Here is a 116,487-nt window from a genome sequence, read left to right as displayed (position 1 = left end):
CTTCAAAATCATCTTTTATGTGTCTCTCACGGAGCCACACAACACATCATTGGGACCATCAACTAGCATTGCCATTTCCTCTAGAGCCTCAGTAGCAATTGCCCAGTCCCATGGGTCTCAAATATTGGTCTTCCAAACCTCTTAGCACCCTTTCCAATATGAGGAACACCTTCTCCTAAATGAACAAATTGGAGACCTTAGGATCTCTAATTCCTTGAAGCTAGCAAATTGGATGAGGGACCTGGATTTGTAGCTTATAGATCTCTAAGTTTTTTTTTTTTGGGCTGGGGTGCGGGTGCGGGTGTGGGAGGGTGGGGGGGGGGGGGGTTGTGGGGAGGAGGGAGAGAGAAAAATTTCCTTCCAAAGCTAGTTGTGGTAGAACAGATCTACACCACTCAGGTGCAGTGATTTGTGTCAAGTCAGCATTTCCTTTGGGTGGGAATTGGGAGGGTGAGGGCTTTTCTTCTTCATCTACATCAATGGTAGGTCAGCACTCATCTCCTCTACTCCACTCATGGGCTATGTCACATGAGTGCGGGGTGCGGGTGCCGGAGCGGCACATCTCAAAAATTTTAAGTGCGGTGAGGGTATTTTATTATTATTATTAATATTATTAATTTATTATATATATATAACAGCATGAGCATGTATATATTATTATTACAATTTAGTTGTTAATGCATATAACATACTTGCATAATTGTATTGCATATGAAAATATCAGAACAACATATATTATATATAATATATTATATTAGTAATATAACATACTAACAGTCTAACATAGAGCATAAAAAAATGATAGAATCATAGAAGCAGAAATTGAAAATTTGAAATTAAAACTTCAAAAGAACAACACTGACCACAACTGGTTGGCTGCATAATGCATATACACAAAAGTAGCAGAAATTGAAAATTTGAAATTAAAACTTCAAAAGAACAACACTGACCACAGCTGGCCGGCTGCATAATGCAGATATACAAAAGCTTATATTGTAAGTTTATAACATGACAATATATCACTATATCAGTTGCAAAGTATATATACATGGCTGACAATATATATTTGTTAGTTGAACTTTGAAACTTTTGTAGGAGATTCAAGAATAACTGAACAAGTATCTTAAATAAAATGCTAAATAATATACATAAATAATAGCAATTGCAGTCCAGCACTCAGCAGTGTATACCACAGTTCACGGAACTGCAGAAGTACAGAACATGAGAAGTTGAGAACCATATGCTGTGTAGGCATATAGGCTGTACACCACAATGGCATGATATGAAAGTATCAAACAGCAGTAAAATTGACTTAAAAGAGAGGTAATGAAAGACAAACACACAAGGCACAACAAGAAAACGAACAGATAGAGCGATTCCTCCTGCTGGATCTGGCGTGTGTTTGGGTTATGGTGGGTTTAGAGTCTTCAGCTTCAATCTGTTTGTTTTCCAATAGATTGGGGTGGAGACACAGCGGCTCTCGTCACCGTATGAGATGGCAATGGTGGAGTCTCAGCTCAGCAATGCCTCTTGTAACCTCGTTGTTGGGTGGTAGCTGAACCAATTTCTCTCGTCACCGGAAAAAGTTTGAAGACTGCCGCTGCTTGTGGAAGATTGCCCGCCGGTCACTAGAAAAATGTTTAGATCACCAGAAGGAGGAGCATGCTGCACGGCAGGGCACATGCAAAGGTAGCAGGGGTGAGGGCTCCGACTGAAAAGAGTCAAAGCCCTGACCCCCTTTTCGTTTATGTTTTAACAAACTAAAACAAAAAACCAAAAAAATGAGACATATTTAGACCGGACGTGGTTTGACCGCACCCGACTCGAGTTTGACGCGAGTTGGGTGCACGTCAGAATTGGATGAATATACTCTGGTGCGGCTGACCACATTTGACTCGTGTTGACTGGGCTCGGGTGCAAGTTGGAGCCGTGCCCATGTCTGCACCTGCACCCGAGTCACGTTGACCCAGGTGTGGCAGCAAAATAGAAGAGTCCATGTGACTTAGCTCATGGGTGCATCCACTCTGCCTCACCATGGTGAGCAGACAATGACTTGCCCTTGTAAGACACTGGCTGGTAGAATGTCGGTTGGTTGGAGTTGGTGAGGCAGAGGAAGGTGATCTTGGGCATCGTAGGTGGTATAAGGATCTGCTGCTGCTGTCTGTGGTGGGTGGTAATGGCTGCAGATACCCATGCCAGCAGAACACATTCCAAGGGGGCAGGGTCCTCCAGCTCATCAGACCATGTGATGACCATGCGTAGTGGAGGGGAAAGGGGTGAAATCTTCATTCCATGACTAAGCAGGTGAAATACGGGTTGCAGTTGATGAAGAAGAGGAACCATGGGTAGTGAAGGTGAAACAGGTGAAATCCTCACCCATTACTAAGCAGGTGAAATACTAGTGGCAATTGGTGAGGAAGCTGAAGGCTATCTTGAGCGTCGCAAGTTGTAGAAGGAGCTGCTATTACTGTCTATGGTTGGCCAAATGCTGATGCAGCACGTTGGAGGAGGGCAAGGTCCTCCAGCTCATAAGGCAGTGTGATTTCCGTGGTGGTGGAGGTGGAAAGGTAAAATCCTCATCCAACGACTGAGCAGGCGAAAAAAGTGGGACCCCTACAAAACCGACTTCACTCACCCCAATTTTGTAGATCCATGAACAAAGGAAATTCTAGGATTTCCTCAGCCCTTGTTGATGCATTTCAAAATAGCATCTTGATTTTCATGATTTTTTTTTCTGAAGTAACATTTATCCAGAGCATCAAACTTGGCCTAAAAGTTAATTAAATAAGGATTTGTTTAGATGAAAAATATTGCGATAATATCATGATAACATTGTGGTGTTCTCATGAAAAATACTTTTTTGTGATACTTTTTAAAGTAGGGTGAGATTGTTCCCTTTAAAGACACCTTAAGGCTGAAGCTGTTTTTCGCGATAAAGCACATTTGGGACTATGATAAGGAGTTTACATGCAGGAGTGTGGCTTACAACATAGTTCCAGATTTCATCATAGTTCAGGATTATGTTTTTCATATGACAGGCATTGTCTTTGTGAGCCTTTATCTCATGATCATGCCTTGACAATATTTTTTCTTTCTTCCAGTTTGAATTCATCTGATCGACCTTGGTTTGATCATTTTTAGGTTGCTACCATTCCAGATGCTGCCATCCATTTTCCTTTCAGGGTGTGTGTTTAACATTGGTATGTACTGGCATTACATATTAAACCAGATGCTTGGTTGCATAAGAATTTACACTCCTGCTTATTCAAAAATTCGGTCTGCACGGCAGACTAGCTGAATTGGGGAGTTGATAACGTCAGAATCTTGTACTGTTGAGTCGTTGACAGTTAGACAGTGTAAATCAAGCATTTGCCCAGTTTTAGTTCAACATTTGTATTTCCTGTGAGATTTTAATTAGGACAGTGAGGTGCCTTGTGGCCATCTTTTTTCTTACATGAGAAACTCAAATCTAGTGACCTGTATGGAGTTTGTTCCCATGACTTGAGGTGGCTCCAGCCTTGTTATGGTGAATGAATTGTGTTTCAATTACATGGTTATGAGTGACTTAGCGATGTAACCAGTTAATTATTATGATTGGGTCTTCAGGTGGTCGCAAGTAGTCAAAGACTTTTTCAACCTTAGTTTTGTTGTATCTTCCTGAGGTGGACACAATGGATGCTGGGAATTGCCTTAATTTCCAACTGAATTCAACGGATCTTGATTTTCATATGATAAACACTAGGATGGCAAAGACGAAGTGCAGCCATGGATGACTTTAGTTCAAATTTCAAATATGAAAGTGTACCGCACATGCAGGGATATATAAGTATGTTTTTATTCTATTGTGCACCTCCATTTGTTTCCAATTTGATGTTTAGTTGTTCCATGCTTGTAGGTCCTATATATGATCATATGTGGCCTTTCTAAGATGAAATTAGATATTTTAGGTGAAATTTATGAACACATTTTTCATGCTACTAGAAACATGCTGGTGTTAAGATTGTATGAATTGGATTGGGTCTGCCTAGACCCGATCCATCTTGCCCATACACCCAAACATAGGCCTGGGCATCGGGCCGGGCTGGGCTGGCCCGGCCCGGTAAGACCCGGCCCAGGTCAGCCCATCGGGCCCAATACCCGGCCCGATTATTTGACGGGCCGGGTACCGGGCCTGGTCGACCATGCCCGAGGTCCAGCCCGGCCCGTTTTTGTTAACTGGCGGACCGGGTCTTGTCGGGTCGGCCTGATGCCCACACGGCCGTCTCCGTCTCTCCTCCTCCTCCCCGTCAGCTCTCCGCCCTGCCAACGACCCCATCGACAGTACAGTGAGCTATACTGCTGCTTCCTCTGCCATGGCAACGAGAAGTTCGGCTCTGTGTGGACACAGAACACCTTAACCACCGTGTCCATTGAAGGCACAACCTCAATCACGTTCTCCTTCTTAGCTTCACCAACATTAGCAGCAGCAAGCCTCAACATTTCTCCACTTAATTTGTCGCCCCTTTCCACAGATTAATCAAAATAGTGTGGCTTCGTATGAAATTACTTTGTGTATCTCCAGAATAGATTGAGCACATACTATGAAAATGGCAACCGAATGCATAAAAATAAGGAAGAACAATATTAACAGCATGTTATCATGGACTCAAAGACATTTGGAAAACAGAAGAATCTTTCCAACAAATTCTTCCCGTGATATCATCAGATTAGGCATGTTATCATGTAATTCTGCCCGTGCACCCAGGTCGCGGTTGCTTTACCCTATGATTCCTCAACTTTCTCAGGTTCTTGTGAACGGATGTGAGAAACAGAGAGGTGCGAGAGAGGTGCGAAAGAGCGACGGTGGCCCAGTGGTGGAGATTGGAGCGGTGGCGACGGTGCAGCAGCGCAGCGGCTCTGCCAAATGCGACGGGGAGGGAGGGCGCGGGAGGAAGGAAATCACAAATCAGGGATTGAGGAAAGAGGAATGAGTGAGAAAATTAGAAATCAGTCGTGAGTCGATTGACCTAACGGGCCTCTCGGGCCGGGCCGGGTTTAGAAGTGATAACTAGGCCCGGCCCCTCAAGATATCAGGCCGGGCCGGGCTCACTAAAGTTAAGCCCGATAGTTGAAATCTGCGACCCGGCGGCGGCCCGACCCGACGCCCAGGCCTACCCAAACATAATGGGCGGTGGCATACTTGTAAATGCTTGTTGTTTTCTGTACTTGTAACATAAATTAGGTTATATTAATGACAATGAGGAAGGGCCACGGTTGCTGCCCTCTTTTCTTTTCTCTCTCTATTGCACGTGCAGTCACCTCCTCTTCTTCTCCTCTCGCATCTACAAAGGATTCCATCTAGTGGTTTGGCGTAATATATCTAAACCTTACATGGTATCAGAGCAAGGTTGTTGCCACTGAAATTGTCCGGTAAGAAGTCTCATTCTCTGCCCTAATTTCTGTTTTCTACCTAACCCTAAAATCTCTACCCTAATTTTTGTTTTTCTGCCCTAACCCTAAAATATTTGACCTGACCCTAAAATCCTTGATCCCTGCCCTACCCTAAAATCTTTGCCCTAATTTTTGCCGTAATTTCTGGTTTTTTGCCATAACCCTAAAATCTTTGACTTAACCCTAGAATCCTTGATCCTTGCCCTTGTTCTTGACATCTGCCCTAATCTAAAATTCCTTGTTTTTTTGGTTGCTATCGTCTACCCTTGTACCTACCGTAAGCCTTCATCCTTATACATTTAGCCTCAAAATCAACCATGGACCATCACAACCGCAATTCTTCCATATTGTCGTCCAGTTTCCTCTCTCAGCTCATCTTCCAAAAGCTGAATCACAACAACTATTTGACTTGGAAACGTCAAATAGTTCCTTTCATCAAGAGTCACTGTCTCTATGGGCATCTCAATGGCACCACACCTGTGCCACCCGAATGGATCTTGCGAGAGGTGTAGAATGCTGCAAGGCAAATTCAAGAAACCCGTTGCTGAAATTAATTCTGAATATGAAACGTGGATGGCACATGATCAATCTGCATATATCACCTCCACATTGTCAGAAGAAGTTCTCGCGGGCATTGATGATGATCTTTCAGCATTGGAGTTGTGGAATGTACTCGCTACCACATATTCTCAATTATCGGAAGCAAGATTTCTACAACTCAAGAGGCAATTTCAGGATATCAAGCGAGGAACACGTTTAGTTTTGGAATACATACATGAAATCAAAAATGTCAGTGACTAACTTGCAATCATCGGGCACCCAGTCAGTGACAAGGACAATGTATAACAGGCTTTGAGTGGTTTGGGGTCAGATTTTGATGTTTTCTACACTGCTGTAGAGGTATTACCTGTTCTTCCCTCTTTTGAAGACCTGAAAGCAAAATTGATTCAACTTGAAGCAAGTCGTATACAACGACAAGCATTATTTCCTTCTGGCAGTCACAATGTGTTAATCACCGGGACCCATGCTTTGCAAGGAAGTTGTCCTAGGGTTTGGAACTCACAGGCAGACATGGGAAGAGGTATTCTTCCAATCCCAAATACAAATGCTCAGGCAAATGTATCAAGAAGGATACCTACTTGCTTTTGTTGCAATAAGAGAGCTCATGTGAAGTCAGAATGTTGACAGAACCCTCAAAACAAGGGAAAACAAGTCAGACGTGACAATAAGGCAGTAGGGTCAACTGGATCGAACACGATTGCAGCATCAAACATTCTTATTGATATGCAACAGATTTTAATGACAACCATGTCTAAAGTCAATATTAAGCAAAATGAAGGACAATGGTATGTGGATTTTGGTGTTGCAGATATAGCATATCTTTAGATGTTATAGCAGCACGAATCTGCGGCTGACCACGTGGGCTAGTATATGAAGGGAAAAAGCTCTTAATAGAACCAACACTAGACCTACCAGTAAGAACTCTACCACTAGGTGGTCGCATACCACGCCTGACCCTAATATTTGTTGTGCCTCTTCTCTTCCTTCCCGTTATGTCAGATCGACTTCCTTCATACATGATCTCTTTTCCTCTACGATCTCTACCTCTTGAGGTCTCCAAATCTCTTCTTAAACTGTTATCATCTTCATCATCACATTCATAAGTTTCTTCCTCTTCTTCGTCATCTTCCAAAGGCTCATAGCTTACATTTGTCTCTTCAATTTCTTTTTGTATCCTCTTTTGACGTAAAGCATGAAGCATATATAAACATTGTTGACGCACAAATAAAGGCAAATGTTTGTTTGGTCCTCCAACACAAGGAGACCATCTTTGGAAGTCCCTGCCAAATGGTGTTTCATTCTACTAATCCATCTTGAAAATGTATTCCCACAAAAGCTACATTTGAGTTTCATGTGGTTATTCTCCTTCACCCTTTCGCATCGTTGCCATATAGGATCCATATCTTCAAAAAAAAAAAACGAAATCCTATAGTAAACTTAATGAAAAACATTCAAAATCTTTCAATCTACGATTGTACGGTAAAAAATATGAATATATGGTAAAAACATGAGATTTCATACCTTACGAAGAAGAAATGAAGAAAACCTCTTTCCTCCCAACGAAAATCAACCACCCACGCACAAATCAACCTCTTAATCTTCAATTTCACAGTGAAAATCAACTTTTTGATGGTGAAAATTAACGATCGCCATCCTTGATGGCAGTATCCGAGTGTGAGAAATGAAGAACAGAGGGTATTTTTCAAAAAAAAAAAAGTCGAATAAGTAGGTCTCGGGCGTTCTGTGAAATCAGCCCGTATTGTACGATACAGGGTGTATCGCCCTGTATCGTACGATATGGGCATTGTATCGCACCACCCCGTATCGTATGATACGGGGTGTATCGTCGTGTATCGTACGATATGGGCCATGTATCGCACGATACGTGCGATACATGAACGATACACCCCCTATTTAAAATACGGGGGGTGTATCGTATCGTATTTTCAAAACGGTATAGTATGTATCGTACGATACAGGCTTGTATCGTACGATACGTACAACACTGACTGCATCCCATGTGACCGGTGGCGCAGGTAAGCTTTATAGTGTTCTTCCTTATTTAGCTAAAGGCTCAGTTGTCACAGGAGATAGTTCTCATCACAAAATATCACATATTGGAAATGCACATATATCCATGGCTCATTCTTCCATACCTTTAAAGAATGTTCTTTAGGTTCCAAATGTCAAGAAAAATATCATTTTTGTGTCAAAGCTTATTGATGATACTCATTCCTCTGTTGAGTTTACTCGTTCTTCTGTTTATGTCAAGGATGCTCGAACCAAGAAGACATTCGTTGAGGGTGTTCGCAAAGAAGACATATACGTCATTAAAGAAGCTCCAAAGGTGTCCAATTCTTGTGTTTCAGATTCATCTTTTCCCAGTCATAGTGATGTCAATATAGCAGAGTATGATAAGCCATCCATTTGGCATGGTCGTTTAGCACATTGTAGTCGGTCTTTCATTCAAAGTCTTGTTGCAGACGAACTATTACAAAAGTCTAGTTTAAGTCCAATAAATGAGTCTAGCATGTACTCAAGCTATCATATTTGTAAGAGTCATGCTCACCATTTTCAATCAATAAATAAGCGAGCTTCAAAGTTATTTGATACCATATATTCTGATGTTTGGGGGCCTGCTCCTATTTCTTCTTCTTCTGGGAGTAGATATTATGTTGTTTTTATTGATTCTTATTCTCGTTACACTTGGATTCATTTCATGAAAAGAAAATAAGAGGTTTTTCGCTTGTTCACTCAATTCCATGCCTTGGTCCAAAACAATACTATAGTAATATCGTGCATTTCCAATGTGATGGTAGTGGTGAGTTCATTTCAAATGATTTTATTGAGTATTTACTAAATCATGAGATCACTAGATAGATTTTTTGTCAACACACACCACAACAGAATAGCATTGCTGAAAGAAAACATAGACACATAGTTGAAAGTGCACTAAGTATGATGCATGACATAGATCTACCCATGAATTTGTGGACTGAAGCTTTTCATACTGTTGTTCATGTCATTAATCGACTGCCATTGTCTCTGCTTGAAGGAAAATCTCATTTTCTTATTTTACACCAAGAATAACAAAATTATAATGAACTACGTGTTTTTGGGTGTGTCTATTATGTAGATGTTGATGTTTCCTTGAGAAATAAGTTTCAGTATCGAGCTGTTATGGGCAAATTTGTGGGTTATGCAGAAAATTATAAGGGCTATAGGTGTTAGAATCCAAAGACTGGGCGCGTGTATATTTCACGACATGTTTTTGACGAGCTCAGGTTGAAGGATTTAAAGGAGTCACAAGCAACACTTAATATAAGAGATGATGTATATGATTCATTGCTGAATGCTGAAATATTAGGCCAAGGGGCTGATTCATTCCATGCACAAAGTGAAAGAATTATTGATGAGTTGGAGACAACCACAAATACTCAGTTGGACAACACACCTTCATCTACTCAGACCAACAACATGTCTTCACCTACTCAGTTTTCAAGAGTAGTGTATACTCGACGATCAGTTCCAACAACTGCTCCAGAAACTATCACTGCTTGTCCACGTAGATCAAAACGTGTGCGACACCCTATTGATAGATGGGTAAGTTATGATAATTTCTCTTTGGATTTTCAGCTTTTATGACAAAATTGAGCAAAAAGGTGCAGCAAAAATGCTATGAGCATGCATGCAAAAGCAAATATTGGGTGAAGGCCATGAACGAAGAAATGACTGCTTTGAATGAATGTCAAACTTGAGAGGTTGTTTCTCGTTTAGATAGTAAGAATGTAGTAGGCTCAAAATGAGTTTACAAACTCAAGTACAAACCCGATGACAGCATTGATAGATATAAGACTCGTCTTATAGCTAGAAGCTTCACTCAGCAGTATGGGGAAGATTACGATGAGGCTTTCAGTCTAGTCATCAAGATGAGAACAATCTGTGTTATCATCTCTCTTGCAGTCTCACATGGATGGACTTTATATCAATTGGATGTTAAAAATGTTTTTTTTCATGGTTTCTAAAGGAAGATGTATACATGGAACAACCCTTAGGTTATGCTACCAATGATCCAACTCAGTGGGTGTGCAAATTACAAAAATCATTGTATGGGCTTAAGCAAACATCTTGCTCATGGTTCGATAGATTTTCTCTTCATATACAGCAGGTTGGTTTTCTCCGAAGTTTACTTGATCATTCCATATTCATATATCATGTGGTGAAGTTACCACTTAGCTACTCAATATGTAGATGACATAGTTCTTACTGAAAATTCTTCATGTCATATATCTCATGTTAAGGAGGTATTGAAACAAGAATTTAAGATGAAGGATTTCAGCGAACTACGGTATTTCTTGGGTGTTGAGCTTGACAGAAAAGGTGACACATTCACTTTTATGCAACATAAATATACTCTTGATATTCTGGATAGAGCAAGTATGACAAATTGCAAGCCCATAAATACTCCTAATGTTCTCAACACAAAATTGAATGCCTCTAATGAAAGTGATGCATACTCAAATCCTAGTTTCTATCGAAGTATATTTGGCATGTTACAATATATCACCTTTACATATCCAGACATAGTGTGTGCAGTGAATCAAGTATCTCAGTTTATGCATGCACCCACAGAAGGGCATATGGATGCTACCAAACACATTTTGCGATACCTTAAGGCTACTCTTAGGGATGAACTCGTTTACACAACACCGTCAACTCTTTTGAATGGACATAACATTTCCACCTACACTGATGCAGATTGGGCAGGTGATCCAGACGATAGACGATCAGTTTAAGGTTATTGTCTCTTCCTTGATTCCAATCTTATTTGTTGGAGTAGCAGGAAACAACTTGCAGTTGCCATATCCAGCACTGAGGCAGAATATAGGGCAATGGCTGCAGGCATAGCTGAAACCTCATGGTTACATGGTTACGTCATCTGCTTGGGGAACTCTTCCTTCCCACTTCTCAGTCATCTTTATTCTGTGACAACCAAAGTGCGATCAATGTTACTTTGAATCTTGTTCTACATAATCACACTAAGCATATAGAGATTGATCAATACTTCATTCGTCCAAACTCAAAAGGTCGAGGAAGTCGAGATTGTTCCTACTTATATAGCCACGTCTCAGTCTCAACAAGTAGCTGATCTTTTTACCAAGAGGCTCACAGGGCACCAGTTCTGGGAATTGAAGAACAAGTTGTGCATGATCAAACCTCATGCACAACTTGAAGGGGGCTGTTAAGATTGTACGAATTGGATCGGGTCTGCCTAAACCCAATCCATCTTGCCCCTACACTCAAACATAATGGGTGGTGGCATACTTGTAAATACGTGTTATTTTCTATATTTACTTGTAACATAAATTAGGTTATATTAATGACAAGGAGGAAGGGTCACGGTTGCTGCCCTCTTTTCTTTTCTCTCTCTATTGCACGTGCAGTCACCTCCTTTTCTTCTCCTCTCCCATCTACAAAGGATTCCATCTAGTGGTTTGGCGTAATATATCAAAATCTTACAGCTGGTACCTCCATGGCTCGATCTGTGATCACCCTTGGTGACTTTGAGGAATGGTTGCATGTGCTGGTTGAAGTACTCTTCACTTTATGCTGATTTGAGCATGGCGCTTTTCATTCGTAACAAGATTTACAGTGTTAATTGACAGTTGAATGAAATCCGGTGCTTTGCATGGATCAGCATATCTATGGCCCAACTGGATTGCAACGTTGAAACCTCACAGAGTGCAAAAAATTAGATCCAGTTATCTGTTTCTTGCTGCAATTTATAACGTCTCTTTACATCTGTCTTTCTTGCTTTCAAACTTGAATTTGTTTCAGTCGGTGAAAATCATCTGCTGCTTAGCGACTAAGCTATATTCTTGTAAGTTAAGGATGCGGTTGGCACTAATCTTCTTGAATTGGCTCTTTGTCAAGTGTTTGCTTCCCAGTATAAGGAAGGATGTTGGTTCTGGCTTCATTTGGAGATATGACGAATTACATTTTGTTGCAAATGAAGCAACAGATGTGTCTCGGCTGGAATGGCCTCACACAACTAGAAGCAATATCTTAAACTGACCGCTGCTTCGTTGCCGATCGGAAACTGAAATAAGAAAAAATTACAAGGCACCTAACCTTATTGTCGTTTATCATTAGACACGCTTAACATTTGAAAGCTCACATTTATACACCTAAAGCTTACCGTTATTTCTCAAGTAGGCACTTCTATTTACCATGAGTAGTTAACTGGAATTGAACATGAATTGGTTCTTCTTACTTGCACTCCTTATATTTACCACAAGTAGTTAACTGGAATTGAACATGAATTGGTTCTTCTTACTTGCACTCCTTATATTTACCACGAGTAGTTAACTGGAATTGAACATGAATTGGTTCTTCTTACTTGCACTCCTTATATTTACCACGAGTAGTTAACTGGAATTGAACATGAATTGGTGAAGTGAAATGATTGTTCTGTCCTACTTCTTACTTGCACTCCTTATATTTACCACTTACTAAAGTTCTGCACACTAGACCCACACTCACCCTGTATTTCCTGTAGCGTGTGAATACTAGGTGATCATGGAAGCCCATTTAATGGCAATGTGGTTTGAGAAGAACAAAAAGGTTGTATGACATCCAGTCTTTTGAATGCATATCATTTTAAAAATAAAGAGAAAAAAAGGCACTTTTGAGCATGCTCCTTCATATGAGGAGACTTGTCATCTGCAACCCTTTTAATAAGGTCACCAACAGAGTGGACGCCCATTTCTCCTAACCGACGTTACCCACAAACATTCATGTAGTCGACTCCATATTGCAGAAGAACCATCACTTCCGTCATTTAGCTTAATTCTCTACGCAAAGTATTAAGTTATTGAGACCTCTTAAAAGGACCCCAACTGCATCTCTCTCTCTTTCCCTATCTCTAGATTTTGATCTGGTTCTGTGTCTACCAATGTAAATCTAGTTATTGGATCTCTCTGCCTTCTTCCTGGGAGGTTTAGGTGACTGCAATGGCCTATGGGCCGGCAACGGCCCCCTCTCTCCCTTGCCCTCATCTTCACAATCAAGTTGACCACGTTTGATGGCTTAAGGGGGTCTCAGACTGACGACGGAGAACGTCTGGGGCATTCTGACTGCACCCTACGAACTCTACTCAAGTAAGATGAAGGATCCTCCATCCAACCATGTTATAAAAGGGTCAAAATTTTTGTCCAGCGAGGCCGCATTCTTCTCGCTTCAGACGCAACCTGAATCTTTACAGGAAGGTGTAAAACCTTACGGACGCAGCTGCCTTTTAACAGTCCCACCTTGCTGCATCATTATGGACTAAGCCACTTCGCAGAACCATGCAAATAAATTAACTGCATTTCTGACAAAACCACTTTAAGGCACGTTCAATTTCTTCTCAAGCCACTTTTTGGCAATATCGTAGATCCTCACCCTTGCGATTTGCTGTTATTATCAATGCAAATTACAGAACCGTGTAGCTTGATCATGCTGACAGTCAAATGTTAAAATGGATGATTGAGATATTGATTATTAGCTACTCAATTCTTGAGAGAAAACCTCCATTATTCACCCAAAGTAGGCGGCAAGTGATTCCTGAAAATCCCAACCTCTTGGCCTCTGGCCTATACTAATGGCGAGGGTGGAAGAAGTTGAAGTACACTCAGGAGGGTGGTTCTGAAACAGAAGAAGCATGTCATGAGCAACTCCCCATGCCATCAAACCACCGTGAGCAATAACCTCTCTCTTCCACACCCTTTTCACTGGTCAAGGTTGCACATCCCCGGGTTATGGAGGCACCACAGAGGCTGCATCGGCTCCGCTAGAATCCCTCTTCCCACCATCCTATATCTCCACTCATTCAACCGATCGGAAGCGTCCGCGTACCTCTTCGTCCCATCCTTCCCCCTGTTTCCAGACCACAGGGCCTCCGCCATCGCCGACGCCCTTGGCCAGACACGCCCGTCCAAGACGGTGGCGTCCGCTTGCTCCGACCAGAGGGCCACCTCTCCTCCGAGCACCAACTCCACCTCCTCCTTGTTGAGCCCGTACGTGATGTCGTAGTCGTAGATCCTCTGCCAGGTCTTGAACGGCCCGCACCAGGACCCGGCCTGGCCGCCTCTGTAATTGAAGGGCTCTAATGGGTCTTCTTGATCTTCCGTCTGCCGATCGTACCGGCTGTCGTTGCCGAGGAAGGTGCCATGGCCGCAGTCCAAGTAGTAGAAGTCGGTGGACGAGACGATGGCTCTGTAACCGGCGGAGGTGATGCGCTTGGTGTTGTTGGGGCCGTTGTTCCATGTCTGGAGAATGGTAGTCTCCTTGGGGAGGCCAGCGACTGTCACGGTGGCGCTGAGGAGGATGTCCTCCCAATACACAACGGCGGACTTGTTGCGTGAGAGGATGTAAGGGTACGTGGCGTCCACGAAGGCTTGGAGGAGCTGCGAGACATTGCCACCCTTCGACAGGAACTCCCTGATGGTGGGGTCGGATTCCCAGCAATGGGGAACCACTTCATCGCCGCCGGCGTGGTAAAGGGATTCAGGGAAGAGGGAGGTAACGTCCTTGACGACGTTACGGACGACATTGTAGGTGTTGGGGTTGAGCGGGTTCAGCTGGCCGCTACCCGGCTCCGACGCGAATCGGTCTTCCCACTTACTTCCCGGCCGCCACCAGAAGGCGTCGGCGCACGTTACGATCTCCGGGTGCGCTTCTCCCCACGACCGGGCGTGAGCTGAACAGAATTAAATTGAGAACGGTAACAAGGTTGGGAATAGGGATGTCTATCAGTCTATGTCAATGGGTTCGATGTAAATTGGACAAATACCCTTTGCGTGTTCGATTTATGCACATATTTGAAACTTTGAATTTGGATTCAAATGCGAATGAAGAAAAGCCTATTTCATATCAGAATTAAAGTCCAACTTAAATCCTGCTTTTAAATTTATGTCTTTTAGATACAAAATTCAAACTGCGTTATTATATATTAGAAATAGACTTTCAGTGGATATTGGATACATAAATATTTATTTAAAAAAAAATCTGAATTAAGAACCAAATCTGAATAAGACAGAATATGTTTTTCAAATTTGAACTCAAATAGGATTGGATGTCAATTTTTTAAATTGGAAGCCCCATTCAATTTCTTAATTAGATATTAATTTATTTCCCACATCCAACTTTCAAAAAAATATTTCTTAGGATATCGAATCAGAATTGAATTGTTCGTAGAGAAAGAGAAAACGTGACGGCCAAAGTGATTGGGACAAAGGGGCTGAGATTTAGTTGCCATGATAATGAGGTTGAGATTTAGTTGTCATGCGCTTAAATCTGTTTCTAGACTTGGGTGGTCATAAGTGTTGCATGTACCACCACCATCAGTACAAAAGAGTAGTGAATCAAAACTAAAAATGCCTTCAGGCAGCTATACTAAGCCACTATACCCTTCCTGAAAAATTTGGTTGTCATGGATGTGCACTAGATTGGTTTAGAAACTTACCTAAGGTGGAAAATGCTAGACTACTCAACGACTAAAAGCAAAAGCAAGACAACCGTTTGAGACATAAATAAATGGTGAAAATATCTTCCATTTTGTAGGAAAAACTTGAAGAAGACCATATGTGTCGTTCATATTCATGGCACTTTCAGCTTGTATCGGGCAATTCTTTTGCTTTTACCTAAAAATTTATTGAGGAAACATTTTTGAATATTTAACAAAATTTAAAAAACACTTATTCTTTCCTATGCTGCTATATTAGAGGAGATGAAAAAGATGGGAAATTAAAAAACTCTCTTCATCGGTTAATTTTTGTCACAGAACCATCCTTATATTTTAATTAAAATTTGTGTTTTTTCTAATCCATAAAATATCGGTTAGAATGAGCGTTTCGTTGCATCTCGAATCTCCAGCTATAAAAGGACAAGTCTTTAAAAATACGTTGATATTTGCGGCTCATCGATGGGCACAGATCGTAAGGAACTCTCACCTGGGCCGTCGATCTCCGGCAACACACGGACCCCGTGCCTCCGGCCAAACTCCACGATCCTCCGGACGTCGGCCGGCGAGTACTGCATCTCCGGCCCGTAGGAACCCTTCCTGGCGAGGTCGGGGTCGGATGGGAGGAGCAGCGGGAAGGATTGGGAGTCGGTAATGTGCCAGTGGAAGACGTTGAGCTTGTTGTGGCTCATCGCCCTGATGGTCCGGAGGATGTCCCTCACCCGGTAGAAGTTCCTTGAAGTGTCCAACAGCAGCCCACGGTGCGGGAAGAGCGGCCAGTCGGAGACGTCGATCCCGGCCGGCACCATCGCCGGGCTCCCCCAAACCATCTGCGAGAAGGTCTCCAGGCCCCTCATGGCTCCCCACACGGTCTCCGCCCTCAGACTCCCGTTATCGCCGTCACCCGGCCCCGGAATTCGTAGCTGGTAGGACTCATCGACGCCATGCTGCAAGTCGACATCGATGTCGCTGACGGTGATGTTCAACGCCGCCAACGAGGAGGAAGAAGTGAGATTGACGGGGAATTGGCGGATGAGGCGCCAGTGTTCGGAACGAATGAGGCGGAGGTAGCGATTCGCCGCGGGGAGGAGGTAAGGGTGTTGGGCGCAGAAGATGCTGAAGGCTGGGGAAAGGAGGACGGCCTGCCGGCCGTCCCATTGTATGGATCGCGGTTTGGGCCAGACGTTGATATCGGGATCGGACAAAGAGAGGGCGGTGAGAAAGAAGGCAGAGGAGAAGAGCAAGAGGAGGATGAAGAGAATGGTAGGAGCGACTGTCGCCATCTGACGGTCGATGGTGGCTAGCAGGACTTGCGAGGGGCCTTTTTTTCTAGGCCGGGAGAGCTATTTAGGCAGGTGACATTGGAACCCAATGGGTAGTCATATTCGCCGTCAGGCGTCAACGGTTCGTCGTGGCCGATGGAAGATTGAACGTTAAGGTTCAATTAAAACAAAAAAAAAAAGTAGCTAAGGCCCACTTTTTGTAGTTCCTTTTTCTTTTTTCTTGCAACAATTTGAGGATCTCACATCCAATTATGTCATTTTTTTTTTGTGAGCAGAAGAAAATCCTACTTCTGGAGTGGGAAGTCCAAAACCTCTCGTTCCCTCTTATGGAGTTTAGAGTTACTTTCAGAACTTAGATGAACTTATAGTTACATCATTCAAACTGCACTTTCTACTGTAAACAGTACAGGAGAGTAGCATACTGGAGCATGATAACAACAATAAAGATTCAAAACTCATTAACTTTTTTTCGTGAGCAACCTTGCTGCCCAGTTATGCAATCTCCTTTGGGGCAACTATATCATTGAATTTTGGACAAATAACACAGCCAAACACCAGAAAAGGCAAAATAAAAGTGAGATTAGTCTCCCTTCTATTTAGAAAGCCATCTCGAAAGTATGTAACGATCGTTCTTTGGAGTAAAAACTCACAGACAGTCCAGTTGTTTTTGGACTTCCATCACCCCCTTCGGAGTTAATGATTCGATCTTGCCTGGGATGGAAAATCTACGTGCTTCTCTGGTGAATCTAGGCCTACCCTCTTCGTGGAAACATGAATGAGGGAGCTATAGTCCCGTCATTGAGGGGGTCTTTAGCAGGCGCAGGTGGCTGGAAGTTCAAAACCCTTTTCAAGTGGCTCATTGCTTTAGATGGATTGGAGGAAATCAGGTGTTTTCTTCTTGCGGACCAATGCCCCTTATGTCATAAAGGCAGAATACACTACTAACCACTTATTCCTTGGTTGCTAGTCCCCAAAGTTCTTTTCTTGCTCCTTTGGGGCTAAATTTGGTAGGCCAATTTCCCATGCTTATGATCTCAAGCAACCTTTTTAAAGCTGGCTTCTTCGTGCTTTCGGCTCTCAAATATTTTGGGCTGTGGGCCTGCCTGTAATAATATGCTCCATTTGGAAGCATAGTAACCGGATCTATCATGAAGACATGAGAATCCCAGCAACAGTGTTCCATAGGATGTTATTGGATGTTGTGAAAGCAATCAGCGTTGAACCGGGACTCGAAAGCTCCGGTGAACGAAGAGATGAGACTTTGGCTCCTCACCTCAATCAGCCCTAACCCTTTCTGGCCTATCCACTACCCAACACACCCATCCACATCAATCATGTTGTCGCTATATTAGAGTCAGCTACTTTTCTCATAGTAGCTTTAGGATCAGTAGTCGTTTCTGGGATCAAATGTCCCATCCCCACTGAACTCTTGCGCTTATAGAATTGGTCGGATGTCATCGTGCTTTTGGTAGGAAAGATGGAAGAAGGTGCCCGATTGGCGATCAACTTTAAGTGCTGGAAGAAAGATGCCTTCATCCCCTTGATTTTGTTCTGCATGTCCACTTCTCAGTTCATTTTCCAAGCAGATTATAATCTGAGATGATCTGATATTTGATTAACAGTTTTAGAGTAGTTTTGGAGTGCCCGCTTTTATTTCTAGGTTTTTTAAATCCTTTTGTCACCAAACATTTTTTTGGAAAATAAAATGGTAAAAGCTTTTCGGCAACAAGGTTGCAGAAGAAATGACCCTGAATTACCAAAGAGGAGTGTTCATATCATAAGTTTGAATTTATATCAAAGGATGCAAAAACTTTTGGAAGTGAACCTTCCAAAACTGGTTTTGATATAGCTCCGGTAGACTGGTGGCTCGCGTAAAATTAGCGGTTTTGTCGTTCAAGTGAGAAATTGGAGATGGGCACCATTGCATGATATTCATCCCTTAGTTATCATCCCTTGTAACTAGACCACTACTGATGAAGTCCATTAGTGTGAAGAAAAAAAGTGTTAGAAACAAAGCCCACCAAGAGAAGAAACCAAAAAAAAAAACACATACACACACAAGGATTTTACATAATTCGGAGACAAAGTTCTCCCAAGTCCATGACCGCATAAAAGTTTTCACCATCACAAAAGAATCGAAGAATATAAGAAACCAATAAAACACAAAATTACATGTATGTGTTTACAAAAATTAGGGAAGCCTATTAAATATAGAAATCTCTACACTACACCCACAAAAAAAAGGTGGTTCAACATTCAAATTCAAATCATAGCCAACAAAAGAGTTGAGTGCCTCCACTTATCAAAATTGGAGGGGAATCATTTTACAAGAAGACGCGGAGAATCAGACAATAACAAAATATTGGATCGGCCTGCTTTGGCATTTCTAAAGTAAATTATTACTTTAAGAAAGGCCCGCTACAAGCTAACTGCCGACGAATTATTGGAGTTGGTAACCGTCCGCATCATTTGCGTGAGGGACCAAAAAGAGACACGTTGACTGGGAAGGGTGATACACATGTATAATGTTGCCAATAAGTGACTTGGACCACGGTGAGGTTAGGAACCACCGCGTGTTACGTGCATAATTTTCTGTCCACAAGTTCAAGCATTTCGAACAACCAAAGGGAACAATGCAGTGTCACAAGTTTATCAAGATAAAACACGACAAGATCCAAGGCCAGCAAAGAAAGCCGCAAGTATACAACCGATCAGGAAAATGATGCGGTATATATATATATAATGGAGTGTTGCGAAAGTTTCTCAAAGAATGAATAAGCCATTACAACAACAAGAAAAACAGAAAACAAAATATAATAGCACAAGAAAGAAGAAAGCAAAACTGGGACAAAGAAAAGACAAAGCCTGCTATGCAGTACAGGAAGCACTAAGATGAACTCACGTACAGCACAGGGACAAGTCCAGCCATCTTACCATCCCTTCCTGGCCGTTTTTTCCTAACCTGCAAATGATTGACGGCCGTAAAACATCTCTCTCTCTCTCCACACACACACACACAATAGAATATATATATATATTATATTAAAATACTTACATAGTACCATCCATCCACTTCATAATCAATTTCAACCTCCTCTCCAGTCGTCAAATTTAACTGTAAACAGTGACAGAACAAATATAAGAGCATGGTCTCCAATAGTAAATAAATATAAACATTGTCTGCCATTTTCTTTTCTTTCATTCTACCCATAGGATGGCTCCCTCAGCATTGCTAGTAAGCTAGCAGGGATTTTTTTTTTCCAATTGCTGACACACAGTGCCTTTGAATGCATTAGTTTCTATTTTCAAACCTAACCAAGAAACGAGGGAAGTAATCTCACCTCATCATCACCTCCTGCTGTGAAATCGTACAATGCTTTGCCAAACTGTGGATTTTCAGCTGCCCCATCTTGCTCACTGAAGCTCTGATTCTCGTTTCCTCGTACTGGATTCTCAAATGACTCGTGTTTTTGCATGACAGATGATCCATATGATGGAGGCTCTTCCCTCACCTAAAACATTTTCAAACAGTTTACGTAAACCATCACAGATCATCACAGCAAGCTTCAAAAAACCACCACAGATCATGAGCATCATCCTCCAGATAATTAACCCATGCCCAACACAAGAAACTTCTATATGCACAAACAAGTAGTGCATTGTGCATGAAGAAACTGTAAAAGAATAATTCAAGGGTTCAAATAGAGCAACTAACAGGAGATCCCAGCCCATCCAGTGAAGATGATGGACCACCATAAGAAGTATTGCTTAGCCTGCTCATAGTTGTTGGCCCATAGTGATCATCCTGAAATTATAAATCTCACTATGTAAGAAGCATGCATCATATGGTATGACACAATGGCAATTGATATTCTACCAAAACGTAGAAGTAAGCAAGTAAACAAACAAAAGCTGAAAGCACATTTTCCTAACACCAGAAACACAAGAGGCCACAACCCAAGGCAGGTACCACAAAAAACTAAAAGCAAAATTGAAGGAAATCGATACCACGTCATGCATGCAACCTGATGAAAAACTGTGTAAGATGTGCAATGCTAGCCAGTAGCCACACTAGTCGTGTGGACATGGCTAAAAGGACATGGAAGCTGCTTCCATGGATTTTTTCAGTGATTATCGCCGAGAATGAGACATACCACAGGTCTACAGTATTAAATTGTAGTGTCATTGTGCATAGTGTCAGACTTTGTTTCTTGAAGAGCTAAGAAGCTTTTGCTGAAATGCAATTCCAGATTGTTGGCCCAAATCAAATAGAAAAAGGTGGGGAAGAGAAAAAGAGAGAGAAGTGAGAGAGTCCTGAAGACAAGCACACCAGGTCCCAAAGACCTGCAGCTACAGGTCAGCAACTGTTGCATATGTTTGCTCATGCTCGGAGCTAGTTGCATGGTTGTAGGCACTGTCGCAAATATTGTTCTTGGTTTTTATAGGCAAAATATTTCCTCAGTTATTAATCAGGAAGCTTGTTTTTCTCAGGAAAATTTCAGGAATTCAAGAATATTTTAAATGCATTAAAAAAAGAATTGCGAAAATTTAAATTTTTTACTATTTTTCTCACAGAAACAATGATAAAAATTTAAAATACTCATTGACTTTTTGAAAGAAATCCAACAAAGCTTACAATATACTAAAAATATATTTCTTAAAGAATACGATAAAACACAGTATTTTCGTTTGGCAATTTTTGAAATATCGATTTCCTTTTACAGTTTTTTTGTTGCTTCCTGTTCTTCCATTTCTTGATTTTTTTGAAACAAAAAGGCGAAACAAAACTTGGGTTTGGAAAGGGGGGGTGGGTGGGTGCAGCTAGGGTACATATATAATATATTTATTATATATAAAAATATATGTATTCATAATATATATATATATATATATATATTGTTGTTTTTATTACTTTTATTATTGTAAATAAAGAAAGAGAGGGAGATAGAAGAAAAAGAAAGAACGGAAAAATTTTGAACATGAATACGAGAGGGTGCGGTTGGGGTGCTTGTCTTGTCACCTTCACACCCACACCCACGTTGTGTTGATGTGGGTGCTGCCTCTTTTTTGAAGAGTTTGTGCGATGTAGATCACAGTTTACGTAACTAAACTGACCTACATATTTAATTTTGTCTCAAATAAACAACAGAACTCAAGATCTATAGAACAAACCCCAACAGGTATAATACAGTTTAGTGACATAAAAAGAAAGAGAATAGTGCATACCGATTTGTTATAAGATGATGGATGTGAACTGAACAAAGATGGGTAACGCATCCCACCAAAATGGGATGATATTGAACTTTCAATTGAGCCAGTAGATTCAGGAGAAGATGCCCCAGATGATCTGGCATCATCTTCCTGTATCAGAGAGAGGAATTAATGCATGAATTAGTAAACTTGCTACAATTGAGAAACTAAATTGAAAATCCATGTATAAACTGTCATTTAAATATCATTTAGGAACAGGAGAAAATAAATTTATATAATAAGGACCTCTGCTTCTGAGGTTTCTAGAAGTGTCTTGGCCCACATATCATCATAACTAATGGAAGGTCTTGAAATAGCAATCTCCTCATCCACTTCTGGGGCATCAGTACCCGCACCAGTAAGGAATTCGTTTACCTAAGAGAGAGTAAAAGTATAAACAAGATTAGCTATTGTAGCATAAATGCACTGAACAAGCATAAAAAGATACATAAGTTGAAAAAAGAAAACAAGCAGTCAACGCAGAACCCAAGATTGCAGAAGCTGAAGGGTACATGGTATGGAAAAGCAAAAATATATAGCAAGTATAACAATTTCACTAGATGAAATGTCTCATCTTTAACTTCAGGCTCCAAAATCAAGTTGCAATGAACAACGTTACCCACGTACAGGTGTAAGATTCTGTGTAGTATGTACAACATTTCACTTGTAAACACCATCATAAGAATGGATGAAAATGGTCACACGGAGATTTTTATAAGGGCAGATATCCATCAAACCATATCCTAATGACATCAAACCATGTCCTAATGATGGTATGGTATCACCTATGCAGAAGCTTCTTATGAGTCATATGCTTTCTGAAATGATCTTATTCGAACAGATTTTTGTTGCACATGTGGAGAATGATACTCAAAAGATTTTCATCTGTTCTAATAAAAGAAGATGGACTTGTTGGCTGAAATCAGTTTGGGAAGAAAAGTTAAGGCTCCTGAAGGGTTAGTCATTTTGATACTTTCTTGTCATGGATGTTCCATATCCTTAGAGTGGCCTTCCGTTGAGGTTTCTGTCTTCCACTAGTGTGGCTTAATTCAGTGGAAGTTTGTTTCTGTCTTGATTTGTTTGATTTGTTCTATTCTTCCATTATTTTTAATAAAACTTGAAGGCAGAACCTCCAGGGGGGTTGTTTTTCGGATGGTATTATACATACCTTCTGGATACCAGTATCAGTAGTCAGCAGCATGCACCCTTGTTATGGTGAATTTGTCAGTGAAGGCATGGTTAGGCACCTGCAAAGGAATCCTAGTGGGAGGTGTTAGTAACTGGATCTTGGATATGGATCGGGTCCCATTAGGGCTGACCCAATAACCCTTATAAATAGGCCGAAGGGCATGAGACGCGGTTGTGGTAATGGTTGTAGTTCTTTTCCTCTGGGAGGAAGGAACCCTAATCAAGGATTCGGCTTGACTGAGTGAGTTTTCTTATTTGGGGCTTCTCTTGTAAGGGGTTCACCAAGTTAGCGATGGCTAACAATGGCATCAGAGCCGGAAACCATGCCACGGATGATCATCTATGGGCCTCTTCAGCCATCGGACGAGATTCTAGAAGACTACATGCTTCTGCAGCTTAAATCCCAGGTGTATGGCATCCCCAGCCCCAAGGCTTGGAATCCAAAACCGCCCAAAGGGTATGACAAGTACATTCGTAACCTTGCAGGCTTCAGTTCACGGCTTTAATGGAAATTATTCCTCTTCATGCGTAGGAAGCAATACCAGAAATCGTTCATCCCTGAGGGAGTAGCCTTCTGGCCAATCTGGCCTAAGGAGCAGCCTTCAATGATGGAGTTGGAAGAAGAAATGGAGAGGTTAGATAACAGCTATTGGTGGTTGGGGGTGAAACCAGAAGGCTAAGGGAGTCGATTGCAATTTCCTAGACAATGCTGGGCTGCTGGTATGCCCAATCTGGTGGAGACAACGGTGCAATTGGTCGACGGAGTCTTGAGGCATTTAGAAGAATTCGAACAGTACTGGAAGAAAGAAGAGTGCAGCAAGACCACAAACCAAGATTACCATGGATGTAGAAAGGGGGTTAAGGAAGAGGAGGCTCCAAACCTTATGAAGAATGTAAATCAAGGAGACAATTTTGAGAGAGGTCCTAGTCTGGGAGAATGCGAAGAAGGAATTCGATGGGAGGGGGGCGACAGAGAAGAAGCAGACGAGTTTTTGGAGAAAACAAGGAAGGTAGTTCATGCCCATAGTGCGTTCAGTCAAGACTGCAGGCTCAAAGACAATGGGCAAGAGAAGCCCACTAGGTGGGTGGCCAAGAAGAAGGTAGCTTTTTTGGTCAAAGAGGTCGTCGTTGAGAGGGTTGCTCTTGTTGTTGGAGGCATCAATGTTGTAAAAGGCGATAAGGCGAGGCGGGGCGTTGAGCCTCCCTGAGTCGAGGTGAAGTGAGGTGTTAATTGAAGTGTAAGCTTCACGGACAAATTTGTGAATTATATAATATTTATAAAAATAACAACAAAACTAAAAAAAATGACTACAATACTAAGCATATCAATAAAGAACAATACACAACATATTCAAACCACAATAATTTGTAAATCCAAACAAAAACAATGTCATAGACTCGTAACATACATAGTACAAAGAGTGTTTGCATAATTGGCGCATAGCACGACCTATCCTAAACAGTTAAATGTCATAGAACTATCATTGAAAAACAAGTAACCAAAACTAGGAAAACCAAGATTCAGATGATAATATCAATTAAGAGAATAAGTAAATAACAAGTATTTGTGAACAATAATATTAGCATATTGAAATACGCATATATACAAAAATTACAAAAAGTAACTAATTTGTGCAATTATCAAGTGATATTTAACAAAGTTCAAATGACTTTTGTAGGCAATTGGTCAATTGTATCTTCATCATTGTCATCTTCTTTAATGGATGACAGTTCATCTTCATTTGAACCGTCCATATATTGAATAGGTTCATCTTCCTCTTCAGTTGCTTCATCATCAAAACTCAAATATTCTAAATCTTCTATTATTGTTTTACCTTCATATAAAAACAATAACACATAACAGGTAATTGTAGTAATGTAAATTTTTCCTGTTTCTTTATTTATTTATCTAAGACAAAACAATGTAATGAATACTCTTCAATTGCTTCGGTAAATGATTGAACATAGCTGAAAAACAGCATAACTAACGCACGTAAAAAATTTGAAAGAAAATATAATAAGGTAAAGATGCATTAAATGCTAAGCCATCAAGTAAGAATACAAATCCCAAAACATATAGTAAACTAAAACACCACTTGCAAAACTTGGCAACAATGGGAGGAGGACCACTATCCACAAAGTACACGTCCAGACTCCAAATGATGACAATAGCAAAACAAAGATGAACACGTAATATGAGTGCAAGGATGACATGCATGAAGACAATAAGTTCAAGATCTTGACTTTGTAAGCCACATTGCCACAACACCATAAGATACAACACTGGCTATGGTGATACACTCAAAGTAACAAAAGCGCCATGACGACACATTGTATACGATCACAGCAACACACACACAGGGCTAGTCATGGCTAGAGAGCTGAGAGAGTGAGAGGGTGGCCATGGCTAGCGTCGGCATGAACATAAAGACTAAGACAGAGAAACAATGATGGCCACCTATGCTCGGTGTCTGCCATGGAGAGAAAGAAACTCAAAGAGAGAGACCTACAGTTGCAATGAAAATTCTGACGTTGGGCGATCGCTCCACCAGCCGCAGCTCCAGCCTCTAGCAATTTCACAGGCGTGCAGCGATGGAGGCGTACACCTCTACCAAATGAGGCGCACGCTTTAGGAATGCGTACGCCTCACGGCCCTGCCTCAAGGCGTTCTTTCTGAAAAACGCTTTGAGTCGCGTTTTTATTGTGTGGGGTGTACACTTCTTACGACATTGGGAGGCATCCCTCCATTCTGATCGTTGTTTGGAGAAACAACTATGGAAATCGACAAGTACCCTGTTCAAAAGGTTAAATTGACTATCCTACAATGATGCCATCATGAAAACATCGAGGGTGAGGAAAGCAACCTAGGAAGCCCCCATGGCAGTAGGAGGAGATTACGAGGACACTGCTGGATTCTAGGAAGAACCCTACATTTCCTATGTGACATATGAATCTGGCCCTTGTGGGATGTTAGATGTGCTCATTTCCTTGTCACATCCAAACTACTCTTGACCTCCAACATACCCATCCTCAAATACCATCTTCCAGCAGTCAAAGGTATGCCCATGATTGTTGAATCCACCTTTGGAGCCTCCAACTATTATGGAGTTTTTCCTTCAGGTCACAAGCCGAGTGCATTGCCAAGCTCCTCTGTCAACTCTCACTAGATGTCGTCATCTTCAACTTTGCCCACCACTAGATCCCACCTCTCGCTGACTCCTTAGGCATCAGGTCTGTCTACTTCTCCATCTTCGCCAAAGCTCTAGCCCACTCTGCTGCACAGCCATGATGTGGCCTAGGAAGGGACTTCATTCTCGCTGCTCTGAGGGTCATTCCGCCGTGCCGTCATGCTGCCCTGGCCGGGCTGGAGCTCTTGGAGGCTCAAGATGTCGGGTACTACTTGAAAATGCCCTACAGCCGCATGGTCACTAACATGACACTGAGCGCTACCAACACCGTGAGGAGTGCCTTGGAGACGGAGAACCGCTACATCAGGTCGTACTCTGCCCTCTGGAAGAAGCCCTTGTTCTAGCCGGCTTATTGGTGTCGAAGCTGCCGCCAAGGAGCTCGAGGCAAGGTAGGACCAATGGCTGTCAAACTTCCCATTGCAGTCGGCCATTTTCTGCATGTTTGCCAGCGAGACGTGCATGCCCATCAAACAGATGCGAGAGCACATCGCTGGGTTGGAGATGAGCAACTCGCCGTTCCTTTTGGTCCTCAACTTCCCTTCCAAGGAGGAAGAGGAGGTGGCGAAGGCAAAACAACCATTTCAAGGGAAAACTCCATGCAAACAGCAATGCAACCTTCATCCCTGGCACCGGAAGATTCCAAATTGAAGATCACCCACAAAGCCATAGATATAGATACCTACATCGAACTGGTTCTATCGGGAGAAGTAGTCTCATCCCTTACTAAAGTTACAAGAAGCATTTTGGCAAATCCACACCTTGAGGACAAGGTGTTTTTCAAAGGGAAGAGTATTGTTAGTAACCGGATCTGGGATATGGATCAGGTCCCATTAGCGCTGACCCATTGACGCTTATAAATAGGTCAAAGGGCATGAGACGTGGTTACAGTAATGGTTGTAGTTCTTTTCCTTTGGGAGGAAGGAACCCTAATCGGGGATTAGGGTTGATTGAGTGAGTTTTCTTATTTGGGGCTCCTCTTGTAAAGGGTTCATCAAGTTAGGGGTGGCTAACAGGAGGACACCTTAGCTTCTGCCTTGCTACATTGTTTGGGGAATCCACCTTATCTATATTTTCCTTCATTCGGTTATTGCTGAATATCCTAAATATGCTTACAGATTGTTGATATTACATATAAAACATGTGTAAGAAGTTCCTAGTTTCTAAAACTTGCTGAGTATTATACTGAACATAAATACTGCTAAGGATTTTGTCAGTTTCTAACGTTCTATGTTTTTCTTTTTGGTCATCTAGGCTGACTATGCCCCACCTGGGCTTTTTTTGAATGTCCACTACCTAGACCCGTTTAGCACTTTTAACTACATGGATGGTGATGGAACAAACAAAAAGGAAACTACCACATGAAAATCATCATACCCGATTTATTGCCGGTGCACTGCTTCCCCACTCGCCATCTTCCATATTGGTTGCCCAAATATTAACAAAGTCAGCATCACCTGATTCCTGTTTTGGTTGCTTCACTTTGGATTCATAAACAAGGTCTGAAATGCCAGTAGCAACAGCTGGATCATTTAGTCCAGTAGATGCATCAATATGGTGCCGATTGCGGTAGATATCAATGAGCTTTGCACTGCAGTTTGGACAAACCTTAAACTTTAGAAGCCAGATCAAATTATATGATACACCATAATGAAGAAAAACTTGAAAAGATAATCAGTAACCAAACTAATCGAAACAAATTAACTTTTGTAGTAATTGAACAGTTAGAACATAAAATTTACAAATGGTTTAGTTGTCAAAATCTCCATTACTTCTTGAGCTGGTATATTGAAGTTTGGGATAACACAAGAAAACAATTTAGACACCCTCTATCTACCTGCTGCGGCGGATGAACATCTGCAAACAAAAGATTCAAGAAACATCGCAACGTTTTGTAGCTATGGAATTAAAGGCACTAGATGTCACCAAGGCATTTCCCATCACCTAGAACTAAATGGATCCTAGGCAGCTCCCACAAAAAAAAATGACAAAATTCAAAAATAATGGTCATTTGTCAAAATAAGTGAAATAGAGGTAAATATTATTTGGGAATGACAAGGAAATATTTCAAATTTTAAATAATGTATGCAAGTATGAGATCTTTAAAAAAGAAGAAACTTCACCCCATATACCATAACTCAGTCAAATATTGCTCGGGGCATTCAATCAGTCAATCACAACATATCCCAACCATGGTCCACATGGTAGCAGCATTGAGGATTGTTAGATATCATTAAGAAGTCTATAATTTAAGGATTTTTTCTCCGTCTGCTTCTTTCCATGGTTAATTGCTTATATCAGTTTAGAGTGGGGGCAGACCCAGCAATCAATGTCAAACAACAGGTTTTTGTATGTTTCATTTTCTTTAATATCATGGTGTTGCAATAAACCCAATAAAGTGTCTTGTCATCAACTGCGGCTAAACACTAATGATTTGGGAGTTCAACTCACTGCTCCATCAAGCTATGCTGTGAAACAAGAGTATAATTTACTCAGCCAGTAGATTGGGGAGGCCCCAATAATCGATATTCAACAACAAGCTTTTTGTGTGCTAGGAGATTCTTTAATGTCATGACATTGCAAGAAACATAATAAAGTACCTCTATCATCAAATGCAGCTGAATAGAGAGAAGGTACTAAGTAATGCTCACACAGTGTGGTTAGAGATAGATCGGATCCGTTTATGCTTTAAATTCAGCTTATTTGGTTATTGATGTTATTTTGTGTTTGGATCTTTTTAGTTTGTGGATCCGAGATCTAATTCGAATATAAGGGCCAAGCCTCTTAAACATGCATATTTTGTTTTGTTTATGGCTAACTGTTGATGAAAAACTCTAATTTGCCTTTTATTATTGAATTTCCTCTTTTTTTTTCATGTTTCTCTCTATGTAACATGGGTACGTTATTTCTGGTGGAGTAACCGTACCATTTGGGTGCAACACAGGTACGGGTCAACACGTGCCGAGTACGATCAACGTACCCGGGATCGTATCCGTCCAAAAATAGACTTGGTCAATGTTGACCGAGTCCATTTTTTGTCCAAAACTTAGGGTTTTTTTTTTGTTTTCATATTTCCTTTCAAAAATGCAGAATCTTGACAATACTGTGGGCTCTGTTTGGCTCTTCCGTCGACCTCCGGCGACGTCCCGCAACTTCCGACGACCTCCAACGACCTCTGGCAACCTCCGGCGACCATCTTACATGAACTATTTTTTCTTTTTATTGTTGTTCTTAGTAGTATTTTTGTTTTTTTTTTCTTTTACTGGTTTGTCATTTTCAATCTTCTTTTTCTTCTTCGAAAATCATCTTGTCTGCCCTTTCTCTTTTACATTTAGATGCAACCATGCTTCACAATGCTGAGTCGCTCCAATACTTTCTGTATTCGGTGCCTAAATCCAGCATTTTCTGTAACTGAGCCATTCCAGCTCAGAATTTAGCTCTTAGATTCAAGTTCCACAATGTTGAGCCATTTTTTGGATGTGAAAATTTGACTAATGTTTATATTTGACTGTCTAGGGGGGTTGTTTGATTGTCCATATGTTTTAAAGTTTTTCATAGGTTTCTTAAAAACACTGTTGCAAGATCCATTAATATATATCTTCTAAGTACTTCGTATATATATATATATATATATATATATACACGGCCGTACCCCCGCACCCAAGTTTTTTTACAATAGTCCGTACCCATACCCGCACCGGCACCCATACCTATGTGACATAGGTCTCTCTCTTCTATTCTTACTTTCTAGTGCTTTTCTTGTGGGGATTAGAGTGAGAAACTCTAATCACTATGTCAAATTGGCATCAGTCAGGTTTCTCCTCTGATCTTCGTGATGGCCGAAGTCTCGAAGAACGATCCTGCTTTAGAAAAATCAAAATAAACAGAGTAAAAAAATTTAAAAAAAAAAAAGATTGAAGATCTTGTGTTTCTCTTGATCAAATTGATGCACAAAACTGGGGCACAACAAGAGTGCACGTAAGAGAGCCTAATTCAAATGGAGAAATAGGATGAATTGAACCCTAGCTGCACTAACCAAGAGGATGGACGACTTCAATAATCAGTTTGATGCATCAAAGAACAAGAAAAATTCACCGGATGGCTTCGAACAACAAGGGAAAGAGCATGAATGGATGTCTCGGGTTGACGAGCATGCGCAAGTGTGGTGGTGAGGTAAACCTTTGGTTTTTCAACCCATCAACCACCAATAGTCTTGCCACACTTCACCAAACCACTGCCAGGAGGATCACCATCCGCCGCTGGCCACAGTAGGTCACCAAAGCATCCTCCACCTACCGCTAAGTCACCCATGCCCCAGGTACCCATCTCCAACATCAACAGCCACCACTGTGAACAACTACCTCCGTCCAACGGCCGCCTTGCCTCTTCCCACCTCCAGCGGTGCCCTAGGCGATGCTTCCCAATGCTAGGAACAGCCACCCGCAACCACACTACCCCATCGTTTTGGGTGTGGGCATGATGCAGCAATTGCCACCACCTACGCCGCTATAACGGCAGAGCTGGCAGCTGCCTGCATTGGGCAGTGTCGGGTGAAGCCCGAAGCTCCTGTGGCCCAGATTCCGGGACCTGGAACCTCCCGCCCAGACTAGTCTATCATATGCCACTGAACTAGGTCGAGTTTTCCAGAGCGGTACAACCACTTTTTACTAGTTTGGTACCCTTGGAGCTGATTCTTGGGCTCCAAGACCCGAAAATGGAGTCCCACCTAGTTTCTTGAGCTTCCAAATGATGGGCAAGCTCAGAGGTACCCCTGAACTCAATCCTGGACACTTGCCCATGTCCAGATACTCGATCCTTAGACCACCCAAGCCAAAATCGGATCCCAATGGTACCTCTATTTCGCCTTGAGCTAGACAAAGGCCAGGAGTCACATGTTTTCGACCATGAGTCGAGTTCCCACCGTGGCCACCATCCCCCATACGGCTCGGTTCAAGATCCCCCCCTATCCTTATTAGGATCTGTTAAAATAGATGTAATGGGGAACCGGGTCCATTTCTGGACCCGGTCCCATGGGGCACGGGTACCGAGGCCGGCTCGGTACCCTAGGCGGCATTCTTCTCTCCCTCCTATATAATCTTCACTTAAGTGTAATTGTGTGATTAAGTGAAAATAATTTTCTCTCTCCTAGGGTTGCGGTGTGCACCTAGGCTAGAGCTTCCCGTGGTTTTTTCCTCTTTCTGAGGTTTTTCCACGTATATCGTGTGTTCCCCTCTTCTTCTTTCGTGTGTTGCATGTTTCTACATGGTATCAGAGCCGTGAGATCGTTCGGCTTCGTCTCGTATTTTCGTAGTCGTCCTTGCACCGCAGCCGCCTGCGCCGTTAGGGTTTCCTGCGCCGCCACCATTGGGATCTTCTGCGCCGCCGCCTTCAGACGATCCAGCGCCGCCGCCTAGGGCCGCTTGTGACTTCCGCTGCCGTGGGTGTCTCCTTTTCCGTCGTCGGTCGATCCAGCGCCATCCCATCTTTCCGCTGCCGTGGGTGTCCAGCGCCGTCACGCCTCTGCGTCGCCGCCGTCGGGCGATCCAGCACCGTCGCCGACACCTAAGGTTCCGTGTAGTGCTGGTGTTTCAGCCGCCGCCGTGCTGTCTTGTTGCTGCCTGGGGTTGTGTCTGACTTGACTGCTTGTGATGGCGGAAGAGCTTGCACCTAAAAGTGATATGGCCTTTGACGCGGGCAGCGCTCCCAAGAGCGAGATCTTGCCGGTTCAGGTCACGCCCATTCGTCTGACTAAAGACAATTATCTTTCTTGGTCTGCTGCTCTCGAGATTGGGATAACGAGCCGTGGTCGTCTTTCCTATATCACAGGCGACAAACCGGCGCCCAGCAAAACTGATCCTCAATGGGCAACGTGGGTGTTGGAAGACAGTCAGGTTAAGGTATGGATCATCAGCTCTGTGTCTGCTGATATTCAGCCTCTTATTCTGCGAAAGCCTACTTCGTTTGATATGTGGACTGTGCTTGCAAGGATGTATGGTCGCAAGAAACGGGTTCTGCGTACGTATCAGATTAAACGCAGTATCTATTCTCTGAAACAGGGTGACCTGTCTGTTGCCTCCTTCTATGCAGCCCTGAAAACTAAGTGGGAGGAACTTGATTATCATGTGAATGATAACTGGGACTGTGGTTCTGATCATGCTCGGTACTGGGAAAAGGAATGGATGGACCGAACGTTCCTCTTCCTTGGAGGCTTGCGTGATGAGTTTGAATCCATTCGGAGTCAAATTCTCAACTGTGATGAGATTCCTGGAATAGAAGATGTTTATGCCAGAGTGGAATCAGAGGAACAAAGGCGTCAAGTGATGCAAATTGACCCTAGTCACGGGACTGGTCCCTCGGCCTTTGTTAGCCGTTCTTCTGTGTCTGGACCACGCCCTGTTAGGCGATGTACACATTGTCACAAATCAGGACATTCTGTTGACTTTTGTTGGGATCTTCACCCTGAGAAGAGACTTGTTCGTGGTCGCCCTCCGTCTAGTCGGCGAGGTCCTCTTGTGCAGGACTCAACTCAGAGTGGTTCTTCAAGTGGTGAAAAATCGAGGCTTTCCCCTGATCAAATCAAGGAACTACAAGCTTACATCAGTCGCCTTTCTACTACGTCAGAGGACACATCTACGTCTGATGGAGTTAAATTAGCTCAGGCTCTTGTTGCTACAAGTGATCAAGGTAATTCCTCTCCTGGTGATTGGATTGTTGACAGTGGGGCTACTCATCATATGACCGGAGACCCTAAGATGTTTCAAGAATACAAGTTGACTTCTGGGCAGCAGCGTGTTTCTATGGCTGATGGTTCTTCTATTTCTGTGGCTGGAAAAGGGAGTTTCTCATTACTGAACAAATATTGTCTTCATAATGCCCTGCATGTTCCTAATATTCCCGTGAATTTGTTATCTGTCAGCAGTATTACCAAAGAGCTAAACTGTAATCTAATATTTTCTGCTGATCGTTGTGTACTGCAGGACTTGGGGACGGGGCAGAAGATTGGGATTGGTTCGGCTATTGATGGTCTCTACAGAATGCCAGTACAGGTTGCCTCTGCTTTGATTTCAGCCACCAGTGGACAGTTATCTGACGTGGAGGACAGATCCGCTATTATGCGCTGGCACGAGAGACTTGGTCATCTTCCTTTTCAGTTGATTAAACAATTGTTTCCTAAGATGTTTCGGTCTGTTTCTTTGGACACCTTCGCCTGTGAAGTGTGTCAGTTGTCTAAGCATGTTAGGGCCTCGTACCCTATTTCGTTCAATAAAACCAGCCGTCCTTTTGCTTTGGTTCACTCTGATGTTTGGGGTCCTTCGGGAGTGCCCACCGGTCGTGGTTTTCGTTATTTCATGACTCTTATCGATGACTACTCTCGTTGTACGTTCGTGTACTTGTTGAAAGAACGTAGTGAGGTTCCCGGCATTGTCAAAAACTTCGTTGCATTTGTTGAAACTCAATTCCAAACCCCTGTTCAGACCCTTCGTACTGACAATGCTCGAGAGTATGTCTCCTTATCCCTTGATGACTTCTTGCGAAGCAAAGGTATTATACATGAAACATCCTGTAGCTACACACCTCCTCAGAATGGCGTGGCTGAAAGGAAGAACCGTCATTTGTTAAATGTCACCCGGGCCCTTATGTTTCAACGTCATGTCCCTAAGCGGTATTGGGGTGATGCACTTCTCACTAGTGCTCATCTCATTAACCGTATGCCTACTCGTGTGTTGAATGGACATTCCCCTTATTCTGTTTTGTGGCCTGATCAGAGTCCCTGGCCTTTGACCCCTCGGGTGTTTGGGTGTATTTGCTTTGTCCATGATCATAGTCCCACTCTCAAGAAACTTGATCCTCGGTCCATCAAAGCGGTCTTTTTGGGGTATTCCTCCACTCAGAAGGGATACAAGTGTGTTGACCCTAGCACTTCCAGAGTCTATGTCTCCAGGGATGTTACCTTTCATGAACACGAGGCATACTTTCCTGCGAATCCTCTTCAGGGGGAGTGTTTAGGTGAGAGAGTGGACGAGTATTCTTCGCATCAGTTGATTCAGTTCACAGATTTCTTGGATTACACGGCTAGTTCTCCGAGTGTGAGTGTGGATGACACAGTCAGTGAGGACAGAGACAGTCAGATGGAAGGGGGCCCTGTGGAAGAACAGTCCCGTGATCATTTGTTTGGTCAGGTATACACCAGGAAGAAGAATGATGTGATGGAGGTTGTTGATGTTACCAATCCCGATCTTGTGAGCTCCCCGGATGATCCAAGTCCAATGAATGAAGATCTTCCCATAGCCCTACGCAAAGGCACCAGGTCATGTACTTCTCACCCTATTCAGAGATTTGTCTCATATGCTAAACTCAGTAAAGACTACAAGTGCTTTATTACCTCTTTATCTATGGCTGTTATTCCCAGGTCAGTGGAGGATGCCAGGGAGGATCCCAAATGGCTACAGGCCATGACAGAGGAGATGGACGCCCTGGCAAAGAATAATACGTGGGAGGTTGTTGATATTCCTAATGGAACTCACTTAGTTGGTTCCAAGTGGGTGTTTACTGTGAAGTACAAACCTAATGGCACTGTAGAACGCTATAAAGCTCGTCTTGTTGCAAAGGGGTTTAGCCAGAAATATGGGATTGACTATCTTGAGACGTTCGCTCCTGTTGCTAAACTGAAGACAGTAAGGGTCATCTTAGCTCTGGCAGTACAAAAGAAGTGGAGCATGGACCAACTTGATGTCAAGAACGCCTTTTTGAATGGGCACCTTGAGGAAGAAGTCTATATGAGCATGCCGCCTGGATATGCGCAGAAAGGAAAGTGTTGTTATCTCAAGAAAGCATTGTATGGCCTCAAGCAGTCCCCTAGAGCGTGGTTTGAAAGACTAAGGGTTGTGATGAAGACTAATGGATATAAACAGGGAAATGGTGATCACACCCTCTTCATCAAGCAGAGAAATGGTCTGGTGAGCCTCCTACTAGTATATGTTGATGATATGATTGTCACAGGTGATGACGAAGAAGAAAAAAGGAAGATGAAAGAAACGTTAGCTGCTGAATTTGACCTCAAAGATTTGGGTAAACTGAGGTATTTTTTGGGAATTGAGATTGCTAGATCTGAGACTGGTCTTGTTATGAGCCAAAGGAAATACACTTTGGACCTCCTAAAAGAGACAGGTAAACTGGGATGCAGGCCCTTTCTTACTCCAATGGAGTCTGGCACAAGGATAAGTATCAAAACTGGGACGATCTTGGATGAGGAAGGAAAAGGGAGGTATCAGCGGCTGGTTGGTAAACTCATTTATCTCACCCTTACTCGCCCGGATATTACGTATGCTGTGGGTGTGTTAAGTCAGTTTATGCATGCCCCTACTGATTGTCATTGGAAAAGTGCTGAAAGAGTATTGGGATACCTAAAGAATGACCCAGGGAAAGGACTGCTCTATACTCGACAAAGTCAACTCAGTATTGAAGGATACTCTGACGCCGACTGGGCAGGTTGCACAGATACTAGAAGGTCTACCACAGGATACTGCATCTTTCTTGGAGGTAACCTGGTGGTATGGAGAAGTAAAAGACAAGAAGTTTGTTCCAGGTCCAGTGCTGAGGCTGAATACAGGGCGGTTGCCATGGGGGTTACAGAAATGTTATGGCTCAAAATTCTGTTAGCAGATATTGGGGTGAAAATGGAAGAGAAGATGAGGATGTATTGTGACAACAAGTCGGCTATTAACTTGGCAAACAATCCAGTATTGCACGACAGAACCAAACATGTGGAGATCGATCGCCATTTCATACGGGAACGCATAGATTCTAAGGAGTTGATCCTGCCCTACATGAAGTCTGAAGATCAAGTTGCTGATGTTTTAACTAAGTCTTTATGTACATCTCAATTTGAGAAAAATGTTAGCAAGCTTGGCATGTTTGACATGTATGCCAAGCTTGAGGGGGAGTGTTAAAATAGATGTAATGGGGAACCGGGTCCATTTCTGGACCCGGTCCCATGGGGCACGGGTACCGAGGCCGGCTCGGTACCCTAGGCGGCATTCTTCTCTCCCTCCTATATAATCTTCACTTAAGTGTAATTGTGTGATTAAGTGAAAATAATTTTCTCTCTCCTAGGGTTGCGGTGTGCACCTAGGCTAGAGCTTCCCGTGGTTTTTTCCTCTTTCTGAGGTTTTTCCACGTATATCGTGTGTTCCCCTCTTCTTCTTTCGTGTGTTGCATGTTTCTACAGGATCCAACGAATAGTTTGAACTTTGAAGAACCCGAGGTTGGACCCCTCGAGCTATGAGTACATGCATAACCCCTATTTGCATCCTCAATTTTTCTAGGACCGCCCATTTTTACCCTCAACTAAACCCCAGTTATTATTTTGGACCCTACCAAACCCCACATACTAACCCCAGGCCAACCCCTCAACTCACATACTACCCTAATCTACATACCACACTCCATCAAGTGCCACAAATTGCCCAACATGCACTACATGGGCCTTCTAGACCGGTCCTTTCCTTTCAGTGCAACTAATAGGGGCAGCCTCAGTGATACTAGTTGCAACAGGGCTGGGCTCACCAAGAGCACCCATAGATGAGGACCGAGGGTCAACCACCACAGTAGCACAGCTACCGCAAAGACAAAGTGTAATAGATCGCACATTCTAGAGATGAGGCTTTCTAAAATGAGCACTCTCCCAAACTAGTGGCTTGTAACAAACGCCTAGAGCGCAAACAAAAGAGGCCTTCCACATATGGCCTCAAGCTGGATTTGCTTGAGTTCATAGGCAAATTTGATGGATAATCATTCTTTGACTAGACTTATGTGATGCAATTCGCATTTGATTATCATGATGTCCTAGAGCACCAACAGATTCCTTTAGCATCTACCAGGCTACAGAGACTCACGCCGATGTGATGGGTCGCACTGTACAAGTCGAGGATGAGATAGGGACTGGACATGATCCGTACATGAACCGAGATGCAGTAGCTGGTGCAGAATCGCAGATAAAGTTCGTCCCTTCATAGCTTTGCCAAGAGGGCATATCAAGAGTCTCGAGCTCCATCGGGCGTTTAGGACTGTTACAAAGTACATTGCAGAATTTCACCACCTGTCACCGCGTATTCAAGTTGTGGAGACTGAGCGCCAACAAGTCACCAAGTATATCGCTGGCCTTGACTCCTCTATTAAAGATTTTTCAATTGCTTTACAGTAGAGTCAGTAGATAGATCCAATAATCATGCTATGAAAATAGAAGAATCCTTATAGTGTAAATAGGAGTCTCGTCTGTCGAAGTTTGATGGTTTCCACACCATTCTAAATCAAGTTCTTCAACCCGGGGAGCAGGCTCCCCGAAGTTGGAGGACTCTACCTCAAAGGCCCAATCTAGACATGTGACCTCTAATAGGGAGAAAGGTCTTGACTTTAATACTTGGTCAAAATCTTGTACCATTGACACTTCTGCCCATCGTTTTAAATGTCAAGAACTAGGTCATATCCAGTCACTGTGTCTCAATATTGACAAACGAACTGTCATGGCCAAACCTAAAGATGAAACCGTTGAGTTTAAACATAACAGTGCCTAAAGTGAGTCAAAGATTGACTCCAACTGTGATGAGGAGGTTGTCTTCTATGATGATGTACACCATCTATAACCTTTGAGTTGTGTGTCACATCTTAGCAACCCCAAAGTGCCCGTCAAACCATATGTGGCTGTGAAACACCCTTTTTAGGACAAAGTGTCACTATGAAGGGCACGTTCGCAGTGTCATAATAGATAGTGATTTGTGTGGGAATATGGTTTCTCAAAATACTACTGATAAACTATACCTACAAACTGAGAAACTACCCCATCCTTATAAGGTGTCGTAGTTTAAGAGTGCAGAAGAAGTCCCTATAATCCAAGGTGTTTAGTGAAAATTCCCATGGGAGAGTACTACAATGATGAAGTTTGGTATGATGTAGCCCCTATAACTGCCAGTCATATTTTATTAAGGTGCCTATAGTAGTATGACCATATAGCTATTCAGAATGGCCACAAGAACACTTATACCTTCAAATGTAAGGGCAAAAAGATTGTTTTGTTACTTAATAGGGAGTCTAATTCTATTAGAGGGAATGACCCTGATAAGGTATCAAGCATTTGTCGGTCTGTTTCATAGGGCTTGTCATGGTTTATTGGCCAATTTATTGTCCTACTGTGATTCAAATGAAGCATCAGATTTATAGTGAGCTCAAACCAGTCATATAACAGGTTGAACCTTGTCAACAACAGTTCCACCGCTACATACGCATGTAAAGTAGTGGATTTTGTTTTCACTCCTACCTCAGCAAGCCAAGGACAATTGTGCACCTACTCAAGGAGGGCCCAAGGACAATCATTACATTGTGACTCACCTACTATACAATTCATCAGGCGCCGAAGTCTTCAACCCCAGGAGATTCACGCAGTATGGTTTAGAGATAGATCGGATCCCATATTCGGATCCGTTTATGCTTTAGAATTGGCTTATTTGTTATTGATGTTATTTTTAAGTTTGGATCTTTTCAGTTTTGGGCCCAAGGTCCAATTCGGATCTAAAGGTCAGGCCTCTTAAAAAACCCTTTTTATTTTGTTTACGGCTACCTGTTGATAAAAAAACCCTAATTCTCCTTTTGTTATTGAATTTTCCTTCTTTTTCCCATGTTTTTCACTTATCTTCTTGCTTCTGGTGCTTTTCCAATGGAGATTAGAGTAAGGAACTCTAACCACTGCAATCAATGCACTTAAAGATATGAGGATTCATATCATTGCTCCATCCAGGCTATGCTAAGAAATAGTGAGAAACTATACTTTCAATGAAACAATGGAACATCCATAGTTCTATCGTATATTACTTCTCCATATCAACTTGCACACCCAATTAAACTAGCCCTAATACAAATGTTTATAATGATTTAATGTATATATAAATATTAACATCCACACCTAAATTTTTTGAAAATTGCCACAACCACGTCCGCACCCACACCAGCACCTGCATTCTACACCCATGTGACATGGTTGTGGGTGCCCTTAAACCTGACCAACACCAGTCCATTATAGGGGCCACCATAAACTCATATACGACATTTATATTACTTTCTTTCATCTAGTAGTGGATTTTTTTAGTATTTTATTTCCTATGCTATTGTTGTATGTGATCCTATTTTACTGCACATATTTTTCTCCATTCTGATTAAAATTTTAATAAATCCGTCTTTATTTTTCTTTTGTATTTCTGGTTTGATTCCTTTTTTATGACGACCCCCCATTTTGGCTGTGCTTATCATCCTGACACGGGCATGGCTTTTAGCATCCTGTATGCAGAAGGTAATTTTTTTAGACATAAACATGCTTATTGTGCAGTATTTGTTAATAGACATTTGGTAACGAATGATAGAAGGTTGCAACATGAGAACTAGAAGCATCGGACTCAAGTATTCTAGAAATGGAAGTTATGGCACTTAATAATCTAAATATAGATTTGTAGGCATTGGAATGCCCAACTTTGTTGAGTCCCCACAGTTCGTCATATGGTGATAGTTTGTCCCATCCAAGTCACTAGCCTGGTTTGTGAACAATATTTCATTCTGAGAACCAATGTTATCCGTATCGTACGATACGGACGCGTATCGTACGATACGTATCGTATAGGTTAAGAAAACCTATACGATACACTATTTAAATACGATACGCGTACGTATCATACGCGTACGTATCATACGCGTATCGTACGTATCGTGCGATACGTTCGCACGATATGGGGGTGAAATTAAAAAAGAGGCCCGAGGCCCCTTTTTATGCGTCTTATTTTGAAACGGACGCTCCTCTCTCTCTCTTTTCTTGTTTCTCAACGCTGCTAGAGACGTGGGAGGGAGAGATTTTCTCCATTGCATCAAGATTTGCCGGTGAAGAAGCTTCCTTTCTCGTTGTGGGGAGTCTTGGGACGGTGGGAAGCTTGGAGAAAGAGGGTTTTTTGGTTTTTAACACCAAGAAGGTAAGAAATAAGTCATTTTTGCCGTTGAATCGTTCATTTGTCTTATTTCCTACATTTATTTGTATGTTTTTACTTGTTTTGTGAAGATATAATGTCGGATCCTGCATGGCAGTGGTGTACAAGGGTGAATCCCAAAGATAGATTAAGAGTTAAATGCAATTATTGTAAGCAAATCATATCAGGAGGGATCTCTCGCTTTAAACACCATATTGCTGGTACACACAGCGATGTGGCTCAATGCAATGGCTCCCAAGAGAACCCATTGCCAGCGTATGTAAAGCACTAGTGTCAGGAGCTTCTTGATGCAGTGAAAGCAAGTAGGATTGAAAAGGAAATGGAAGATGCAGAGGAAGGATATGGGGACCCACATGAAGAGGAAGAAAGTGAAGGTGAAGATGTTCAGCTTGAAGAAGAAGATGTTGGTGTCAGTTTGGGAACAGCTAGAGGGAAAGGCATCATGCGTGGAGGTGGTTCTTCTGCAACTGCAACCAGAAAAAGAAGAGGTGCAAATATAAGTTTAGTTTCACGAGGACGTGGCAGGAGTCATAGTGGTCGTACTGGTGGTGGTAGAGTACCTACTATGAGGTCGAGCAATATGTCTGGTTCGATCAAGAATTTTTTTCCCAATTATACTGTTGCTGGTGCTCAGCCTGAGATTCGTATAGCCATGCAATCAAAAGATATTGTTGAAGCAGCAGATGAAACCATAGGAATGTGGTTCTATGATGCATCCATTCCCTTCAATGCAGCAAACTCTTATCATTATCAGCCTATAGCAGATGCGATTGCTAGTGTAGGGCGACGGTATAAAATGCCCTCTTTTCATAAATTGCGAGGTAAAATTCTCAACAATATAGTTAGAGATGTGAAGATATATTGTGATGAACTAAAATTGAGCTGGAAAGCTACAGGATGCAGTGTAATGGCAGATGGGTGGACAGACATCAAGAACAAAACATTGGTAAACTTCCTTGTATATTGCCCTCTTGGTACTATGTTCTTAAAATCTGTTGATTTGTCTGATACTCCTAAGACTGCTGATGTGTTGTTTGAGATTTTTGATAAAGTTATAGAAGAAGTTGGGCCTGAAAATGTCGTACAATTTATCACTGATAATGCAGCAAATTATAAAGCTGCAAGTGAAATGTTAGCAGCACGATATGGGACATTTTATTGGAGTCCATGTGCTGCTCACTGTGTAAATCTTATGCTTCAGGATCTTGGTGAAAGAGATTATATGAAGTTGACAGTTCATACATGCCAAGAAATCACGAAGTTTATTTATAATCATGCTTATGTCTTGAATTTGATGAGGAAATTCACAAATGGGGCTGAATTGATTCGACCTGCACAAACACGGTTTGCTACAAATGTTTTGACTGTGCAGGGTATAGTCAAGCAAAGAACTTCTCTCAGGCAGATGTTTTCAAGTGATGATTGGGCTGCATATCCACATGCCTATAAAAGAAAGGCAACGACAGTTGTGGATATCATCTTTGATGCTGACTTTTGGGAATCATGTGTGCACTTATTGAAGATTTGTGTACCTCTAGTGAAAGTCCTCAGATTAGTTGATAGTGAAGATAGACCTTCTATTGGATATTTATATGAGTCTATGGACAGAGCCAAGGAGGCCATTAGAGATAATATGAAGGGAAAAAAGAAGTTGTACATGCCTATATGGAATATTATAGATGAAAGGTGGTCAGGACAACTTCATCACCCACTTCATGCAGCAACCTACTACCTAAATCCTGCTATTAGATATCTTCCCACTTTTAAGAAGGACAGAGAGGTCGAGTATGGCATGTTGGATTGTATTGATGTATTAGTAAGTGATAGTAAAGAACAAGACGCCATCCATATGTCGATCAACAAATATGATACGGCTTCTGGTACCATGGCGAGAGACACAATAGTTCGATGCAGGACAACTATGCGTCCAGGTATTGGAAAAAGAGACTTTATACTTTTTTTTTTTTTTTTAGCTTTTATTCTACCTTCTCACATATTTATTCTGACAACATTTTTACTTTCCATCTGTTATTAGATTTGTGGTGGGAAAGGTTTGGGCCTGATTGCCCAGAATTAAGGAAGCTTACAATTAGAATCCTCAGCCAAACATGTAGTGCAACTGGATGTGAAAAAAATTGGAGTGTCTTTCAACACATCCACAGTAAGAAGAGGAACAGGTTGGAACATAAAAGGTTGAATGACCTTGTTTACGTTCGTTACAATATGAAGTTGAGACAAAGGTAAACATTTGTTATACAAAATAGCAAATTCTAATATATATTTTAATCTCTAACAATTTGTTAAATTTTTCTCTTGTTAGGCAACTACAAACAACATCTATGAGGAAGCATCACAATCAATATGATCCTATCTTCATTGACCATTTTGATATATTAGATTCTTAGGTTGAAGAAGAACCATCTGCAATACTTGATGAGGACGATCTTGATTTTTTGAACGTTGAAGGAGCAGCAGAGATTATTGATGAAGGAGAGGCTGGGGGAGAGCAATGGAATGTTGGTGACATTTCATTTGCAACAGAGGGGATAGAAGAAGCAGTTAATGAAGAAAATGAAGATGATGATGAAGAATGAAGATGATGATGCAAATGACGACTGACGATGCTTTTTGTTTTGAGTTTTAAAAACTATGTCAATATGTTCTGAGTTTTGACTTCTGAACTTATGAATTGTGATGTAATTGAATACTCTTGGGTTGCTTAGTATGTTATTTTGTTTTTTGAATGTTTGATTTCTTATTTTGGAATGTCTTGTTCATATGCATACTTCACAGGTCATACTTCATATACATGAATGATGAATGTTCCTTTAAATACATTTTTCTTGAATTTTTCTGATTTTTACTAGTTTTTTCGGATTTTTTTAGAATTTTTCTGATTTTTTTCTATTTTTTATAAATTTTTAATATTTTTTACAAATTAAAAAATTAATTTTGCGATACGTTACGATACATTTACGATACGGCGTATAGGTCGGCCCGACCTATACACAATACGATACGGCAGTGATAACATTGCTTTTCACTATGGCATGTGTGGAGAGTGTGCGTCTGCGCATGCACCTTTGAAAAAAAAACTCAATTGTGGGTCTGGCAAGGGTGTGTTGATGAATGTTGAAAATTAAAAAATAACTTTTTGTGAATTGTATAATAAGGCTCGCTATGTCTCGAAAATTTGTTGTTCATCTGACGGAGCTATTAGACTGATTTTTTTATTAAACAGTATTATCAAGAAAGAGTTATCAGAATAGATTTTATTAAAAGGATCTGCAGTTCCATTGACCCTCGCAACAGTTCATTTTTTCCTTTTCTCCCTTTTTTAGGTATCTATGTTGAGGACAAGTGGTAGTATTTCCCAATGATATAATCCTTTTCACATATCATTCTTGGGTTTTTAACAGCAGGATTTTCTCGGGTATCTTTTGGCAAAGTTGTTTTTCCCAAGAAAAGTCAGAAAAACTTTTAGAAAGTAAAAAAAAAAAGTAAAAATGAAATAAATCAAAAAATGATAAAAAACATAAATAAAAATAGATAAAAACGATAAAAAGATTAAGAATTTTAATGATGATAAATGTAGAAATACGAACAAGGAGAGGAAGAGTGTAACGCTCGTCGTTTGGTAGGACGGGTCGGGTCAGGGTCCAGACCCGGACCCGAGCCCCTCACGCGTGAGCGAGCCCGACTCCGCCTCCCCTCCCTCGTCTTTCCTTCTTCTCCGTCTTTCCCCTCTTCGTCTGCTACGACTGTAGCTTGGTGAAGCTCGAGGGCGGTGGGTGGAGCAGCGGTGAAGGTGACGGAAGGGGGCAGCGGCAGCGGCGGCGACGGAGGTGGCGGCGACGCTTTGGTAAACACTCTCCCTCTCTTTTGTGCGATTTACCCCTCTCTGCCGCACGTCCTCTCTTCCTCCCCCTCGCCACCCTCTTTGCCCTTTCTGCTAGCTCTCTCCCACCCAATCCCTCTTCTCACTCACCCGCACTCCCCCACCTGCTCTTTCTCTCTTTTCTCACCCCCACTGCCGTTTTCCCCCTTGACCGAACCCCTCCTCTCTCTGTCAGCGTCCTTTTCTCTAGTTCATTTCAGCTTTTCCCACTACTACCGTGGGTCTCTCCTAACAACAGATTTTGTGTTGAACTTTATTTGGACGTGTGTTGACTCTTTTTATGGCGTTTTGGGGTTGGATTGCAGTTTAGGGACGTTTTTCCCCTCTTACCAGCTAGTAGGGCGTGTAGTGAGCAACGACAGCAAGCAATCTCGAGCATTGGCACTTGATCGGACGTGTTAAGTGGTTGCTAGAAGGGTTGTAGCAGTTTGGACGCTTGTTTTGGGGCGAACGATACCTAATCAAGCTCAAAGTAATGAATATTATCTTCTAAAGCATGTATAATTATTGTTCGAGCATGCTAGAGCTTAGAATTGATGTTTTTGGGACGCATGTTAGTCATTTTGTTTTTGGGGGAAACTTAGGATTTGCGTTGGGAAGTAATGATTCATGTATTTAATGATCGTTTAAGCATGATGGATTAATTTTCGAAGCTTTAGGAAAGCATGGTAGAGATTGTGAGGTTGTGGGGAAGATTTAGAACCGTCTTAGGGAGTGTAGCGCAGACTTCCTTGAACGGGTGTATCATGAAGTTAATTAGGAAAAATATACGTATTTGGATGTGACTTTGGGATTGATGTCTTAATTAAAGAACGTTATTGAGGAAGGAATTAGTGATGGATTGATTGATGGTTGAGGGTTTTGATATTTTGAGGCAACGTCAAGGCGTAAAGGAGGAGGCCTATTGGAGAGCTTGTTGGTCGACACTACCTGTCGACACCCTCTTGAGGCGACGACACGTGCCTCAAGGATTTTATTTTGTATTTGTTCGTTTTTGTTTGAATTGTGTAGGTATCTCGTAGAAACCTTATTCTTGTTTATGTTTGTAGGTGCACCGGGCACATCCCGTCGACCTTGAGTTCGAAGCTTGAGGCATTTTGAAGAATTTGGTGAGCGCGCCACAGGTATGGCGACATTCAAAGCAAATCCCTGCCTGGGGCAAATGTGTGATTGTGTGCTCCTAGGATCAAGGGATCCTAGGATTGTGATGTTAAATTGATTGACTGCTTTGTGAATGAGTATATGTATGTTGCTTATATGATATGAATGGGTTAGAAAGATTATTAGTCTTTTGTTTTGAAAATGTTACGCATTGGCATGTGCATGCTAGAATTGATATCTGTTTAGGACAGATAAGGCGGGGTATCGAGTCGAGTGTCTCCTCGACCCCAATTGTGCATTAGAAAGCATCATAGAATGATAACTGCATAGGACAGCTACGAGCCAACCGCAGATCGAGACTACTCTCTGTGGATTGGCTAAGTTTTTCAAAGAGGTGATTGACGTGATTGATGTGAGGATTGATGTGATGATTGATATGAATGTGTACGTTGTTGCATATGCATTGCCATGGGCAACGATGCAAATCGATGAAATAGAGGGTAATTATACCCATATTGTTTGACGGCTAGCTATGACTGTTAGTGTTATGTGTAGACCTCGTGTGGAGGCAACTGGAGGTGTGAATGCACTCGTGGAGTGTACCAACCTCATGAGCTAGCCATTCAGTTTGTGAATGCATTATTCTAATGATAATAATGAATGATTAAGAGATGAGAGGCCAGTAGGATGTGGCTGTGTGTTTGGGAGACGTCCCGTTCTCGCCACTGGTCTCGCCTGTCGGAACGCAGGCGGTGCAAGGCTCCAGAGTTCTGTTGTGTGTTGTGCTTGGAGCGTTGGGCTCCCGCCTTCCCAACCTGGGTGTCCTAGGGAAGGCTGAGTATCTCACCTTGGACTTCACACATCCAGGGATGAGTGCTCTACCGCTGCAGCGGGTGAAACGGATCCATACTGTTATGGGCCACCACGGGGGTTGTCTCTCGGCTGCAGGCCGCCCGCAGTGTGCACGTGCCTGTGTTGCACCCACAGGAACTGTTAATGCACTAAAGTTAATGAAAATGTAATGTGTATGATAGAATGCATGTGACTGACGTATATGTGAATGATATGAATGCACGTGTTATGTTTAAGCATGCTTTGCATGTGACTGACGTTGTGTTAGTGTGGCCATCAAGTGGCTTTTACGTGTCGTACTCTGACACGACATGACGATAGATGGGTTGATATTTGTTCTTTTATTTGAGCCTTACTTGAGAGGGTTTGGCATTTTCCTGGCTTGTTGCCATACTACGAAGGCTGAGCCTTCAGTTGTTTTCTGTTTCAGGTTTCAGGTTTTGGCGGACCCCGGGGCAACAGGTTGAGCAGATGGCTTCACTCACGTCATACTGGGGAGGTTTTGGTATTGTCGTTTGTAGTGCCGGCGCGTCATGTTTTGGTTTTATTGATGTCTTCTTTTTGTTAGGCATCAATGTTATGATTTTGGGGCATTTTGGTCATGCACATAAATGTGAATTTGTATGAAACAAAATGGTTATATAAATGAAAGTTCGCCCCCTTGTTTTGAAGAATTGTTGGGTAGTCACACCTCGATGCTTTATGTTTAGAAAAAAAAAAGTTTGAGGGTTAAAAGGTCGGGGTGTGACAAAGAGGAACAACGATCACGATGTAACGTGGAAAACCCTCAACACGGGGGAGAAAAAACCACGAATGAGGAGGAGTCGGTGCCCACTAGCCGCCAGACTCTCTCTCTCTTTAGATTATCATTAACACATAAGGATTAGGGTTACATGACTCAAGTAGTGCCCAACACGGGCTACAAGACGGGTCGGGTATGGATCCGGACCCGAAACATACGATCTATCAACACTCCCCCTCAAGTTGGGCATACATATCAAACATGCCCAACTTGGATACATTCCTCTCAAATGAAGCTGAAGGAAGAGCTTTCGTCAGAACATCAGCAGTTTGGTCTTCAGACTTCATGTAAGGTAAGATCAACTCTTTCGCATCAATTCTTTCCCGAATGAAGTGACGATCAGTTTCAACATTCTTTGTTCTGTCGTGAAGAACAGGATTGTTGGCTAAGTTGATTGCAGACTTGTTATCACAATACATCTTCATAGGTCCTTCAATCTCTATTCCAATGTCAGTCAGCAATATCTTCAACCATAGTAATTCTGACACTCCCATAGCAACTGCCCTATATTCTGCCTCTACACTAGATTTAGAGCAAACATCCTGTCTCCTGCTTCTCCATACAACAAGGTTTTCTCCCAAGTAGACACAATACCCTGTAGTAGATCATCTGGTATCACCACAACCTGCCCAATCCGCATCAGAATAGCCCTCGATTTCCACAGTCTCTTGTTTCACATACAGGAGTCCCTTGCCATGATTTTTCTTCAGGTAGCATAGTACTCTGTCCACAGCCTTCAGATGTGCATCGGTTGGTGCATGCATGAATTAGCTCAAAACATTCACCGCAAAAGTGATATCAGGTCTCGTGAGGGTAAGATAAATCAACTTCCCAACCAGACGTTGATATCTTCCCTTGTCTTCTTCACAGAGAGGCTCTCCATCTCTAAGACTCAACTTGTGCCCAGTGTCAAATGGGTTAGGAGTAGGTCTACATCCCAATTTACCAGTTTCTTCCAGCAGATCTAATGTGTATTTCTTTTGGTTTAGTACAAGACCAGTGCTAGACCTAGCAACCTCCATACCAAGAAAATACCTTAGCTTGCCAAGATCTTTGAGATCGAATTCTGTAGCTTGTAACCCTTTTAGCTTGATAATCTCCTCCTCATCATCTCCCGTGACAATCATGTCATCTACGTAGACCAGCAGGAGAGTAACCCTGCTCTCCTTCTTCTTCACAAACAGAGTGATCTCCATTTCCTTGTTTGTATCCATGACGTATCATCACTCTTCTCAGTCGTTCGAACCACGCTCTGGGCGATTGCTTAAGGCCACATAAGGCCTTTTTTAGCTTACAATATTTTTCTGGTTCTTCATATCCTGGAGGCATATGCATATATACTTCTTCTTCGAGGTCACCATTGAGGAATGCATTCTTAACATCTAGTTGATACATCTTCCACTCCTTCATCACAGCTAGGGATATAACCACTCTCACTGTCTTCATTTTCGCAACAGGAGCAAAGGTTTCCAAGTAATCAATTCCATATTTCTGGCTAAATCCCTTGGCCACAAGTCGAGTTTTATATATTTCAACACTCCCATCTGGTTTGTAGTTTGTACTTGATGGTATACACCCATTTGGATCCAACTAAGTGAGCGGCTTCAGGAATCTTCACCACTTCCCATGTCATATTTCTTCTCAGGGCATCTATTTCTTCTTTCATTGCATCAGCCCACTTGGAGTCACTTTGAGCTTCAGCAACAGTCCTGGGGATCACAGCCAAAGAAAGAGTAGAAACAAAACACTTGTAATCTTTTCCAAGTCTAGAATAAGATACAAAATTACCAATGGGGTGTTGAGTACATGACCTGACACCCTTTCTCAGGGCAATGGGAAGATCTTCATTCTTCTTTTCAACCTCATCATGAGTCTCCACAGTCTCCACGGTAGGACTTGGTTCATCCAGGGAATGAGTGGCATTGGGATTGGAAGTAGATCTAGCATCACAAGTCATCATCTCTGTCCGAGTACCTCGTCTAGAGTAGAACTGTCCAAACAACCGAGGGCCTTCCTTCTCAATGCTAGTGTCACACCTTTCCTCCTTCTCAGGCACATCAACAGCAGTAAGCGATTCTACTTTCTTGTAGTCCAAAAAATCTGTAAACTGAAGTTCATGTCTCTGAGAATACTCTTCCCTGCCCACAGACTGCTCCCTCTGAAGAGAATTCTCACCAAAGTAAGAGGTATGTTCCAAGAAGGTAACATCCCTCGTAACATAAACTCGACCAGTAATAGGGTCAATACATTTGTATCCTTTTTGCGTAGGAGAGTATCCAACAAAGACACCTTTGATAGACCTAGGATCAAGTTTCTTGACATTTGGACTGTGATCATGGATAAAACATACATAACCAAAAGCACGAGGAGGAAGTAGGAATGGTGGACGACTGCCAGGAAGTAACGAGTGGGGAGTCCTACCATTCAAAACACGACTGGGCATGCGGTTAATAAGATAGGCACTAGTAAAAACGGCATCACCCCAATAGTGTTTAGGAAGATTTTTTTGAAACAAAAGAGCCCTGGTGACATTAAGAAGTTGACGATTTTTCCTTTCAGCTACCCCATTTTGAGGGGGGGGTGTAACTACAAGATGTCTCATGAACAATCTCCTTTTGTCTAAGAAACTCCTCAACAGACTGACACATGTATTCACGGGCATTATCGAACCGGAAAGTTTTAACATTCGCACCATATTGGGTATGCACAAGAAGAATGAATGTCTCGATGATACGAGGAACCTCACTGCGGTCTTTTAACAGGTACACAAATGTAGCACGAGAGAAATCATCAATGAAAGTGATAAAATATTGAAAACCTTGACGGGTATGAATTCCCGAAGGTCCCCATACATCAGAGTGAATCAGGGAAAAAGCTTCATTAACACAACTAGTAGAAAGAGGGTACGAAGCCCTCACATGTTTGGCAAACTGACAAACATCACAAGAAATGGAAGACAAATCAAAGGAGGAACACAAGTCTGGAAACAAATGTTTCAAAATCCCAAAAGGTAAATGCCCAAAACGTTCATGCCAGTACATAAAGGACTAAAGACAATCTTCTCTTCTCTTATCTGTCTTGCGGATCGCTGTCATCAGAGCAGTAGCCACACGTATGGGAAGACGATATAATCCATCAGAAGCTAAACCAATCCCAATCCTCTTCCATGTCACCAAGTCCTGCAAAACACAGCGATCGGCAGAGAAAATAAGTTCACAATTCAATTCTTTAGTAAGTCTACTGACTGACAAGAGATTTAAAGGAAACTGAGGGACATGTAATGCGCCCTGCACATGAAATTTGTCCAACAAGGATAGAGTTCCTTCGCCTGCCACACAGGTAGAGGAACCATCTGCAAGAGAAACACGTTCCCTTCCCGAGGACAACTTATACTCATGAAACAATTTTGGATTACCTGTCATGTGATGAGTAGCACCACTATCGACAATCCATTCCCTCACAGAAGAGTTACCTTTATCGCCAATAACTGCAAAAGCATGATTAGCTTTAGTTTCCTCTGATGTCTCGATCTTGTTGACATCGATCCTGCCCAAATAAGCCCTTAGTTCACGAAGCTGATCAGCCGAAATAGAGAGTTTTTCCCCACTGGATTTGGGCGCCTCAGGCACATGTGTCTTCCCACTAGAAGACCTTCCTCTATTTCCTTTCTTGTCTGGATGGAGATCCCAACAGTAATCGACGGTGTGACCCGTCTTCTTGCAGTGTGTGCATCGGCGAGGGGGTCTAGCCAAGCCTCCAGGTCCATGGCTCACAAGGGCTGATCCCTCATGAGAGAGACCAGGATCCCTCTGGCTTTCATTGATGACCAGCCTTCTCTGTTCTTCTGCTTCAACAACCGAGTATACATCTTCAATACTGGACACCTCTCCAGAATTCAGAATCTGGCTCCGAACACCTTCAAACTCATCATTTAAGCCAGCTAGAAAGAGGAACACTCTGTTTTCCCATACCTGGGCAATGTGAAGTGCTTTTGGGGACAGTGCCACGGAATATCAGAGTGATAGTCAAGTTCTTCCCACTTGGCTTTCAAAGCCCCATAGTATTCTGCAACAGAAGAGGTCCCTTGGCGGAGGTTATAAACAGTCTTCATTACTTGATAAGTGCGAATGGCCGTCTTCTTCTGGCCATACATTTGCTCAAGGACCACCCACATGTCCCGTGCAGTCTTCTTCTGAAGGATAAGAGGCTGAATCTCAGCGGAGACAGAGTTGACAATCCACGTTTTTACTTGATTATCCTCAAGGAACCAAGTGTGCCACACACCACTTGTTCTTGCTGGTTCAGGGTTGCTCCCGTCGATATAGGTCATCCAACCACGGCCAGCAATCCCCATAGTCATAGCCGGCGACCACGAGAAATAGTTCTCCTTTGTGAGGCGAAGAGTAATAACCTGCACAGGAACGTTCTCGGGTCTCACAGTTCCGATTTCAGTTTGACTGACCATCGACGAGGAAGAAGAGGCTGCCATAATGACAGACCCACACAACGACGAGAGCAACAAGGGCAGGGAGCAACTGCAGCGTGGAAGACGGCGGCGTCGGCAGAAGGGCGGAGCGTGAGGCGCTTGGCGGCAACGGGAGCAGAAAATGGCAGCGGGAGCAGAGAGCAGCGCAGAAGCCCTTGGCGGCGCAAGAGCAGAGGGCGGCGCTTGGAGGCGCTCGCCGAGCACAGGAGGACGAGTGGCGAGGGCGGACGGCGGCAGCCGGACGGGCGACGGGAGGGCGGACGGCGGCAGACGGACGGGCGACAAGAGGGCGGACGGCGGCAGACGAACGACGGGAGGGCGGACGGCGGCAGACGGCGGACGTCTTGGCGTCGGACGGCGGCGATGAGCAGTGACTCCGTCGGACGATAAACAGTGCAGGGCGCCTCCTCCAACACGTTAATGTCGAAACTTCACGGCTCTGATACCATGTAGAAATACGAACAAAGAGAGGAAGAGGAACAACGATCACGATGTAACGTGGAAAACCCTCAACACGAGGGAGAAAAAACCACGAATGAGGAGGAGTCGGTGCCCACTAGCCGCCAGACTCTCTCTCTCCTTAGATTATCATTAACACATAAGGATTAGGGTTACATGACTTAAGTAGTGCCCAACACGGGCTACAAGACGGGTCGGGTATGGATCCGAACCCGAAACATACGATCTATGAACAATAAAAATGATGAAAAATAATTTAGTTTAAAATTAAATTTGAATACATGATGATATCGATGTTAAAAAGGAAAAATGAAAAAGGTGGGATAAAAAGCAAAAATAATGCGATAAATATATTTCCCTTCTTTCTAAAAATAACCCAATATTTTCATGTTTTTTCGTTTTTCTTATTTTTTCATTAATATTGTGATATTTTCGACAATATCAAGATATCTATGACACTGGATATAATAAACTGACCGACCATTGGATAAGTCCAAGCCTCTAAATCACTATAACTTCCAATTGATATTAGAAAATTTCAGTCTTAATTTTCACACAGCAAACAGCATCACTTGCATATCATGAGGAAGTTGTGGCAGAAAAGACACTTAAATAACATGAAATCAGTAAACATACCTGGTGGGTCCCAAAGGTAGGTACTTCGCCCTAGGGACGTAACAAAATAAGGATACCAAATCAAGAAGCCTTTCATGTGTCTCATAGAGCTTTTTAAGCTCCTCGTCTGTCCACTCTTTTTTGCTGTTATCATGGTTACGCATATCCCTGCTTGTTTATAAGAAAATTTAAAATAAGCTAATGACAGATAATAAATCTCCTTCATGAGAATAAACAATTGAAATAGCTACCTGATTAGATCATCCTGTGCTTTGTACATTTCATCAAGAACTTTTAACATGGGACTAATCAGAGACCCAAGTCCAGTACCACTAGCACCTTGATCTTCTCCATTACTAAGTTGCATGTCTGAAAATTGAGCTTGAACTCCTCCTTGTGCTAAAGCATGCAAAAATTCATAAATCTGAAGCCTAAATGGTTCCCCCGACCTGATTGCCATAGTAGTCAAAGCTTGCACTGCAACTATGCGAACCTGACGCATTTCAGAATATAACAAAGTTGAGGCTGATGTTCAAATATGTTCATAGTGATACTGATCCCAATGACCAATGTGACAGTAAATGCATGTTTTTTAGAAGAAATTCCAACCTCCCAGCTCCCACTAAATGCACACCGTTGAAGACGTGTTAATGCTCCAGCAAGCGTGGGATTACGAGAACTGGCAGCAGCCACCATTTTGTCTGCATCTAACATCATTAATGCTGTACCAGGAGGAGTTGCCGACTCCCATGCATATTCTGATGCAGCATAGTTTGCATTCTCACCAAGGAACCACACCTACATGAAGAATGAGAGCTTAATGCTGACATAGCATATGATAGCAACATACCAATAAGACTGCTAAAAACACTTGGCTGCTTCTTTACCAAGGCATGCTTACCGCAGCCTGCACTAGTCTCTGCAAAGCCAAAGCAGACTTCGGATCAGATGCAGAAACCTTGTCTACAGATGTAATTCCAGCCATTGAACCAGGCTGAGGTGGTGGTAAATCAAGAACTATGGTAACTGCTTCCAGAGCTGTATGCTTTCCACTTGGACCAGCCCCAACAAGGCATGTCTGAAAATATGATAGTTGAATTAAAAAAATAATACCTTGAAATTCACAGAACTAGGCATTCAAATCCAAACTACAGTCTTTGAAAAGTAAATATAATTTTACCATTTTAATAATGATAATAGCCTATTGATGAGGGCAAGTTCCAAAATTCCAATATAACTTTCATCTTGCTATCTGATACAAACTGGAGTCCCAATAGTCCAGTTGCCTAAACTTGCTACACAATAAATTTCCTGATTTTCATGTTTATGCAATGTAAAATGAAAAAAACTTGCAAATTTTTTATAAACAGTAAATAAAATCTTTTTGTGAAGTTTGGACTTTGGACACAGGCTCATTCATCAGCTATCAGAAGATGACCATCTAAGCTGTCAAAATAGCAAGTGAAACATAGGCCATTCAACACCCTAACTGGAACTACTCAATTCAAGTAGACTGACTATAAATAAAATTAATAAATAAATACATATGGAAATAAATGCAGAATAATCAGTAACAGACTCAACTGACTAGTAGGACTGGCTGAACGGATGGACAAATCTGTTCAGAAACAGAGCTCTTTTATCGCGGAATTAGACCTGCTATTTATGCAACTGGTCGGGATTTTGCTAACTAAGGTGGCCACTTCTTGCAAAACAACTTTTTAATTCAAATCCACAAACACAAGGACCAAGGGAAAAAAAAAACAGAGAGAAAGAAAAGAACCCAGGTAACTGCTGATCTCAAGATAAGAACTCCAAGAAAGATCAGATAGAAATTATCCAGGGTGAAAAGCACTCCAGTACTCCCATTATTAATTTACCTACCAACTAAGATTAAGGATTCTCCGTTAATGTTTCCTTTCTGCAGAACAATGTTGTAAAAGGCGAGAAAGCGACGCGAGGCGTTGAGCCTCTCATGAGGCGAGGCGAGGCGAGGCGAGGCGTTAATTGAAGCGTAAGCTTCATGGACAAATTTGTAGGCACAAAATGCATCATGAAACCAAGAGTATACGAACAGGACCTCACCAATCATAGTCATTCTTTTCATCCTCCACCTCCAGAAGATCACTTCTATCGCCTAATAAATTTATAAAAAGCACGCTGAAAAATGAAAGCGCCGTTGGAAAGAAAATTGGCACCCAAATTAAAACTGATCATGAGCTTGCTGCAGCCATTTGCTGGTCTACGTATGAAGCAGCCAAGACCTTCCTTCAAGACTTCAATCAGAACAACAGAAGTTTGCAAGCCATCGTTTTTTTAATCTTCACATTAATGAGTTCCCTTATTTACCACATCTCAACAACTGTAGCATAGTACAAGAAATATAGTAAACAAAGACAAAAAACCCATTGGCATATGGAAGAAATGAACTGCTGTTGATGGGGCCAAAGCATACGTTGCTGTCAATATCTATAAACTATTGTACACTAACAAGATGGGGCCAAGGCATACGTGGCTTTCAATATCACTAAACTATTGTATTATATACTAACAGGAAGAAGGAAGACATTTAAACTCACATGTGAGTTGGAGAGTGCCTTGCAGCCAGGCCTGTAGTGGAGAGTGCCTTGAAGCAGACGTGCCCTTTCACCTTCTCAGCCGTGGAGAAGAAAGCTCCTTCTTGGAAAAAAGTGTGGGGGCAGGTGATTTGGGATTGATATTTGAGAAAAGGACAGTTAGGGATAGAAAGAGAGTTTAATTAGGGTTACATTACAAGCCACAGACTAACTTTTGTAACTTACGTGTGAGTCTAATTTTATTTAATTTTTAATTCCTTACATTAAAAGCCACTAAATGACTCTATCCTTGAGGCTTGCGCCTCAAGAAGAAGTGTGCCAATGTGTGAGGCGTACGCCTCACACCCATGAGGCGCACGCTTCAGGTACACGTGCGCCTCAGACCACTGCCTCAAGGCGTTTTTCCTTAAAAACGCCTTGACTCGCAATGTTTTTGTGAGAAGCGTACGCTTCTCACAACATTGCCGCAGAATACCCACATTCCAATTCTGAACAGTTTGGATAAATTCATTAGGTTTTCAACTTGGCCAGCAGATGAATCAATCAGAAACTGATGGACAGAGAAAGGGGGGAGAAGAGAGAGAGAGAAAGGCACCATTTAGTGCAGAAGTTAAAGAAGGTAACTTCACAACATATTCCACATGTGTAAGTAAAATCTACCAAACCCAGAAACCCTGTTATCACTAATAGTTACTAGAAATGTTTCAAGTAACATGGGCTTGAAGTGCTTTGATTCTACAAGTATTAAACTGCTACTAGCATTTGGTCTATGGAGGCAGCAGAGGTAGGGAAATTAAGTGCAGGAATTGGAAAATGAAGAATCGCATACCCATGATACCCATGATAATCTAACCATCTTCATTAAGACAAATGTTCTTGGTAAACAAAAAGACAGCAACAGACCCAAGTGTGCACCCAAAAGAAGACAACATAAACTTTGGCATTGCAGAGAACATGAGAAATGAGCTCGCCGACTAGAAAAGGATCTGAGCGTACCTTCCATAGAAGTTGTAGTACATCAGAGTCAATCTTTCCAGGAACCTTAGTTGCAAATATCCTTGCAATTTCTAGAAGGGTGACTGCCATGTCAGGACTAGCCTAAGAAATTGAGGGAACAAAAATCTAGTTATACAGGAGAGAATATTTGGAATTCTATATTTCCGTATAGTAAGAAAATGTCACATACATAGTATAAAACCAACAGATTAAAAAGCAATACATATTGTAAAACTAACAGATTAAGAAGAAATATAAAGCCACAAATGAACTGCAAAAGACCTTTTGCACTTGGATCAATAAGTATATAGGAATATTGGCCAACCACGCAACCACAGATACATGGAACTTGCAAGTCTTCCCATCATAACACTACCACTGCAACAACTATGCAAACAAATAAAGAAATAAAGGACAGCCAGACAATAGATGCACACATGCTCATGCACATTCACACAAGCAGGTACATCTCATGGAGGATAGAAGTCAAAGCAGAATAATAAAATAAGGATCATGCATAAAAAGGAAAGTTGGTACTGAAGGGGAGTATCCAACGTTTTTTAAAAAGACACGTCCAAATCAAGAAAATTTGCACTGGATCACCACTATTGTGTGTTTTAGTGCGTGAGGAAACCATCAATGCAATGTCTGGCCAATGATACCAAATCCCTACCATGTTCCCTAACAAAATGTAAAAATAAATGGTAAATGGACAAGACAATTGTGCATGCGCACGCGCACGTGTGTGTGTGTCCAGAAGTTGCATTATTAGAATCAGACATTATATATACATCAACATAATTTAGTTGACACAAATGATGTTTTAGATCATAGCACTTGGATATTAAACATGAATTTTCAAGTCTTGAAACTCGGCACATTGCAGACCATTGACTTTTCAAGATATTAAAGTACTCATATTTATGCTAGAACTAGTAGACTTTGTTCTCTACTAAAAAATGTCTATAGAAAATAAAGTTGGGTATTTGGGTTACACAAAACATAATATTTATGAAAAAATAAAGGTGGTTTTTAGAGCACCTTATCATGTGTATATATATATATATATATATATATATATATATATATAGGTGGTTTTAGAGCACCTTATCATATATATATATATATACATGCATACAGGCAAACACACACACACATATATATATATATATGTGTGTGTGTGTGTGTGTGTGTGTGTGTGTGTGAGAGAGAGAGAGAGAGACCAATGCTGGCTTCATATAGGTACGTTGTCCTGGCAAGAGATATTACCTTAAACCTAGCATGTAATGTGAGCAAGACATCATTCAATAGTGCTGATGGCCACACTGGATCTGAAAGCTCACTTGCAATGATGGCTTCAAGCTCTTCAACAGATTCATCTGGACTTTGCATCCAAATCAAAGCTTTTATTACCATAGCACGGACATAAACACATTCACATGCCACAGTAGTCCGAACAATCTCCATCAAGGATGCTAATAAACTTGCAATTGTCTCTCCTCTCCCTGTCCCATAAGAAACCCTCGATCGAGGTCCTAAATTTAGTTGCAACATATGTTTAAGCATGTGTATCAATAGTCTCTTGCAAACATCATAAAGAAAAGGATGTAATGAGCGAAAAATATCCCAAGGGAGAGACAAAGGAAAAAAAAGAATCAAATAGGTTTTCTTAGATAAATTCTTTTTGATGAACTTTTAGACAATCTTACGCATACTGCTTTTTACCAAAACTTTCAATCTTTCAAGTACCAATTTGCAAGTGGAGATCAACCTCACACTAACTGCCAAAATGTTGAACTCATTTGTCGTAATAAATAGCAAGAGAAATTCCCATACTAAAATGAAAATCACATACAGAAGGAACATGGGATGTAGAAGTAAACAATGCTAGAGAAGGAAAGAAGAAAGTTTATGCTGGCCAAGTACCATGGATGATGGATGTTACTAGTTCTCAAGCCCTCTAAAACAGGCTTGTATTCACATATGACATAAAATCAATGAAATGATAATTAAATATTTTTAACAATAACAGTCATGTAGACAAACAAAAATAACTAACTTTTCCAGCAAATATTTTCAAAGGTATAAACCAACCTGAGTGGATCCTACACTGCACCCTGTAACATATGACATTTACGAGAGTGTATTGTAGGGGTGTTCTAAATCCCTTAAAGCTTCGCCTCTGAAACTTTGAGGAGTTTAGTGAGCAGGTATTTAAAACTTTTGAGAGAGAAAAATTTGCTTTGGAGATGAGCTGCTATCGAACTTAGAAGGTTTTTTTGGATTTCGTGCATACGCACCCATTTTCTCATCCAAAGATAAGAAGCATTAAGTTTACTTATCAGTTTTGTTTTCACTAGTCATTTATTTAGTCTTCATTAGCATTTTGCATTGAACCTCTCAAAAGAATTCAATAATAGGTCGAAGCTTCAAAGGTTAAGGGGGTCATACATTAGAATTTGCATTTTGCATTAAGTTACTAAAAGAATTTGGCAATTTTTTTATATAACAGGATCCGGGAAGAATGTACTTATTTTGTTTTTCCAAAAAAAAAATTCCAAATTAGATTAGATAAAAAACCTACCACATTTTGCCTTTCTTATGAGTTTAAATAACATATTGATGGAGGGAGAAGATCTTTGCTATACTCACCCAGCATGTGATGTGGTTGATTTATGCACAGTGGATTATATAGGCTCAACTATCTAACAACTGTGTCATGAAGAAGTGCAACTCTCTTGTCCATGAACTAGCTCCTCACAAGTATTACAAAGGATGATAAATAATGTGTGCATTTATGTCACACCGTTTGACAAATGTTTCTAGAAATCATCTTTGGTTTAGTTGATGAAAGAGGATTCTCTTCATCACTCGTGGCGATAAAGGAACATGCATAGATTCTGCAGGATATGAAGGCAGAGGTACATTAGACTGGCAATTTATTATTGTATACAATCATGAATGATGATTAATGACAAGTCAATCTATTTTAATTTTGTCAATTATCCTAATATTAAAATTTAAATCCATCAATAAAATGAAGAGGCTTGCAAGCTAAGCCCATTCAAGTGATCTACTCTATCAACCCATTGCATATTGTTGCCCTCTAATATCGTCTGCAGATAATGGCTAATTGAAATGAAGAAGAACAGGGCTATTTGGGTGCTTTTGTTAATTGCCTTCCTCTTCAAGGCAGGAGGAGCCCCCAATGTTTACAAAATGCTAAGATCCCCCTCTAAATCCTAATGACCCTCTATTTAAAGGGTAATGATACTACGATCAGGTCGAAGTTTCTTAAGGACCCGATACTGCCCACAATGCCCCAAACTTTCCAGCATAACCATTATTAAAGGCTATATCACAACAACTATCCTCCCCCTCCTCCCACCAAAGAATCACCTTGGCCTCAATGTGAGAACCAGGGAAAACTTTTTTGAACGTGAGCAGCATTCTCCCAGGAGGGGACTTCTTGGTCTTCATTAGCCCATTCTATTAACCACTTTGCATGTGGTCGCTCTTCCTTCCTCATCTATGTTGGTCAAGAATTTTGAAGGGTCTAGGTTCTTTTGGATACCCTGAGTTGGGAAGAGGCATGCAAATCACTCCTGATTTTCCCTTGAAGGCCTTGAGTCTAGATACGTGGGACACTGGGTGTATGGCTGCACTTCTGCAGTAATTCCAGTTCACATGCCACTCGGATGATAACTTTTAACACCTTGAATGGCCCATAATATCATGGGGAAAGCCTGTTTCTGCCTCTTCTGCAAACTCCTTTCAATGCCCACAACCATTTGACCAGAACTAAATCTTCCAATTGAATTTTCCGCTCAGGTTGATTTTTTTCATAGGTCTGTTTCATGCAATTTTGAGTACAGCTGAGATTTTCCTTTTGGACCCTCAATACTGCATCCCTGCTGCATAATTGTCTATCTACTTCTTCATCTGCCACAGCATCTGTTTTGTATCAGTTTAGAGAAAGTGGCAAGCTCCCATAAACTGCTTAATAGAGATACATTTGTCTTGCTGAATGCCGGGGTAGTGTAAGAGTATTCAGCCCAATCTAAGAATTTCACCCGGTTGTGAGGTTTATGACCTGCAAAACAAAGAAGATAAGTTTCTAAACTACCGTTAAGCACCTCTGTTTGACCATCCATTTGAGGATGGTATGCAGAGATATGGAAGGTGAAAGATCAAATACTCTATTATCATGGACTAATCTATCTGCCGCATACTTCACCCTTGATTCCCCTACTTTTGGAGGTTGGAACACTACCATAGCCCAACTGAAGGGGATCATGCTGGTGTAGAGAAGTCAATGTATCGACTGGGATCAAACTTTTATTGGAAAGGGCTAACCCACAACTTGAAACAGTTTATAGAAAAATGGCCAGTGTCAAACAAATAAAATGAAGCTTTCCGACCCCTAGTGCAATGACAACCATTGCCTGTTCTAGTCAGAATCTGGGAAGGTATCTCCTCCCTCGACTTTCTCGAGAGATTACTGAAATGGTGGTAGTCAATCAACTGTCTAAATATGCCCACTTCATCTCCTTAAAGCACTCGTATGCAACAAGAATAGTGGCAGAAACATTTCATGCTCATGTAGGAAAGTTGCACGGTATGCCTAGAAGCATAATTAGCGACAAGGACACAGCCTACCTCAACTCTTTTTTGTCTGAATATTTCAGTCTGCAGGGGACAAAATATCTCAGCAATGGGCATGCTCGGAGCACACCATTGACTAGTGCAGGCCAACCCTTCTCAATAGTACATATCCCACTATGTTTTCGACCCCCTTTTTATACTTGATCACAAAATCGTACCACAAGAGTTTCATATTCCACTTCTGTTCATAGGCTGAGAATGAACTGAAGCGAGTAGACACATATGTACTGAAAAGCAACAGGATCAGTTGTCGAGTCCTGCTTGAGGTTGTCCTGTATCAATAATGCCATCAAGGGGCCTGCAATCTGCCCATAATGTTGAAGAAATCTTCAGCGATATCCTGCTAAACCTAAGAATCCATGCGGGATTTTAGGATTTGCAGGTCATGGCCATAAACCAAACAGCTTGCATATTCTCAGGATCAACTGTAAGTGTACCTTACTTAAGCACATGTCCCAGGTATGTTATACTCCTTTGGCCAAATCTACATGTGTTCAATTTTGCAATTTGCATACAACTTGTTCGGCTACAGCACCTTAGTGTCATTCTAAGGTCTGACAAGTGTGTCTCCCACGTGTTGCTGTAGATGAGAATGTCATCCAGAAAAACAAAAAACTAAGATCGTTTTCCTCTAGTATGGTATAAATATCTCTTCATCAAATTTTGAAATGTCACTGGTGTGTTTGACAACTGAATGGCATTATGAGGAATTCGCAATGCACTTCATGTGTTTGCAAAGCAATCTTGTGAATGTCATCCTCAGCCATTAACATATGGTGGTAACACCATAGTCCTGGGTTTGAAAAATAGGTAGCAGCATGAAGCTCATCTAGAAGCTCTTCCACGGGAGGTATCGGATACTTGTCTTTTATAGCAGCTGCATTTAAAACTCTGTAATCAATACAAAACCTCCTGCTGACATCTTTTTTTTTTTAAACCGGAAATACAAGAGAGGCAAATGAACTGTAGCAGGGACGAATTATTCCCTCTGATAGCAAGCCTTTCTATGTCATTCTGCTGTGCTTGTGGATAGTGATTAGGATCTGGCCTAGCTCACCTTTGGCTCCTGTTTCTAAGGTAACCTTATGCTCATATCCCCTACTAGGCGGCAGTCCTGAGGGGCTCTGAAAAACATCAATACACTCCCTAAAAATTCGACGTAGGTCTACTGGGTAACTTCTGATCTCTTCTTCCCATTTAGTATCCTACCTAGTTATCCTCAGTTACTCCCAACCAGGACGCCATGCTTGAGGTCTTTAGCATTTGCATCATCCTTTTTTCAAATTTTGCATCACATACCAGATTCCCCTTCTACGCACTCAAAATCAGTTCCTTTCCTTGGTGGTTAAAGTGCATTGACATGGTTTCAAAATGCCATGTTACTTTACCTAGCGACCTGAGCCATTGGAGACCTAGGACCATGTTTGCTCCTCTCACGGGCAAGATGTACAGGTCCACAAAGAATTCGGTTCCTTGAATCTCTGTCTTGACACCTGCACACTTACCTTCGCTTTTTAATATGTTGTCTGCCATGACGACATCAAAGCTGGGCTGGGCACTTATTTTACACCCTGTTTTTGTGTGGTTTAATGGCACACAAAGTTGTGCACCAAACCTGTATCTACCAGCTCATTAACCTCCTTTCCATTCAGCCTTCCAGGGAGACACATCACCCGCAGCACATTCACCCCTGATAAAGCATGAAGTGAAATCTTGGGTGTCTTTTCTTCATATGAGAGTTGTTCCTGCACCCCCTCAAATTCTTCTTCTGAGTCCTGCACAAAAATACACGTGAAGCACTCAACATCCATGCCCAGGAGCCCATTTTTTATCGCAATGATAGTACAACCCTCTTCTATGTCATTCTTTCATTTGGTCACTCGAAATCTATTTTGATGACAACCACTTTAAACTTAGTGGGACTCAATTCCTTCCCTCTGCTCACTTCTTTAACTTCTCCTACCTTCCATGGTGGGGCCTTGCTTAACTTTTGCTCCCTGCCCACGAATCCTGAGCACTTGATCTTTTCCTCAAGGATTCTAGAAATTTCAAAACAGTCCAGAAGATCTTTGGCCTACGCCGCTGGCACCTCGATTTTAATCTCCTCCTTTAATCCTCCCATAAAAGCACTGATGAGAGCCTCCCTTGGCCATCTGAGTACCATATTACTAAGATTACAAATTCCAATTGATAGTCATGGACTAACCCCACCGCGTAATGCGAGAAAGTTCTATGTTATAATCAAAGTAAGCAGAGGCCAAAATCAGATAGTCATTGCTTGCATGATTTCTGTCCACAGCACCCGCCTATGTTGAGCTTCATGCCATCTCAACCAGCGGGCTGCCTCCCCTTCAAGATGAATGGCTGCAAGCATCACCCACTGGTGCGGCACTGATGGACACGCGAAAAATGGTTCCGCCAAAAAAACCAACTCAATGGTCATCTCTAGAAAATTTGGGGAAATCGAGCATTGTTGCCCTTACTAAAGTGAGTGCCGATTTCTCACAGCCATGGTCGCCGTTCTCCTGACCACGTTCTTTGTCCTTGCCACAATGGGTTCTCCCTTATCCACCGCAGCCCTCATGACTAGTGCCCCCTTTGCCCGACTAAGTGGCATCAAACCCCATCTCTGACCGTGCTCGCTCCCTCTATCAACTGATCTGGTTGAATGAGTTGTCGTAATATATCTTTGAGTTCTCATTGGTCATTTTATATGCCTGCCACCAACTATTCGAACCCACCTAATTGCCAATCAAATCGCCAAACTCTCACTCCATCGACTACAGTCGCACCTCCATTCCTTAGAGAGTAGAATCCTAGTGTTGTTTGAAGGCTTCCAACAATGCCATGGCTTCATTCAGCATGATTCTATCTGTCATCACTTACCCTCCAACCTCGCTCTGATACCAGGGGTCAGGCATACTGTTGCACTTTAATATTATCTGTAGATAATGGCCAATTGAAATGAAGAAGAACAAGGCTATTCAGGTGATTTTATTAATCGCCTCCAATGAAGAAGAACAGGGCTATTAAGGTGATTTTATTAATTGTCTCCCTCTTCGAACAAGAGAAGCCTCTAATGAGTACAAAATGCTAATACAATTGATAGCCCAAACACCATCTGTTCAGCACCACCAAAGAGATGAGGTTGGTAATACAAAAGTTGCACGTAATTTTGCTAATGAAGACTGAATTGGAAAATGATAAAATCATAAAACAATGATGAATTCTAATATTTCTTTTATAATGTGTAAATTATAAAAAACTATTTGAACTTTTTTGTGAGTTGAAAGCTGTTATAGACTTGTATTTTTGAATTTCTAGTGGATTACACAATCGGATTAACTTCATTTCTTTATAACCAATCACCTTCAAGATTTTTTCTCTTGCTTGTTATATATGTACATTCATGTGATCAAGATGTATAATTTATAAGACTAATGGAGGAAGTCCTTAGGCTGCTAAGTCATTCATTTAATTTCAGATATATATGCACCTTTCAATTCACATATCTCAGGTATTATGCAAGTTTCCTTAGCTATGTCATAGTGCCCTTTCCTCTTTTCACTTTTAACTCGGAATTTTACAGATTTAATAAAAAAATTTTGAGCATCATTTATTTTTGAAAGAAAATTTATGATTTTTATGATGTCAAACCACATACGACATATCTTATTTTGTCTCAAACACTCCTAATGTTTGTGTACAATATTCATATATACAAGGAGAGAGAGATCATTGACAACAACATAGCCAGTTGCCATTAAGATCTTTGAAGCCAAAATCCCAAGTAGTATTTGACCAGTCCAACGAGTCAGTCTAGTCTTAGACAAGAATTAACCTGAGCCTAAAGTCTGCCATTAGCAGTGACTAGCCCGACTTTGACTTTTATTGTTTGCAAGGGTTCAAAATGCTCAACTCTCTTATTTCTCTCTGTTTCACCAATAGATATATTCCATCCCCCCCCCCCCACAAAATCACCACCACAGACACCGTCCACACCTTTTCTTTATTTTTATTTTTGCTTTTTCTTCTTCCAGCTTCCATAGTCATGCAGTTTGTATTAGAATTCTTACTACTTATGTTGTCTTCCTTCTTCCACTTTTCGCCCTTTTCTTTTTTACTTGTTCTTCTTGTTCCCATTTCCTTTCTTTCTGCTGAGTTGTTGCACATTACTCCCTCCCTCCTTGTTGCAATGCTTCCTCTTCTTTCTTTTTCTTTTCTTCCTTCCAGTCATGAAGGAAATATTGAGAACTTTGTTCCCCACTTTCTCATTGGGTTAGCAACCTTATGAATAGATTCTTCAGTGGCATCATCTTCTTATAACATCATTGTGCAATGTTGTGTAGTGGCCAAATTATGTTTTCCACTTGATTGTCATAAAATGTATTTTACTGCTTTTGACAATTTAACTGTTTTGCTCATATTTCTATTCTTCTTTTTTTCCCGGAAGACTGCATAGACCAACCCAAGCAAACTAGTGCCAACTACCCCCACATCATTTTAAGCCCTCTATTGACTCGTGACAGACTCACAATTTTGACTACATAGATTTTGATTAATTTATTCATATAAACTGGATATTAATTATCCAATATCCTCAATGAAAAGACAGATATACATATAAGCAATTAACAAATAAACAATAACTACAAAATTTATCATAATAAAGGTATCCCACTAATGCACATCCAGACTGACATGTACAACAATACTCCCACTTTTTTTCCTTGGGCATGGCGGAACATGATCTATAAGATGAAAAAAAGTATAAGCAAAAGAGAACTCCAAAAAAGGTCTCAACAGCAATCATGTTTCCCTCTGTGTGTGCGTGTGTGTAGGCGCACACACACACACACAAAAAGAATCACCATGAGCATATTATTTTATTAATGTAGACAACCATAAACACAAATAGGAAAAACTGTAGTTGACATATATTTTGCACCTTCAGCATGATGACTTTCATTGTGATCATTCTCATTTGAGTCATCGGCACTTTCTACAGATCCTTGAAGACGCCTTCCTTCTTCAATGTCTGAGTAACCTAACGAGAATGCAGCAGCTCTACTTTTTCCCATCTCGAGAACCACTCTTGCAGCAGCATGAAGCACAGGCCTTGAAAAGCTTCGAAATGCAGCCTCCAATCTAAAAGACATAATTAGTCATTTAAGAACAAAGAAAGATTCCTGATATCCATCAATAATGAAATCCACGGGTAGGGCCATAAAAGATGGTTGCATGAAGAGGCAAAGAACTCTGCTTTCACTACCTTCGCTTAACAAGTTTAATAAGCGGTTGTGGATGCCTAGATTTTGAAGCAGCACGATCGTTTGGGGCCTTGGATGGAATGCCATCCTTGATTTGAGCATTGTTTTCTTTTGCTTGAGAATCACCTTTACCTGATGCTAAAGAAGGAGCCTCTGGCAACTTGAGAATTTCTCTTGTTAACCGAATCCATCCAGCAGCTCGCTCTTCAGTTCTAGAATAGAAAAATCACAAAAAAGAAAAAAAAAATCCTCACATTACGGGTTTGAAAACAACAAAACGGATTGTATAAGTCTGTTTCTTGACAAAAATTTACATACCTTTCTGCATTGTCAACTTTACCCAAGACACAGTATATTGCCTCAAAACAAACCCTTTCACTAGGATCCAGGAGCAGTTGATATAGCACCGCAGTAAACTGAGATTTAAGATCTGGTCTTTCTGAGCAAGTAAAGCACATTATCAGCAAATAAGTACAAGCCAAGGGAAAATACAACATAAACTATACATAAAAATTACCACACAAACTTACCATCTAATGCATGTGCTCTAGATAATGTATGGCATAATCTAGCAAGACAGACTCTAGCAAGAACATCATGTAAATGAAGCACCTCCTGCAAGCCACCTGAATCACATATTTCACACTCAATTTTTGAAAGGTAAAACAACAAAGAGGCATACAGGATAATCTCCTGAAAAGGATATAAAATTCAGCCTTGTGCGCCTAACCCATTTTCAGAATAAGCTAAGAGATAATATTAAACCTAAAATACTGTAAACTTTTCATGGAAGAGTCAACAATACCAACAGACCCTTTTACTACTACAGCTAAATCCCTGTCCAATATTCAAACAGTAGTCAGATTCACTTTCAGGAGAGGAGAGACAGACAGACAGACAGAGATCCCATTCATAAATAGTGTCATACACGTAAGAATCCAGTAGAGGTTGTTTGGCAGCAGGAACACTTTGTCAGTGTTCCATGAATCTGCCCCAATCGTTAGGTCAGATTCATGGAGCACTCACAAAGTGTTCCTGCTGTGAAATGATCCCATAGAGCTACAAAAGACCAGTTCAAACTATCTATAACCAAGCAGGTTTTGGTTCAAAATTATCCCAGCCAATTGAGGCCACAAGAAAAAATTGAACCGGTATAAGTCAGATAGTGAGCAAGAAAACTAGCTGAAAGTCCCAGAGTTCCTTTTTTTTCATGCCCCCATACAATAGATAACAAGTGTTCAGAAACTTCTGCTCAAGTCCTCCCTAGGACCTTTTTGGCTCCAAAAAGATACAACCATCATCAGAAAAAATAGTCTGAGAAAAGCCTCAGGTTATACAAGGCAACTCAATAGTTCTGGAGAGAATTTGAAACACTAGAAGGAGCTGGATGACCTCCAACTTTACCAAGAAACAGGCATCTAGCAACCTGGATACCTCACTTCATAAATCCATTTTCAGTAAAACAAATCTTCAGAACAGCATGCTATTCGTGACTTGGTTCAAGAAATCGTGCTTTCTATTACTCAATGGGGTAACTAAGATTAGTCTTCTTTTGATTCAACAACCCGCTAAGCATATTTGTGTGTCTGAACGCAGCACATGCACATTATCCTTCAAACTTTGGAATAACAGTCTATTATTCAGCGGCAAAGTTCAGACAGCTTCTATGACATCACTCCCACCTTCTAAGTTTTGATGGTTTATTATATTTAGTTATCAAATCTAGATTGCATATGTTGAACCAACTTCAAGGAATGAGCGGGGATCTGGCTAATACTGTGTTGTCTATGTCAAAAGGATTTAAGTTTATGACCATCATCTTTCTTTTTACACTGCCCTGTTTGGAAAAAAAAACATCTGGCATAAGACGGTCAGCCTATGTCACATGAGTGCAGAATGCTGGTGCAGTGCCCGTGCCCGTGCAGATGCAGGTGCCGCACATCCCAAAAGATTTGCGTGCGGGAGGGCGGCGGGAGTATATTGATATATTTTAATTTTATATATATATATATATATATATATATATATATGTGTGTGTGTGTGTGTGTGTGTGTGTGTGTGTGTGTGTGTGTGTGTGTATACATATAATTATGTGGTTGATTCGTAGGTATATTCGACTAATTTTTTCTGACTATTATTGCTGCAAGAAGTTTATTATTGCTGTAAATAAAAGCCTATGAGAAGGCTATTTTAATCAAAAAAATTTAAAGGGTGCCAATCCTTTTTAAATAAGTTAAAATGAGTATGGTTCTTTTAAAGAAAAGGATGACAGAAGACCTGTGGGCCTGCCCAGCAGCTTTGCTGACCTGTGAACCAGTCTGGCAGCTTTGCAGACCTGTTGACTATGGACTGCCCAGTGTCCTTTTCATAAGAAAAGACAAGGGCAATACCAGGGTCTTTTGAAAAAAAAAGAGAGAGAGATACCACATGCATTTTGAGTTTTGGCTGCGTACAGAGAAAGATAGGGAGGACCGTAGACAAGCTTTTTTTTTCTTTTTCTTTTTTAATGCACTCATGTCACATCGACCCAGGCACCGCGGACATTTTGCCGCATCTTTATGACTTAGTAGTCAACAGGTTCAGTGTGAAACAAAGATTGGTGAGAGACCTCTATCAGGAATTTGTTGGTGGAAACAGAAGTAATTTAAATGGAAACAGTAGAACTATAGAAGTATGCTGGATAATGGTCCTCCACAATCCACATATTGCCGGTTTGGCATGTATGCATTTTTGCGGGACTCTGGCTGATGAAGAAGAATATCTAGAGATGAAATGTACAACTAGATTTATGATAAGCATTAGTCAAGCTTTCAAGGGTTTGACATGGGATGCTAATTAAAATTAACTTATTCATACTTCACACTTCATAGTGACGGTGTCTTTGGCAACCTGGATATCCACTATTTAAGTGGGATCTAAATTCAAATTTTGTAAAAAAAAGTACATGCTCCACTAAACACTAGATTTTAATCCTTGATATTTTGCTCAAAACTAAGATTTTGATTCTGGGATTTCGGTCGCACCTCTCAAGGTGTGACCAAAATCCACGGAAAATTTTTTTGACCGTTGAGACAGTCGAGGGCAGTGACTCCATCTCCTCCACAGCTGCTCCCGCAAATTCCTCAACCTCATATGCAGACATGCTTGTCATTGGGGTCCATGAACTCGGATTCCGAAAGACAACGAACTCGACAGTGAAGATGGTTCTGGCCTTCGAAGCTTTGAGCGAGGAATGATACGAGTTTTCCCTCCCTCACGGTCTCATCGGTTCCTGGCTTGTAACACTCGTTTTCTTGGCATGTCGGGTTGGACCGGGTCAGACCCGGACCCGCAACTTACCAGCGTGAGAGCCCGACATGAGGGCACTTCTCCCTCGTTTTCCTTAGCGTCTCCCTCTCCTTCCTCTTCTTCCTCTCTGTCTCTTCCTTTCAACGAACACAACACAGATAAGAAGGAGGCGGAAGAGATGGCAGCAGCGGAAAAGGTGAAGGGCGACGGCGGTGGTGGCGCGTAGGTAAGCCACCGGTTCCCCTCTCTTCTTTTTTCTCCTCCTCCCTCTCCCACTGTTTTGCCGTCTCCCCTCTCTGCCACACGGCCTCCTCTGCGCAGCCTCTCCCCTTCCGTCTTTTTTGTTATTGTTTCTCTCCCTCTCCTCCTCTGCTCGAGCTCTCACTCCCACACTCTCTCGTCCTCTCTGCTGCACACTCTCCCTTTTTCCCCCGTCCGTTTTTATTGCTGCTTTTGACTGTTTTGGGGCTGTTGGTTTCGATTTCAGTTGGGAACAGATGATTTTTCCCTCATACCAGTCAAGAGAAAGCATTGGTGGTGGAGGCAGCGATCAATTTTGGGCATTGGCACTTGATCGAACGCTTGAGGCGGCTGCTAAGAACATTGCGGCAGTTTGGACACTAAATTTGGGGTGAGCAAGGCTATATGAAACCTAAATTATCGAATATTTTCTGTTAGAGCATGTATAATTATTGTTTGAGCTTGCTAGAATTAAAAATTGATGTTTTAGAAGGCATGCTAGAGATGTCGCTATTTTGGGGAAGTTTATGCCCATTTTGAGACAGACGAGGATCTATGTGTGTAAGTGTTTTCTAGCATGGTGTGTTGATCTTCGAAGCAATAGGGAAGCATGGTAGAAATTGTGATGTTGCGGTGAAGGTTTAGAACCGTTTTAGCAAGCTTGGGAAATAGGCTTCTATTGATGTACATATGCGTTGTATGTTGAGAATCTTCATTGCGGTAAAGACGCCTCAACTATGGAAAACAAATGAGAATCGCACATGTGATAAGTCGAATATAAGTTTGAGTTCTAATCGTTGGTGGAAACCTCGACGGGTGGGAAAAGACCCCTTTTTGGAGGGCTTTGTGGGTCGACACTCATTTGAGGCGAAGACATGCCTCGATGATGGTATTTTCAGATTTGTATCGATTGTAAGCGAAACGAGTAGAGAACTTACCATTTGGTTATGTTTGTAGGTACACCGGGCAAGTCAAGTAGGCCTTGAGCAACGTGGGACGTAGTTCGAGGTGTTTAGTGGACGCGCGACAGGTATGGCGGCATTCCAGGCAAATCCTTGCCTGGGCAATTGTGTGAATGTGTGTTCTTAGGATCGTGAGACCCTAGGATTGTGATGTGATTGATGGATTGTTTTGTGAATGAATGTGTGTATGCATGCAAATTGTTTGATATATGATATGATTTGTTTTGAAAGGCTATGAGAAGCATATTTTGAAAACTGTGACGCATTTGCATGTGCATGCTAGAATTGATAACTGTTTAGGACAGATGAGGTGGGGTATCGAGTCGAGTGTCTCCTCGACCCCAATTGTGCATTAGAAAGCATCCTAGAATGATAACTGCATAGGACAGCTACGAGTCAATCACAGATCGAGACTACTCTCTGTGGTTTGGCCAGGTTTTTGAAGATGTGATTGATATGATGAATGATGTGAATGTTTTGTTTTGTTGCATACACATTGCTGCGAGCAATGATGCAAATGATTGAATTGGAGGGTAGTTGTACCCATATTGTATGACGGCTAGCTATGACTGCTAGTGTTATGTGCAGACCTCGTGTGGAGGCAATTTGAGGTATGGGTGCACTCGTAAAGTGTACCAACGTCATGAGCTAGCCAGTCAGTTTGTAAATGTGTTAATCTAATGATAATAATGAATGATTAAGAGATGAGAGGACAGTGGGATGTGGCTATGTGTTGGGAGACGTCCCATTTTCGCCACTGGTCTCGCATGTTCGAAGCGCAGGCGGTGCAAGGCCCCAGGGTACTGTTGTGTGTTGTGCTTGGAGCGTTGGGCTCCCGCTTTCCCAACCTGGGTGTCCTAGGGAAGGCTGAGTGTCTCTCCTTGGAATTCACACATCCATGGATGAGTCCTCTACTGCTGCAGCGGATGAATGGATCCATACTGTTATGGGTCACCACGGGGGGTTGCCTCTCTGCTATGGGCCGCCCATGGTGTGCACGTGCCTATGTTTGCACCCACAGGAACTGTCAATTCACTAAAGTTAATGAAAATGAAAGTATGTGATTGAAATGTGTGTGAATGAATGTATGTGACTGATGGGCATGTGAATGATATGAATGAAATGAAATGTTTAAGCATGCCTTGCATGCGATTGAGAATGTGTTAATGTGGCTCTTGAGTGGCCTTTTCATGTCGTGGTCTATGTTGGGGGTTTTCTTGGCAAATGATGTGCCTATGCCCTGACACGGCATGACGATAGATTGTTTGTATGATTGTTCTCAGACTTGAGCCCTACTTAAGAGGGTTTGGGATTTTTCCTGGCTTGTTGTCATACTGCGAAGGCTAAGCCTTCAGTTGTTTCTTTTTCAGGTTTTGGCGGACCCAGGGCAGCAGGTGGATCAGATGGCTTCACTCACATCCTACTGGGGAGGTTTTGGGTCTTTGATAGTGCCAACGCGTCATGGTTTGGTCTCTTTGATGTCTTATTTTTGTTAGGCATCAAAGTTGTGGTTTTTGGCATTTTTGTCATACACTTAGATGTGACTTTGTATGAATTGAAATTGTTATATAAATGAGAGTTGCCCCATTGTTTGGAATGACATAGCTCCCTTTTTGAAATGTTGTGTCGTCACACTTCAATGCTTTATGTTAGAAAAAAAAAATGTGTTTGAGGGTCAAAAAGGTTGGGGTGTGACATGGCTGGCCCACAAAAACATTGTTTCCGGCTATATTTCGCCATCAAGGGGCTCTTCGACTCTAGTTTCACCTCCATCCTCCGACGTTTTCTCGCCAATTTAGTCCTTCTTTTAACCATCTTATTTTTCTCCTGCCTCGCGAGTACCATTCAAAGTCACAACGTTTTCTAATGGTTTCTGGTGGAATTTTCTCCAAGAGGAATATTATTGCCAGCCTGAACCTTAGCTTCAAAACCATTGTCGGCTGTTTCTTTTCTCTCTGCCGAACCATTTGCAGGAAACTGCCACACTTCAGCTATGGAGAGGTGAACCCTGTTCAAGCTCTCCATTTCCCCACTGCTTCTGCTGAACCCTATCCAGGGCTCTCTGTTCATCTGCCTGTTCCTCGAACTATAAACATATTCCCAAATACTCTCTACTTGTCCTAACCTCCCCAAAGTGTGTGGATGCCCATTTAATTCATTAGTACTTTTCATGAGATGATGAGTGCAGGTGTGCTGCTGAATTCGGTTATGTATATGAAAGCCGGTGGCTCAGATGATGTACTTAAAGTGTTCGATAGAATGTCTGAGAGGAATGACATCTCATGGAATGCAATGATCAATGGCTATGTTCAAGTTGGTGACCTTCATGGAGCAATAAAATTATTTAAGAAAATGAAACATACTGGTATGAGTATTTAACAACTTTCAATTTAAGAAAGTTGTTATTTAACAACCTTGCCAACCTTTCAATCTTTTTTTCTTACTGTCAACAAACACTGTATATAAATCCAATAGATTATAATCCAAATTAAACAAAGATGCCCTGCTTTTGGAATAGGGATGCAAATCACCATTCTAATGGTTCCACAATTAAAATCCTAGGATTTATGCTACCTGATGGTACATTATATAAGAAAATGATCTTATAACCATTTTCTAGAGCTGGACCCTCAAACAGGGTCTTGGTTGTTGATGAATGTTTGAGGTGGCTTTCTTTTGTGGCATCAAAAACGCAAGATTTTAGGAGGAGCCAAACTCATATCTGTTCATGATTTGAGTCTTGAACTTCAACTCCTGAAGGAAGTAATGCACAGTCAAGTAAGATGATGTTCAACCCATATCTCTCCTGACAACTGATTTATGCATTTACTTTCACCACTAAAAGCAAAATGCAACCTACACCTTCAAAAAGTAAAAACCAGGTTGAAAAGCACACTGAGATTCCAACTGGTTTATGCTAAATGAGGGATAGCAGATCATACAAGTTCGGCTTGTGCTCATTGAACCTTTCACCATTAACCGTGCAGTGAATTCTCACTGCCTTAGTGCTTTTGAATACCAAAAGGGACGACACTAACAAATAAACCCAAAAGTTAAACTTCTTCAACATCCTGCAGTACCATATGAGAGATGTAAAATAGCAATTTGACTCAAGTCGAGAGGTTGGTATATAAGAACCTGATGAATACCAACCTAAGTCACATGGGTACAGGTATGGATTTGGATACGGGTACATCAAGATGGGTATGAGTAGGTAATTTTTAGAAAATTTGGGTATGGGGTACAGCAGAGTGTATATGTATTGTAAATATGTTATTATATAAATAATAACCCACAAAAATTTCTCAAAATTAAAGAAAAATGAAAGAAAAATATAGAATCTGGGTGGAAAGGAAATAAAAAGGAAGTGCAAAATCAAAATTAAAGCTTTAAGTTTGAAAATATAAACTTCTAAGTTTCAAAATACAACTATACTCACGTACCCTTATCGCCGTACCCGCGTACCAGCAGACTGAGGACTATATTAATGGATGACATTTTGCAGGTGACGTGAAAGTGAAACCTAATAATAGCTGCTAATAATATAAATGTATAAAGTAAACATGCCATAATGAGGAAGGAATGCATGAAACAGATTAGAATCAAAAGACACTAATATCTCAATCTTACTTATGTAACACTATATACTTTTATAGAAACATTATTATAGCTATGTACTTGAATAAGATAATATTTAACGTGGCTGAACCATTTAGTTTAGCCTTCCATAGAGGAAGAAAAAGGAGTAGTACTCTTCTCGTAAAACTGGTCTTGAAAAAAAGGACGAGGTGAAATCACTCAAGAAGCATTCATGCACCATTGCATAATACCATCTCCTGAAACTACAAGTAATGTTTTGAACTGAAATATAATGCAAGTATTTATAATAAAGCAGATGACAGAGGAATAACAGAGCATACCTCCTGACCCAAGAAGTTTTTCTGCATGAGAAAACAACAAAGAAAATTAGTAAATGTATCCAACAATATCTAAGGTGTATAGTTCCAGAACTCAAGACAGAACCTTTTACAGAGCTTTTATTAAAGAAAATATATATATATATACTATGGAAAGTGATTGCTTCCTTGATGGCCATGCAATGGAAGTTTGTATCATCATATTCCCATGCGCTAAGATGCTTTCTGAAATATTCAAATTCAACTCAAGGAAAGCCTTGATTTCAACAGTATCCACAGTCACATCACATTACACATGAAATTAAAGTACCCCATGAACTATATGTGAAAAAATATAAAATCGATCAACTTCATAAGTTAAATGTCCTGTAAAGAAAGTTGTATATACCTAAGTCACATGGGTATGGGTATGGTTTGGGTACGGACATAGCAACTTTAGAAAATGTGCGTATGGGGGATACGGCAGATATATATATATATGCAAAATAACACACAAAAAAAGGAAGCAACATTTAAATAAACAAGTGATATAAATAAAAACTTTACATGTTAATGAACAATAACTCTAAAAACAGGATGAAAACAGAGTTAGAAAAAAATTAAATCAAGTAAAATTAAGAACTTTGGATTGGTTTCGTCTAAGTATGCAAGTGTGTCCAAGTACCCACTTTGGGTATGGGTATGGCAACATGGGTGCGTGGACCTCATTGAAGTACCCATGTGACTTGGGTATAACTTGTTCATAACTGAAAAGTCAAATGACACACAATACAGAAGACTGAAATCTTCTATACCAAATGACGCTCAAAATCTGGCACTATATGCAGGATGAAATATTACCAAAAAGACTGAGAATATACCTAATGCAATTGCCACTGAATATGGATCCATTCTTGCCAAATCTGATATAATCCCGAGAGCATGCCTTACAGCAACAGGGTCAGCAAATGATACCCTTAAAAATAATAGAGTAAATGTCAGCCATTGAAAGCAAAAAAAAGGCATATTGCATACTATCAAACTTATAGCAATAGTAGAAACTTTACTTGCTTTCAGAAACTTCATTCAAAATATTAAGGTCAGTGAATTTAGGAAACAGTTGCACAGTTAAAAAATCAAAATGGAAGTAAATCACTAACCAAGTACATCACAGAGGATCCAATGAGTGGAAGAACAGGGAGAATTACGGTTGATAAGAACATCGCGGTCTTGTGTTTCTATGTCAGTTAGATTAAGCCTATTCACTTTCTAAAGAAACTGCTTCTCATTACATTCAGCGGAAGCAAAAAGTGTTTGAACATTACTATCCTACTTACCATCACAATTACTAGGAAAAGAATGGACATTCTTTCCAGTGGTGGGGCTACATTTGGATCAGTATGAGTGCTTGCCTAGCCTGGATCCAGTTATGGTATTTAAGTTCCAGGATGGTGGGTATTGCCACTCTAAATTCAAATTGGTCCCTTCGTCACTGTTACATGAAACAGGTTTGGTAATAGACTCTCATCATCAAGTTTGAAACTCATCCTTGTTAACTTGAAATTTGCAAAATCTATTTCCCCTTAACTATGAGAAATTTCTCCCTTGGGCTATAAAGAAATTGCCAATTTCAAGCAACGAGTCATTCTATATAACATGCATAGATACATATACAAAGGAGAAGATATAATATATATATATATATATGTGTGTGTGTGTGTGTGTGTGTGTGTGTGTGTGTGTGTGTGTGTGAAAATTGAAATCAGTCAGCTGCCGGATGTTGGCAGATGGCTAAATATTTAAAACCATTATTGCAAACAACGTACACACTTGCTAACACCAGAACAAACCATCCTACACAATAAATTGCTGCTAATGTCCATGTGGCGAAAGATCTTTAGCAATGGGTTTAAATATTTAGCCATCTGGCGATATCCATAGCCAGCTTACTTCAATTCCTCTATAGAGAGAGAGAGACAAAGAGACAGCGAGACAGAGAGAGAGGAGGTGAAATCCTCCGGCCATCTTGAGCTTCGTCCAATCACGGCTGTCTGATGCACTGCAAGAGGCTGGAGGATTTCTCCATCCAAGCCCGAATGGAGAAATCCACAAATTCTACACACACACACATATATATATACACAATTGTCTATATATGCAACCTAGTTGCATTTTCTCATTTTTTGAGTTTCTGCTTCTTTCTGAAACCCAATTCTGCAGGTGATGTATAAGAAACATTCTATGGACACTAGTTTTTTGAATCCCTAGAAAAATGCCATATTATGAAATGCTCCAGGAATATTCCGTGTTATAAACTTTAATGTAGAATGCATTTGTATCAAGGAGTTTTTGGTGATCCAAGAACCAATGCCTGCAAGGGCATCAAATCCTTAACTCAAAAAACATATATTGTTGTGGTCAAAAGAGGACAATAACTATTTGAACTTTTTCTGCATGCAAAAAAAATATGTGCCATTGGATCAAGCAAGAATAGCTTAACCATATGAAATGTGCATGCATATAGTATATAGTATATACACATAAAAAGCTAAGTCACATGTGTGTGTCATTTAGGCACCCGCACCCGTGTCAATGCGAACGTGAGTGGGTGTGGGTGCGGATTCGTCTCGGATGCAGCACTGACGCAGCACCAGGCGAATCCCGTGTGGGCAACTGCACATGATTAAAATTGTCATTTTTTCGACGTGCACTCAACTCAGGTCAACGGCGAGTCGGTGTGGTCAGCGTGCATGGATGACGTTTTGTTGTTTAACTTAACTTTTAAGTTTTAAAGTTTAAACCCTAAAGCTCACGTGTGAAAGGGTTTACACTTGAGGCTTTGGAGCGCCGCCCACCTCCCTCGACCTCCTCCATTGCTCCGACGATTCCTCCAGTGAGAATCTGGTTTTTCCGGCGGCCCTCCCCCCTTCATTGTCTGGCGACATCACTGCTCAACGACAGACAAAAAATCCATGACAACGACACCTGACAGTGAGTAGTGACCGGCAACGGTGATTTTCATGTTTTTTTTCTTTGTTTCTTACGAATGTTTTCACGCTTAATATCTTGTTTATTTCGTTTTTTTCATGTGTTCGCCTATTTCCTACTGATTTGGCCCAATTTGGGCATGCTCTTCTGAGTTGTACACCTTTTCATTGTTGTTATTTGTCTTTCGTTAAGATATTTTATGTTCTTTTGCTTATTGATTTCTTATAATGTTAATCTATTTCAGTATTTCCGTTAGAACCATCCTTTTTCTATTGAGTTATGCTGTCCAAGCCATGCTTTTTCTGTTGAAGAATTTTGTTCTTAGTCATATATTAGTTATTAGTTATATATTAGTTATTAGTTATCTGGTTTTTTGTTTGTGCTTGTAGGAGTTTTAACTTTTAAATCTAGCAGCTGTGCAGCTAAGAAAGTCATGTGAGATGCTGTTTTCGAGTTATATTATTTCAGTTTCCTACGTGTGAAGCTAAGATATATATTAGTTATTACCGAACGCTGTTTTTGTCTTTACTCTTTTGAGTATTATCTAGCAGCTGTGCAATACACTGCACATGTAGGAAACTAGGAAATTATACTTATAACTTATAATGTTGTCATTTACTTTTGGTTGAAATTTTATAGATAGATACACACACACACACACACACATATATATACATACATACATACATACATACATATATATATATATATACCGCACTGAAACTTTTTTGGGATTTGCCGCATCCCGCACTCAGGTGGCATATTGAAAAGGCATCGATAGAAGACAAAAAAAATTAGCACTTTTACATTTTTTAATGTGTTTGCTTATGGTAGTACTTTTTTTCCTGAACTACATGTTTGTGGCTATGTAAGTTAAAATTCAAAATCCACCACTGGTTTTTCCATAATGATTTTGGTTAAGGATAGTGATGCAATCATGGAAATCATCTTGAAAGTCCAGAAAGTGGTCAAATGAAGGCAAAATAGTAGGCCTGGTCATTAGAGCAAGTTAAAAGGCCAACTTGACACAAAAAATTCCTTTCCAAAAGCTGACAGGGTCACAGGATAACAAACACACACACGTACACTTTTCTCATATGTGTGGGTGAGACAGAGAGAGGGCGGGAGAGAGAGAGAGAGAATGAATAGAAAATGTGATAACTATGAGAACCATTACATACTGTTCGATTAGACTGACCAGATAGCTTACACATTGCTGATACAAAAGTAATTGAAAAAGGTGAATGACAAATAGTGGTTCGAGTTCATGAAATCCCTTCTGATACGGTAGTTTGTACGTCATCCAACAGGTACCTATATAGGAGGCTCATAGAAGCTCCCACAAGTCATCAGATTTCCTTCTGCTCATATTCTGCTAGTCATATATAGTATGCATGTTCCCTCTCTCCAATTTTTTTTATCAAACCAAGCATGTCTAAGTCGTTGCAGTGCACGAAGCCATGCCTGTGATGTAGATTCAAGAAGGTGGTCAGACTAAGGGCCTCGACTGAATAGATTCTTCTACTACATATGCTAAAGCATTAGGTCTGCTCACAATTAGAAGCTTGCAGCATCCCGGACTGGAATTAGCCAGTCCGTAGGTATATCAAGGCCACCAAATCAGTTCCTCATCTACATGCACATGCACCAATAGCTTATACGTCCATGCATCCCTAGAATGCCTCTCATGCGCACACACACAAGCATCACAAATGAACCAAGGATGGAACGTAATTTTTCTCACAAATTGTTTTTGGGTAAAGTCTCAGGCATAATTGTACTTATGCCTAGACTAAAACTAACAGCTAAAGGAGCACATATCATGTATCAGGGAGCAAAAAACATAACATGAATGATCGAGAAGATGGTTGACTGCTAAAATGCTATCACTAATAAGCAAATATATCCACAATTACACCAAAAGAGAATATATGTATATATATATATATATAAAGAATTAGTTCATGAATCTTGAATAGCCTCTTCAACCACCAGCATATGACCAGCTTACATCTCCTTATAGTGCAAAATGGATTTTTGAGGACTGACGGTGATTCAGGAATTTAAAGATGAACTAGGATCCTTCCAGAAACCATTTACACACTTTGTTAAAACGTGTATAAACAACACACTTGATCTTCAATATCTAAATTATTCTTAGCACGATTATATCTATTTAAGCAATGGTATCTTTTCAATTCTTCATTAATCAAAAGGATTTCAGAGAATAGATAAGAACAACATAGATACCAAAGTCTGAAAAACAGGTTACCCTTGAATAGCTCGATGTAGAAATGCAGGATTTCCAGGATCAAGGGGAAGCCTTCTTAGTGCACTAAGAGCAGCATATTGCAAATTACTTCGAATTACATACTGCAAAATAAACAGGAGCAGTAACTTCACAATGAAATGTGACTCAAAAGAAGAGGAAGATAATATAAAAGTTAGTGAATGTTCTGCCATTAGCATTAAATTAGTAAAAATAATGAATCTTGGGACACATCACAAAGCAGACATTTTACTTGTAGAATACAAATGAAAGAAAAGTTTTTTGTATTGCAAATGAATGAAGCAAGCATGCAGGCCTGAAAATCTGAGGGCTGTTAAGATTTCAAGCATGCATTCTTCACAATATAGAGTTCCATTTAGAAGCATAGTAATGCACTCCATATATTCTTTGTTGCAATAAGATTTTAATAAAATCATCTATCATTTTATTTTCACATTCTATTGCTGACCCCACATGCTACGAACAGTTCAAATGGTTTCAGAATAAAGGCATCAGCCACTTCTGAGCTATGTCATTTAGGCCTTGCCTAGGTGCTACTCCACTGCATCACCTAAGTCCAGCATGTAGGCAATGCAAGGTGTCGGTGTGCCTAGGCTCACACCTAGTCGTGCCTAGGCACACCTAGTCGTGCCTAGGCACAACTAGGCATGCCTGTGCCTAGTCCACAGAAGTCGAAGAGACAGTCAGTGACTCAGCTGGGTTCTTAAAGACTCTTTAATAAGGATCAAATAATGTTGGAGACTGGTGTGATGCACATTTTTAAGTTGTGGAAGCCAAAGAGATAGTTCTCCAATATTTCTTAAACATGGAAATACACGGTTCTTAAAGACTCTTTAATAAGGATTAAATAGTGTTGGAGACTGGTGTGATGCACATTTTTAAGTTGTGGAAGCCGAATAGAAAGTTTTTCACTCCTCCTTCAATGTGGAGACAGCTATTTAAGTGAACATTTCAGTCGAGGAAGCTGTTGTATTGATTTTCAGTTTCTTGAGTCTTCAATACTACAGTTTGTCCTCAATATACAAGTATAATACAATTCATATAATAATATTGACTGTAATGGACTATTGTTATATGATAACTACATCAATATTGGTCATATTATATAACTTAATAATTAATAACTTAAACACTTTTTAACATATATATTAAGTTATTTATGACAATCTGATATATTATATAATCTTGACTGTATGTAACAATGTTATAAAGGTGTATTGTAATGCATATCGGTCGGGCCGACCTATACGTTAGGGCTGGGCGTCGCGCCGGGCCGCCGGTGGGCCGGCCCGGCAGCGGACCTGGGCCGGGCCTGGGCCGGATAGGCCGGCCCGGTTGCATTATGCAAATTTTCTGAAAATTATATTATTATAACTGTTTTTCTAAAAAGTTTGCAAATATGGTGGACCATTCTTGTAATTTTCCAAATTTGATATAAAACTTGTCAAACCCTAAATGTTTTTTCATTTCTCGCCCAATCTTCTCTCTCCTCGCGGGAGCTGCTCCAAGCGCGGCTGCTCCTTCTGCCGCGTCCTCTGCTGGTTCGTCTTCTTTCTCATCCTCCTCGCGTTCGCCGCCGTCTTGTGCTTCGTCTTGCAGCCCAAAGCACCCTCCTACTCCATCGATTCCCTCTCCATCAAGGGCTTTGACGTCTCGCAAGCGCTGATCGCGTCTCCCGAGTTCGACGTCTCCGTCCACGCGAAGAACCGCAGGTCCGCAACAAGAAGATCGGGATCTCCCAAGTTCGACGTCTTCGTTCACATGCTTGGGATCTGCTCCCCTCTCCCTTCTCCTCCTCCTCTCCCTCTCCACTCTCCCTCTCCGTCTGTGCTCCCACTCCCCCTCCCTCTTCCTCTCTCGATCCCTTGAGCTGTTTTACGGTGGGCGGTGGGCGACGGCCGGCCATCGCGGCGAGCGACGGCCGGCCGTCCTGGCGGCATCCGCCGGTGGCCACCCACGAAGTTGGGTGGCCTGCCGCCTGCCGGTGAAAGACCACCGCCCTGCCATTCGGCACTCGGCAGGCGAGCGGTGAGTCGGTGACGGGCGGTCGAGCGCAGGTTGGACCGAACTCATTGGAGCGCAAGAAGATCCGACCCGGCCCGACCTGCCAAACGGGCCGGGCTGGGCCTGATTTTGGTGGACTCGGCCCGGTACCCGGCCCGGCCCGGCAATATTATCGGGCCAGGCCCGGGCCGGGTTTCAGGCCCGACGGGCCGACCCGGGTCAGGTTTTAGCAGACCGGGCCGGCCCGGCCCGGCCCGGCCCGATACCCACCCCTACTATACGTGTATCATAACGTATAGTATTCTAAACATATCATAAATGTATTTTTAAATTCATAAAAAATCATGGAAAATAGAGAAAAATCAAGAAAAAATATGTTCCATATAAAAAAAACTCATTACATACATAATGAACATTCATGATTTACTGTTCATAAGTAATGACACATTAATAAAATAAAGTCTGAAGTCTATCGTATTTTACATCACATCAAACGTATAATCCATAGCCGTTCGCTTTCAAATGAGAAATGAAATCATGTTTATAAATTATAATTAAATAACATCATGATTATTATCAATCGATACAATAATCATTATCTTCTTCATCTGCATGCTCATCCTTTCAAGCTGATTATTTCTTCCTTGAGGTAATGATTTCTCGGCGATTTCCTTTTAAAATGGTGAAAGCTCGCCCTCCCACAACTCTTAGAAGCATTGAAAATGAAAGGAGAGAGGAACTTTAAAAAAAAAAAATCAACAAAAAAGAGGCATCAGACGCTTTTTGTAAAACAGAGCCATATTGTAAGATACAACTTGTATCAGCCGTATCGTACAATATGGGTGCTCTATCATAAGATACGGCCGATACGAGCACGATGCACATGCAATTTGTATATTGTGCTTGTGTCATAAAGGTTTTTCTGACCTATATGATAAGTATCATAAGATACGGATAAGAGTGGTATACACATAGAGTCATAATTAGTTAAATGGTCGCCTAAGTGCACCTAGTCTTGCCCAGGCACGCCTAGCCGCTAGGCGCAGCCTGCCGCCCAGGTTGCACCTAGCGATTTTGACACCATAGCTTCTGAGAAAAAGATTGATCAATCAAGTAAGCTGGGACAGTCTTGCTCAGAGGATAAAATGCATAAGCACAACTACATGAAAAAAATGCTATAACAGACAAGTTTAGTCAACAAAGGTGACGAGCATTTTTTCTGAATAAGTCTGCCTCAGAGTAGCCACTCACCTCTTTGTCTGCCCCTTGCCTCCCAAACATTCCTTTCTTTCGTTTTTGCTTACCAGAATCAGCAACCTAATATCACAAGTAGAGCATTGAAAATTTTCTTTTCAATGAGAGGATTAAACAATATGGCTATTCCACCAAGACTTAAACTTGTACTGCAGCTCCTCTAGTAGGCATACACACTTAAATGGAGAAACAATAGTGTAGGTAGTGCATTTGCTCTTACATAATTGGATTCCTTGGAGTGGCAGAGGGTTCAGTTAACCACACAACATAAAAAGAAAATTAAAAGGTAATGCTGGAGGTATCTATAAGGATAATGATGACATGCTAGTGCTCGTGCTACAGATTCAGAGAGGACAAAAAGGGAATTCAGATCGACATAACTTTTTCAAAAATGTCAGAGGTTCCAGAATGAAAGAGAGAAAAAACAACTCTGGCTTAAAAGCCCATACTGCATATCATGTGTACACAAATGCAGCCTAAAAATGATCAGTAGGCACAAGAGAAAGAAAACAACTCATGCCAAAATAATACCTTGTCCAAAATATCAAATACAATTTCATATAGCCTTCCCAAAACCTCTGAGTTACTAGCTGGAGCAAATGTAAGAGCTTTCAAAGCTGCAAGCCTTCGAGCATGTACTGAAAGAAAACCAGAGCAATAAGGATGAAATATGAATGAAAGGCAACATTAATATCCAACTTGGACTTCAAATGAAACTAAACAATAGTCATTATCAAAAAAAGTTTTTGTCAATACACTCCGTGGAACAAAAGAGATAGACATGTCCATTCAAAATAGTAAGAAGCAGAGCTATAGCATTGGATTTAATGACAATATAAAATTGGAATCTGTTAGGGGGTAAATTTGAAGTTCTTTTCTTACAATTATGCGTTTCCCAGCAACTATTAGAGACCAAAGAATCAGAAAACGAGGAGTCATAAAGAAGTTCAACTGCAACATCAAGAAACTGAAAGATGCCACTTCCAGGTAAACAATCACCAAAATGTTAGAAACCAACGTTCCAAATAGTGTCCATGAATTCCCCTGCAACATTACATGGCTAGTTTCTTAACTTTATGCACAAATCAGATGTAATACACGCTAATGTCTTTCATGCAGACGTATTTCAGTTCAACCTATCCTCAAAATGTGCTTACGTAACAGTAGCCAAAGAAAACAACAAACGTAGCTAAAGTTTATCCGATAGGACTGAAGTTGGCTCATTTACCAATGAAAATTGCAAGGGCATGGGTTGCCACCACGAGCTAAGTTGAATTTGTGCAGTCATTGCAAGATCTGATGGTTCTTTTAACTTTAGTAAAGGGGCTTCTATCTAAAGGAGTGCATACATCAAACATGACCATCCAAATATAAGCAAAACACACAGTCAATCATAAGAACAGCCAAAAAGTAAGTTTCCGTTTCAGGCTTTCTTCATTGTGCAATTTCAGACCGTATCACCATATCAATCATAAGAACAGCCAAAAAGTAAGTTTTAGTTTCAGGCTTTCTTCATTGTGCAATTTCAGACCGTATCACCATAATAACCCAGTTGTGAGGGGCAGATGCACCATAGATGAAGAAGGAACAAGCCATCAGCATGTAACAGATTTGAGATGTAACGCTCGTTGTTTTTTGGCAGGTCGGGTTGGATCGGAACCCAGACCCGGACCCGAACCCTTGGCGTGAAAGAGCCCGACGCAAGGGCTCTTCTCCCTCACCTTTCCCTCTTTTCTCTCGTCTATCTCCTTACGCACGGCCAGTGCAGAGAAGAAGAAGACGGAGGTGGTGCAGGCGGTGGCTGGACCGGCAGCGGCGGAGGTGGCGACGGCAACAGCGGAGGTGGCGACAGCGGCAGCGTGGGTAAGCTCTCCTCTGCTGCCCTATCTTCTCCCTCTCTCGTTATTTCTGCTGCCTTTCCCGTTTCCTCTTTTTCCCCTTTCATCTGCTCTCTCTCGCATCTCTCTCTGCCCACGCTCACTCTTTCTCTCGTCTCCTTCCCCTTTCTCATTCACGCTCACCTCACTGCTGGCCTTTTTCCCCTTTGACCGAACCCTCTCCCCTATCAGTCCCCCTCTGTTTTTCTCTCTCTCTCCCTCTACTCGACCTCCCTCTCTGTCCATGCTTCACGCTCTCTCCCCATTTTCTGCTTGTTTTTCTATTTTCTCCAATCGAACACTCTCTCTCACTGATTTTCACTATTCTATCACTGTTTGATCTGATTTCAGCTTGGGGATTTGTCCTCCCCCTCGTAACAGCGATTAGAGAAGGCCTTGGTGGTGGAGGCATTGGAGGATTTTAGCCATTTGGGGACCACTTGGACTCGTGAGGTGGCTGCCGGGAGGATTACAGCAGTTTAGACCTTCAAATTGGGGTGAGTAAGGCGAAATTGAACCTATTTTATGATATATTTTTCTTTGGAACGCATATAATTATTGTTTGAGCATGCTAGAAGGTAGAATTGATAGTTAGGGACGCATGCAAGCGACCTTGCTTTTTGGGAAAAGTGTAGGATAATGGGAGAGAAGAGATGATTCGTGTTTATTATGATCTTTTATGCATGATAGGTTGTTTTCGATGCTATAGGGAAGCATGGTAGAGTTAGAGACATTGTGAAGAAGCGTAGGACCGCCTTTTGGGAATGCTTGGAGCACCCTTGATGTTGTGGGTGGTATGTGTAGTAGGAAGAGGGTGCGCATGTTGGGAAGACGCCTCAACTAACGGAAAGTTTATGAGAAATGCGTTAAGGATGGATTGATCGAAGCATTGGGGTTTTGACGTTGGGTGGAAACGGCAAGAAGTTGCGTAGTGGCCTATTAGAGGGCGTGTAGGTCGACACTACCCGTCTTGAGGCGATGACACGTGCCTCAAAGATTTTGTTTGGTATTTGTTTGAATTGTTTAGGTATCTAGTAGGAGTCTTACCTTTTGTTTATGTCTGCAGGTGCTCCAGGCACGTCCCGTCGACCTTGAGTTCGAAGCTCGAGGAGTTTTGAAGAATTTGGTGAGCGCGCCACAGGTATGGCGGCATTCCAGGCAAATCCCTGCCTGAGGCCAATGTGTGATTGTGTGTTCCTAGGATCAGGGTTTGGTATTTTCCTGGCTTGTTGCCATACTGTGAAGGCTAAGCCTTCAATGGTTTCCTTTTTCAGGTTTTGGCGGACCCAGGGTAGCAGGTTGAGCAGATGGTTTCACTCACGTCCTACTGGGGAGGTTTTGGGATGTGTCTTTTGTAGTGCCGGCGCGTCTTATTTTGGTTTTATTGATGTCTTGTTTTTGTTAGGCATCAATTATATTGTTTGGGGCATTTTTGTCAGACATAGATGTGATTTTGTATGAATTGAAATGATTATATAAATGAAAGTTTGCCCCATTGTTTTGAATTGTTTGGCTCATCGTTTTTTTGAATTGTTGTGTAGTCACACCTCGTTGCTTTATGTTTAGAAAAAAAAAATAATGTTTGAGTGTTAAAAGGTCGGGGTGTGACAATCTATGTTGCACGAACATGCCTGGAAGAATGCCACAAGCAAGCACGCTCACACACACACATTGTAGGATTGTTGGATTGTTGGAAGCTCCACTCACATCTGAATAGGTCTTCACCCCCAGTCCGAAGACCAGCAACACAAACAATGTATTCCGTAGTTGGAAAACTCACTGATCCAACTCACAGGTCACCTGAGTCAGCATTGTTTGTTAAGATATGGTTCGGGTCAAGTCAGACCTCAGACCCGACCCATCTTCACCACATGCAACACATAATGGGTGGTGGCAAACTTGTAATTTTTATTGTTGTTTTGTGTATTTTATTTGTAACACTAAAGTGTAATTAGTTTAAAGTAATGACAAGGGGCAAGCACCAAGGCTAAGGCCCTTATTCTTCTCTCTCTCTTTTCTCGAGCGGCCTATTCCTTTTCTCGTTTTCTCACACCTCTTTAAGACTCCATCTGGTGGTTTGGTGATATACATCAAAGTCTTACAATGTTTTCCATTTACTGGGTCAGAGGACCTGCCCAAGTCGGGTGGGATCATCAACTAATTACAAGTCCTTTCTTGTCATGCATTGCTGAAAATTGAAGTTTGCTATTTTATACATTCTGAAGTATATGTCAATATGCAATAGTCCTAAAGTGGCTTTTATCATGCTGTAAACTTGTATCATATTCATTTTCAACAACTTCTTAATGAAAAGAGATTAAAGGATAGGTGAACACTTAGGCTGGCTTCCCCCCAAGTTATTACCTTGTTAAACATCCAACCACTAACTTTACTAGACATACACACAAACATTCATATTACATCTCATTCAGTTTTACCCAAGGAAAAAATCAAATATGAAGTCCTGGTAAATTTACCTTCTTCATTTATTTGCAGAAAAAATGCATTAGAAAAATCTATGTCCCAACCCAATCAAGTCAATGAGTCAACTTGCTGACATAGTGACCCAGCTGTGAGCCAATCTGAGTATGAGTCATGGGTTTGCCATCTATGATGTATTCTTTTGCTTGCGATAAAGAAAGTAATTGCTGTACAAACTAAACATAACAGGCTTCACTTGATCTGGGGCAATATACCCCTGAAACCAGTTTCACAAGCATTTCATCAGTTTCCATGTAGTTATATGTGTACAACTTTGTAATGAGTTCATATATTGAAAATTTAAACAATGATAACTACAAGTATTTCACTCTTCGTACAGCTAAAGAGCACGATTATAGTCACTTAATTAAACAGTGATAAGCCACAGACCAGATTGTATCTTTATTTCACTAAAATAAGTTAAATCAACCCCCCCCCCCCCCCACACACACCAAAACCCCCGAAAATATAAATATAATTCTGGATCAAGTAAGCTCCAATAAATTCCAAATGTGATGTAGTCCCACCAACAGTCATTGACTCATTGTTAATGTACAGATTCATAGATATGGAATACTAGAAGGGCCATGAATTGTATGTTTTGATGAAGACAGTATTTCAACCCTCGACTTTGGTAGTAAAACTACATCACATGAGGTGATGTTTCAACAGTTCAGTAAAAATATAGATCAAACTATCATCGAGTGCTATGGCTATCACAATAACAAAGGCTTGAAGAAACTACTATTTAAGACAATTAAAGTACAAGAAACCTCACAAAAGGTTAATCTTAAGCCTCAAATCAATTTATTTGCATAATGGCACATGTCAATTAGAAATCTACACCACAATGCAACAAAATGGACTAGTTTTGCTGTAGTAATTTATCAACCTTGCCTTCAAGTGTACCTGTTCAATGATTCTACTTTGCAAATTCATAATCCACAAGCAAACATGCTAAAGAACAACCTAGTAAAATGTTCCTGACAATGAATTAAAGCACTTGATGCCACAGCAGAAATGAAGCCTATCTTACAGATGATGTGCTGTATCTGGATTTACATTTTAGAAACAACTGAACTTTCCCATACACAGAAACAACAATGACAAAATTTATTCACTCCCTAATGCTGAAGTATGTCTCATACTGTCGACAGCAAGTTCTAGCACTTATATGAACAGTATTCCCCAAATAAACAAACTTAGAACAAATTTAGGCAAATCGAAAGCCATTCTTCAGCTTAACTAGGGTTAAGGTCCAGCAAGTTCAAACACATCTTTAGTTCCAAGAACTAAAATTCCATAAACAATTAGTCAGCTCTGCAAAATGAAACCCACAGTGCTGTTTTAGCCTCTACTATTCCATCACTAAATCCCAATGTTGAACGAGAACAGGTACCAACCGTAACAGAAATTTCCTACCAGATTTAGACATCTTAACCATTTCAAATTATTCCTTGTGCAAACTAATTTATAACATACCCTTTCATATCAGTTCCTGTTGAAAACTCTCACAGGCACAGAAAAGTTGGAAAATGTAAAAGAAAATAGAGTGTAACATGATGAACAATTGCTTGGAAGTTGGATAAACTGTAAAATATAAAATACATTTAGGAATAACAGCAAGAAAAACCTTAAACAGTTAAGTTGTTAGCTTGTTAAACAGGAAAGATAATCAAGTAACTACAGGTTAGCATACAACACCATCCACACCATACAAATCAATGCAGAATAGCAATAACATCCATTGTCAGTATATACAAGGTTAATTTCAAAGCGGAGAAGAATTCTTTGAAAAGGCCATGGATGTTGGAAAAACCAAATATCTGAGACAATTTCAGGATCAGAAATAGCTATACACATAGTTCACCAAGTTCAATCAATGACCAAGACCGGGGCATTGAAATCCAATTACTGCAGGAACAGGGGTAGAAGCCAGACCTTCAGTATCAGCATTTAAAGCCTCAGAAGTAAGCCGTTCAACTATTCGAGGCACAACATCAGCTCTGGTTACCCCGCCAACAGCATCTATATCAGCCAGTACATCCCAGTTTGGTGTAGGGATTCCACCACCAGGACTTAATCCTTGAGCACCACTATCTGATAGAATTCTAGCCAAATAATAATAGACATAACGCAGGACATTTCTGTCCTCACATTGTTGGTGAAGCTGCAAGATGGAAAGAGTATAACATAAAACTATAGTTGCTATCCACCTAACCAAGCAGAGAAAATAAAGTAAAATCTTGAAAGATGACATAACCATAAGTACCGTTTTGACAAGATCAACTGAAACTACCAGAGTGCGTTGAAGCATATGGAGTACACCTTCAAGTACTAGAACTCCAACAATGATTCTTTTGAGACAATCTGTTAATTTACATAACTTCTCTAGTAAACCTTTAAGAGCATCACCCTACACTGGGTGTCCACTGACTACATTATAGTGGAAAAGAGATTGATTTAGTAAATGTATTTTTGAGGGTGTCAATCTACACTTTGAGATCCACTGCCTATGTTAAACTAGAGCATCAATCTGTAGTCTTATCTCCACTCACCGCATTATAGTTTCTAAGACATTGATCGCACTTTGAGTTCCAAACTGGCATGAAGGCAGAGACCGGTATTGCTACTTCGTAATATCTTCTTTGTGTATTCCTTGCATATTTTCATGTATTTTCATTTAGACCTGGTTACTTGTACATGGATAAATTTTCCAAACATTCATGGTGTAACATATACATGCAGATGCAGTTAAAGATAGCTCTTAACCAATATAGGCACCTTCAAAAATCATGCTTGTGTGTCTTTCTACGTAATCCCAACCGCCAAATCTCTCTCCACTGTTCTTGTTTGACATGTCATATTATTTGCTAGTTCTTTTTGTTTATGTGACATATGTGAATGAAGATGAACTTGTATCCGATACATGTTTCTTGGTTATATCACAGACATGCTCTCATTCTTTAATATTTCACAAATGACATTAATTCTAATTCAGAGCACAATTTTGTATATGACAAGCAGCAGAACAAAGTAGTATGCGTTCACTCCTGCATTTTCCTCGTGTCATTATGGTACACACTCACCAATACTTATTACAATAGTTATTACACATTTGCAAGCATATAAGTTCACTCTTCCTGTTTTTGCTACTCATAGTCCTATCTATTTATTTATTGTGGGATTAACATGGCAGCAAACAGTATGGAAGATTTCATTTTGTAATCGGTTCTTCAATTTGTACAGCTAAATAAAATTGGATTAATGAAGGAAAGTGTTACGGTAACTAAAATACATTAGAAAGTCTTTTATCTTTGAAATTTTTTGTCATTTCTTATAGCAATTTATGAAGCTGACACTTACTGAAGTTCAAAGTGAACCTATTGTGTCAAGCAGCTACCGTTTCAGAGTGTATTCTGACTTTTAGCATCACTGCATACTACTAGTTCCAGTCTTCCAGAAATGTCTAGGACAGTCAAGGATATAAAGTATGGAAGATTTTTACGTTTTACAGTTCATGAAGACTGCCATTTGCTAGCATTAGCATGAAAAATCATGTTACGTTTAACTCTTAATACATGAAAATAGTAAAAGCCATAAGAAGTTAAAACCCATAAGAAGCATGAAGGTCAGATTTTCATGTCATGACTACATTTGCATAAATTAGGAGTGCACCGCCACAGCTATATGTATCAGCATAGATGATTGTTACACAGGCATTTGCATGTAATGTATGTGTAACTTTGCAACTGTGTGATGTAAACAGACACACACGCTCCTAGGTTTGAGTTAATGCAGCATAACTAGAGAGAGAGAGAGAGAGAGATGCTTCAAATACTTTTTATGATGAAGCCATTCTAAATCCGGAGAAAAATCTTTGGGGTTATATGCCATCTGCAGTTGCCAAAGTCATGGGGGCACTATAGATCGGTTTGTCGCAACAAGCTTCTGACAGGCTCATTAAGCTGGTAATTTATGGAATTTCTCAAACACGAATTTTCAGATACGGAGATATAATACAGAATCAACAAAGATAAGATGTGTACCATGATCAGTGAAGGTGCCAAGGAAGGATCAACAGAGTTGTACACTGCAAGCTTCGGGAATACATGATGAACTAATTGTCTTTGAGAATTTTTCTGCAGAAAAGGAAAAACTCTACATAACATAAAGATTGAAACTTAGAAAACAAACAAAACGGCGAAACTCAGACCAACTCAAACCTGATCAGATGTAGCAGCGAGTTCATGGATGCTCCTCGCAAGCTGCGAGTACGAGACAGGCTGAAACAATAACGAGAAACCAATTAACATGCAGCTCTTCAAATGAATTATGGGACATTTGCACCGCTTGCATTCCCATGAGAACACCTAGTTTTCCCACTCAATGTCAAAGAAAGTAAAAAAGAAAACAGATGCATTTCATATTCATATTCGCTCACAAGCAATGACAAAAAATTGACCAATTGCACTTATGCTACAGTTCAATGTTGCTGACGCGCCTGAGATCCGAGCCAGATTCAACTCGGATCAAACGACTAATATGAATCGATCGCGGAGCATTTCCGTTCCACAACGCAGAAAACGGAAAAGATTACTCAATTTGTTCATTGCAAAAATGGCAATGAATGCATAGATTCTTCTGAGCCGCCTGACAATTAAACAGAAGCGGAAGGGGAAGTAAGAGAAGGGGATTGATGGACTCACCTTTTTCTTCTGCTTTTGAGGAATGATGTTAGCGCGAACGGGGTTCAGCGCCTTGGCCACGGAGATGGTGTCGGTCTGGATCTGCATAAACGTGCTCTTCTTGGATTTCTTCTCGGTTCCCGATGCAGGCTGCTGCTGCTGCGGTGGGGGATGGGAAGGCTTGCCCAGGGTGGTAGAGGGCGGCGGTGCAGCGGAGGACTGGGCCATGGCAGACGGGTCGGCGGTGATCAGATCCATAAGGGTCGTCCCTCCCCCCGATTCGCCACCGGAAGCCATCGGAGCGACCTGCAATGTTACAGCCTCACCGTCTGCTTGCCTTCCGGAAAAATCTCTCCTCTCTCTCTTTCCGATTTGCCGTCATTTTACCGTCCCAATGCCGATGACAATGGGGTAAACTCAGGAAACAAGACTCGTGTCGACATGATGCCACGACGATCTGACCTTGTAGGTGACAACTGAGAAACGGCGTGCGCGTCTCCCTTTTTACAATTACAAGAACCGTATCGATACACCATCTATCGCTCACTAATACAGTGTACCGACCGATACGCGTTATTAGACATTGTATTTATATGTCAGCATTTTTTTGTTTTTATAGCTTTTTCATTATATAACTCTACAATGGCTGTATTCTTACATATTTTTTCAGTCAAATGCACTGTCTTGGTTGCTTTGGAGCTAGCTATGTGATTTGAAAACAAAGATCGAAAATCAACATTGTTGGTGTAAACAATGAGCTACACCTTTATCTTTATTATATTAACATGCATCTTGTGTTGTATATTATAAAAAATTTGGACTGGCTATTGCAGATGAAAGCTTGGGATATTACTTTAATTTTGCACTTCGTGTGTGCATTAGAGTGGGTGCTCGTCTATAGAACTGCAATATAATATATTATTTTGGAGTCACACTAATTGCTAAGGGTATAAGTTTTCTTCATTTAGGCTTATCTTCTTGGCCCCTTCAAAGAAAAGGTACATGGGAACACCTTTGACCATGTCATGCATTTGACAATAAATGTCCTCTTAATAAGATAAATAAATAAATAATGTTGAGAATCTCCCAAACCATACTATGATAAAGGAGAAGCATGTTCAAAAAGGTGATTTCAAGACACGTTTCTCTACTAAAAAAAGTCATTTACAACACTTGAATGGAAAGGACTCACTGAAGATTAGCAGTCTTACTAGGAGGAAGTATCAAGTAGGAGTTGCATTGGTGATTCATATGAACGAAGAACGAAGCTTCTCAAAGTTTATGCCTTAGAGGTTGCTTGATAATTGTTATATTGGACAGAACAAATAGAACGTCCTCTCTACCACACCTCTATCCTATCTATCATGTCATTGGTGTTTTCTGTCCATCGTGTGGTGGTTTAAGGAACATAACACCTTGTTTTTTCTTTAAGATGTTTGTTTTTCTTGTTGTCAATATTGTTTTCATATTTGTTCCGAACTCACAGAGGTGCGGCAAATATGGTGGCACACTCACATCGACTCGGGTGGGGATGTGGGTGCGAATGCAGGTGCGGACCGATACAGCAAACCGAGTTGGGTGTTGCTAACCGCAGCCATTCTTCTTTTTCTCTTTGTTTTTTCCTCCTCTCTCTCTCTCTCTCTTTCTCTCTCTCCTCTCTTATTTTACATAATAAAACTTTGAATTTTGTATGAGATTAAGGTAACCTTGATAAAAAAGATTAAAAATATAGACAAATAAAATTATTTATATATAACAGATCATATATATATGTATATATATGTGTATGTGTGTGTGTGTGCGTGTTTGTACTCTCGGTGCACCCACACCCCACCAATGTGTCATAAGTTTGTTCTGTTCAACGTCTTATTTATGTTCTATCTGTTATATATATCATGTTCAGTTTTTGCATCATGTACAGTTTGTTCTATCCATTCTGTCTACTATTTAATATCTAAAACGCTCAATTTGTTGTTTTTGCTTGTTTTGTCCATTACCTTTAGAGTGTGGAAATGGAAACATCATACAAGGTTTATATAATAAAAGTCATCCATTATGTCTATGTTTGATAGAACACGAGTATGTTATATTAGTACTATTACAAAATTTATAACAAAAACTGTTAACTTAAAATCCATATATTCAAAATCTTGATCCCATTAAATTAAAATAATACGTAGAACACCAATCAGTAGCTAAAGGAAGGGAAATCATCCGAGCTTGATAACTTGAACAAACATATTATCAATGTTACATGTTCAAAGGTTCAAATAAACATTATCAATGTTAGATGTTCAAAGGTTCAAATAAACACTATCACGTAAATTCATAGCAAATCAAGTAAATTGTGACGATTCAACAATTTGAAGAATTCAAAAAATAGAATAGGTTCCAGCTCACACTTTGTTATTTGTTATTATCACTTTTTTATGGACATAGTTGGTTGGGCATGGATGCAACTGTCATCATACACATGCTTGTGCATTATGAATATTTTGTTCATGTTGACGTTACTGATAGAATAAATCTTAACAGAACTTTACTAACTTTTGATACTTGTGCAGTTGAGTTGTGCAAATGTAAACACCTGAGGCTTGGATGCATGATGGCGCATTTATTGGTTATTAAAAACCAATGTTCCCAACTTAGTTGTGAGTGCATAGCAACAAAAGTATTTTGTGTTTGACTTCTCATATGGTGGTAAGCGACAATATCATTTTTTCACTTTACAAGAGATTGAAGTGTCTTTTATGAGCTTACATCAGGTTTACACTTGGGTTGATCGGCACGCCAAGAAGAGAGATGAAAGACAAAGAAGAAAGAGAAAATGAAGGTAGTCTTCATTGGGTGATTTCTTTCTTGAATCTTTGGGGCTTTTTCTTTCATTCGCATAAGAGAGTGTTATTGTTCTCTTGAGTTCATTGTTTTTCTTAAAACAGTAGGGATATTGCTGCTGATGTATTTGGATCCCTTTCATGCTAAATAGAAAGTCTCTCTTGCCTGTGGTTTTTTACCTCATTATTTGAGGTTTTTCCACGTAAATTGGTGTCTTCTATTTTCTGCATTTTTAGCATATATCTTAGCGTATATTGCTGCAATCGTGGTATTGGAAACTCGTTATTATGCTCGCAGCCTTGTGATTCCGTTTTTTGTGCAGTTTTGTGTTGGTTTGGCCTCTTTTATTGTTGTTGAAGCATTCTTTTTTAGGCATTACGACTATAACAAAGTGCTATCAGAGCCATGTTAGCAACAGGTTGGTTGTGTGCATTATTATTGAAGGATGGAGTCGACCCCCACTAGGATGGTCTCTCTAAATGGGAACAATTGGACTATATGGAAAGCTAAAATGGAAGATTTGTTGTATTGTAAAGACCTATATGCACCCATTGAGAACCAGAAGTCAGCGAATATGACAGATGAAAAATGAAAGTTATTGAACAGGAAAACCATTGGCACCATCAAACAATGGTTAGATGACTGTGTTTTTCATTTGGTATCCGCAGAGACGAGCGTGAAGTCGTTATGGTAGAAGTTGCATGGTCTTTACGAGAGGAAAACAGCTGGGAACAAGGCTTTCTTGATTAGGCAATTAGTAAATTTGAAACTTAGAGAGGGAAAACCAGTGTCAAAGCATTTGAATGAAGTACAGAGCATAATCAATCCGTTGTCAGCCATGAAAATGACATTAGATGATGAGTTACAGGCACTTTTATTGCTCAGTTCTCTTCTCGACAGTTGGGAGACTTTGGTTGTTTCTTTGAGCAACTCCGCTTCAGATGGTATGCTTACGATGAAGCATGTAACGAGCAACATTTTAATTGAAGAGACAATGAGAAAGTCTCTTGGTACTGGTAGCTCACAAGTGCAAGTGATGGGAGACATGGGCAAACAGAAGAACCGTAACAAATGGCATGACATGTCAAACTCTAGGTCCAAATCAAGGCTCAAGATGACAAGTAAATGCTTTCACTATGGTATTACAGGGCACAAGAAGATTGATTGCAGAAAATGGAAAGAAGAAAAAGAATAGAAAAAGAAGAGTCAAGAGAATGTGAAGTCAAAAGAGTATACTGTAGTTGCTTCAGATGATGAGGTAGTATTATTTTCATTTGAAGAAAATGATTGTCTTACAGTTCAAAATGATGATTCTATATGGATTTTAGATACTGGAGCATCATATCATACCACACCATGTAGAGAGTTGTTCTTATCCTATAGAGCATGTGATTTTGGAGTAGTTCACATGGGCAACAGTGACACTTCGATGATTATTGGGATAGAAGATGTTTGCATTGAGACGAGCACAGGATGCAAGTTGACTTTGAGAGATGTAAGACATGTTCCACATCTTAGGATGAATCTGATTTCTGCAGGAAAACTAAGTGAAAATGGATATTGTACTTTGTTTAGTCAGGCAGGTTGGAAACTGACAAAGGGGGCACTTGTGTTGGCTAGAGGTGACAGATTTGGCTCTTTGTATGGGATGAAGTCTCTGATCAATAGTGTGGATGTCAATGCAGTTACTGGTAAGACTTCGTCAGATTTGTGGTACAAAAGGTTAGGTCACATGAGTCAATGAGTAGTCGATTTACTCACCAAGAAGAATTTGTTACAAAAGGTAGATGGTGCACTATCTCCATGTGATCATTGTTTGGTTGGTAAGTTGCATTGAATTTCCTTTCAGAAAAAACGCTATTAAAAAACTAAATATGTATTAGATTTAGTTTATTCAGATGTATGTTGTAATGCTCGTTTCATGTTTCAGGTCGGGTTGGAGAGGGTCCAGACCCGGACCCGATCCCCAAGCGCAAGAGGGTCCCGACGTCACCCTCTCCTCCCTCGTCTTTCCCTCTTCTCCCTCGTTTCCCCTCTTCGACTCTCCCTGAGCTACGACTGCAACACAGAGAAGAAGAAGGCGGAGGTTTGAGCAGCGGCAACGGCGGCGGCGCTTGGGTAAACTCTCTCTCTCTCGTGCTATTTCCCTTCTCCACCACCCCCATGCTCCCTTGCCCTCTGCCGCACGTTCTCTCTTTCTCTCTTGCCAATCTCTTTTCCTTGTCTGTTAGCTCCCTCCCGCACGGTCCCTCTCCTCACTCACTCTCACCCTCGCGTTTTCTTCTCCCTTCTCCCTTCTCACCCCCTCTGTCGTTTTTCCATTTCTGTCTGAACCCTCTCTGTCTGTCTCCCTCTGTCAACGCCTCTCCCTGCCCACACGCTCCCTACGTGAGCTCTCTCTCCCCATTTTTCTATTTGTTTTCCCCCTTTTTCCCAACCGAGCATTCTTCCTCATTGATTTCATCATTGTTTGATAGGATTACAGCTTGGGGAGCGTGTTTTTCCCCTCATATCAGTTATTAGGTGGTGTTGGTGGTGGTGACTTGGCACGATTTTTGCCATTTGGGGATCGATTGAATGCTTGAGGTGGCTGCCGGAAGGATTGCAGCAGTCTAGACTCTTGATTTGGGGTGAGCAAGGCGTAATTGAGCCTATTTCTTGTATATTTTTCTTTGGAACGCGTATAATTATTGTTAAAGCATGATGGAAGGTATAATTGATGTTTTGGAATGCATGTTAGCGACTTTGCTTTTTGAAGAAAGTGTAGAATTGTGTTGGAGAAGCGTTGATTCATGTATTTATTGATCTCTTAGGCTCGAGGTGTTGATTTTTAAAGCAATAGGGAAGCATGGTAGGGATTGTGATGTTGTGGGGAAGATTTAGAACCGTCTTTTTGAGCACGTGACTCACGCTTTTGCGAGCGGCGTATCTTGGAGTTATTTGGGAAAAGTGTACCTAAGTTGGATGTGACAATGGGGTTGACGCCTAGACTACATAAAACATTTAAGAATGTGTTAAGGATGGACTCAGTGAAGCATTGAGTTTTGAGGTCTCGTGGCAACGTCAAGAAGTCAGGAGGAGGCCTATTGGAGGGCTTCTAGGTCGACACTACCCATCGATACCCTCTTGAGGCAATGGAATGCCTCAATGATTTTGTCCTATAATCATTTTGATTGTGAATCTAAACTAGTGTAGAGTTTAGTCATTTACCACTTGTGTATGTTTTCAGGTAGACCGAGCACGTCCCGTCGACCTTGAGCGACCAGTTTCGAAGCTCGAGGCATTTTGAAGATTTTTCTGGACGCGTGACAGGTATGGCAACATTCCAGGCAAATCCTTACCTCGGGCACTGTGTTAATGTTTGTTCCTGGGATCGTAGGATCTTAGGATTGTGATGTGATTGATTGATTGATTGTTTGGTGAATGAATGTGTGTATGCATGCAAATGCTTTGATATCTGATATGAGGTGTTTTGAAAAGCTATTAGAAGTCTGATTTGAAATATCACGCATTTGCATGTGCATGCTAGAATTGATAACTGTTTAGGACAGATGAGGTGGGGTATCGAGTCAAGTGTCTCATCGACCCAAATTGTGCATTAGAAAGCATCCTAGAATGATAACTGCATAGGACAGCTACGAGTCCATCACAGATCAAGACTACTCTCAGTGGTTTGGCTAAGTTTTTCAAAGATGTGATTATTTTGATAATAAAAATGAATGTTGTATTTGTTGAGTACACATTGCCGTGGGCAATGATGCAAATGATTGAATAGAGGGTAGCTGTATCCATATTGTTGAGCTAGCTAGCCAAAACTGTTGTTGTTATGTGTAGCCCTCGTATGGAGGCAATTGGAGGTGTGAGTCCACTCGTGAAGTGAACCAACCTCATGAGCTAGCCAGTTAATTGTGTTTGTGCAAGGATAATTGTAAGAATGAAAGAATAAGAGATGAGAGGCCAGTGAGATGTGGCTATGTGTTGGGAGTTGTCCCACCTTCGCCACTGGTCTCGCCTGTTCGAAGCGCAGGCGGTACAAGGCCCCAGGGTACTGTTGTGTGACGTGCTTGGAGCATGGGCTCCCGCCTTCCTAACCTGGGTGTCTTAGGGAGGGATGAGTATCTCTTCGTGGAATTCACACATCCATGGATGAGTGCTCTACCGCTGCAGTGGATGGAAGGATCCATACTGTTTTGGGCCACCACGGGGGTTTTCTCTCGGCTATAGACCGCCCGCAGTGTGCACGTGCCTGTGTTTGTACCCACAGGAACTGTCAATTCACTGAAGTTAATGAAAATGAAAGCATAGAAATGAAATGTATGCAAATGATATTAGTATGAATGAAGTGTGAATGAGAACGATGCTTTATTTCTGAATTGCATGTGGTTATTGAATGTGGTATTGCGGACTTTGTGTGTGGCCTTTACATGTTGAGGTATAGGTGAGGACTCCTTGATAAGTTATGTGAATGTGTGCCCTACCACAACATGATAGTAAATTGTTTCATAGTGAAAGTAAATGAGAAGAATGCGATTGTGAATGAAATGACATGTTTAAGCCTGACTTGCATGTGATCTGAAATTGTGTGACTGTGGCCATTGAGTGGCCTTTGCATGTCGTGTCCTGACACGACATGATGATAGACTGTTCTGATGTTTGCTCGTATATTTGAGCCATACCTAAGAGGGTTTGGACTTTTCCTGGCTTGTTACCATACTGCGAAGGCTAAGCCTTCAGTTGTTTCCTTTTTCAGGTTTTGGCGGACCCTGAGCAGCAGGTTGAGCAGATGGCTTCACTCACATCCTACTGGAGAGGTTTTGGGTCAATTGTAGCGCCGGCGTGTCTTGTTTTGGTTTTATTGATGTCTTATTTTTGTTAGGCACCAATGTTGTGAGTTGGGCATTTTTGTCATTGCACAAATGAACTGAAATTCTTATTTAATGGAAAGCTTTCTCATTGTTTTGCATTGTTTGGCTCATCTCTTTTGAAATTGTTGTGTAGTCGCGCCTCGATGCTTGATATTTTTTTTGAAAAAAAATGTTTTGAATGTCAAAAGGTCGGGGTGTGATATATGTGGACCTATAAATGTGACATCTAAAGGTGGAGTGTCATATTTTGTCACATTTATTGATGATGCATCCAGAAAGGTGTGGGCGTTTACAATGAAAAGCAAAAGTGAAGTAAGTAGTATCTTCATGACTTTTCATACAGCGGTTGAGCGCGAGACTGGTAAGAAGATGAAGAGACTGTGAACAGATAATAGTGATGAGTACATAGCATCTTCTTTACCATATTACTGTCAAAAGCGTGGTATTAGATATGAAAAGACAGTTCCATATACTTCACAGCATAATGGAGTTGCAGAAATGATGAATAGAACTATAATTGAGAGAGTTAGAAGTTTGGTATCTAGCTTGGTCAGATGAAGAGGTTAAGTATGATCACCTCAGAGTTTTTGGTTGTAAAGCTTTTATGCTTGTACCAAAAGAACATAAAACCAAACTAGATGATAAAACTATTCTTCTAATATTTCTTGGTTATGCAGATGATGAATTTGGTTACAGGTTATGAAATCCAAAGAATGACAAAATCTATAGGAGTCGTGATGTTGTCTTCAGAAAGGATCAGACGATTGAAGATGTCGTTGGTGACAAACAATCAGGTGTGAATACTAGTGGTGTTCATGAGCCAACCTATGCAGAATCTGAAGAACTTTCATCTGAGCATAGTGAGACTGATGAAGATGTAGAGGAAGAGGAAAGAGAGGTAAATGAGCAGTATACAGATGGCAGCTCTATGGAGATTTAAACTGATCATGAGCATGAGTTGGAGGAGGAGCTTCCTTCTCATTCAGAACCAATTGAGGAGTAATTGGGAAGAGGTAAAAGAACACGTATACGATTTATTAGATATTCTACTGATGAATATATTATGTTTATAGATAGTGGAGAGTCAAAATTCTATGCAGAGGTGCTAAATGATGTGCATAAAGATGAATGGATTAAAGCTATGCAGGAAGAGTTGAATTCTTTGTATAAGAATCACACTTTTGATTTGGTAGAGCTACCAAAAGGTAAGAAAGTGTTGCAGAACAAGTGAGTCTACAAGCCTAAAAATGAAGGTCAAGGCAAGTTAAGATACAAAGCTTGGTTAGTGGTGAAAGGTTTCAAACAGGAAATAGGTATTGATTTTGATGAAATTTTTTCTCCTATGGTTAAAATGTCATCTATCAGGATAATACTTGGTTTGGTGGCATGTCTAGACGTGAAGTTAGAACAGTTAGATGTAAAAACTGCTTTTCTTCATGGAGATCTAAAGGAAAAAATCTACATGACACAGCTAGAAGGTTTTGTGGTTGCCAGGAAGAAACACATTGTTTGTAAGTTAAAGAAGAGTTTGTATGGACTTAAACAAGCACCTAGACAGTGGTACAAGAAATTTGATGCATTTATGATAAATCAAAGGTATCGCAGGTCTGCTGTAGATCATTGTGTATACGCCAGACAGTTCTCATCAGGTAACTTCATTATCTTATTGTTATATGTAGATGACATGCTTATTATTGGACAGAACTGTCAATTGATTAGTCAATTGAAGAAGGATATGGGCAAATTCTTTGATATGAAAGACTTGGGGCCAGCACAACAATTGTTAGGCATAAAGATTATTCGTGATAGGATGGCCAAGAAGTTGTGGTTATCACAAGAGAAATTCATTGAGAAGGTGCTTAGCAAGTTCAGCATGAAAGATGCCAAAACAGTAAATACACATTTAGCAGCACATTTTAAATTAGAAAATGAGCAGTGTCCATCCTCAGCATATGAGAAAGAAAGAATGGAGAATGTACCCTATGCCTCCGTAGTAGGGAGTCTTATGTATGCTATGGTTTGTACACACCTAGACTTGGCTTATGCAGTTAGTGTAGTTAGTAGGTTTTTGTCAAATCCAGGCAATGAGCATTGGGTAATAGTGAAGTGGATCCTAAGGTATCTTAAACGTACTTAATAATTTACTGTTATGTTTTGGTGAATCTAATCTAGATATACAAGGATTTGTTGATGCAGACATGGCAGGTGACTTGAACTCTAGAAAGTCTCTTTCTGGTTATGTCTTTACTTTTGCAGGGAGAGCTGTATCATGGCAATTTAGATTGCAGAAGTGTGTTGCTCTTTCAACTACAGAGGCAGAATATATTCCAGCAACCGAAGCTTGTAAAGAGTTGTTGTGGATGAAGAATTTTCTTCGTGATATAGGCCTTAGTCAGAACACCTATGTGTTGCATTGTGATAGCCAAAGCGCTATACACTTGGCGAAGAATTCAGCGTTTCACTCAAGTACCAAGCACATTGATGTCAGATATCATTGAATTCGTGATGTGCTTGAGCAAAAACTGACTCAGTTAGAGAAGATACATATAAAGAAGAATCCTGCAGATATGATGATGAAGTCTCTACCTAAAGAGAAGCATAACATGTGTAGTGACTTAGTTGGGATGATTGTCTTTAAGGCAGTGTATTAATTATGTTCATTTTGTAGGTATGTTCCCTCTCTTGAGGCTGGAGGGGGAGTTTGTTGGGTCGGGTCCAGCCTCAAAAGAGGACCCGACTCGACCCGTCACTTAAGTGATGGGCGGGAGAAAGGCGGGCACTCGATGGTGCCCCTCCCACTTACGTCTCTCTCTCGTTTTTTTTTTTTTTGCAAAAAAGAGAACGGAAGGTCTCTTGTGTTGCACAGCAAGGGAGAGAAGGAGAAGAGGAAGGCAAGGAAGAGAAGATGGAGAAATCGCAGCAAGGCGCGTGGGTTGATCGGCACGCCAAGAAGAGAGAGAAAAGACAAAGAAGAAAGAGAAAATGAAAGGAGTCTTCATTGGGTGATTTTTTTCTTGAATCATTGGAGCTTTTTCTTTCATTCACATAAGAGTGTTATTGTTCTCTTGAGTTCACTGTTTTTCTTAAAACAGTAGGGATATTGCTGTTGGTGTATTTGGCTCCCTTTCTTGATATATAGAAAGTCTTTCTTGCCCGTGGTTTTTTACCCCATTATTTGGGGTTTTTTCACTTAAATTGGTGTCTTCTATTTTCTGCATTTTTAACATATATCTTAGCGTATATTGCTGCAATAATGGTGTTGGAAACTCGTTCTTATGCTCGCAGTACTGTGATTCCGTTTTTTCTGCAGTTTTGTGTTGGTTTGGCCTCTTTTATTGTTGTTGAAGCATTCTTTTTTGGGGATTACGACCATAACACCTCCTGCCCCTACCCTTTGACCCTTTGAGGGTAGCGGTTCTCCCCCGGGAGCAGGTACAAGAGAAAGAGCGACGAACACCCCTCCTTCCTCCTCCTCCATCATGCACAGCAATGAAAAAGAAAAAAACAGTAAAAACAAAAAGCATTTACAGACCGTCATGAAAAATGATGGACGACTTGAGTTTGATGTTTCCAAGTAGTCAAGAATAGTTAGAGTCACGGTTCAGCTTCCCTTATATATATATATATATATTTGGTGCGTTTTTCCTTTTTTTCTTTCCTTACTATTTTGTACTTGGTGACAACTTATCAACCGTTTTGTTAATGCATTTCCAATCACATTCTCTCTATCTCTCTCTCTTGCTCGCTCCCCCCAACTTGATACCCCCCAAACTATCCCAAACTATGTGCCTCATTTGCAAGTACACCGTTTCAAGGGCTAACGTTGCACATTATTTTAAGGATTGACTTACCTTAGGGTGACATATCTGTTGCTTCTACGCATCTTTTCCTTGGCGCCTGAATATTCCATTTGTACACGTTCTTCCCCCCAACGCAACGCCATTCCACTTCTTTCATATAAATGAATTTCATGACTCACCGCACAGCTCATCTTCTCTCTCTACATGGGGCATCGGCAGTCCTCTCCGAAGGGCCTTCCAATTAACTCAACGTTCAAATTGCCGTCTCAAGTACCAGCTTGGCCTCCTGGTAAGCAGTATCGATCGTTACTTCCTCCTCCATATCCTCACCATCTTCTCTTGCCTTAGAAAGAACGTTTCCTTTATTGTTCTGATCAGAAGTTCATTAGACAACACAGGCTTTCAATTTAGGAAAAGAAGAGCATTAAACGCTCACCTGGTATTGTAGTTTAATGTTGCCTCAAAAAGAGTATGTAAGAGGCAGATTTTTAGATCAATTTTTGTGAGTTGTATGCTTTTATGTTTAAATGGTGAGACATGGTAGCCTAAGTTGAAAGGTGTACCGTTGCTATCGTTGATCTCAATACAAACCCTGTAGGTAAGGGAATGGAAGGCCTTCCGACCTTTTTCTTTTAGCTGATGGGTAATTAACTTCTCGCTCATCCAAATATTGTAGTTCATTAGCATTAACTTTTGATGCTCACGTTTGAAAGGAAGAAATAATTTGATCTGTGTACGAATTTAGCCTGCTTTCTAGCATACCCTCAACCCGGTATTCGGGTGAAATTTTCACCCTCAAGCTTTGCCTTTCTCATTCCAATTATTGCACTTAAACACACAGGACTTTCCAAAATGTGATATTTTGACTCTCAAAATACTAATAAGTGTTTAATTAGTTGAAGCTTATCTATCTTGGAAAATTGTCACGTACAAGCAACGTCTCCCCGGGATTAAACGGAAGCCATGGTGCAGCGAAGCTTGTTATGCATGGCCAGTATGGTTAATTACAAAAATACTCTAGTTAATAAAAAAGAGAAAAAAAAATTATAATGATGACAAAGAAAATTTAAAAAAATAAAAAGATTAAAAATGACATTTTTTAACATAATTATCAAAGTGTCTCCCCTTTTCTTTTTGGCGTATATGAGTGAGCACCCAACTTACTCTCGTGGTGCTGTGCAATGACAATTTTGTTATTGCTTTTTTTTTTTCCAAAATTTTGCCACACGGTCGATGCAATGCTGAATTAATGTTGAGAACTTACAATTTCACTAGTTTAATTGATCGTCGACTTATTTGGAGTACCCAAGTGAACTTAGTAATGAAAGTTCAATAATTCTAGACCACTTGGGTTTCCAATTACTTACGGAAAGCTCTTTATGTAGTTAGATAAACCCATCCAATTGTACATGAAGTTAAGTTTTGCAAGTACAAATTAGGTAAGCACTGTATATATACAGTTTAATTTGAAGTCATGACTTATCACGACTTCGACTTTCGCAGTACATGTTCGCATTCGCTATCTTTCTTGACGTTGCAGCAGTTTCATTCTTTCCTCTTTAAGGGCTTGATCTGAAGGGTCTGATAAAGTGTCCATCGACATTTCATCAAGGATGTGCAGTCATGAGAAGAGGTTCATGTCTAAGACAAGTCACACTAGTTATGGATGTTATGCATTGGATTCATGAGATTCATCTGACTAAACTGCTAAAATAATTCTGACATGGAATAATATTTGACATCATTAATATCGAAGAAATGACAGCCAATCAGATCCAAATACAAATTCGTTTTTAAATAAACATATGATCAGATTCATATCGAAATTCATATTCCAATTCGGTTTTGCGGAAGACTTATTATGATGAAGTTGTAGTCAAGCAATCAAGCTAGGTAAAGATCTAAAGATCCCATTCAAAAGACGCTGCTTCTGATTAATCCTTTTCAATTTCAAAATGCTACTTTTTTTTATATGCATTGCGATATTATTATTTGTCTTAAGAAGAAAGATCGTTCGACTATAGTTACGTGTTCCTCTTGACAACGATGATCTGATACTCTATAGGTACTGGATTTGCAACCGGAAGCATAAGCCTCGGAGAGCTGGAGGTGTGTCAAGTTACAACATTTACAAAAATATGGTCTTACAATGAAGGTGGTGTGGACAACCTTGGCGCAAGTTTTTTCAAACCAGCCAGCATACCATCTGGATTTTTCATGCTCGGTTGCTACTGCCAACCGAACTCTAAACAGCTCTCCGGTTGGGTTCTTGCCGGAAAAGGCTCCCAAACTCTCAAAATTCCGGTAGACTTCTCGTTGGTATGGAGTAGTGAGTCTTTGAATATAAAGCAAGATGATCATGGTTACTTCTGGCTGCCAATTCCTCCTCAAGGCTACAAGGCTGTGGGTTTTATGGTGACCTCCACGCCGGAGAAGCCACCTCTTGATGAAATAAGGTGTGTTAGGTCGGACCTCGTCGACGAGTGCGAGTTGGACACGTGGGTTTGGGATCATAACAAGGATAATGGTGAGGTTATAAGCTTCTATAGTCTAAGGCCAACACATAGAGGAACCAGTGCTGTTGGAGTAAGGGTAGGAACATTTTGTGTCCAAGTCAATGGGGAACCCAATTACCTGACCAATGTAGGCTGTTTGAAGAACATGAGCCGTGACCCATTTTCTAGTTACATGCCTAGTCTCACACAAGTTGAGGCCATAATGAAGGTCTACTCCCCATGGATCTACTTCCATCCAGATGAGGCCTACCTACCTTCGTCAGTGCCCTGGTTCTTCACCAATGGAGCCCTTCTCTACCAAAATGGCAGCTCGACGCCGACCCCCATCGATCCGGCCGGGTCAAATCTCCCACAAGGCGGTTCCGAGGATGACTCGTACTGGATCGCGTTGCCGGTCAACGAAACTGATGCCGGGCGAGTCAAGAAGGGTGCCCTACAAAGTGCAGAGTGCTACTTGCACATCAAGCCCATGCTGGGTGCCACTTTCACTGATGTTGCCATATGGGTCTTCTACCCCTTCAATGGTCCAGCTAGGGCCAAAGTGAAGCTAGTCAACATCTCTCTAGGCAAGATTGGGGAACATGTGGGAGACTGGGAGCATGTAACACTGAGAATCAGCAATTTCTCAGGGGAGCTGTGGCAGGTTTACTGTTCACAGCATTCTAAGGGCACTTGGGTTGGTGTGGAAGACCTAGAATTTGAAGGGGGGAACAAGGCTGTGGTCTATGCTTCTCTACATGGTCATGCTTTATATCCAAGAGCAGGGCTTGTGCTTCAAGGGGACAGCAACTTGGGAATAGGGATAAGGAATGATACAGCAAAAGGAACCAAGATGGACACTGGTGAAAGGTATGTTGTTGTTGCAGGTGAGAGCTTGGGCTCGGTTGCTGAGCCTCCATGGCTGAACTATGCGAAGCGCTGGGGACCAACCATCACCTATAACATAGCGGTGGAGCTGAAGAAAGTGACGACGATTCTCCCTGGAAAGCTTAAGGATGCACTGGAGAGTGTGATCAGAAAGCTCCCTGCAGAAGTTCTTGGGGAGTCGGGACCTACAGGGCCAAAAATGAAGAGTAATTGGTCGGTTGATGAAGCTTGAAGGTCTTATAATATGATGATGAATGTGGAATCCATTGGGATTTATATGAAGGGGTTTTAATTAGTTTATGAACTTGCAATTAAGCTCTTGAACCGCAATTGTTAGGGGTTTGTGGAATCTATACCGACTGATCACTTGTAAAATACTTAATTTAATGATATATGCAGTTCATTCTAGCATGAATCCTTGTCACAAATATCGCTTTTGAAAAGTTATCAAAAAATTTTGAAAAGATCGAGATAGGATCACGAGAAATTCGTTTTTGCTGAAAATTTTCCAAGTCTTGAGAGATTTTCTGATATTTTCGTTTTACTTGTTGTTCTAAGAAATATCACGAAATTTTCGAAGTCTCACCATATCTGTGACAATGCTGACTTGAATTGCTACCATTCCAAGTAACTTTTTGAGGAGTTTACAGGTGATATGCTTCTTTTTGGCAACTACGCAACTTTTTTCTTCCACTATCTGGGTCGGGTCGGGTAGGGCTAGGCTGAGACCACCAAATAAGAGGTTGGCCGGCCTGGGCCCGACTTCGGCTGGTCCCAATCCAACTCGACATCTACTATAAAATATATTTATATTATAAATATGTATATTTATTATATGAATTTTATATATATTTTTTAATTAAAATCAGGTCGGGTTAGCCGAGCCGGGCTTGGGCCACAGGCATAGTCTCAGAGCCTTAATTTTGCCCCTAATAAGAGCAATGGCCAATGAGAACCCTCTTGTCAATTGTTTTCCCTTTTCCTCTATCTCTGTCTTGTATTACCAACCAATGCATAAGAGGAGCAATGGAGCATGAAACCAATGTCCAAAGTAAAGATGATTTCACCTGAGAATGTTACTTTTCAGTGACATAGTTGTGAGTCGGGTGGTCTTATGTTTAGAAGATTGTTGCACTGTTAACCACTAAACCATGTCACACTTTTCTTTTTTCCTTTTCAAACCATGTAAAAAAAACTTGATCTCACGTGGGCGAGAGCGCCTTGTTTCAAAGAGAATAAAGCAATCTCCCGCTCTTGTGGACCTGCTGATCCAGCGATTTGATTGAATCAGGTGAATCGGTAGAAAGTGAAAAAAAAATAATAAATGGGAAGGTTATTTTGAAAAAGAAACAAAATTGACTAAAAAATCAATTTGATAATCTAATAAATTAGATTCGGTATTAAAAATTAATTATTTTGAGGCTTAACTTGCCTTAGCATAGCATGACATATCTTTTGCTTCTACCGATGCATTTTTTCCCCTTCGCACCTGAACATTCCATTTGTGCACGGTCTTCCCGTAAACGCAACGACAAATTCTCACCATCAGAAAGACATTTAAAAAAAAAAAAGGGGTAGGATTGTGTGGTAGGTATTAACCATGTCCTCGGCTCGATTCTAGAAAATGCTATCCTGATAGCATTGAAGAGTATTGACTATATAATTACACCATGGGCGATCGGCATTGCTCTTCTAAGCTCCTTCCAATCAACTCAACTTTCAAATTGCCGTCTCAACTACCACCTTGGCCTCCTGGTAAGCAACACCTGTTGTCATTATCTTCAATCAAAGCTCACAGGCTTCCTCATCCTTATCATCACCAATTTCTCTTTCATTAGAACAGGTTTATATTTATTGTTATCAAAAGATTTTCAAAACAAGCATTTGAGAGCTTATTCTGCTCAGAAACTATGCTCAAAAGCATGAAAGACTAGACGCATGCTTGAAAGTCGACTTGTTTGGCAACATGAACACTTTATGAGTGTCTTACTAATCTGCTCCAAATATTGAAACAGAATCATAAATTATTCGAACTAACGTTCTATAAATATGAGTTAATAATGAGGGCATATTTGGGCACCATGCATCTCTCCAAAAAAGTGGGATGTTACTGTTCCCAAACGACCCTGAAGGTGTATGCTTAATGCTTAACTTGAAACTGTAATCCATTGGCACTCAAGCTGTGTGACAGATACATCTCTGATTCGAGGAGAAAAAGAAGAGTAAGGCACTTTCCTGGTAATTTAAAATTTTCCCCATATATTTTTTAAAATGTAAAATATGCAAGGATATTCTCATGTTAATTTCTGGAAAGCTGGTGAGAAGTTGTAAAAATTAAATTAAGCACCGCCTGCACGTACGTGCATCCATTCTGCAAAACATGCTTCTTTCCCACGTAAGAAAAGAATTTCCAACTTCTAACTTCTAAGGGAAAAAAACTATTTGAAGAATTGGAAAATCCACAGAAATTTGTCATTAACATTTGATGCTCATGTTTGGAATTATGGAAGAAATAATTTCATCTCTGCAGCATGACTTCACCCTGCTTCTGAAGAGGAGTACTGATTATACCACCAATCCCTGTATGCTTGAAAATTAGTTTCATCCTCAAGTTTTTTTCTTTTTATTCCGATCGTTCACCTTACATAGAAAGGAAGAACTAACAGTCTTCCGAAAATTAAGGAGACAGTTTAACTCTCAGAATGTGATGGCTTTTAGGATAAACTTGTCTCGGAAATTTGTCATGTATAACCAAACGTGCACAGGAATGGTACAATCAATTAGTTTCTTAAAAGTTCTTTCATGTTTTCTTTTTCAAAATTTTCACGGTATGAACATTATCATTTGTCCAATTTTACACTGCCAAGTGATTTTATTTGTCCTACAAAATTTACTTATTCACTGGATTAGTCAGGCCTATCTATTTGCTTATTTTATATATTAATATCTCTCAATCATTTACTTATTTATATATGGTGTCCCTCAATCCTTTTTACCATGTATTTGAGGGGTCTAAAACTTTTTCAATTGGGGCACATCAACCAAAATTTCTGACCTGGCCACTAACTTCGAACAGTGTTTATTTCCGAGTTACTGTTGAAAACTAATGTATGATCTATAGGTACTGGATTTGCAACCGGAAGCATAAGCCTCGGAGAGCTAGAGGTGTGTCAAGTATCAACATTTACAAAAATATGGTCTTGCAATGAAGGTGGTGTGGACAATCTTGGCGCAAGTTTTTCCAAACCAGCCAGCATACCATCTGGATTTTTCATGCTCGGTTGCTACTGCCAACCGAACTCTAAACAGCCCTCCCGTTGGGTCCTCGCCGGAAAAGGCTCTCAAACTCTCCAAATTCCGGTAGACTTCTCCTTGGTATGGAGTAGTGAGTCTTTGAACATAAAGCAAGATGGTCATGGTTACTTCCGGCTGCCAATTCCTCCCCAAGGCTACAAGGCTGTGGGTTTTATAGTGACCACGCCGAAGAAGCCACCTCTTGATGAAATATCGTGTGTAAGGTCAGACCTTGTTGACGTTAGTACCCTAGGAGTAAGGGTGGGAACATTTTGTATACAAGTCAATGGTGAACCCAACTTGACCAATGTCGGCTGTTTGAAGAACATGAACCCTAATCCACTTTCCTACATGCCTAATCTCAGTCAAGTAGAGGCCATAATGGATGTGTATTCTCCATGGATCAACTTCCATCCTGATGAGGGCTGCCTACCTTCATCAGTGCCCTGGTTCTTCACCAATGGAGCTCTTCTCTACCAAAATGGCAGCTCAACACCATCCCCCATTGATCCAGCTGGGTCGCATGTCCCACAAGGTGGTTCCGAGAACGACTCGTACTGGATTGCTTTGCCGGTCGACGAAAACGATGCCGAACGAGACAAGAAGGGCAACCTGCAAAGTGTTGAGTGCTACTTCCACATCAAAGCCCATGCTGGGTGCCACTTTCACTGATGTTGCCATATGGATCTTTTACCCCTTAATGGTCCAGCTAGAGCCAAAGTGAAGCTAGTCAACATCTCTCTAGGCAAGATTGGGGAACATGTGGGAGACTGGGAGCATGTAACAATGAGAATTAGAAATTTCTCAGGGGAGCTACGCAGGTTTACCGTTCACAGCATTCTAAGGGCATTTGGGTTGGTGCAGAAGACCTAGAATTTGAAGGGAGGAACAAGGCCGTGGTCTACTCCTCTCTACATGGCCATGCATCATATCCAAGGGCAGGGCTTGTCCTTCAAGGGAAGAGCAAGTTGGGACTAGGGATACAGCAAAAGGGCCCAAGATAGACATTGTTGAAAGGTATGTTGTTGTTGCAGGTGAGAGCTTGGACTCGGTTGCCGAGCCACCATGGCTGAACTATGCAAAGCGCTGGGGACCCACCATTACTTATGACATAGCAGTGGAGCTAAAGAAAGTGAAGAGGATTCTCTCTGGGAAGCTTAATGATGCAGTGGAGAGTGTGATCAGAAAGCTCCCTGCAGAAGTTCCTGGGGAGTCCGGTCCCACAGGGCCAAAAATGAAGAGTAATTGGTTGGGGGATGAAGCTTGAAAGATAAGCAAAGCTTATTAATCAGACCTCATCTCCAGATTTGATGCTGGCAAGGCCCCAACTACCAGACTCGATGAACCTGCGAGTCCCAGGGGTTGTCATTAGAAAGGGTGGTCTGTTTGTTTTTTGGCTGACTCCTCTTCCTGTTCTATGGCTGAGAAGCATCCAGCAGCGCCACGCCGGTGTTTTCTCATAGGCTCCCCTGAAAAAAGCTCTTTCAAAGAAAGGCTCGCTGACTTTCTTTCTCAAGAGTAGAATGGTTAACGGGGCCAACTCGAACTTTTGCAGGAATGGAACTCACTTCCTATGGCGCGCCTCCAGGAAGCTTGGACTGGTCAGGACTCATTATTGAAAGATCAGGACTCTCTGGAAAGGTCAGGACTAATGAGAATTCTTGAGGAAAAGTCAGAACTCATTGTCATTATATGTCATTCAGACTGACCATCAACAATGAGTACTCACCATACCAAAACAGGTCAGGACTTTCTGGAAAGGTCAAGACTCATTATGGAACAGTCAGGATCCAAACAGGTCATCGGAACATCGACTCCACAGGCTGAGAGCGCGTGAAACTCATCACTACCTCGTGAGGGCATTGAGACCATAGCATGTTACACGAATATATGCTACTAGATTGATGGCCTCAGTGGACTTCTTGTGAATACAATTTCTTAAGGTTCTGAAGCATTATTGAAAACTGATACTTTCTTCGTTGCCAGTTCATAAGCATTGGTGGCTTTTGCACTGAATTAAAAGGAAAAATAAGATTACTCTGACAAACCACAAATTTATCAGCAAAACATTGCACAAAAGCAAACTCCTATTAGCTACAAAGACACACAACAGTATCTTTATGTGTGAACAATGATAGATAAACAAAACAAGAAAGTAATACGTAGGGCTAATACATATAAACCTCCAAAGTTACAACCAATCAACAAATTGAGGATTGAATAAAGCCTGTGTTACATATATGAAAAAAAAAAGAATACCAGCTGAAATAAGTAGCATTAGTCTACTGCCTACTATGGAGAACTACATGCATCAATATGAATGCTGAACTTAAAAGCATAAAGATGCTTCAGTTTAAAGGACACAAATTTGTCCATAATGCATAAAATACATCTGAATATAACTGAAATAGTAGAAGCCTCAAGTCCTGTTACCATCTAAGAGATTTGTAAGAAGTACAAATTCAGGCATCTATTCTTAAGGATGCAGGCAATCACACTAGTAATCATTTTTTCAAAATCCCACAAATTGATGAGCCGATGAAATGTACAATGGGATTTTATGTGAAGTAGTCTTGGTTTATGAATCTGGCATTTCTTGTAACACAATTGGTGGGAGGTTGTAGAATCATACTGATTGATAATTTGAAAATTACTGTATAGTCTGTATTTTTACTGATAAATGCAGTTTCGTCAAGCTGGAATTGTTGTAAGCCTCAGTTGTTTGTGAGTGCATTTTGAACCAAAAAATGGAGATATTGCAGGAACTGCAAAACACGATGCAGAGTTGGGCTTTGATGTCAGTTAGGTACAGTTTCATTCCTGCAGATTATTCAATCTCCTGCGGGGGGGTTTTATCCCGTGCATACTGACCTAGCTTCTATTATATAAAATAATAAAAACTAATTCAAAATAATTAAATAAATAATAAACTTTTAAAGAAAACTTTATTGACAACATATTTTTGGGCAACGGCATTTGCTGATACAGTATGATATTGTCAATATCGGCACTCATGATGCTGACATATACTCTTCAAAAATGGAAAATAAGATCTCTAAAAACCAGCACACGTGACTTCTATATTGGAGAATATGACTTGACAAGCATAAACGTCACGTATAACAGATAGACACATACTGTTCATGTGTGTGTGTGTGTATAACAAATATTAATATGAGAGCCTTATGAATATGTATATCGTTTATGCAACTATATACAAGTCTAAACAGGTTATGGCCTTACATGGTTAATGCAAGAAAACATCTACCAATTTAACATTAAACACGTGGTTGTGTGTCTATACAGCTGCATGTTTAATGTTAAATTAGATGATTTCATGTAAGGTGAAACCTGTTTAGACTTGTAATACAGCTGCATATACGTATATATAATTTTCAGGTCCAAATACTACATATTATGATGGCCCCTGAAGCCAATTTTCAGAACCATGTTGGATGCAGACTTTGATTTAAAAGCTTTTGCTGACATACATAAAGAAGTTGAGAAGCCATGCCATATTACACTGGCATATATAGCATTCACATACTGGCTAACAAAGCGATGAACATGGCAAAAGCGTTACCACATAGAAGTACATTAATAACTTCCATATACACAGCAAAAAGAACAGACAGTCGAATACTATGAAGCGAACAGGAAGCATTTTCAAAACCTCAAAACTTGTCACCATGGAAGCAAGATAATCTGTCTCGCTTTCGTATTACTGGTGATTCATGCAGGGGCGGAGGGAAGTGTGGTCCACGTGTGGGCAGTAGACCACACGGAACCCAATTTTTTTAAAATTTTGTATTAATATTTTGAGTAATTTTTTTCACTTAGATGTCGGTGCCCCTTCAAATCTAAAATGTTATATTTGGTGCCCCTTAGCCAGAATTTTCTGGCTCCGCCCCTGGATACATGGACTATTGGACAGCATAAGGAATCGCTTGAAATACATGTGCAGACATACCTTGGTGCTATATGAACTTCTCCTAAATCAGTATCCTAGTGAACTAGCTCTTCTTTCAAGAATATTCCATTTTCATCCTTATTGCTGTAATTCAGTTGTCTAAGACCCTTCGTTGGATTTACCATGAATCTTTTGACATATCAGTAAAAACCTACTACATCGAATCTATTTAACATCCACAAATAACGCCCTTTGGTGTTTGGAGGCTATGGACCAACATCAGCCTCCAGCTTTGTGGCACAATTTGTCGACATTCTTCCAAAGGAGTACGAAGATCAGTTTCGTGCAAGCACAGAGAAATCAACGTGGCAGAAGTCCACAAATCTGCAACAATTTAGGATCACTTGGATGGAACGAGGTCAAAGGGCCAAACGAGCCCTTCTCATGCATTGTGTTCTATGTGTGCTTTTAACTTTTCTGCTGAAAAATAAACCTGATCGAGCTTGAAACGTCACTGTCAATTAAACAGCTGGAGCCCCACTTCACTGTCGCTCCACCCTTGTGCCTGAGCTCATTTACTTGTTGGAATCCTCTTTCCGTCACCTTTATGTTTACGGTACAGGCATTTAGTTACTTGTGCGCCAAATACTTCTTCCCTCTGTGTTCGTGATACATATATGACCACCTTTGTTCCATGTGCATATCGCATCGTAACACAGTTTGATCCCATTGAAATGATCATAAAGAATTGCACAAGAGAATTTGAAAGACACCCAAACAAGTGTTTGTCATTCTAAATTTTCTACCTGATGACTAAGCAAGTGTTTAAGTACGGAATGGCCGCCTTAACTTCATGCTTGAAATGGTTGACGGCAACAGACTTGAGACCGACTGTTTAGATGGATTATGATGCGCAGTAAATTGAGGATGCACCCTTACCTTACAGCCTAGGCTCAGAAATGAACTTCCAAATCATGTTTATGATTTTGAATTTCAAATCTAAGCAAATACCAACCAAGCTTCCATTAGGAAGGGATATCTGAAGATAAAAACTCAATTCATATTTCACAAGGTTTATCAAAATCAAATGGACAAAGACAACCACCAAAACTGAGACAAGAATTGCCCAAATAGCATTGTTCTCCTACAGGCACGTCGCTCACCAACACTACCCAAAAACCGACCACATCTCCACTGCGCAACAGCGGAGAATAAAAATATGATATATCAATAATGTACACACCACTCATAGCACATTTCAACCTCGCACCACCTTCACACAGCACTTCGCGTTGCAGCCCATCCTCAATGGAAGTTGAGACATGGAAAAGAATTGGGAAACAACAAATACAGAATAAAACAAATCTTCAACCAGTTGAAGTCCGCACCCTGCCGGCATCAGCTACGATGACAGAATTGATTGCAAAGCAAGTTGCTGCTGAGGCTGCAACGAGGACCAAGTTGATGCAAGGGCAGATGGTGGCAGTGTCTGCTGAAGCTGCCTTAAAAGATTTATCATCCGGCTAGCAGTTTGCTCTGTCGCCAGATCCTTGCCCGCACACAATACCTATCAAAGCCAGCCCATCATTTACGTTAGTAAATTTAAGCAAATAACAATTAGCAAGCTTTGGTTTAAATCAACGGAAATGAAGCATTTTTTGAAACACGTTAGATATACACAACAACCCTGCTGTTAAGGATGAAATAGATTTACTGCCAACAATTAACTAGCTTTAGGAATAACCTAGACTAGGGAGTCCACTAATGGGTGCAGCACGCCATTCAATAGGTTCCTCTGCAGATACGGCTTTTTATCGCTGCATCACTCACCTGCATGTTGCGGAAGGGGTCCTTCCAGTGGACGGACAAGTCCAAGGCAGCCTTCCAGCAGCTGAAAGGGAGAGTTAACAAAAAAGGGACATGAACTGGTCTAATAAACGCACCTACATCCAGAAACCTACCCAATCAGTCAATGGTCACTGTATGATGGCCCAGCTGACTACGTAACTGTGGATAGCCAACTGGTCACTTACTAGATCAACTGGACACTAGATTGACAATAAAGTCTTCACCTACAACAGGGAAACAGTGTCAAGTCCTATTTTAGTTTTTTTTTTTTTTTAATCCAGTTTTATTTAATCTACAGTATACATAAGTCACAACCTCTTACAGTTTGTAGTTAATGTATTCCTCAAAGCCCTCTTAATTTCTTTTATACATAGAATCCTATATTTATCTGGTATATCCTTTCTTGGCATCACGTGCATAATAGCCACAAATATTGCGAGTTTC

The 116,487-nt window shown here is 40.9% G+C and overlaps 4 protein-coding genes and 1 pseudogene across 5 annotated transcripts in view; 2 read left to right on the top strand and 3 right to left on the bottom strand.

Moving 5' to 3' along the window:
- Positions 1-13,343: 13,343 nt before the first annotated feature.
- LOC116256204 (beta-hexosaminidase 2) lies at positions 13,344-16,919 on the bottom strand. Its single transcript, XM_031632488.2, has 2 exons — positions 15,984-16,919; positions 13,344-14,731 (listed from the first exon to the last, which is right to left on the bottom strand). Exons 1-2 carry the CDS (start codon positions 16,774-16,776, stop codon positions 13,761-13,763), a joined length of 1,764 nt encoding a protein of 587 aa, XP_031488348.1. The 5' UTR covers positions 16,777-16,919; the 3' UTR covers positions 13,344-13,760.
- Positions 16,920-19,487: 2,568 nt separating this feature from the next.
- On the bottom strand, positions 19,488-92,571 carry LOC116255737 (uncharacterized). 2 transcript variants are annotated; one of them, XM_031631687.2, is made up of 26 exons: positions 92,130-92,571; positions 91,647-91,706; positions 91,470-91,562; positions 89,362-89,590; positions 83,594-83,700; positions 83,060-83,125; positions 79,787-79,887; positions 75,408-75,502; positions 74,551-74,571; positions 66,671-66,766; positions 66,459-66,579; positions 66,143-66,352; positions 65,819-66,018; positions 57,475-57,740; positions 56,206-56,307; positions 53,535-53,711; positions 53,243-53,431; positions 52,885-53,126; positions 52,655-52,801; positions 27,777-27,990; positions 22,273-22,401; positions 22,003-22,137; positions 20,492-20,581; positions 20,118-20,288; positions 19,832-19,891; positions 19,488-19,738 (listed from the first exon to the last, which is right to left on the bottom strand). In XM_031631687.2, the coding sequence occupies exons 1-26, from the start codon at positions 92,403-92,405 to the stop codon at positions 19,664-19,666; spliced, it is 3,672 nt and encodes a 1,223-aa protein (XP_031487547.1). In that variant the 5' UTR covers positions 92,406-92,571; the 3' UTR covers positions 19,488-19,663. The 2 variants fall into 2 exon arrangements, with proteins under 2 accessions (XP_031487547.1, XP_031487548.1); XM_031631688.2 differs by having other exon boundaries at positions 57,475-57,710.
- An 11,174-nt stretch (positions 92,572-103,745) lies between these two features.
- LOC116255571 (hypothetical protein At1g04090-like) lies at positions 103,746-107,395 on the top strand. The gene is made up of 2 exons (XM_031631439.2): positions 103,746-103,897; positions 105,674-107,395. The coding sequence occupies exons 1-2, from the start codon at positions 103,813-103,815 to the stop codon at positions 107,221-107,223; spliced, it is 1,635 nt and encodes a 544-aa protein (XP_031487299.1). The 5' UTR covers positions 103,746-103,812; the 3' UTR covers positions 107,224-107,395.
- A 2,099-nt stretch (positions 107,396-109,494) lies between these two features.
- LOC116256624 (hypothetical protein At1g04090-like) lies at positions 109,495-111,552 on the top strand (annotated as a pseudogene).
- A 3,683-nt stretch (positions 111,553-115,235) lies between these two features.
- LOC116255736 (uncharacterized) overlaps positions 115,236-116,487 on the bottom strand; it is a 14,259-nt gene continuing 13,007 nt past the window's right edge. The window contains exon 20 of the mRNA XM_031631686.2: positions 115,236-115,762. Coding sequence (XP_031487546.1) covers positions 115,598-115,762 — 165 coding nt within the window. The 3' untranslated portion in view covers positions 115,236-115,597. The remainder of the gene's footprint in view (positions 115,763-116,487) is intronic.

The sequence above is a fragment of the Nymphaea colorata genome, chromosome 6 (genome assembly GCF_008831285.2).
Source record: "Nymphaea colorata isolate Beijing-Zhang1983 chromosome 6, ASM883128v2, whole genome shotgun sequence".
NCBI lineage: Eukaryota > Viridiplantae > Streptophyta > Magnoliopsida > Nymphaeales > Nymphaeaceae > Nymphaea > Nymphaea colorata.
Note: the sequence above shows the minus strand (reverse complement) of the source record. Positions and strands in the feature narration are given on the sequence as shown.

Excerpts from the sequence above, each read along its gene's own strand:
- LOC116256204 (XM_031632488.2), bottom strand. The coding sequence starts at position 16,776 with ATGGCGACAGTCGCTCCTACCATTCTCTTCATCCTCCTCTTGCTCTTC. Across the intron at positions 14,732-15,983 it reads GCCGGAGATCGACGGCCCAG|CTCACGCCCGGTCGTGGGGA; the intron begins GTGAGAGTTCCT and ends AATTCTGTTCAG.
- LOC116255737 (XM_031631687.2), bottom strand. The coding sequence starts at position 92,405 with ATGGCTTCCGGTGGCGAATCGGGGGGAGGGACGACCCTTATGGATCTG. Across the intron at positions 53,127-53,242 it reads CATTTAGTGGGAGCTGGGAG|GTTCGCATAGTTGCAGTGCA; the intron begins GTTGGAATTTCT and ends GAAATGCGTCAG. Across the intron at positions 20,582-22,002 it reads CATCATCTTATAACAAATCG|GATGATCACTATGGGCCAAC; the intron begins GTATGCACTATT and ends TTATAATTTCAG.
- LOC116255571 (XM_031631439.2), top strand. The coding sequence starts at position 103,813 with ATGGGGCATCGGCAGTCCTCTCCGAAGGGCCTTCCAATTAACTCAACG. Across the intron at positions 103,898-105,673 it reads AGTACCAGCTTGGCCTCCTG|GTACTGGATTTGCAACCGGA; the intron begins GTAAGCAGTATC and ends GATACTCTATAG.